At 44.5% G+C, this 130,886-nt stretch overlaps 4 protein-coding genes across 5 annotated transcripts; 3 read left to right on the forward strand and 1 right to left on the reverse strand.

Moving 5' to 3' along the window:
• Window positions 1–4,031: 4,031 nt before the first annotated feature.
• On the forward strand, window positions 4,032–72,603 carry CCBE1 (collagen and calcium binding EGF domains 1). The gene is made up of 10 exons (XM_029961524.1): window positions 4,032–4,063; window positions 47,623–47,675; window positions 53,194–53,328; window positions 54,000–54,137; window positions 59,241–59,347; window positions 64,195–64,315; window positions 66,235–66,374; window positions 66,467–66,502; window positions 67,062–67,097; window positions 68,596–72,603. The coding sequence occupies exons 1-10, from the start codon at window positions 4,032–4,034 to the stop codon at window positions 68,827–68,829; spliced, it is 1,032 nt and encodes a 343-aa protein (XP_029817384.1). The 3' UTR covers window positions 68,830–72,603.
• Window positions 72,604–74,453: 1,850 nt separating this feature from the next.
• Window positions 74,454–75,392, forward strand: MRPL17 (mitochondrial ribosomal protein L17). Its single transcript, XM_029961563.1, has 3 exons — window positions 74,454–74,636; window positions 74,740–74,807; window positions 74,903–75,392. Exons 1-3 carry the CDS (start codon window positions 74,468–74,470, stop codon window positions 75,164–75,166), a joined length of 501 nt encoding a protein of 166 aa, XP_029817423.1. The 5' UTR covers window positions 74,454–74,467; the 3' UTR covers window positions 75,167–75,392.
• Window positions 75,393–77,020: 1,628 nt separating this feature from the next.
• On the reverse strand, window positions 77,021–91,567 carry ARHGEF39 (Rho guanine nucleotide exchange factor 39). 2 transcript variants are annotated; one of them, XM_029961561.1, is made up of 11 exons: window positions 91,527–91,567; window positions 90,036–90,121; window positions 88,593–88,777; window positions 87,555–87,649; window positions 87,041–87,161; window positions 85,875–85,993; window positions 84,205–84,275; window positions 82,289–82,417; window positions 78,539–78,768; window positions 77,573–77,661; window positions 77,021–77,384 (listed from the first exon to the last, which is right to left on the reverse strand). In XM_029961561.1, the coding sequence occupies exons 3-11, from the start codon at window positions 88,737–88,739 to the stop codon at window positions 77,369–77,371; spliced, it is 1,017 nt and encodes a 338-aa protein (XP_029817421.1). In that variant the 5' UTR covers window positions 88,740–88,777; window positions 90,036–90,121; window positions 91,527–91,567; the 3' UTR covers window positions 77,021–77,368. The 2 variants fall into 2 exon arrangements, with proteins under 2 accessions (XP_029817421.1, XP_017932695.1); XM_018077206.1 differs by lacking the exons at window positions 90,036–90,121; window positions 91,527–91,567 and having other exon boundaries at window positions 88,593–88,868.
• A 121-nt stretch (window positions 91,568–91,688) lies between these two features.
• LOC103765128 (myosin-IIIb) lies at window positions 91,689–117,830 on the forward strand. The gene is made up of 30 exons (XM_029961525.1): window positions 91,689–91,812; window positions 91,883–91,946; window positions 92,019–92,150; window positions 94,956–95,058; window positions 97,269–97,371; window positions 97,831–97,987; window positions 98,308–98,410; window positions 98,673–98,801; window positions 100,015–100,123; window positions 101,325–101,441; window positions 101,853–101,953; window positions 102,393–102,479; window positions 102,654–102,719; window positions 103,040–103,153; window positions 104,195–104,306; window positions 105,669–105,715; window positions 106,023–106,088; window positions 106,362–106,481; window positions 107,372–107,457; window positions 107,706–107,753; window positions 109,262–109,309; window positions 109,497–109,588; window positions 110,789–110,920; window positions 111,275–111,390; window positions 111,705–111,904; window positions 113,868–113,957; window positions 114,828–114,993; window positions 115,313–115,585; window positions 115,885–115,964; window positions 117,556–117,830. The coding sequence occupies exons 1-29, from the start codon at window positions 91,689–91,691 to the stop codon at window positions 115,939–115,941; spliced, it is 3,162 nt and encodes a 1,053-aa protein (XP_029817385.1). The 3' UTR covers window positions 115,942–115,964; window positions 117,556–117,830.
• The last annotated feature ends 13,056 nt before the right edge of the window (window positions 117,831–130,886 follow it).

Genomic DNA, 130,886 nt, shown 5'->3' on the forward strand with positions numbered 1-130,886 from the left:
TTAAAAGTTCATGTTAATTTACATGTGCATTGTGAAAAACCCTGGGATATCAAATTTGATAGAATACAGCATCAAACAGGTCACAGAAATTACAAGTGACTTTTATCCTCATATTTACAGGGAGATGTGAATAGGTCCTTCTGCAGTCACCGGTCTGAAGTCTGTATTTTATCAATCTTAAGAGTTCTTTCTAGTTGATTGTTTATAAAGCTGATATAATATCTAGTATTAAACCATGTATATTATGTAATCTCTTTTCAGTAATGTTGCAAAAACGTTAGTTAACTAAATTAAGGTAATTAAACTCACTAAGGGTGAAAAAACTTGTTTGATCGATAAGAAAGCATAGGCTCCTTACCTCTAAAATCATGATCTGATGTTATGTAATTTCCAAGTATTTTCAAATGAAGAAATGTTTAGAGTAATTTCCTATGTCCATAGGGTGTCATGTCCCGAAACAGTGGGGAAAATCTGTCTGTTTGCACCATGCACAGCCACAGGACTTTCCCAGCCAGCCAAACCCTGTCCTGGTCTGTAATTAAAGAGAGACTGAGAGCTAGTACAGGTCTAATGTACTGAGTGGGTTTCAAGTGCTAATAACATTTTCTCCAGATTAAAAATACGCCTTGCTATATGTGAGATGTTCTATGGGATTGTGCATTTTTTTAAGGTGGGGGCCTAGTATTTTTACGGTCTACATGGTACTTTGAATATGAGTGTGTAAAGGGGGTGTGATTTGATTATTTATTTCTGGCTTAATCACAGCGGGTGTTTTGTAACACCTGTTTTTGGTTTCATAGTGATAAATGAGTGTGTGACAGACATGTGTGATAGGAAATACAGTCATGTTCCAGACAAGACAGGACATCCTCTCCTTGGGCATAACCAGGAGTCTGGTCTTTTCCTTGTTATGCTGAATTAATACGAAGTTAAGTTCTTGAGTGGGGGATTTTTTTATGTGCAATTAGTTTGTGATTTTAAATATAGCCACAGGAAATGAAGCAGTTGCTAATGAATTTAGAGTAAGTGAGTTTGAAAACTGGAAAGCAAAGAGGGGTCCATGTGCTGAAAATGTTAGAAAATACTCTGTAAAAAACCTGTTTTGTGCAGTCTTTGATCACACTGGGTGCTGCAACATCAACTTTCAGCTGCTGTATTGTTTCTCAAAGGGCTTTCTATTACCACATAATTAATTGAGACTACAAATAGATCCATAATCCTCTTCCTGACAGAAGTGCAGTTTTAAAATGTGAATCATGTTAGCCTTTCCATTTTTGGACAAGATTATGTTCATTACACAGTCTATTAATACTTTTCCTACAGGAGGCAAATCCTTACAAACCAGTGATCTCTTGGGTGCTATTTCTCTGGTAAATTCAGATTACATATTTAAAGACATTTTTAGCCTCTAATGCTGATGATGCTTGGTAAAATGATGCTGCAGAGAGGAATACAGCCCATTCAGTGCCTCCCCTAAGCCTGCAGAGATGCCTACAAGCCATTTTCTTACATACTTCTCTTGCTTGTGGCCTGTCTTTCGTCTATGAGTTAATTGATCCAGTATTTTTTGAGATAATTATCATAAGCTTTGGCAATTCAGTTAGGAAAGTGGTTGAGCACATAAATAAAAAATAAATTCATATGTTTTCAGCACTCTTGCAATTAGGCAGCAGTACTAATGGTTGGCTTATCAGGAACAACAGTGGAATTTTTTCCCTCTATAATTGAGGATGAGGTTGTGCCTTGATTACTGACCTCCTGGGAGTTCAAAGCTCTAAGAGAGAGACCTCAGCTATCACCCGTGCTGTGATCATTTGGTGTTTCTCAGTGATGGCAAGTGCACCTCCAAATTTAACTAGTTCCTCAAGGCTTTTTGTGATGCTGAGAGAAAGGCTTGTTATGAAGTTCAAACCAGAACTTCGACTTGCTTGGTGGAACAGCACAGAGTCTTTGACCTCAGCAATGTTTTAGTCTCTTTTGCCTGTCATAGGGCTGCATATTTAGTGGTGTCAGAGTGGAGTTTGCAGTCTGCCTTCAGAAGAGAGATGCGGGTGCAGCATCATCACTGCCATTTTATAGTAAATGAAAAAAAAAGTCATCAGAAGAACAGTAAATCAACAATAGCTATAAAGTAGAAACTTCACTTTGGTTATATTTTAGTAGTGGTATTTACACCATAGACTTTTGTCAGCCTTTAGTGGCACTAGGGATAGCCATCAGAGTGTAATTAAACTCCATTTAGAGTATTTAATTTGTGCTTTGGTGCTGAGGGAGGTATTCCAAAGCTTAGAGCTATAAAGGGGATTTAATCACAAAAGATTAAATAAATCCCAGCTACATTTGACAAGCATTTCGCTCTTCAGTAAGTCATATGATCCACAATAATTCTCCAAAAGCCTAATTAGCTCTTTTCCTTATTTAAAACATATTTCTTCTACAAGACTCTTCTGGCATTGGTCGATCTGTGTTGCCTTTTTAATGCATGTTTTGCTAATCAGGCTTTTCATCCATCCAGTTAATCATCCCTCCCCTGCCGTGAAGCCTGGCTGCTGTACTCCCTCCCCACTCACCAAGATGCTTTAGATGTCTCGTAACCCAGCCTCAGAAAGCTTGTGTGGCCAAGTGCCCCGGGGCAGATGATAGCAGGAGTCAAAGGCCAGTGTGATAGAGAACAGCGTGATTTAAACCTGTCTGAAGAAACCTCTGAAGAGATTTTTGCTGGAGGCTTTCATTCCACCTATGACCTCCTTTACCAGGACAGACACACTCTTTATCTTCATGGAAACTTTTATTTTCTTCACTTTAAACAGTACCTTTTCTCTTCAGCGTTCATGTCCTTACTTCAAGTGGGGTTTCTTGCAGGAAACACTTGAGGTGTATTGCCCCAAGGTTAATAAAGTTTCGGTGTCATACTGTGCGTGTGTCACTCTGCCAATGTACATACTTGGCTCGGAAAAAAAACCAAATCTTTTACCTAATCGAAAATTCCTCTGAGTGCATGAACTTTTCCGAATACTTGAAATTATTAATGAAGATACCTTCTGAATAGCAAACGTGCATGTTCCCGTAAGCAGATATGTAATCTGTTCGCATCTGTTGTGCCAGGGAACAACATTTGTCAAGGTTCATTTGGCTACAGTTATCCCTTGTTTTTCCCCCCTTTAAAACTTAGTTGCAGAATTTCCGAACTGCTTTCTGTTGAACAATAACAAAGAAATGAGGGAGCTCTCATGCATACTAATCACTTGCATGTTTTTCCTCAAATCTTTAATGGGTGGCTGTGCAAACGCTGTTTCCTCTGCATCAAGACCTGGTTTGGAGCTGGAGGCCAGATCTCTGGAGAATGGTGTAACACTGCCATATTTTCTATGGCTAAATTACCTAAAAGTAGGCTTAAACCTGCCCATCTGCATCTGTTTATCACCTGACTTTAAGCTAAGTGACCGGACTCCCTGGAACTGACCTCAGGTGTGTAAACCCTGACACAGGTATCAGAGCAATGCTTTGCAAATACACCTCAATTCCACAGATCAATCATGCTGCACTGATTTTTAACACTATTTTGTTTACTTTTTTATTCTGTTTTGCAGACAGCAAAAAATGTAGATGTCAAGAAAATCAACCTAAACTCTTCTGCTAGGAGGGGGAGACCTAAACAGGGAAGGAATTGACTTCCTGGGCTAATATTGGAGTGACTTTTTTTCTATTTTGTTTCATAAGATTACTTATTGAGCCAAACAAAAGCCCAGGCGAGGTGTGCAGTCCCACCCAGGCTTGCACAGTGGTGCAGCCTTCCCCTCTGGGCTGATGTGTGGGCTCAGAAGGGAATTAATGAGCCATGCTTTAAGAGAGGCAGTATGCTTTTGGTTGAGATTCCACGGTGTCTGCACCAGAGATTGAGAGACATCTGTGGCCAGTAACCCATTTGGGGTGTGTTACATTGCCAGAGCTGGTGCTGACTCAGGCAAGGGGTCTCTGGCCTGACTGCAGCTGTGTACAAATCTCTGAGGGTAAACAGCAATCCCCGTGAGATGGCGGATCACCATGATGAGGACCAAAGAAGGTAGAGCTTTTTAGCAAAGCCTGGGGCAGAATCACCTTCTGGAAGCAGTGCCTTGGCAATTCAGAGCTGCCATGTGCATGGCCTGTGATCTGCTTTGGTCGTTTTTCAGAGTGTAAACTCCTGATCTTTCTATCCCAGTCTCTTCCAAGTGACATAAACTCTGCCAGAAAGAGTCTCATTCAGTATGCACCAAATCATCTAGCACTCGAAAGATTCCTTAAAATCTGTGCTCTCAGGCTTTTGCATAGAGAGATTTCCCAAGAGGTCATAGCAGATGTCAGATGTTCTGCTTCTAGCATCTTCCCGCTTTCACCCTTCAAAACAGAGGGTTACACTGAGATATTTCTTAAATTGCAATCCATAGGAGAGGGAAATTATTTTGCTATATTTCTGCAGCTGGAATGTTTTTCTGTGAAATCACATTTTTCTATGAAATCACTTATAAATTTTAAAAAACATAATAATTTAGAAATAAGAAAGTCTGAGTTCTTAACCTAAAGTAGTCAATGGCACATGGACTTTTGTTCCCTTAGTCAGGCTCTCCTTGTTATCCTGTGGGTATCCTGTGGAGCCGGGTCTGAAAACAACAAATTCTATGACCAGAACTGAAGATGAGATGTATCACTGAGAAATAAGTAAGGCTGGCTAATTTATCTGAGAATAACTTTTATAGGCTTTTCCAACATCAGCTTTAAGCATCTAAATGAAAATTTAGAACACAATTTGATTTTTCAAAGGGGTTAAAAAAAAAAAAAAGAGAAAGAAAAAAGTTGCCCAAGGAAACATTCTGTGTTTATAAAAAGCCACATTACTGCAGAGCACACCTCTTGTGCCAGGTCCACTTCCCTTGGCACAGATGAGAGGCAATGCCATTGCTATGGATACTCATCAGTCCTGCGGATTGGGACACTGTATTGCTCCTACTGGTCCCTGTCACTCTGGCTCTGTGGACCATCTCCTTTCTTCCCCTGCACACTGAGCTGTCTGTAGTCCCCAGAAATGAGAATTCTCTAATCCAGCCTGAATTAATCCACTCCGAGTCAAGTGTGTCCCCCTCACCCCTGCCAAGATGCCGCTATTATATGCGTGACGGGATCATCCAGTTCTGTCAATCTTACAAAGAAGGATGGAGAGGAATAGAGATATCGTGTGAGGAAGGGGGACAGCATGGACCCTTAGAGACAGGAGAATTGGTAGCAGAAAATACAAATTCCCAGCTCTGTAGAGGCATCCTCTTGAGAGACACCTTGCTCCCTGACACAGTGTACCTTTGCTGCTGCAGATTAGTCCCAAACTGTGGGTGAAACTGTTAGGAGACTTGAGGCCTTTCCAAAACTTCAGGGTGGCTTTGTAAATGCACCAAAGTCTTTGTTTGACCTTTTCCTGTAGCCTCTTGAGTGCAACATTGCTTAATCAAAAAATAATAATGTCATTATTTTGTGAATAGTTATGATAACAATAATAATTGCTATGTGATTTCTTTTTCGCAGTTTTTATACCAGCAGTCATTTACCAAAAATAGCTGAGGTGTTTACATAATTGAGAGCTTTTAAAAAGACACTGTCTGAATTATCCTGGTGCATTCAAATATTGAATAAATCCTGTGCCAGAAAAAGCTATGGGATGTTTCAAGTTGTTTATGGGGGTAAAAGGCTTTAGTGAAGCCAAGATTTTCAAAGCCAAATTAAGTCTGTTTACTTGTTTTTTTGGGTCAGGAGTCTGGCTCTTCTGGAATGGACTGGGGAATATTTTGAAACCAAAACCAGTGGAGCCAGGACACAAGGATTTCTCAGTTCCCCAGCCAAACTCTTTACCTGAGCAGGTGAAGGGCTGGCCAGGTGCTGAACACTCCAAAGCTCAATTTTCCTGCCTGATTGGGCATAGATGATGGGTTTATTGGTGGCTGTGTGTGTTGACTTTCCATCGACCATCAGGGCAGTTTGGGCTTCTTTAGGCAGACAGGGATGCAGCTCCCTAGGGAGCAACACTGGCCCTGAGCACAGTATGCCAGGGTTGCACAACGGTCTGGAGCAGAGCCTACTGCAACTCTATGTGTTCTGCCATATTAGAACACCTACAAATCAAAAACCAGCTCCAGTGGTAGCTCTCAGGCTCCACATTGTGTGTGCCACCTCCTTGAGATGCCATCTGCTTATTTCTGGGAAAGGGATGTAGCAGGAAAACCCTGCAGTGCTTGGCTATTTTTAATACTCTTTCTCTAAGCTTTTGCTTAAGACAAGGCTGGGATAGATAGACTTTTGTTCTGACCTACCTATGGCAGTTTTCCGGGGTTATCATCACTGGTTATTTATGCTGCTCTTGTGTCTATTAATTTCCAAAGTAGTGTTGTTTTACAGTGTTTCATCTTTCTGGGCATTTGGAGAACACATGCATGTACTTAAAGAAGTGACGGGCTGATTTAGTTTCTCAATAACTTGAAAATGAAATATGTCTCTTAAAAAAACCATGAAAGATTTAAAGAGCCAAAATGCTACATTTAAAAATGGCAAAACACTCCGAAATTTGTTTTAACAGTTTGGATGCACTAATACATTCCTTTTATCCCTCCTAAACTTCTTGGCTTACTAGAAAGATTCCTATCCAGATTGTCTTTAACAAATTCATCCTACAGATGGGTTGCACAACTAAAACCAATTTTATTGTTCATTCTTAGGCCTTCAGTGGTATTTTCAAATTCTGGATTGATTGTTGTTTTCTAATCTTAATTTTAGTGTCATTTTAAGTGCACAGAGGGGTTTTAAAAATAATTTGAGCTGGGATGATGCCAAAAGCTTCATCTGAATTCCTGGAGGATGAGGGAAGCTTTGAATCAAACAACTGGCAGGTTTGCTGGGTAGGGAAAGGCCAGCACAGTACTCTGAACCTGTGCAGTTATCAACAGGAACTCTTGGCTGCTGTGGCAGAATTGTGCAACCTCTCAGTTTCATTGGGAATCTTGTGTCCAGGTTTTGCTTAACACCTGAACTGCTGATTCCTGACTGTCCTGAGAAAAAGCTCTGCTTGGCAGGGAAGGGATGGATTTCTTGTTGTTGTTGTTGTTGTTGACTACTTTTAAGCTGTTGTCTGTAGGGGGACTCAAGAAGGTAAACACAAAAGCCAAAAGCATCAAGTGAACAGCTGTGGTTGAAGATCACTTCCCTCTCTATAGCTCTTACTGGACCTCCTTGATGTCACTTACAGAGTGGCCTTACTTGTTGCTAGAAGAAATGTTGATGGCATCATCCAGTGTCCCATTGGAAACGCTGTGTTTGTTGTTCTGCTTGTACAGACTGGTGCTTTCAAGCAGAGTTTCCTCTGCAGTTCCATGGTGCAGAGTGCTTTGCTGGTGCTTGTCCCTGCGCTGCTCTGGCTGCATGGCAGATTCAGGCTGACACCGAGAGTGTTCACAAATATTCCTATACTTCTAACCTCACCTGCAAGTGCTGTGTTTTTTGCTGGTGAGCAACCAGAGTGTTGCAGGGAGCACACCAAAAATTCACTGGTTACAACGGAGTCCTGAAGCTTTGTGAATTTTTTCCTAAATGATGCGTGTCCGATTCCACCCTTCATATCCCAGTCCTGGTGTGAACAGTGTGAGACAACTAAGTTAATTCCAATTATTAACATAAAGGTGGATGTTACCTTGTAGGAGCTACGTGTGTTCTCTCTGTGTGTGTATGTTTAGCACGTTGTATGCTAATGCCAGAAGGTTTTTTGGAAGCTGAATGAACTTGCTGCTCTTCGTGTCACTAAACTTAATACAAAGAAGTATTCTCCTTTAAGCCCAAATAGCAAAGTGTGTATTTGATTAATTTGTTTTTATGATCAGAAGCAAATTTAACTTCAAATTTCTGATCATTGTGCAAAAGTTGGATCTGAAATACTTGCCATGCTTAAGAAATCATTTTAATGTTTAGAAAAAAAGAAGAAAAATAGCTTGTGTCCGACGAAGCTAAGTCTTTATTTATAAGGACTTTAAAGGGGGGAGGGGGGGAAGAAGAAACAATGTAGTTTATGTGACCTGAGCCTTTGGCACTCACCCAAACCCGTTTGCATGCTGAGTCTGTCCATTATACCCTTTGTCATATCTTTCATATAATCCCACTGTATCTGGTCTTAATCTTAAAAAAATAGGCCTTTGTTTTGTATTTGACTCTGGAGGATAAAGAATAGGAGACTGTCTGCAGTGTTGTCAAACCTGGGTGGGCATTTTAATGTGCCTTATACATTTTTCTATTGTGTAAGGGCATTTTGCTCCGTGTGCGCGAGTCCGCTGGGTGTCCATTGTTTATATCCTCTGCTGGTGTTATCTCCAAATTCCTCCTCTTCTCCAAGGGAGTAGATTTCTTCACAACTTCTTTTCCAGGCTCAGAAAAGCTGTCTTTGTGGGGCCACTGGCAAGGCACACAATTCTGCTTGTGGGCTGCTGGAGGGGTGAGCGCTCCTGCAGGGAGAAAGCCTATATTAAGATTTTTTTTTAAAAAAGGTAATAGAAAAATTGCCATACCCCAGGAGGGAGAGGGATGCCGGGTTACTCTGCCAAGGGCAGACCACGCATCCCAGGCTGTGCAATTGGGAACTGAATCTCTGAACAGGCTGAAATCTGCAGCCTCCATTTCCAACTGTGATTTTAACCAATACTTTAGGAATTTCCCTGTTTTCTGTGAAGGAGCACTTTGTTGCAATAGCCGCAGCAGACATTGTGTGCAGCTGTTTATTGCTTTGTGTTGATGCAATTGGTGATGTCAAGTCCCAGTCTGTATCTTTGTATCTCTCGGGAGAGAAAGACACATTCAGCTGTCAAAATACCACGTTCTGATGAGAAGGGAAAGGAAGGCAACTTTTAGTCTTGAATTTGTGGAAACCGTTTGTCACCTATCCCCTCCATTTTAGCTCACAGTCTGAACAGCCTCCCTGAGCTCCCTGTGGTGCTGAAAAAAATGCAAGACTTTAGATGCTCTGTTGTTTTAAGATTAAAATAACATTGAACTTACCCACATTATGCAACTAAGAGCTGTACTTTGTAGTTTAGTGAGTTTGTATACCATTAACCTTTTTTCAGCTAGCTACATTCTTCTTGTTTTTGCCAAATGCCCATAGCTCCAGGGTTATGATTGCTGGTACCACATAATAGGGATGGATTAATCTGTGGCAGCATCTGTCCAGAAAAGCAAAAGGTATCAGTTGGTTGCCTGCGAGTCTCCTGTCAATTCATTAGACATGTTTCTTTTCTACATAATACAATTTCTGGGGGTTTTCCCCAGTAATGCTATTGTCATTGTGCCAGCTGAAAATCTGTTACACCTGCAGCTGCAGCTGGTCTCTGGGATCAGTCTGGGGACTCTGTTTAATGACCTCCCTGTAATATGGTCATGCAGTGCCAGCATTTTAGTCCTATGTCCATGCTTTTTCCAGGGATACCTGTTAGAGGATGGTTTGCTTTTTAAGAGTCAGTTGACGAAACAAAACAGAACTGCAATGCGAGCCATTGCCAAAAAGTATGTGAACATTGAGATAAACCACAAGAAAGCCAAACCTTGTTCAAGCTGCTGCAGCAGCGGAGACTCTCTGCGTTTCACCTCGATAAGGGCAGCAGAGGTGACACCAACGAGAGTGGAAAAAACTGCTTGGTGTGGACATTGGCTTCCATTGTGGGATCTGTGGGAGTATGACCTTGGGTAAAGATGTCTTCACTTGTTTAACTGTTTGGTTCTTATGCACAGAAATTGTCTGTGCCTGTTTGTGGGTGGATCCTCCCCACCTCTGGGCGCACATGATGTGATTGCTCGGGGGGCTGGGGGGAGCAGGATGCAGATGCTCCCCACATGCCTGTGCAATGATGCTGCTTACTAACTCAGTACTTGTGGCACCTCCTCTCCAACCGAGCCGCAATGTCACAAGCTAAAGCACTGCCTAAAATCACCAGAATCGTTGAGCTGGGTGATGCTGTTGATCCACCAGTCCCAGTATGTCACCTTAATGAGTATCCAAAGCCACTCTTCTCAAGACTCTGCTGTAGTTTTCCCTCAGTTTTCAACCATTTTCAACTCAGGGACTCCCAGATGAGGAGACATTTTCTATACATTTAGTTTTATTTAATCAAAATAATGCATTATTTTTCTGTGACTTAATTCAGTTTCCCTTTGGCCGAAGAAAATTTTATCATCCCTTGGCTAGTAGCTCCACAGTTCAAATAGCAATTGTGTGGGTAAAACTTATGATTATTTCATTTGCATCTGATTCTTATTAGCTTCATCTGATGCCCCCTCTTTCTTGCAATGTGCCAGGGATTAGAATCATATGGTACAGGACAGTCATGCATTTTGAGTCTTTTCAGCTTGGTGGACTCTGGTATGTTTTATGGACATTTATTTGGTAAAAGTTATTCCAGCACAAAAGTTCCTCCCATAAAGGCTCTATTTCCAATCCCTCATATTTCTTAAATCTGACTTCTGGGACAAACATCTCTTAAAATATATTTTCCATTAAGTAAAATGTTTCTCATTTGTTGTCAGTTAAGAAAGAAATTACTGAGGGAAGCACTTCCATTCAGGAAGTTTTCTGCAGAAGGAGGGAGGAACTGTGGCCAGATTTAGCATGGGCAGATCTGCACTTACAAAGCTTGGGGGCTGTATCTACTGGCACAGGGTTGGTTGACCGCTGCTATGGCTCCTTGAAACCCCCTTAGCTGCCTGCCATGGCATTGTTATGGATCTGTGGCAGATTTCCAGGCTCACTCTGGCCACCTGGCACCTCTGAGGTAATGCACTTTTTTCCTACATCTGGTCCTCCAGCCACACTGCTGGTTTCTCTGCAAGGGCTGTAACCTGTCCTTGATTTCCAAAGTGCCTCACCAGCTTTGGGTTGACGTGTGCAGTGACCGTCCCTGGGACAGGTGCACGTGGAGGCTTGGAGAGAGGAGGTCAGCCTGAGAGTGCTGTGACCTCTCCAGAGATGTGGGCTCTGCCACAGGAATTTTCCATAGGTGACTTATTTACACAGAACAGGGATCATGGGATTTACTGATAAACTGTAGGAAAAGGGAGAGCTGGTGAAATGAAGGCTTATCTCTGCACAGTGTGGCATGCAAGCCAGGATATAAATTACAGTTTTCACCAAGTGCTAATGGAAAAGCTGTTCCTGAAAAGCGAAGGTAAAGCCCATGAAGCATGCTAAGCAGCTGTGTGCTTTTTAGCCAAACTCAGGATAAATGGCTCCTCAGATAACTACTTAGCTTGAGTATCTGTCAGCTGTGGGCGTCATTTGGGTGGGAGACACGGGAAGCTGAGAAAAGGGCTCATTTCTGTACTTTTTGGGATGTCCTCAGGGTGGCTGTGAGAGGTTGGATGCTAATGAGTTCAGCAGCTGCTGGGAGTGATCTTATTTTCCCACTGTCAGCACAGATGCTGCATTACCAGTCTGGGTGTCTTTAAGATGAAGGATGCCTGCAATGGATACCAAAATTCCTTCTATCTTTGTGGGCTTTTTTTCTTTATCCTTTCTAGGATTTATACTAGCTCTGCTCCTAGCAAGTGTCTCAATTCTATATAAGTCTAAATTGCATATTTTTTAAGCTCTTGACACCATTTCTTAAATTCTGCTAATGCCCAGTATTCACCTTGCTGGTGGGTTGTTATCCCAAATGCCATAGAAGCAGGCTGGTGTGCCAACAGGAATTGCAAAGCAATTCTCACGAAGTGCCCAGGTATCAGAGGTCTGTCTCTCATGTGGCCATCCTCTCTTGCTGTTTCAAGGGAAAAGTCTCCCTCTGCAGACCAGGTTTTTTAAGAGGTTCAGAATCAGATTGATTCACGTTTTCGCCTAAACAAGAGTTAGCTTTTATTATTTCTAGAGGTTTGAGCCTATTGCTAGAATATTAATGCTACTAGTTTATCTTTCTTGAGGCAATGTAATATTTTTTTGGCTATGTAACCCATCTTCCTGTGCAGCAAGCAGATGTTCTCACTGGATTCCTCACATCTCTGAGGTCTCTTTCCTGGATGTTTTACATTCAGTTAGAATTTATGAATGTGTAGAAGCTCCTTCTGGGATGTACTGTGTTTCTTCCCAGCAAGTTTCCCAGGGCACTGGTGTGTCTGTTGGCTTTCTGGTGTCTCTCAGATTTGTGTGAATGAGACTTTCCAGAATGCTTTGCGAGACAAGTATCTTCCCACCTTATGCAGCTGATAATTAGCAGACAGTAATCGTTATTAACAGCAAAGGCGGGTCATTATCCTGCTACTTCACACGATGTTGGAAAATGTTAGCATTTTCTTTAGGAATGTTTTTCTCTGCTTTTTAACTTCTCAGCCTGTAACATAATATTAGTGATTACAATTAATCATTAATTTTTACATGTGTGATAAAGAGAGGGAGTGGTTTGCTGGTCCTTACTCTTTCAGATTTGCTATGTCAAGGCCTATGTTTTTTTGCAGGCATAAGTATATGGCTATCTCTCTGGGTCAGTTTTGGGTTTCTAACCTTTACTTAAAGGTGCCTGAAGATGAGCATCTGTCTGTGACAGGCCTGGCATGCCTGCACTACTCCATGAGTAACAGCAAGTACAGCTAATCCATGCCATTCCTCATACACTTTTCCAGTTGAACATACGCAAACAATTTGAGCTGAAAGTTCAGCTTGGCAATATTTGGGTAATAGCTCTGTGTATGGGACTAAGCAGTCCTCTGCTATGGGATTACCTCATGGGAGAAGTCCTTTGTTTCATTCCAGTTGGCCTTAGAAATACGTTTTGGTTTAGTTGGTGAATTTCTAAAAAATGAAGTTCAGACAAGTAGGGCAATGGTTTAGACAAATGAGCTATAACTGGTACAGTTATAGCTGTTCCGTGCAGCTTTCTCATTATTCTAGCATGGAATAAAAAAAAACTCCAAACATTCATGTTTTTTTTTTTTCGCAGTGCATGCTCAGAACTAATTCTTAAACTTACCAATTTAAAAATAAATTATAAGCTCATCCAGTTTACAATCAAATTTATCTTTTTAAAGTCAAATTTATCTTTTTAAAGCGGGGAGCTTTTGCATATCTACTCTGTCTTTTTTTTTCCCCTCCCCTCATGTTATCTGGAGAAGAGTGTGATATGTGTTATGGAGATCATTTATCTACTCTAACATTTTAAGCAAACTTGGCAAGGGAAACATGAATTGCCTGCATGCAGAGGATGCACGTTGGGCTGTCCCGGATCTCCATCTTGTATCTCTCTGGTTACACTATGCTGGCCCCCAGTTATCAGATTGTGAGCTTTAAAGCCATCAGCTTGGAGCTTTTTCAGACTCAGACTTTGTACGTCAGTTTTCAAAATTTAGCACTCCTAAATCCCAGTTTGGAGTCAGAAAGAGATGTGTGTGCTCAGTGCTGAGAAGACAAGATGCATCTGTGTCTCGTTCAGGAAAATGCTGCATACATCTTTAGAAAGGAGCCTATTTGGTGCAGGAGTGGGTCCTTCAATCCCATTTGACAATCTTGGATCCTTCTAGAGTTAACTACAGATGCTGGGCGTCATTAGGCTTGTTGCTGTAGGCTAATCCCAGAGGGATTTTGGTATTGCAGTGTCCGACTCCTGGGCACTCGGCTACCTAATGAATTCCAGATCATCAATTCAGACATCCAGGCACATCCAGGCAAAACAAAGGGCCTGCGTGAGGGAGCACCATGAAAGCCCATGTGGTGGGGGGTGCTGCCTGAGCAAGTCAGTGGAGATTTTGTATTAAGATGTTGCTCAGTGCTACACTGTCTGCCTGAAGCCCTTTCCTGGGGCTGGGTGCTCCAGGCATTGCAGGAACTTTTTTTATTGGGGAAAGTGGAAGGATCCTTGTGATGAGCCCTGTGTGACTGTGGAAGGCTCTACTCAGGTATTGGGTGCATGGGGACTTGGTGATGGCAGGAGCAACCTGCTGCCTTCCCCTGGGGGCAAACAGCAGGGCTGTCAACATCAGGGTTGGTGCTGGACTTGCACACTTAATCATTAAATTCGTCTCAGCTTCAGTGGGAAGATTTGTCCAAATGCTTTTGAAAGGACTGGGCTGGATGAAAAAAAAAGCCTCATGGAAGCTACTTATCCGCAAGTCAACCTTTAGATACTTGGCCTGTGAGGATGTTTTAACGAAACGGTCCCTAACGCGTAATACAGTCCGTCAGTTCACAGGGCTGAAATACCTCTGCAAATAAAAAGCAGCCATGCTGGCAAACAGTCTTCAAAGGTAGCGAAATAATCCCTAAGGGGAGATCTGCTTTTGTGTGGAATTCCCCAGCAGACGGCTGGGAGATCTTAACAAACAAGTCCTTTTAAACTGCCATGTACTTTGAAGCCTGAGTGAGCATTCATTCATTTGGCACACAAAGCAGCAGTAAATAGGGGGGGCCAAGGGGTGGAAGGGCTTAGTCAAGGTGAAAATGAAGTTGGGTCTTTCCCCAAAGCCATTGTGGGTACAAATGAATTGCTTCAGTGGAGGTAATAAAAGATATGTTATCCGACATTTAATAAAAAGCAACAGTGAAAATACAAAGAGCTCATTTCAGGCTTCAGTTATCAGATGTTTATTGCACACAGATCTTTCTCCAGGACAGAGACCCAAGAAGTGTATTGCCCTTTGAAGTGTGGGCTGTGTGGCCATTTGCCCATTTGCTGGTTTATGGCTAAATCTCCTTGATATGATGCACTTTCATGTTTCCAGTAGTGGCAGGGGCAGTGGCAGAGGGAGAAGGCAGGCAAGGTTGTGGATGTGCACTGAGGACAGGGCAAACCACGGAGTACTTCACCTTGGTGTGTAGGTAGAAAGGAGGCTGCAGAGTGAAGCAGAGGCTGGGCTCGGTGAAATGCAGAGCACAAACAGCTTTGAGTAGAAGAGGGCTGCTTGGCAGGACTGTGGGGACGACAGGCTTTACAGTGAAAAGCACTGAGCAGAACTAATTGTGGAGTGAGTTTCTGTTTCCTTTGACTAGGAATAACACAAACTGGTCCTAATTTTTGCTTTCCTTGCTGTTATTTCCAACTCTTGTTTGAAACTGTTGAGTTATCTCTAGTGGTTAGATCATGGTATTTGGAAAAGTAAGCTTCTTGACGGTGCATTTCCTGCTAACTAAGATATTAAACTGTGTATGAATCCCCACTAACATCAACAAACTTTGAACTGGGGCCATAGTCCACTTCCAGGAATAAGCTCTGTGCATTTTTTATATCAAAAGTAATTATTTTATAGATGAGCTGCAGTTAAACTGGCTGAGAAATTTACCTTTGGAATGCCATATAGGAAAAAATCATCAGTGGACTTGAGTCACTGTCATGTTTAAGTTTTCTTGTATGAAACAGTAATGTATATTTTTAAAGCTTATCTTACAAAGTACTTTTCCTTACACTAAAGCTTTTTACACCAGCCTCATGTTTGCAAGCAAGCCCAAAAACTTCAAGCAAATGGAATGGATTAAGATAGTCTTTTTTCAAGGAACTGTGTTGTGAACGTTCTTAAAATAACATCTTTCTTTCCTCAAAAAGTAGATTGGTGTGCTGTGATATCATTGTGCAGTCATGACTATGAGAAACAAACTTATTTATATTAATGAAAAATATTTCAGTTGAAAGCGCTGTCAAAACAATCTCCAGGAAAGTCATTGTTGCGGACTGGAAAGAATGCCACTTCACATGTGTTTAATTATTGGGGGAAAAAAATGAATCTTGCCTTGCATCACAAAAATCAAACTGCAATAACAGGAAATCCTGAGCCATTTATGTAGAGGTTCCTCTTTCATTGTAGCTGGCAATTGGTTCCAGCTTCTAAAACCTGTCTAATTCTCAACTGCTACAAGAATACTGCCTCAGCTGGACTATACACAGCAATGCTTTGATAGTGAATCTGATCTAATGCTGTAAATAAAAAAAAAACAATGGAAATAACTTTTTGGTGTGCAGGGATCCTCTGTTACTTTTTACTTATGAACACACAGGTCAGTAGAAATGTAAAGTGTCCAAATCCCTGAGTAAGGGGATGATTATTATTCTCCCTTCCTCAACCTGTGTTTTCACAAGCTAAGGAAATAAAAAGTGAGGTTGGGATTGCTGTTATTTGTGTCATCCCAGAGCCCTGCATTCCCAGCCCTGGAGGAGGACACTATTGCTTTAGTTACTGCACAACACAGAGCAGGAGGAACATGTTTGCCTTTTGGGGTCCAGATCCAGGCAGCAATGTGAGGATGGAGGACATTGGGGCAGTGCAATACTGTTGGTGCCATATCACCAGCCAGCCCTTACAAAGCTTTTAGTGCCCACAACAGCAAAGGAATGAACCAAGGGACTACACTGCAGCTCATGCTTCCCAAGTGTAAGACAGAGGGATTTAAAACAAGACTGTGCAGGGTCTCCCTGCTAGTGAGAGCCTGTGAGAGCCACTGGTGTCTATACGACACCTTATTTGATACTAATTTATGCAGTGCCTATATAACACCTTTTTGTCATCTCTGTAGATCAGTCAACTAGGAAGTAATTTCACTAGCTCTCACATGGTGTTCAGTGGTCCTCCTGCATATGATGGAAATCTAACTTTGCTGCATGTATCCTGACATTGGTGCTTTCAGTCTTTCAGTGTGTTTACTGTGTATTCTTTTTGTGTTCTCCTTTCCCTTTGAGTTCCTTGTTTTTGACTTTTCTGACCAGTTCACTACAACATGTGGGGGTTTCTCTTCCTCTAATTTGTTTTCCCACATGTCACACAAACACTTACAGATAAAATGCTTGCTTAAGAGAATCCACAAAACTAAATTATTGGGGTCTTGGCATAGCATAAAACTTGCTCAGGGAATCAAACCTCTCAAACAGGAGGTCATTTGCTGCCCAAATGGTGGCAGGAGGCACCATTGCAGAGGTCCCTGCAGTGGGACAAGGTGAAACTCCCCAGTCTACTGTGCTGCTCAGTTCACAAGTCCTGCTGGCCATGTTCCAGTGCATCCATGATCCATTGCTACCATTACCATAAAACTACTCACAAAACATCTCCTTGCTTAAAAATATGCAAAAGACTCTCCTTCATGACCATTTCTACATCTTCAAGAGCAATTTCTACTGTCTTATTTGTGAGCGTCTTTTCTGAGTTCAGCTTTGAGTGCACCGGGGAGTCTCTGAGACAATCAGCTTCTCTACCCTGATATTAATGAGTACATTGAAACACACAAATCATGTCTATCTGCTGGCCTGTGCACAGTAGGTACAGCCTGGGGGAATGTTTGGGCTGTCCAAAAACCCCTTCTGGAGCTCCTCTACAGCAGTCAAATGCTGTGCTGTGAAGCCAGCTAGCAGGTGGATCAATTCCCAGGTCTTTCCAGGCTTTTGCCCCACCATGCAGATACATGCTGGGGAAATTGTGGACCACCCTGGAAATTAATGACTGAGCATCATGAGTGTATGAACAAGCACAACCCCAATGCTTGGCTCTACCACAGCTGCAGCTATAAGACAAGCTTTAATTTTATCCTTATATCACAATTATGACTTAAATTCTATAGCTCTTACCATCTGCTTTGCAGCCTCTGGGTGGAAAGATTAAGCACTGGTTGCTGCCTTGCAGAACAAGGGCAGATGTCTATTTTATCCCTGTTTGATTGCTAGTTGAAAATTACAAGCGAAAGTAAAGTCACTCACATAGGTACCTGAAATTGCTCCAGGAGAAGATGATCTCCAACTATTTTCAGGTTCCTTATGAAAGATTTGCATGTTGCAAGCCATGTCCACACTGCTGTGTGCTCTTCCACAGTCTGTAAAGTTCATGCTCTGCTTCAGCTGCCATTTAGCTGATCTCGAAGGATCATTTTCCAGGCTGTGACGTGACTCACGTATGGTTTCTCTTTCCTTTGCCTGACCCAATTCCTCAAGCTTAGTGTTTGTTATTCATTTCCTCTGGTGATGTCTGCACTGTGTATTTAGAGAAGAATATGACTGTCTCTTCTCTATCTACGTGTGAAGGCATTCTCCTCCTGCAAGGATTTTGTGAGGAGCAACCTTCTGCTTACAGGGGACATCTTCTCTTCCTACACTTTGCACAGAGTTAATAGACTGGTGTCCAAGTGCAGTCCTGCAGCTCCAGCATCAGAAACCACCACATCTGCAGGCAGATCAAACCACTGACTGTCATGACTTGGAGAGTTAAACTGCAGCTATAATAAGATCACAACAGGGCTTGCCTGATGTCTTTATTCACTATTAAACTACAGAGCTCCCTTTCTAATATTCGGTTTCTGAGCCTGTTTACCCAGGGATTTGTTGGTTTATCTGCACTGTGAGTCACTGCCCTCTGTTTGGAGATGTGTGATGCTGCAGGAGCTGGGCATGGTTAGCTGCACGGGGATGATGGGATGTCTCAAGGCTGCACCAGCAGCTGGTGGCACTGAGTTGTTTAATGCTTTTTTAATGCAAATGTTCACAAAACTGCTTAACTTCAGGTCGGAAACTGCACATGTGATATCTGTCCACGTCTGCATATGTCCAGAAGCAGGGGTGGCCTGGACTGTTGCCACACGAACTTACAGAATTAAATTGTCCTTTCATAAGCTAAACTGAAGGCTGGAACCATGATTTCAGTGTCATCAGTTTGTCTAGCTGATGTTCCTAACGGGCAGCATTTTGGGGGGATTCACTCTTGCTGTTCTGCCACGTTTGAAAGTCAAACCAGGAGTACGAGCATGGGGAGAAATGGGTGTGTGGTGTGTAAATGAAGCATCGGTAGGTCAAAAATTGCCCGTGGAAACCCATGGACACTGTTATTTGCAGTGTATGTAAAAGTAAATCATAGCAAACAAACTGCCTAGATCAGTACTGGAGAATGCACAGGTGGTTTCTCTGCTGAAACAGGGTGAGCTCGCAGGTAAATTACAGGCACTGTGAGTAGCAGGATCACAGAGTTAAGTGGACTGTTTGTAGAAAGTAAATGTTGGACCTACTCAATTTCCTGCAAGTGAAATGAGAGATACCCATTTTTATACGTAAAGATCTGACATTCAAGCATAAACTAATCTCCTAGCCCTTGCCACCAAAGTTACCTGAGTTAGTGGGTAGCACCATGAGCTCAGCTGCAACTGTACATTCTCAGGCCTTTGGAGAGCAAGACTTGTCACTCATCCTACTAGGAGCAAACCCAAGGGATTTGGGGTTGGTTGTGCACCACAAATCGCGAGCAGAGGCTAATTATATCAAAGACTTCACAAACAAATATGTCAAAAAGCAGGAAATAACAATACTTGGGGCATACTGTCTCCTGATTTAAGGGCTAAAATAAGAATTTTAAAGTATTTTATTGCCTGAAATATTTCTGTGAAAGAAAATTTGAAATGCTCTTTAAATTTCGTGGGGTTTTTTTCTATTAACCATGTCATCAAAATTGTCACAGTTATGGAAAATATTTGAATTATAGTTAATCAGCATTTTTCCTTACTGAATGAGTCTGCCTGGGGTTTTTGACCTGGCCTGTTCAAGTCAGAGACAAGCCACTTACCAGGGAGCTCCTGAGAAATAGTTAAAAAAATGGGATTTAATTTTCAAATCCTGTTGTTTACATGACATGCTGAAAAAGAAAAATTCATCTGATAAGTTGTTTACAATTAATCATTTAACAATGTGAGTGGATGTACACATATAAATTTATTTCTGTGACACTGGAATGAGATTACTTTGAAAATTAGTAGAGCTGAATTAATTTGCTTCATGTTATTGCACAGAATAAAGTCCCACTTCTTTTGGAAGTACAGTGAGTAGTTCAAGCAACTCCATCCTTTAGGTCATTGTCTGTGAGCCCTTTCACGACATGAGTGCGTATGCACCATTCATTATGTGGGGAATAACTGTGTTGAGATCAAGTAAGAGATAACACGGTGGTGAGGGAGATGGTATGGCAGGGAATAGTTTGGAATAAGCCAAGTTGCACTGAACCACTGCAAAGCTGTCAAGGCAGGAGCCTGTGAATGCACCCTGATTGCCCCACACAGCATATGCCACAATCTCAGCATCAGCGAAGTGCTATTAATAATTTTCCTGGGATCCTGGGACACACTATTGTTCTACATACAGAAAAGAAAAGTAAATAAAATAACTCCTATTGTAGCTATTTTAAAATGTCCAGTCTGGAATGCTACTCTTTAAAAATACTCTGGTTTGGATTCTTCCCTCTATGTGAACTGATTCCAGCACTTTTCTAGTCAGTGCTTTTCAATAAAAAATCTGGTAAGGTATTAGGAGTAAGCCTTCCCCTCCTGTAATGCCACTGATAATAATTTAATTATGCAAAGGATTCCTGTTTTAGTTATTCCATAGCTAATGAGGCATTAATAAACCCTTGAACATCCTGCTGGGCTGTGAACTTCCACAGTGTGTGAAGTGTGGGGGGAGGGGGAGTTCCCTCTCTTTTAGAGGTAATACATGTTTGGAAGCAGCTGCGTTTCTGACACCTGTGTCAAGAATTCTTCAGATGAGATAGGGAGGTGTATTAAAAATGCACCCTACAGTCTTTAACAACAAAGATCGTCCATGGCATCACTGGCCTGTATCACACTTCTTAGTCTTTGAGGTGTATATGAAAATCTGGATGCCTGGTAGCTACACTGGGACAAGAAAATAGCACTTTTGGCAACCTCCAACATGATTGAAACAGCCTGTGTGATCACCAGAAGTCCAATCTTCTTTTATTTACTATTTTTCCTCTGTTATTTATAAAACATCACAGCAGCATAAATATCCTACATGAAAAGCTTATTGCATCCTGTTTAAAATAGTTATTTTGTTGTGTACAAGCTGTATTTCCTGGATACTTAAAACCGAATTTGCTGGCCAGATTTTCCTCAGTGCTTATAGGAAAATTTATACTGACAAATGCAGACAAATGCACGTCTCTTAAGTGCCTGTGGTGCTTGACCCTGGACAGTAAAGTACCTCTGCTGGGGATTCCCGCGGGGATGCTGCCATGTGGGACTTCTGGTTGACATTGCCGAATTTTACAAAATTGAAGTATCTCCATCATGAATGGTGCAATAAAGCTGCCATGGAACATGTGATATTAAATGGATTACCAAAGAGCCTCACTGCTGGCTGTGGTGCTCGCCTGCCTACCTCCTGGAAACAAGCACAAGAACATTTTTTCGCGAAGGGAAAAGAACAGAGTGTTTCCAGCGAAGTATCATAATTTGTCCCCTAAGGGTTCATTGAAGAATATTCTTTAGAGTAATTATTTTTCATTGAGATAAGAAAGCCTGTAGCATTTTAGATGTTGTGTGGGTTCTGGAAAAACCCCAGCTAATGAACAAACTTTCTTTTCTCTTTGTGGTAAAAGCTTATTATTCACAGCAAAGAATTCAGCCTGACAAGAAGCTTAGCTCTGACTTCCATTTTAATAGCCTTCCTCCTCCTCCTGCCCTCTGCTCTCCTCCAGCAAACTTTTGTGTTTTTGCAAAGGTTTTCATCTTACCACAAGCGTAATTCTAAGATGCAATAACATTGTTCTCTTTATTGGGTTGTTTTTCGTTGTTGCTTAGCTAGTAACCCAGGCTGGCACTCCTGGTCCATGCTGTGACTCACCTCGGACAAATGCCCCAACCACAGATTTGTCCCACAGGGGCAGTGACTTTCCAGCCCTGCCAGGTCAGTGCAAGGTATGTTTTTGTCCATTGCATTCCCTCGGCTGCCAGCCTGGTATATCAGTATTTAGGCTTTCACTGATAAAGGACAACACCTCCAGTGATAGAGGGACACCTAACCCTTTGGTACAGAAAGGAAGGTTGAAATGAAGAGAAAAAACAAACAAACAAACAAACAAACAAAAAAAGATGGCTTTCATCTTACATTTCGACGGGAGTGATCTGAACCAAGATGAAGTGGGCAACCTGGCAGTGCCAGAACGCTGAGTATCTGAAGGATGGGTAAGTGCCCCTGCCTGCCTGCCTGCCCACAGTTCCCCTTCCATTAAAGCAGCTTTGGACTGCCTCCATCCTTGCACAAACACAAGGTCTAGCTGCCATGTCATCCTCAGTTATGGCCGTGTGGCCAGCGGTCTGCACTCACTAATCATCACTGGGGAGGAATGCTGGGGAGGGAGTTCTTGTGCAGTTTGCTCTCTCATGTCCTTGCTGATACAAGGTCTTCTCACATTCTGGTATTAAAAACATGACTCCCTCTTTATCACTGTCTGCAGACAGGGTACAGCTGCAGCCAGCAGCACCAGCCGTCCTGAGGTTCAAAAAACTGCAGCCCTTCACTACCCCCATTGCACATTTGTGGTGTAGAGGAGAACCACACGAGTGGTCCCACAGGTGGAGACATGTCTCCCGCACCAGAGCAGTGATGGGCATCCCAGCCAGTGGGAGAGGCACAGGGAAAGCCGAGGTAAAGGCTTCAAAGAAGATGCAGGTTTCTGTGATTTAATAAAAACAAGCAGAGGGTGAGCTCTGTGTGGGTCACCAAAGGTGGTGAGCACCAGTGTGTCCCGTCCAGCTCATAGGGGCGTGAGACACTCAGGTCCCTGCAAGATCAGGCCCTGAAGTTAGTAAACACAGACAATAAGTCCTGGGTTTCCCCCCCTCAAATGTTTTCACTGCCAAACCCAAACTTTATGTGTAACAGATGGAGCCAGTCTGCTAACTCAAGAGTGCCTGCTCATCTCCCAGGCTTGACCTTTGCATGTAGAAAATGGCAGGGAATTCATGCTAGCTATTATAGCAATCTCTGGCCATTTGATTGATTTTTAAGTGCAGAAAAACATGTTTTGCATTTAAAACAGAGTTCATTAGAATCTCTGGAGTTGCTTAGCATTGTAGTGATGTGTTTAAAAAGAAAACTAAGGAGAAACTTAATAGTATAGTTGGCTTTCTGACTTTGCCAAAGATTTCAGAAGTATGAAATTAAATAATCAACACAGAGTCAACTACAGGACCTTATTTAAATTCACTTTGCAGTAGTGGTTGTTTTATTGAGTTTTAGAGTGAAAAGAAAAACACAGGTAGCTGTTAACTTGCAGTACACACCACCCATGTGAGAAGTTCCTGTCCTGTGGTTAATGCTTCCCCTATGCCTAACAACATGAAGGAAAGGAATGGGGAGCAATGCCTGTCAATCCTCTACATGCAAGTGAGGAAGAGAGGGAAGAAAAGGCACCCCCATGTCCTCTCCAAGGCACCAGGATGTACCCAGTGCTGCAGACCCCACATGTGATTGTTGCACAGGAAAGTCTTTTGTGGAAGTGGTGGGTGGATGAGGCTGTGCCAGGACATCTCTGCATCCAGTCAGCATCCCAAGAAGGAGTGTCTGTCCTGGGGAGAAGGTAAGATGAAAGGTGAAATCCTGTTTTATCTGCATCTCTCTCCCTCCCCTTCCCTCCTCTCAGGAAGATCAAGAGGATTTTTTCTATATGTCTTTGCTTCTGGCAACACTGGAAGACAACATGTAAAAATGAAGCAAGGACTGCAGAAGGGGAAGCTTGGGGAGGGCTAGAGCTCACTTTCCAGGCCCTTCTCATGCGGAAAATATTTTAAGCCCTTTTCTCAGGTGTTGCCTGGCTTGGGACTTCTGTTTACATTTCTAATAGTAGGAAGCACTAGATCCAGAGTCAGTGTGAACCAGGCTTCAAACAAACACAGAATGGTGCAAAAACTCTGAAATAAACAGCCTCTTGTAAGCACAAATTGCTGCACTGTAACTGGTGATTTTTTTTTCTTAATCTCCCTGTTTCATCTCCCTATACAGTAAAGAAAGGAGAAAACTGTTCACAAACTTCATAGAAACTCTTTATTTCTTTGTGTATCTAGAAGAGTGTGTCCTAGCTCACTACATAGAATTTGCTATATAAAATAAAATTCCTGTCCAAAACAGCTCTTGGACAATGCATTCATCTTTTCAAACCTGATTCTGATTGAGTAGTTGTTTTGACTTTTGGGCTTAATATAGGGTTTTTAACCCCATAATCTTTCCTCTTGGCTTCAGTTGCTGATCTCCAATCTGAATCCTATAAAATGGTTTTTGGAAATGTATGCATGCTAGTAAATTTTCTTTATCTTCCATAGCAGTAATACTTTCAGAAAATGCTGTAGCACAGATAAGCACGTGCTGCACATGAATCTGTCCTTAGCTGACATGTGGGTTTGAAGTGTTTTCTTAGCCCCTCGGCAAGATCACTTCCAGTGTTTCCTTTGCATCTCTTTGTGCTTGCATCAGTCAAGAATTTATTGCAAAAGGTGAAATGTCTCTTCCAAAAAAGCAAACCTGCAGATCTCCAATCAAATGATACAGAGAAGTCTGCAAGTATCACACAGATCATATAACTCAAGAAGTGAATGAATTGTTCAAGCTCAGTGAATGCATTTTTTGGTTGTTCCTGGGGTCCTTCTCATCTGGATAGGGTTATTTCTTGGGCGTTCTTCCCGTCTCCTTTCTGATGCTGTTATTGTCACAAAGGTGCAGCAGTGAGGCAGCCTGAGCACCCAAGCAATGACTGGCGGCACTCCTACCTCCCTCTTTCCTCCTTCAAATCAGTCCTGTCTTGTTTTTCCTGATCCTATCCGAGCTTTACTTTCATCTCGCAGGGCAGACGGAACAATCTTGCAAAACATTTTCAATTTTGAGCAAAATGTGGCTGCGCTCCTGCCCCCCTGCTCCTGCGCGGCACTTCCAGCGTTCATCGCGTCACACGTGGCACCGTGTCTCCCGCGAGCTGCTGGGATATCTGAAGATGCTGTAACCCTTTGAAAAGAAGAGAAATAATAAACACCACCTGGAACTAGAAACGTGCTAGTCGTGGCACGGCTGCTACCTGTGGGGTTAACATTTTTTGTCTGTTTTTTTCGTCCGCGCAAGGGACAGCCTCGGAGCAGCCCTGTTTTCTTTGGCTGCCGTGCTATCGTGGAGCTGTGCTTCTCACCAGCGTTCTCCCACGATCCAGCCCTGCTCGTCTTTTGGGTCTAATGCTTTTGTTAAATGGCTTTTCACTGCTGATATTTATGTGGGGCAGAATGTGCTTAGGAGAGGCCTGCCAAGATTTATATCCTGTCATTTAAAGCATGTTTTTGGAAATAATGGCATAATTGACAAGGAAAACAACTCCCTTTTGCAACAAGCCAGCCTGTTATGATGGTTAGTGCAGCGACCAGCGGCCACTGGTGAAATTTCAGCTCTTGAAAAATGACTGTTATACTTGTGATGTAGGGAAAGGCTGACATGTACCTCTGTTCAGTTGGCAGAAATATGTTGGGGCATAACCAGTGCTCAGCTAGAAAAGGATGTCAGTGCAGCCATTAATTCCTTAAATTATTTGCTTTTGGGTGATGTTTTAAGGATTGTTTCTTGATTTTGGTTTCTGAGCGTGATGCTGCTAAAAATTTCAGCAATTTTCTTGGAATTTGCAACATGTTGAGTTTTCAAGTGAAAGCTGAAAGTTGTAAATTACTTGGGAAAAACAGTAGTAGCTTGGACATCTGAGCTGACTAGAATCCGGTGTTGGGCAAGCATGGATTTCAGTGTTTTTTCAGGCACTTTAGTGTGAGCATTTGCCACACAAAATGCTGGTCAGGGAGAATGCTGTAAATTGCAGGCACCACTGCCTCTGTCTCCACCACAGTGCTCAGCAGTGTGTGGTTGCCAACTTGCTGGGCTGTTTTGTTTCCCTGTGTACTGAGACCAGTGACTGTGGGTGTCAGGAGGCTATGGCTGTGTTTGAGGGCAGAGACTTCATGCAAGTGCCTACTTTTTTTGTGTGCACTGATCTGGAGTAGGGAAGGTCTCTGCTGATGTGATGGCTTTGCAGTAAGCCCTTTCATCATGCCCACTGCGTGAAAACCCGTGAGAATCATGTTGCAAGGCTGTGCAATAGGACACTTAATAGTATGAGTACAAGAATGACTGTCTCCTGGGTTTCCCAAGGAGAACAAGGGCTTGATTGTTTTCTTATACATTTATCTATGCCTCTGACTGAATGTCCTGTGTCAGTGCACTCCTTTTCAGAGCTGATGATAACGGCCTTCTAACCAAGACCTTGGTTTTTGTCTTTAGAGGCTCTCTCTTATTCCCTGTTGGCATTATTCAGTGCTTGCAAAGGCAGTATTCCGTAATTTTTCTCAGCTCCATTGCCACCCCAGGCTGGTGTTTAGACTTTCTGGCAGCCCTACATTTCTACGGATGCCATGTCAGAGGCAAGATGAGGTTTTGGAGGAGCTCAGTCCTGGAGCTGTTTTGCATTGCAATGGTCAGAATGGAGGTTCGGAAGCCGCTGGGTGGAATCTCCTTGCTGTCCATCTAAGGCATTAAGAGCCCTGGTATAACGGCTTGTTGCTTGTAGAAGTGCTGGTTTATGCGTCTTTATCTGTCCAAGTGCACTTGTGTAGGCAAATACGAGCCCACTTGTGGGCCCCATCTTGCACAGTCATTCAGAACAAATCCAAACCTAGCCCATCGTTCCACTGGGGTGAAGTACAAACCAAAGTCCAGTCTTTGCATGGAACATCTGCTGGTAGAGTAAATACCGCAACAGCCTCCTAAATCCACACTTACTTTGCACCTACAAGCTGCATTACGAAATATGGTCAATCCCATCATATACTTCACACGTTTCCTCTTGACAGTGAAGCAGTGGATGCAGGCTGGTTTCCATCTCCCTCTGGAAACATTCACGTCAAGGTTTCATTCCAGGAAAATCATTCGGGTTGTTCTGTAAATTTAACTGAGGTAATCTGTAACCTTTTGTCTAGCTGTGCCAGGGACATGTAACTCAGCTAGGGAGGAGGCCTTTCCCCCCCACACACACTTCAGAGCCCTCTCCAGGTCAGGTATGATCCAGGAATGCAGTTGTAATCCTCGTTTGGTTAGAGAAGACCATTTAGCTTGCTGGGTGACTTTGTAATTACTGCTCCTTTCATGGGAGAGAGATTACGGCCATGTGGTTTTCCTTTCAGATTTGGGTCTTGGTTTCCATTTACAAGCGGTTCTTGTAAACAGAGCCTCTCTGCTTCATTTTTGCTGCAAAGCTTCTTGTCATAACACTGAGGGAGCTGCTTTATCTTGCTTTCAAACTGGCCCAGGTAGCTGAGTAGGCTGACCATAAGCTGCTCTTCCTCGGCATTCCCGTTTGCAGCAAGAACTTCAAAGATTAGGACCAGAGGAAATGGCCTCGAGTTGCATCAAGGGAGGATTAGGTTGGATATTATGGAATATTTTTTCATGGAAAGGGTTGTCAAGCACTAAATAAGCTGCCCAGAGAAGTGGTGGGATCACCATCCCTGGATACATTTAAAAAACATGTGGATGTGGCACTCAGGGATATAGTTTAGTGCTGGGTTAACGGTTAGACTCAATGCTGTGCCTACCAACCCTCTGCATCTGGCAGGATCTCTGTGCCTGTCTGTGCCAAGGAGACAGGTAGAATTCTACCTGTGGTGCTCACCTAGATCCCATCCTCGTGAATATGTCTGAGTCCTGTGTGAACATCCCTAATCCTCTAGCCTCCAACTCACCCCAAATATTGCAGTTTAGTGTTGCATGAAAAGGTACTTGTTATCTGGTTTATTTTATTCTGCTGCTTCATCATTTCCTTTGGTTCTCTCTGGATTTTATGAAGCAAGACACAGCATAGCAATGCTCCTTATCTGCCTTCTCCCCACCATGCCAGAGTTTCAGTCTGTTGTCCCACCCCTCTTTCAGTGTCCTTTTTTTTTTTTCCCCACTGAGAAGTTCTTGCCTTATTTACAAGCTTCCTTTGCAGTACTGTTCCTTGCTTTTGAACATGTGATGCTGTGTGCAGGACATGCAGCAGCCAGGAGGTGAGGAAGGGGTACCCAGGCTCATCCCATCTCCTTGGGTGTCCTTGTATGATGGCCCTCAGTGTTGGCTGGGAGCAGAACTGCTGGCTCCAAACACCTTGGTGGCAAGGGAGATGGGTTGCTGTGGAAAGGGAGCAGCTCTGTGGTGTCACTCCAGCCACAGGATTGCCTCATTGCTGTCCTGTTTTCGTAAGAAAGCACCACACATTCCTAGGTACTTTGGAAATGCTGAAGCAAAAAAAGTAGGTTATTGCCTTTTGGGGCCCTTGTGCAGTCATGCAGCAGGGGGATGCTGAGTTCCCCTGCTGATCAAAACCTGCCTTTTCAGCTCCTACTGCGTATGTCCTCTGTCTTTCAGTGCAGTAGGAAACTTAAATATTGTCTTTTTCTTTTTAATATTATTTCCCCCAGGTCAGACCTTATTTCCTTACTTTCCTTTCTGCCTGCTGACTGCAGGGGAAAATCCAGGCAGGCTGAGGTGGGGAAGGCAGACAGGGCCATCCAGCCTGTGCTCATCTTGGTGCAGTTGCAAAGCTCTCCCTCCACGTCCAAAGCACATTGGCTAACCCAGGCTCTGAAGATGGGGTGGAATTCTGGCCGTGATTCCTCATCTATTTAAACAGCCCAACTATTTGTACGTCCTGCTGAATCCAGGACAGGCAGGTCTCTGGGGCACCGTGTGTAGTGCAGTCCAGCACCACAGTGATGGTTTTGTTTTTAACCACGCTGATTATCCCATTGTGTTGTATAAGGGGTTTGGCCATCTCTATGCTTTCATGTGAAATGGTGCCATTCTCTCGGCTTCCTTCTCTGAACTAGACATGCCTACATCAAAATCTGTTTGTTGAGTGAGAAACCATTAGCGTTTCCAGAAGTGATCCTCAGTGCGTTACTGGCTGATGCATTTGTTCTCTCCTCCTGTGTTTCTAAGTAGCAAAGAATGTATAAGTAAATAATGATGGGGGGGGGGAGAAATTGGTAATGGAAAAAATAACTTGAACAAGATTTGATAAAAAATGATTCAAACTCATGGGTTACAAGCATTTCCTGCAGGCCACTGGGAATTGGAAGACTGTCTTTGTGGGTCTTTGAAATCTTAGAAATTTTGAAAGTGAGACAATCTCTATGCCTGTTAGAAAACATCAGACAGCAATCAAGTTGTATCTTAGCAAACAGCTCTTTTAGGTAGTACAACCAGCAGAACAAAATCCAGCCTTCAGCTTACAGAAAGGCCACAGCATGAGTATCGTTTCTTTTAACCTGCCATGGCATTGAGTATGTTAATATATTTTCAACTTGTCGATTTTGAACCCATAGAGGGATTACTGTGATCTCTTAATAAGCCATATTGACAAGGAGAGATTAACCCCTATTACTAGGAGTTGAGCTAAATCTGTGGTGAAGGCAATAAGCTGAACCAAAAAACTATGCCACTCTGGAAGTCTCTGGCTAACTCCCTAACTGGCAAAATGCTTCATCTTGCTTGGATTTAAAACAGACTCTGAGGAGGGCTGCTTATAAATCCTGTTTTCCCCTCACTGGTTGAATGATGAACTACAGCTGCTGAGTTCAGAATCCCCAGTGTACTGGGATGAGAGGAATGAACCAGGCAAAAGTGGGTGTGAGCCCCCAGCCCCAGCAGCTGAGCCAAAGCCAAGCTGCCATTTTTCTCTGGAGCTCTTAGTTGCACATGAGGAGGCTGTGAGCATCTGTGGGTGCTCCTGCCTGGACTCCGAGCTCGCTGAGCCCAGCAGGGCCTGCCGTCCATGAGACCAAAGTGAGGGTAATGTAAACTGAGGTTCAAAGGCTGAACAGCAAAAAAAACCCCAAGAATGCAGTTGCATCCCAAGGAGGGCAACAAAGATGGTGAAGGGCCCAGAGGGGAAGACGTATGAGGAGCAGCTGAGGTCACTTGGTCTGTTCAGCCTTTTCTTAAAATCAGTCACTTCCTGAAGCAGCACTGTAGTTTGATTTCCCCCCTGCCCTCCAGTGAACTGTTTGTCACTCCAACAGAAAAGAAGAAATTCCCAGCTTAAAGCCTGAGTGTCCTTGGGGCCAGAGGAAGAGTCATGAGGTTTTCTGTAGCTCTTCAGCCTGGAAGATGCGCTTGAAGATCCATCTTGGTGCTTCCAGGCTGCCTGATCGGTCATGCTTAGTTGCTAATTAGCTCCTCCAGCCCTTTCTCTGGGAATCACGATAATGAACATAAAGAATTGTTTATCCTAAATGAGACTTCCCAAGGGTAGTAGCCTCCTCAGTGGCTGTAGAAATGGAAGGCAAGCCTGAGGAAACACCAGGGTGCTGTGGTTTTTGGCAGCAGTTGATAAACATTTCTTTGTGGATGGAGCAGAGCATGTAATTTACTGCCCAGCTCTAATAAGAGCAGATTTTACCACTTTGCTGTTCTTTTCCATCGCTGTCAAAATGCAACAGCTAAATTCCACTGAGAAACTCCACAGTTTACATTTTTGTAGGTAGCAGCATAAAACTTATTGGACTACCTGTGGAAAGTTAATTCATCATTTTTATAAGATATCAGATGTTCTCTTAACTGCTTTATCACTCGTGGAGGGGCAAAACAGTCCTGCCCTTCCTTCTGTAAAGGATAGTGGTGGTGGGATCAGGTAGCACCTAGACAGTTGTACAGATGTGTTCAAGGGCAGGAGGCTTCTGCTGGACTCCCTGCTGGTTTTGCATTGCACAGTTAAAAACAGGTGATGAGAAAGCCACTGAGCTTGCTCCTCAAGCAAAATCATCAGCCATTTTTTTCAGTCCCTGGTAGCATTTACTCCAAAGATCATTCCCTGACAAGAATTGATCAAAGTACTGCAATTGTGGTGACATCCCAGTGGGCAATAAAGGTCTAATTGTCCCTGTTTTATTCCCAAAGCCGTAGGACAGGGGAATTTACACACAGAGTAATGCCTGGGCAGAGTGATGGATACAGGCAGCTGTCCCACTGCCAGGCCCACATTGGCACACTCAAAGTGACTACCATCAGGCCAGTCCATGCTCAGTGGTGGGGTACTGTCAACTGATTCCTCAAAGGGGTTAAATGATGGCCCCTTTATGCACTGCTCACTGGGCTAGAAAAGATCCAGACATAGAGACTGGAGTGCCCATTCCCATGATTTTTCACCCCAGCCTGTGTTTTACATTTGTCCCCCATTAGACATCCACCATCATTCCTTGATGATGCACAGTCACTGGGCTGGCACTGAGGCAGCCCATGGTGTTGCACTGTGGTGCTCTGAGCCCTGTTTTCTGTAGGGCTGTATTGTTAAAATATTCTGGCAGATGAAGTAGTAAGTTGGACATTAACTGGACAAGTACAGGGGAACGAGCATAATTTCTGATGGCTTCAAGGAGCACTGGAAGGGAGTTTGGTGTGTTGGAAACAATGATCAAATAAAGTTGCCATTGCACACAACAGTGACCTTGTGAACACGCAAAGGATTTTGGCACTCACAAATTAAGAAAAGCCAGCGTTAACCACATGCCAGCATAATTTTCCCTGGACTTCTGCGGTTCTCTGTTGTGATTCAGCATTTAATTACATGATTGTAGTCTTGGGGGTTTTTCTAGTTCCATTTCTGGAAAGGTTTCCTGAGAGGTCCAGATGCAATGATGTTTTAGTATTGCACTCTCCCTGGCTTACGAAACAGCTGAATCCACAGGGAGGGTCAGTGGAGCTGCGCAGCTGAGGGGGTGGCTGCCCTTGTCTCCAGCTCTGCAAACAGAGTTCCCCTAAGAGCTCCCACAAGACTGATCCCTCTCTCAAGGAGCTCTGGGTTCACAGTGCTTGGCTGTCAAACCACAGGCACACGCCCAGCCTTCCACATGGGGTGATGCATTTGTGCGTGGGGGTGTTTGGGTTCAAGAAGGTACCTCCGCAGGGCCCCCCAACCCCAGAAGGGCTGTGACTGGAGACTCTCAGCAGAATGAGCAGGGAGGCAACCTCCTCCTCTTGGTTTTGGTGCAAATTTCACTATTTCATGGCCTTTGACCACATCCCACAGGAGTGAAGCTCTGAAAGAGTTTAAAAAAACTTGGATAACCCTGCTGAAAATTGTGGCATTAAGGCCCAGATTTTCTCTACTTGCATGTCTCATTCAAGGCCCTGGAGTTAGGAGTTTTACTATGCCATTGCTAGGCTGAGCTGCTCTCCAGAAACATCTGTCCCCCCAGTTGAAGACAGAGACACCTGTACTTAGCCACATGTCTGAGTTGTAATTCAGCTACTTCACTGAAAATTGTGCACAGTCATAATGAGGAATGTGTATGGCTACAATAAGGAATGTGATGGCATTGATTTTCCTGCACTCACAATGTGCTAATGTGGAGATCTCTGTCCTGGTCCTTGTGTATCTGCGTTCTACACACTGTCATAGCTGTGGCTTGAAAACGTATTCAGTCAAGGATTGTAGTTTTGGCCAGAGTTTGCATAAGGACTTGGAATTCTGGTCAATGATAGGCACGGTTTGGTGTCAGTCTAATATAAGTACGAATACTTTTCTTTGTGAAAGCTAAAGGTAGTGTTCATTTGGTAGTAACTCCAAGGATTTAGAATCATAGAATTATCAAAGTGGGAAGATGAAGAAATTTAAGTAGGGAGTTATTGGTTTTCTTTATGTTGAACTTAGTTTCTATTTGCAGCATTCATATTTTGGAGGTTAACATTATGGAAGTAAAAACATATTATTACCACTACCAGTACTAATTAAGAGTGTGTAAAGGTCCAGAAATCCAAGTCAGAGCAAAACATGTAACATGACACATTTGCAAATGAAGGTGTACTTTTTATTTCAAGTGGGGGGTTTTGTGCCAGCAAACACCACACGACTTCTTGGTAGAAGCTTCGAGCTCTGTGTTCAAGCAGGAGAGTGTGATGTTATTTTCAGGCTGTGGACCCCCCTTGCACATTAGGTCAATCATTACTGCTGAGCACCAGCACAGTGGATTTTGCTGGATTCTACAAAAACTTAACAGAACTGTGGATTTGGTGCTACCTAATGCCATGGCATTGAATTGTTTCTCAGAGTCATGACTTGCTTCAGGATTTCCATGTTACTAAGGACTGCACATTTTTCTTCTGCTTGCTGTACATTCTACAGACTTCATCTGTAATGAGGCACTCTGCTTTACATCCTGCCTTACCTTTCATTCTGTTTTTATTATTGCACTTTAAGAGATTCATCCACAAAGTGTCTGTGTGGGCAACAATAAAAAGCCCAAGATAAATTTATTCTGAGTTATTATCTGCAATTGTGATAGGTAATAGATACTGGATTTCTGTAAGTATTGTGATTCTTAAATAAAAACCATATGCCCAAAGTCAGGGCCTTGGAGATAAGTCAGACATCTGGGCTGAGATTCTACATTTGGGAATGTAAATGATGCAGATGGTGAGATTATAATACACACTGTGCCCATCAGGTTGTAACAGTGATGAACAAGCACTTCATTAGGTAGAAAAGATTGGAGAAAAAATTCAAACTGAGATGAAGTTTCCTGAGGAATGTTCACAGTATTAATTTCAGTTTGCTGCTTGTACTCATGCATTTGGGGGAGTCTGCTTTACACTGCATGCCAAATCTTTATTCCAAATATATTAGAGTGCGCCAGTTATAATATAGTGCTTTCAAACAACTTAGCAGAATCAGATTGATATCTCAGGCTGTAAAAATGTTGGGTTTTCTTCGTTGGAGTGTCTTGGGAATAAAAGCAAACTTGTGAACAGAGTAGGAAAGAAAATAACTAGTTTCTTTTATTCTGCATAAAATATTGTGGTGTGAACTGTGGAGTGGGCTCAAAGACAATGCACAAGTACTACAGGCAGATGAATTGGTGGTAATGTAGAAGCAGTACAAATTAACACAAAATATATGTTCTGAGAGGAACAGAAACACAAAATGTATATTCTCAAGTATGAATCTTGCAATGCTAATCTTGGTTTTGCTGATATTGATTTAGCCTCAGATCTAAATTTAGCATTGTATCTACAAACTAACACAGACAGATGCCTTGGGAATACGATGCAATACCACTTTTTGGAGACAATGTGCACTTTCCAGGGAGAACTAAAATTAACTTTTGGAGCACCCAAGTGACTATCACCCACAGCCACATCAGTCATGATAAGTTAGTCAGAAAAAATAAATTACTCCCTTATCTTCTAGACTTCCTTAACAGTTACTCTATATTTTACTTATTTAAGGGCAACATCAACCTGACAATTTCTGGAAGTTTAGCAACAACATGTATTAGAGGAGGATAAGTTAACAGGAAGAAATTATCCAAACTTTCCCCAGGGGATTGCTTAAGATGGAGGTGATGACTCGTGCCCGTGGCCATGATGGTGGTTTGTCCTGGGCAGTGTAGCAGTGTAGCATTTGCCTTTGCTTGTCAACACTTCCCACAGGTGATGTGGGACTGCTGCTGACTGAGGCCATAGCTGTAACTTCCCTGCTACAAAAAGCTCTTAGTACTGTCGCTCATTTTACTTGGAAATTAGATTTTAAGAGCCCAAGATACATCACATTCCATTAGCATGTCTCCCCTAATTAATCTCAGAGGAAGAGGTTACCAGGTGACCAGAGGATGTTGCTGATGTAGTTGGTGTGGCCAAGGCAAGTGAGACTGTCAGGCAGTGAGACTGCAGTGCACCTTCAATATTCACTTTCTGTGTACCTGCAGCAGCCTGTTGTCTCTTCCCCTTGCACTGAAGGCAAGAGGTCTTTCTTTCCTTTTCAAGTGATCCATCATGCTTCCCCAGCATGAGATGATGCTCCTTTTACCTGTGAGGATGTCCTGGAGGAAAACGGTGTCTTCTCAGCCATAACTGCTGTGACATGAAGAAGCTGTTTAAATACTCTGTAGAGAATAAAGCACTAGCAGAGATGAAGTTGCATGTTGTAGCAGTTGCCTAACTTTCCTGTTAAGAACACCAAATTTGTCAGGTTTGTGATGCCATTCCAGTGAGGGCTGTGCAGTCAGGTTCAGATCACCTCAGGAGTACCATCCTTCAACATATTTCCTGGATATCAACAGGTTTTATGATAGCAAGATACTTAGGCCATAATACTTTAAATGTGCTAATGGTAAAGGAAGAAACAGAAACAGGGCACTGAATGTTGTCAAGAAACAGCAGCCTGAGCTGCTCAGAAAGGAGGTTTGTCCAGACCACCACCCCCAAAAAAAGGGACATTATGAGAGAAATGCCAAAAGCCCATGGCAGGGAGATGGGGAGAGAGGGGTTCCCACAAGCAAACAAATACATGACCAGCAGCAAGCACATCTTAAAACTGACACCCAGCAGGATACTTGCCCTCATTTTGGGTCACAGAAGTAAGGCAGACAAAGCAAAATCCAATTGCTATAAGAAAACAAACGTTTGTGAGTTGAAAAGGCCCTGCAGTCACAGACAAAACCATCGAATGCCACAACTGGCCTGCTGCACAGGATAGTTGTTCAGGATGATCTGCAGGGAGAAGCCTAATGAAATGAGGCAAACTGAGGGACCTTAATTGAGAAAACCAGGAATGCAAGGAAAAATTCTGATCCTGTACAGATGAGACCTTACAAAGTACCTTCTAAGGCAGTCTGGACAGGTATGAAGTAATAATGTTCTGTGCATGCCTTCAAGGAGTGATGTTATCTCTAGGCAACAGCACTAACTGTTCTACTCACCCCCCTGAGTAAATTGGTAAGTAACCCTGATTCTTTTCTCACTCTGGTCTCACAGGTTTTTTTGCTTCTGAGTCAAAAATTTTGAGGCAATTTTGATGCTTCAAACACCAGAGTCACTCCAGTGTTTGCAACTCTGAATTGCTGCCTGGAACTGGAACTGCTGCACCAGCTCCAGCAGTGATCCCTGGTTGACATTGATTTTAGGAAGGAGTGTAATAATGTAAATTTGACATATGCCAGCTGGGACTAGTATCAGAAAACACAACCCCATTTCAATTGTGAAGCACAAATAATACAGGGGTAAGTGCAGAACACTGCAAGCAACAGGCTTTCTCTCAGATGTCATCATGCTTGAGGTTCCCCCTACACTCATCACAGGCCATCCCCACTAGCTCAGAACCACATCTTCTCCAGCCACCTGAGGATGGTAGAGTGCAGGTTTGGTTTTGTGACCTTTATTCTCAGCTCCCTGGGGCATCCCAAATCTTTTTGCCTTCAGGTCTCTGTCCCAGCAGCAAGAGTTTTCCCCGCAGCAAGTCCACTTTGCCTGTGGTTCAAGTCCACCTCTTTGCTCTCAGTGTTTCATAGCTGTCCAAAGCAAAGCGCATCTTCGTACTACCTCAGGTAGTCCAGGCATCATGCCTGGTAGCAGACTTCATCCCTGGTTGTGGGGCAGTGGGTTAGAGGAGGGCTGGAGGTGGAGGAGAGCCTTTCTTTCAGCGGGAGTGTGGTTGCAAATATCAAGCACACAGCGTGAAATGGGGTGCGAGTTGTCTCAATCGCATTTCAACATCTCATACAAGTCGTCTGTTCAACCTCAGTAGGTTATTCAGAGCTAAGACCACATTCCAGCAGCAGGGTGAGAGAGAAGAGCACCCGCCAATGCCAGCTCCATTAAATTAGGCAACAGGAAATAGGACTAGGGCTGTGGTTTGATCTGTTAGGGCATGGCGCGGTCGCTCCTGCAATTAGTACTTGGCTCATGGACAATCGACATCAAGTCTCGGCTCTGACTGGATAGAAAGCTGAGCCCTGTGTAGTTCACGGCATGGTGGGGAAATGGAAGGAAGTTTCTGAAAACAGCTTTGCTCCTTATTTTTAAAACTGGCCTCGTGCCACCGATTTGCTTATAAATTAAAGAGCAGGATGCACTGACGTGGAGAGGGCACTGCCAGTCTCGTGCACTCCGTGCTTAAATCACTGCAGCCCATTCATTGGTCGGATGGTGTTCCTGCCACTGCCATTCTTAACAGAGGAGCTGATTGCCACATCAAAAAGCTGCTTCGTGAACTTTCCATCATCTGCTGACTGTAGTATGAATGGAGTAGCCTCAGCTACCGGGGCAGCTCAGACACAACTGCCACATCCCAGATACCAAGCCTTCCAGTGACACCATATTAATAACCACTCGTTCCAGTAATGCTTCCCTGCTTAGAGAATTGTTTCGAGATTCACTTCATCCACCTACCCTGCAACAAATAACCTGCAGATGTGTGGGCTCTAAAAGTAATCCTTGGCACTGGGGCCGTGGTATAGCATCACTACATAATTCAACAAACTTTTGTACTGTGTTGTCTTAGAAATTAATCTTTTCTGTATGCTGCAAGTGGTTCATGGAGACAAATTCCGTTCTAACAAGAACTACCCTGTGTATAGAGAGTATTCTGCTATCATCTCTGTGGACAATAAACATGAGTCTGACTTGTGAGCATGTTATGTTAAGAATTATTTCTTTCCTTGTCCAATTCATTAAGTCTGTATACTTAATAAGCAATTTCAGCATTTATAAGGTCTTCTCCGGGAACAATAAAACAGAGGAGAAAAGGAGAGAAACATCTGGATCAGTGAAACACTCTTGAAATATCATCTTTTTTAGTGTCTTTATAGAGATTTCCAGGGGCTTACGTTAAGAAGTTAATTCCACTGCTGCTATTGATGTTGAAATTATATTAAAAGAACAATTTTAACTTGGTCTTGTTGCTTAGATAGTGATCAGAGCTGGCCAACCCTTTTGTTTGAAAATACTTTAATGAAAAAATAACAATGTTTGTATTTCTTTCAAGATTTAGTACTTTTTTTTTTTTCAGTTTTTCTCCTTTTAAACTTTTACTGGGAAAATGAAGAGGAGAGGAGAGAAAACAGTGGGAGAGGACCAAAGCTGTAATTTAACAAATAACTTTTTTTAAAATTGTTTGTTTTCTAATTTCCAATTACTTTAATATTTTTAGAGAATATCAGTTGGTGTTACTTTTTGATTTCATTATGTACAGTTTTGTATGCTTACCAAAAAAACTGGAGCTGAGATGCTCAGGGGCTGAAGTACATTGTATTCAACTGGAGCCCAAGGGATCTGTGCTTGCTCAGTCTGGAGAAGAGGGAGCTGAGGGGAAAATTTAATTGGTGCCTCCCACTACCTAATGGGGAGTTACAGAGAAGACATGGGGCTTATAGAGAAGACAAAGCCAGACCTTCACCAGAAGTGCACTGTGAAATGACATGAGACAAGAGCCAGGGGTTGCTGCACGGACATTTTAAGTAGGTATAAAGGGGGAAATGAACAGTGAAATGGTTAAGCACTTGGAAGAGGGTCCCAGAGAAGTGAGGGAATCTCCATCCCTGAAGACATTCAACACTCTTCTGGGCAAATCTCTGAGCAGTTAGCACTGCTGTCAGGTGCACTTGGATCACAGGCTTTCCAAAAGTCCCATGCAACCCAAATTATGCTGCAAGTCTGTTTTTTCTAAAAATATAGGGCTATTTTCCTCGGATTTGTTTCTGCTGCTTGGCTGAAACCTTGCCCTGAAAAATTTGCTCAGCTATGCTGAAACAGGGTCATGCCCCGGTGACTCTAAGCCAGTTCTAGAAGGATAAAAGTCCTTAGGCATAAGTAGCTGTTAAGCACCCTTATGTGATTCATAATGTATAAAATTAGATTGTTATGCTTATTGCACAAAGTGTGCTCTGAAGACAGGAGCCATCACATACCCCTTGTCTGTAGACGGTATAGAGTGTGAACATCGTGATTGTCACGTTTTCCCAGTAATCAGGGACAATTGACACAAACCTCCATGCCCTGTGCACCTCTTGTCCTTTCACCATGAGTTTTCCACAGAGAGGCAGATTATCCAAATGCAGACATCTACCTCATGCTGTCAGTTTCCAACTCAGTGCTGGAAATCAAGGTGTCACCTGGACATCATGTGGACCTAGTGTAGAGACTGAGGTGCTCAAAGATGTATCTTTCTTCAAGTATTTTTCCATGCTATATGACTTCCTTAAAAGCTGATGGCTTTGTGTTTGGTTCTCCCAACATCTAGACTATTAAAATTGAAAGTGTTAACCTGACTAGACTTGTTTATTTGCTTTTTTCCTGGAGTGGAATTTCAAAAACCATCACAAATTAAATATCTGTTAAATTTCTGAATTAAATATCTATGTCTGTGTCTGGCATGTAGATGGATGCTTTAAGATAGAGATGAATGTCGTGCCCATGAGGGAAGTACAGGAGCAATGGTACATGTCAAATCCCAGATCCATCAAAACCAGGAAGAGTTTTGCAACAGTTCCCAATGATAAAAGTCATCCAGACTTGATTAAGTATATGTCAGAAGTGATTTTCTGGAATGACTCTTCCAAGAAGTCCAACTGTAGCACATCCTCAGAGCCGAGCATGTCCTCACCCACCATCTTAAGTCTTGGTCAGAGCCTGTTCCCAACCTAACACATGTTCCTGGCAAAGCTGCCAGGGATTGCAGCAGAACCAGGATCAGGCCCTTTAACGTCAGCTCACCAGTAAGTAAACAAAGATGGAGTGAATAGCTTCCCTGAAGGTTAATTGGGATTTATGTCCTATTTGGAAATCTAGCTTTAGAGATCTGACTGCCTGGCATAGTTTCTGTGATGTGTTTTTCCGTGCATGCTTGTGCAAAAGGCACTTGCCTTTTGTTGTTTATGAAAGGAGTTTGTTAGACATTGCTTATGCAGCATCTTTGTGATCTTGTTGATGAAAGATGCTCTATAAACAGGGCTGGATTGGACTGGATTCAGTAAGTCTGAGAGCTTGCCAGCAATTATTGCTATTTGACTCCAGTGACCGAGGACCAGCACAGCAGCCAGCCCGCGAACACAGCTCCTCGCAGCCCCGCTCTGGCTCTGCCTTCCCTCCTGAAATGGAATTTATTACTCTCTATCTCACATGGATATTTAGTAGGAAATTGGAGCTACAAAATGAAGAGTCATGGAAGTTTAAAAAAAATCCAAGAGACAGGACAGATGTGCTGTGATTAGTCCTGTACTCTGGCTCACCTTGGGTTCGATATGTAATTGAATGTGTGCCATCAGCAAAACATACTACTTACAGACTTAGAAGGAAATTTGGCTTGCAGTCCTCTAATTGGAAGTCAGAGGTGGTGGAAAAAAAGACTTTTGCTCACTTTTTGTACTTTAAATCTCAAAGCAGTGAGTTATTTTAAAACACAAGCTCAGTCTTGGATCATTTAAATTGAGATTTAGAAGACAACTTTTTCTTAGAAATGACAATATATTTATGAGGATGCATTGTATTTTGCCAGCTCATTAGACTTTATATTAAATACAAACTGTGCTATCTTTGTATAAAATTCATTTTTTCTTCCCCTCAAATTTCACATCTGTCAAACATTGATTTGATTCTGTGTAATCCATACCAACTTCACCTGTGAAACTAAACAAAATCACTTTCTTGGTACAATGCCAGAAAATAAAAGAAATTTATAAGAAAAGATAGCAAGACAAGGCTGACAGTATGTATATAAAGCTGAGTCTAAGCAGATGAAAACAGTCAAAAGCCTTTTATTTAATCATTCTGGTATTTTTGACATGTTGTCTAGTGATAACCACATGAGCATTCCCTTGTGTTAAGAAAAAAAAAAAACCACACAAAAAAAACCCCAAAAAACCCCCCAAAACCCCAAAACAAAATAAAAAACCCTAAACAAACAAAACAGGAAAAACATACAACAAAACAAAACAAAACAAAAGCCAATGAAATAAAATTCCAAGAAAGATGGGAAGAAAGTACAGTCCAACACTGAAGGAATCACATATGTGATTTTGAGGATGATGTTCACATGCTTGTAAAATATCCAACAAACGGTTTTTCCAGTAGCAACAGGGGTCATTACCTTTTTGAAGTTGTCTAATGTTTTCCTTCTGAGAGTTTCCTTCTTTGCTTAGAGGATATCCACTGGCAGATCTTTATTTAGTCATTTTTAGACTTCGGTATGCTAACTGAGATACAAGCACTGATGGTTACCAGTGCAGCCAGTTGGTCTGTGCTACAGAAAAAGGATGCTGATTATTCTGTGGTTAGCCAGTGTGTTTGCAGCCCCGAGTCTCTGGGTGGACCAGGGACTGACGAGGGCCAGTGTTGGTGCTGGTCCTGCCACACAGTGTCACGGCCTCCCTGAAAACATGAAGCCCTAGTCCATGTGGTTCATGTGGAAATCCGAACATGACCCTTTAATTTCACTTCACATTGGAAAGGAGGATGACAGGAAATGTTTCTAGAAGTCTTTACTCTTCCAAAAAGAGAGACAGTAAGCTGAGGCTTAGTTGCCACTTCTTTCTGCAGTTAGCAGAGGCTATGAGAAAATTTTCTGGTGTGGCTGCAGAGTTTTCACACCAACCCTTCTGTCTGCTTCCCAAAGCCCTAAAATAGTCAAAAGCAATGGTCTCCTGGGACTGCCGACCTGCTGACACAGGGGGATGTGTTGGAGGAGCGGTCTTCCTCCCCAGATGGTTGAAAACCTCTACTGAACACCACGCTGCATCTAATTTACTTAAACAAAACCGTAAACCCCATCATGGAGACATGTCCTGTGCTGTGTCCGAGGAGAACAGAGGCCTGGCATTCTACAAAAAAGAACAGACTATTTTTTGGTCACTAAATTTGCCAGACCTGTGAAGTTTTGCTCCTTGTGCATCTTTCGGTTTCGTGCAGGTCAGTACCTCCAAGCCCCACTGATACACACATAGGGCGGAGGGTTTCTTCCACCTCTCAAAGTATTTTTATTCTCTTTTACAGAATAATGAGCTTTAAGTATTCACAAATACTGTGCTCTGCAGGGGCTACAAACCTACAAACCATCACATTGGTTTGGAAGTTCTCTTGTGAGAAGAAAGAACCTCAGTTTATGCTCCAGCACCATAAAACTCCCTTTTGACCATAAAAATATGACATGAAACAGCACTTGGAGGACAGAAGGAGTCAGTTAGCAGTGAGGAGCAGCCAAGAAGCGTGTCTGAAAGCTTTCAAGAGCATCAGTTGGGGTCTCCCAGGGTGAGTGCTGGCACAGTTCCCTGGAGTCAAAAGAGGTATGTGGTTTTTGCCAGGAGAGGATCTGGTCCCTGGCTTGCGTTCAAGGAAGAGGAGCCCAGGAACTGTGAATCTTATCAAAACCTTCCCATTAGCAATGACTGGAATGTGATTTCATTTCTGGTATCTGTCTTAGTAGTCGGAGTTGAGCAAAAGAGCAGATAGCAGGGCTTTTCTTTTTTTTTGCCCTAAGAAAAAGAAAACCATTATATGTGGGTAAAACTACTTGACTTAAGTAGGTAACAAAAACCAAAGCTTAGATTCAGGCAACGCGTTAATCACCCAAAAATTTTACTTCCACAAAAATCAGCCAATAAGTTGATGCAATTTGCTCTCAGAAGTCTGGGTTCCACATTTGGTTTGTCTTTATGGTTTTTCAGGCAAATCCTGCTCTATTCAGTCAGTTGAGAGAAATAAAATAGCACACAGATACACACAGCACTTGTAGGTGCTGCACCATAAGAAGATGTCACTATACTTGAGTTACTTGCTCTCAGCTGGGACAGTGATGGAAAGGCTCGGGCTGGCCTTGGACCTTGTGTTGCACTCAACGTGAACATAAATCGTTTCTTTACAAAACTGTGAAAAAGGACTAAGTCTGGAAATCATGGCAAAGTGTATGTTGAGCAAGTGTCTGCAGGGAGGCCATCCCCTCTTACTCAAGATTTTGGTATGTGTCCCATGGAAAGGCAAACAAAAATAAAGTGCATTGCTTCAGTTTTACACCATGTTGACACAAATCTTCTCTCCATGCGAATTACAGTGAAACTGTGCACAGCTACTGAGCTGCTTCCTTAAAGCGCTGGCACTGCAGATGGGCTTTGTCTGTGCGTGCCTTGGCAGACAAACCTGTACCTCAATTGAATTTTATATAGGATATGATAAAAATAAGACTTTGGTTGGGGTTTTTTGGTTTTTTTTTTTTGTTTGTTTGTTTGGTTTGGTTTTTTGTTAGGTTTCTTTTTTAATGTACCTTATTGGCTTGCATTTATAGCTGTCTAATTATTTTTTGTAAGTTAATTGCTGTATTTTATATTTGCATTTTTGCTACACTATGTACTTTTTAAAGCCAGTGTGATCAAAAAAAGAAACACTGGGCAGGCATGATAAGGAGGGGCTCTAACAAAGACCCCTTTGTGCAATTAAAAACACCATGCCATGGCCTTTGCTGACTCAGGTCTTCAAAATACAGCACGAGTTCTTCTGAGTTCATGTTATGACATAGGCTGAAGAACTCTGGTATAAAAAAAATGTTCTCAAAAGGAAATTGCTTTTTTATTAGAGACATTTTCTTGAGTATATTATCATTACTTTCTACCAGCACCGACCTGGGAAAACAGTGTTGACGTATTTAAACTTACATAAAATCTTAAGCATCTTTTATGCCCTCTAAACTTTGACTGATCTGACATTCATTGACCAGAAAAAGCATTTCGGAGAGGAGGGATTTGACTTGCCTGACCACCTGTGGATTTGCTGCACCAGTGAAGTGACCTCAGGCCTCAGCTGAGCTCTAGAAACTGTCCTTGTGTGCACCCCTAACCCCAGTGAATGGGAGGTAAAGTGCCTCTGCTTGAACTACCGCTGTCTGGGAGGAGCCAGCCTGGAGGCTGATTGTCAGCATTGTAGGGATAAAATAAGACCAATATTTTATCCTAAGAACTCACTTTCTGACTCAGCGTAGAGATTTCTGAGTCTCCTTTGCTCTCAGGAGGCAAATATTTCCTAGAGCAGACTCTTCTCTTTCTACTTTTGACATCTTTACCAAGAGTTTTGTTACCATATTAAGTTTTGTCTGAAACTGGTTTAAAACTTTTCTCTTTCCTCTCTCCTTTGCATTTCCCCTTTGCCTTCCCCTTTTCAATCACTGAAAGATCATCATGTATCTTTTTCAAAGTAACTTGTGACAGAGTTTTAGAATTGCCTCTTTGCTGGTGTTATCCAAAACCTTAATAATGCACCAAGCAGCTGATGTTACAGCCCAAGTCACTGTCATGTTACTGCAGACAGATGAAGGTTAATTATCACTTTAAAATGTTTATCCTCTTATTGTCTGCATTTCGGAAGCATTTCAGCAGCTGTAGGAGTCTGAGTGACTCCCTTCCCTCTCACCCAGAGTATTCCCTGGTCAGTCTCTCCAGGGCAGCTGCGGTGTCCCGTGCAGAGCAGGAGGTGGGCCGGGGGTGATGGCAGCTCTGCACCAGGTGGAAACAATTATGGAAAAAAAACATGGTCTGCACTGGATGAGTTACTGCTGATAGCTGCCTGATAAGCTAACTTAATAAAGTGGTGGCTTAATTAAGCTGCATTCCTTGCATCTTGCCTTTCACTCTGACTGTCTGAGGCGATGCTATCGAGCGGCTACCACTCTGCAGGATGGGGCAGGGGTGTTGTGCTGGTGCACTCTGTGTGTTGGGCACTCTGGGGGACCAGCGGGTGATGGGACATGGGGGACCTCCTGTAAAGCTCAGCTCCCCTCTCAGTTTGCAAGGTGATGGGCCACAAAAGCCTGCAACAAAGGTAGATCTGCAGCTTATCTAGTCGCACATGTGTTTGTTGGTATCAAATGTTTGACCCTAAATCCCATCTTCTGGCATTCAGTGATCCAGGAGCATCTCAACCTTCAGAGCAGAGGGGAGTAGCTGAACATCTCCCTGAGTCTCCTGCAGCTTTTTTTGTCAGAAAAAAACCCAAGAGTGACTTTGCTTTGAGAGAGTCCCTATTGCTATGGATTTTCATACAGGTAACACAAAAGCTAGATATTGCAGGGGTCAAAATTGTGGTGCCCAAAGCCCTTGTGAATTTGGGCTTGTGCATATTCCTGAGTGAAGATTGCATGAGAATCGGGAGTTGCTATATTTTTAATTGCCAAAGTACCTCATTAAAAGCTGTAACAGATAAGTCTGCCAGAAGTTTCTTTTTTTGTAAGCCAGATTTGAGGTTAATGAATCAACTTAATTTCCCCATAGATCCAGATTTTATTGAGGGAGCTTCTTGCACAGCCCTGTGTTTGTGTTTCATGCATGCTCACATGTACAGCTGCATAGCAACCACCTTGCTGAAAGTTATTCAGTAGCTAAAATTATCAGGAACCCCCTCTTACCTCTCATTATGTACAACAAGATTGCTGCTGTGCAACGTTGATTAGATATGTCAACCTGGACCTAGATGTCTTAAAATGAGTGTTGCTATTAAAATGCCTTTGCTAATGCTCGTATGTCCATCATTTTGACAGATTTCTCTTTAAGAATTTAGAAAGCTAAAGCATGCAGGGATCCCAGGGTTGCAATGTAATGTTCAGAGAAATGGGTATTGTTGTATTGTATTTCCTGTGCATTAACCCTAAAGTAGCAGTTTCCCTGGCAAAACTGTGCTGATGGCTCAAGCTTGCTGTTGAGTACTAATGCAGATATCTGTAATCTTCAGCTGGGAACAAATTAACATGGGAAATTGGTTTCTGGATTGTGGTCCTGAAAGCAGGGCATCCCTCCTCTAAACCACTCCCTTCAGTGAGATTTAAAATTTCCATGGTGTAGAAAAATCTTTAAGTTTGCAGAGGAAAATATTTTCAACTCTCCTTGCCAGTAAACTGAGAAAAGTCAACAAAAAATTGAGAGGGAGACTGAAAACAAGGAAATGGTTTCTCAAAAACGTCTTATCCCCCTGTGGAACTCATTGCTGCAAGAGGCCATTGAAGAGAGGAATTTCAGCAAGGACTTGGATATCTGCCAGTTGAGCATGATTTTCTGGTTGCTTTAAGTGGATCAATCCTGGACAAGGCTATGGAAGGCTGTTTGTGCTTTGGGGCAGTATCAGGGTACCAGGGTGGTGTCTAGTGGCTGCAACTTGGCATGTGGTCGGTTCTCGATATGTAGCCGTTTGATTGAGGTGTGATCGAGGCAAGTGGTTTGGCTTTCAGGAGGATAAAGCTTCAGTTTAGCCACAAGAAAGCCAACAAGCCCAGCCAAAAGCCACTGCTGTCCAAGTTGAGAGGAGAGAGGCAGCTCCTGCAAGGTTCCCGGCAGGTGAGCCCTCACTGAGGAGCAGGCTGCATGGCTGCAGTTGCCATGTGCTGCCACAAGCCACTCCCAGGGTGGGAGTCCTAAGGGTTCTAAGCCTGAACATCTTCCATGGAGAAGGGTAGACATGATGGAAGCTGCTGCTCCCTATTTCTGGTTACTTCTGGCTGGCACAACCCCACAGGTCAGCATCTCGTGCCAGGGATGTTCTCCTTTCTAATCTTCCAGCCCTCTCAAGTCGGTCTGTATCTTCCTCTGAAGAGCTGCTACAGGCAAACTTTTATCAGCCTCTCTTCTTCTGCAGACAGGAGGAGATGGATGTGCACTTGGAAAGCCATCAGCACGGCTTGCAGCATATGAACAGCCTCCCCAGTGCACCTTTGAACTCATTCCTTCTGCGTTTGTTTGTCTTGCAGATAAAACTTCACAGCAGTGTTTGGAGAGAAGTCTAATGAGGGACCACTGTTTGCATAACAAAGCAAGGCTTCCTCTTCAGATGTTCAACCCTCATTAAGCGTAATTTATATTCCAGCTAATCTTGGAAGAGGGTAAAATATGAAGCTAAAGTTTGTTTTTACATAGTTTGGAGTAATGCATTGTTTGCTTTAGGAGGTCAGTTGCAACTGATAGTTGATTTAAATTCAGCATAATGATGATTTGTGATGGCTGCGTGTTTTCTAGGGGAGTGTTGTGACATTGACTGACATGGCTTTAGCACTCTTCTGCATCTGTTATTGAATTAAAGGAAAAGACAAAATGGATGGTTTCCCAGTTTTGCAGATATTTCAGCATGTCCACAAGGCATGAAAAACTGTGAATTTGTAAAATACAGGGGGTTTTCCCCCTTGGACTCACGTGTACTTGATATCATAGTGCACTGAGCAGCAGTTTTCTTTTGCAGCAGTCATGATGGTGACCAACAAGGGACCCTTTGAAGGTCATCAAGTTCCTGCAGCAAGAAACTCTCAGGGTGATAAGGGTCAGACCAGTTCATAGAGTCTCCAGTGCACTGCTGTGAGTCCTGGTGACTTAATGTGTTTTCCTGACTAGAAAGCAAACCAGCAGGTATAACTGGATACCTAAATGTCATTACAGGCCAGTGTATCAGAAACGATAATTTCTCAGCCCTCAGACTTTTTTCATATTATAGGCACATAAAAAGTATCTGATCCTACTGACACTTCAGTTTTGTCCCCCAGCCAATATAAGATACCAGTTGAAATACCCCATATATTTCACTTACCACTTCCAGGTTTGTTGAAAGATGAGAAATTACTGATAACATTTATTCTCTGTGTACTCCTCACTGAGACTTACCCCTTTCTGCAAGTTTACATTGTGGTGATGGATGTTTGAAAACACTCTTCACTGATGACCTGTGTTGTGTATATGGACAGCACAGAGGTGTGCTGCATCCTGTCAACGCAAGAGAGCAGGGTTTTTGGAAACCACTTGGGATGTTGGGGAGGTTGGTGTTGGGGTACCCAGCTGCTGAGGTGGCTGGACATGGTGCCTTTTAAGTGCCTCATGGACTGAGTGATGCATTTCCATGCTGTGTTCTTTAAAGCTGAGATGCCTCCAACTACAGTGCTCAGGATCCTCATCTTGTTTGGTTCATCAGATCCATCATCTGCCTATGACCTTTTTAAAGGCAGCACCAACCTTTAGAGAATACATTTGTTTATTCATTTATTTATTTTATTGTTTTTCAGGAAAAAATGCTGTAAGGGTTATAAGTTTGTTCTTGGACAGTGCATCCCTGAAGGTATGTGATTTCACTGTTCTTACCCATTGTGTCCCCATGCATTTGTCTTTCCCCGTTTACCCTGTTTTCCACATTGCCAGTTTGGAAGACCAACCTGATATAACTGCAGGCTCAGCTGTATCTCATGTGTCGGTGTAGGGAGGGAACTGTTTCCAAAAAATTGTTGGAAAAATAAAAAGATCAGCAACTTCCAAAAGTTTTGCTTAGTATGCCAAGCCTTTATCCTTCCCTAAGTACACGTGGCTGTCCAGATCTTGTGCCATGACCTGCTGCAAACAGGGAGACATGTTCTGCCCTTGGCTATGTAGGCAGGAATGCTCTGTGCACCCAGAAGCACATGTTGCCTGGACAATGGTTTTCCCCATTTATCCCTTGGATCTGGTACAGTTGATTTGGCTTGTTGGTGCACAGGGAGGGGGTGACTCACTGAGTTAGTCCTGCCTTTAGTTACCTATTTCCTGAAGAGAGGGGAGAGCATCAACAAATAGTGTCTCTCTTTTGCCACCTCTCCAGGTCATGGGCATGGCTTCCTTGTCATCAGGGGCTGAGGAAGATGTAAATTTAATCAGGGTGATTCATGCAGTAGTAAAAAGGGAACTGACTAGGGTGAAATTGGCTATGAAGTTGTAGAAGTAGAGGAACTGCTAGGTAGGAGCAAATGTCCAGAAATGACAAGCCAATAAACCTTTTCTGCTCCAAAAAGCAGGTTAAAAAGTTAGTTTAAGGTAACACACCCTTCTATTTGATGACATATGAAAAGCCTTGAGTTGGTCTGAGAATTTTCCCAGTTTGGGATGGCAATGTTTTGGGGGGGTGGGGGAAGTGACAAATGTACATGGAGAGAGTTGTCTGTTTTTTGAGTTACAGTCTCCAGCCAACAGGGATTATAGTCCAAACTCTAATCCTGCTGTTTTGGTTTTGGGGGGTTTTTTTCCATTGAGTTTTTTTGGGGGGAAGTGGTTTTGGTGGGTTTAGTTGGTTTGTTGGTTGATTTGTTTGTTTTTGGTAAATTTGTGTCTTCTTTGCTGATGGGTGGAAACACTAAAGCACTCGTTGCAAAAAAACCCCCAAAGCCAGCAAACAAACAAACAATAAAATCACCCCAAACAAAACCAAAAACTAAACCAACCAAGCAAACAAACAAAAAAAATAACAAAAAAAGGAACACAGCACCCTCCCCCCCCAATCTTCTCAAAACAAGAATTCTGTATTTGCTGCCTCCCTGCAAAGAAACAGTTTATGGGGCCAGCCTGAGCCCTGAAAAACTGGATATAGTGTGTGTGAAATCAATGCTTACACCAAGTTCCTTGTCCTATGGTTTTGCAGTGAGTTTTGTCTCACTGTGTGTGGCAAGAAGTGACAGCTCCAGTGGGAAACTGACACTTGGAGAAGGTGGTTGTGTGTCTTGGAGGCAGAAGTCCGAAATCCTTTCAGAGTGGAGAAAAGCCAGGACTCTACAGTCTGGCCTCCCATTTTCCTATGGACTTAACAATTTTATAGACTGGTTTTTCACTAAATATAATGGATACAGCAGGAGAAGTAATAGGAGTAAAAATAAAATGAGAGCCATGGCAATATATTATTTTGGCTTCTGATTTTCATCTCTTGAGATTTTAGGTGATTATGAAAGCAGCTTTTATTATGTACCCACTGACTTCACTTAATCCTGTTATTAACTGCATCTCAGTAACCTGAGAGTTTCTGCCACTAATTCAATTTCTCTGCTGGCTGTGGCTTCTCTCCCTTTGTTTCTTCATTGCCCCTTTTTCAGCTCCATCTGTATTTTGCCTTGAACTTTGGAGGCCACAGCCGTTGCTGTAACATCTGAGACGATCTCAGGCCATTGGAATAGAGATGAGAAATATGATTCACTGAAGTATTCGTTTCACTTACTCTGTTACAAGACATCACTTGGCTCTTCACACATTGTTTTGGCATAATCTTGACAGAGTAGCTGTATGAAATTCATATCTCGACACAGGCACATAAATGCATTACAGATGTGAGTTTATTAGAGCGCATCTTCACCTTTTAATCCAGTACTGGCACATCTTAACTGTGAGAAGTATTTCCATCCCTGTCTTCTCCATGATTTAGCTGTGGCTGCAGGGAGGAGGGTCAGCAGAGGGAGAGACCCTCCCTTGTCCACCCGTTTACAGCTGCTGTGGAAAAGCACCAATCTCCTTCTAGGACAGCTGTTATTTAAATAGACTGATTCCCAAAGGGTTGTGTCTTTGTCCATGTGCATTATTGGTTTCTGTCCTATTATTTCTCATCTGCCCTTGAACAGAAATCAGCGTAGTCCAGTATAAGTTCACGCCTCCATGTTCTGCATTTCATTTGTTTTATACTCACCTTCTTGTTCTGGCTTTCGGGTGCAGGAGCAGGAAGCAATGATCCTCAGGAAAAACATCCAGTGGAGTTTCCTCGGTGTGTCTGATTCTCTTTTTAACATCTCTTCCTCCTCCATACGATCAGAAAAGGTCAAAACCCACTTTTTGTCCTGTATGATCTCCTTCTTCTTTGCTTTGGAGACTCATAGCTCCAACCAAATGCTGTCTCAGGTGCTGTCTCATGGTGTGATAGAGCGAAGAAGGGACAAATGTGGTATGAAACAGCTTATTTTGGAGAGCATCCTCCCTACCACTGCTTTACCTGAGTTTCTTGGCTGTGGGGGAGCACAGAGCAAAATACTATAGGTGAGCTGCAATCAGATCTGCTCTTTCGTCACTAACAGTGTTTCGAAAATTTCCTTAGTACAAGTTTCCTGTTCCCAGAAATGACTGCATTGTCCTTTCTGAGGTCACCGAAATACATGTAGGGACATTTATTATCCTGCTTTCAGTTTTGCATTGTTCCTTCCTGGAACGGCCTGACCTTCACTGTGTGGTTTTGATTTCTTCTCAAACCACGTTTCTTAGGCTGGGCTGGCAGACAAGGGGTTTGAACATGGGGGGGGCATGTGCATCCTCAGTTCTGCAGAACACACAGAGGTGGTGCAGCAGCTTTTGCCTGATTTCATCCCAGTTGCGAGGACTCTTTCTAGACAAGTCAGGCTTCCTGGTACAGAAGCCCTGGGGACGCACAGCTCTGTGACATGGGACCTGCCCACAGTCATTGTGTGATATAGATTGACTGTGTGTGACCACCAGCAGAGGTATTTGTACCCCCTGGACCCTTCCCCAGCTTTGTATGAAGGTAAATGAGGCAACAGTCATGATGAAGTTGTGCTGGGGTGGACATGAAAACCGTATTTAAAGACTGGTTACATGAAATATGGTGAAAGAGAAACTGATAAAAAGAACTGGGGTTGTTTAGTCTAGAGAGAAGGAGGCTGAGGGGAGACGTGATAACAGTTTTTAGGTATGTGAAAACTTGCTGCAAGGGGGAAAATAAACTGTTCTTTGTGGCCAAGGAGAAGAAGACAAAAATAATGGGCCTAAGTGGCTAAAAGGGGAGTTTGGATTAGATATGAGTAAAAAGCTTTCTGCCTGCAAAGGTATTTCATCTTAGGAGTAGACTACATGGTGGACCATATCTACCCCTGAGGGAAAAAAGAAACTAGGAAAAGTTTACACGTAGCTAATCCTGCTTGTGGTGGGAGATGGTCTCTTCCAGCACTGTTTTTTATTATTTTGTTAGGGCACATCTATTCACGGAAGCACAGAGAGGCCAGAGCTCATTTTACCTCTGCTCTGAAAAGCTGAACATGGCACAGGCCAAATCCAGCATCTGCATAGGTACACTGGCTAAGGAGCAGGAGTGTTCACCTCTGTGCTGGGCACACTAACCTGTTCTCAATCTGACTTCATTTCAGTGGAAAATGGAAATCACAGCTGTGCCCAGGAAAAACACCAGCAGTGCTTTATATTTGGGACTGTTTAGTAGTGCCAAATGTAACAGGAATTTACAGCCCCAACATCACCTAAAAAGTCCAAATTAGACCCCCCAGACTGGCCAGTTTGAAGGCAAGGGCTATGTTTTCTTTCCATGGCCCTGCACTGTTTGACCTTGGTTACTGCTGGGGATCCTGGCACTGCCAGTCACCACCACAGCACTTCAAGAGCTCAAGAATTCAGACTTCAAGAGCTAAAGTCAACACAGTTGTGAAGTAATAAGGAAAGAAAGGATGCCTGCTATTCAAAAGGTGACAAGCAGAAGGGAGGAAATGCTTGGCACCATTACAATACTCTGTTTTTGTCTGTGGGGCTCTGGCGTGAAACACAGCAGCTTTTTAAACCTCATCTGGTGCTTTTCTGTACCTTGGCACACTATCACTTTTAACCCCATTGCTACACATATGTGCTATGTATGTCATACAAAAAATATGGTTTCGTTTGCTTTACCACCTATTAGCTCAATTTAATTGTTTGGACCAATCATTGTACCCAGAGATGTCTGCTAGTCATTAGGGTGAGTCAATAATGAGTTTGCGTTTTAATTGTGTACATGGAAACACTGCATTGCTGAGAACTCGACTAAACCACTTAGGTTTGGTTTAGATATGTTTGGTCTGGAGCACAAGGAGGGTATTTCTGCTGCACGCAGTCACTGGAGGATCACAGCCACATGGATCTTCTGTGCAGAACGATGTTCTCTGAAACGACCACAGAAACTGCCACTTGCTTTGGTGTAAAACCTGACCTTCAGCAGCAGGGTGTGCCTGACCTGGTTTTGAGACCAGATGCTGCTTCAGCTCCGGGCTTCTCCTGGCAGATGTTCCCCATGGCACTGCAAAGCCCTTGCACAGCCAGGGACTGCCCTTCTACCCCCAAACCTGTCACCAGCACAATACCAGGGGCCAAACGCAGCCCCTGGCAGGGCAGGGATATGGGTCAGACTCTGTTGTGCTCTGCTGTCCATTCCTCAGACTTCAGCTCTGCTGCTACATAGCAGTGAAATCAGAAACAGATTTGCCTTCCTTCGGGTTTCAAACAGGGACTTCAGTCTTTTGGGATTTCACTGACAAAGCCAGGCAGTGATTTTACCATACCCTAATCTGTACATTGCTGTTATTAAGAGTGATGATGGTTTTGTAACAATGCATTCTTTGCTAGAAGGGTTATATCTGGCTTTGAACAATTACTGTGTGATTTAATTAACTTTTCCTTATAATATACATTCTGCCTGGATTTGGCAATTAGCCTTGTGGTTTTTTACAGTATTCTGCATAGGAAAATGTTGCTATCTGCACTTAAAAATCTGTGGAAAAAACCAACAAAAAACGTTTTAGGTAATTTAATATTTCTGTGAAAAGAATTCTTAAATTCTGCCAACTGCGAAAGTGACCTTTGCTTAAAATCCAGCTTTAAGAAATAGTCTAACTGCGGTAAAGATGTGAGAAGCAATTACAGTTTTAATATAATTCTTTGCTTATGTCTCATGGATGTTTTATATCTATATTTTCAGTCCTCATAAACAGTGCGACTCAACTTTATATTAATCAGCAGAGAGGTGTCAAAGCGTCACTCAGCTACTGCCACTGGAACTTTTCCTGATCGTGTTTTTCTCTCTCTAGACTATGACGTCTGTGCTGAAGCTCCCTGTGAACAGCAATGCACAGATAACTTTGGGCGAGTGTTATGCACTTGCTATCCTGGGTACCGCTATGATCGCGAGAGGCACAGGAACAGAGAGAAGCCTTATTGCCTGGGTGGGTAGAAGTGCGTGTTGAGCTCATCCCTGGTTAATGATGTGTCCTGCTCCCCTGGGTCTTTCAGGAACCGGTTTAAATCTGAAACCTTTCTCACTCTCATAATAATGATTGTTACAGAAGAAATGTGGTTTTTATCCATGTTAAGGATTTCTTAGCAGAATTAAGAGATCTAGATTCCCCCGAAATTATTAGAAGGTATTACCTACAACGAAACACATATACTCAAACACTTTGAAGTGTTGGGCTGATGTAATGTTTCCTTTAATTCCTCTTGCAGGTTGTGAGCTATATTTGTGGAATATTGAAGCATTATAATCAGGCCCAATTATGAAAACTAATCCTTGGGGTTTGATCCAGATGGCCAGTATCTAATTCAGGACTGATCATTTAGATGTGGTCCTTGTGTGGCTAGTTCTGCCCTACCCTTCCCTGCCCTGTGTGATTTGCCATTCCAGGGAGCCAAGGTTTGCAGGATTGAGCTTTGCTTGCGAGCTTTTCGATGCAAGGAAATGGTCCAGCAGTGTTCACTGATAAAATGCTAGGTGTGTTAATAGTGCAGCTATATTTAACTACAAAATCTCTTTATACCTCTAAAGGAAGCCTTTTATTGTATTTGAGGTCTGAAATCTCCAGCTGTAGGACATTTTCTAACTTCTGCTGCTCCCCAGATATCGATGAGTGTGCCACGAGCAATGGGACTCTGTGCTCTCAGATCTGTGTCAACACCTTGGGCAGCTACAGGTGCGAGTGTCACGAGGGCTACATCCGGGAGGAGGATGGCAAGACGTGCATCAAAGGAGATAAAGGTAGGGGCCACTGGAGGTTAAATGTCCTGGGCTTAAGGGACATCTAAAAGATTGATCTTTGATGAAGAACTGCTCCCTACACTACACTTGGAGCTGAGGGTCCAAAGCTGGGATGTAGCTGATGCTCCTGGAGAACCAGAGCTGCTCACTGGGCACCTGAGCAGCACCTGTGGAGCAGTCCTGCCACATGCTCTGCTCCAGTGCACAGTTGCATTGAGGGATGTGGAAAGAATCTTCCCCTGGAGAGGTAGAATGGCTGAACAGTGAAATTTGGCATTACATCTTCAGCTAGACCGTTTCTGCTGGATCCAGCTGTTAAAAGCCATATTTTCTTCCATATCAACCTGAATTATAACTATTTTGTGGCCCAGAGCTCAAGAGACACAGGGAAAAAAATTGCCCGATGATGACTCTGACAAACCTTCATTATTTAAATAATTTCAGTAACTTTAATTTGTATTTACATACCTATGTTTGAGGTTAGTAAATGGCCCTGGATTGGATTGTTAGTGCCCCTTGGCACTAAGAGGCTCAGAAAAGGTGGATCTGGAAGTTCAACACACATTTCAAGCATTGCTTAAATCAGTTTCTAAATTACATTGAGTAACACTGAATTCTGCTGACCTGCAATTAGTTGGTGTGTCTCGTGACTGCAGTCAGATTTTTTTCTTATTTTCATTTTATTTCTTAAGAAAATAAAATGCAATGGGAGAGAGGCAGAAGTGAGGGCTTTCCTTTCACTGTTGGTTTCAAAGTATACACATGTGCTGTGCATAAATGATTTTACAGGTTTTGACCTCATCCCAGTCATTAAATTACCACATTGAGAGTACGGAAGATTAAACACTGATATGAAAATTTAAAAAGAAAGGAGGAAGCAAACACCCTGTGCTCTGAAAAAAAGACCCAACATCTTTTGATGAATGGTGACTTACTATAGGTTCACCAGTTAATACCTGAACGTGGTATTATAGAGTGCTCCAAATCCCACTGGATGGCCAGAGCAATTTATAATTTTGATTTTCCTCTGAAAATGTGTAACCAGAGCCACTCCAGTAAATGTAATTGTTCCTGGTAATTTTCAAATGTTTCTTTTTTTCCTCATAAGTGTGTGTGCATGGGTCATAAAGGAAAGAGATATAACTTTTATAATCTCCTTACAAATATTTTTTTTACTTAATTTTTCCTCTGGGTAGTTCAAATTTCCTGATAGGGTAATGTCCAAAGCATTCAGGATAACCAACCATTCAAATATACAAGGCTGTGGAAATAATTCTAATATTTGAAAAACACCGATTTTACACTGAATGCACATGACACATAAAAATATCAGTTCCAGTAGTTAATCTGGAATGGAACACCCACCACCTCTTGAGACAGTTCCCAAATCATCTGTGTGAAGCAGAGAAGGATGCTTTCTGCTCAGTTACCCTGCAGTACTCAACGTTAATGTTACTAATTGTCAGACGTCTGTGAAAATGAGGGAGGAGCTGGCTATCGCTATTTCACAGGACTTGCGTCCATAACTCATTCCAAAGGAAAAGGTCTCATGAGGAACCAGCTGTAGCGATGCACCACCCCGTGGTAAATCCCAGCCCTGCACTGCATCTGGGCTTGAGCGACTTCCAAATGAACAGATGATTTGCTTTTCATAGTAGCCGGAACACTCCGATTTTATTTTAATATTGTGGGAGACAAAAGCACACGTACTCCTCTCCATCTCTAACAATGTTGCGTGTTTCCAGAGAGATCATACTCATGTTGTCATTGTTCCTCGCCTGAAGGCTGCAATTTGGACACTTTTTTGGCTCTGTAAGTGGCTTGACTGAGAGCTTGGTGTTGGTTTGGGGACAGAAGAATAGGGAGCATTTTTCCTGCATCTGCAGTCACGTTGCATTTGACGGAGACAATATAGTGCAGAAGTAGGCAAATTAAACCATCTCAGCAGGCTGAGCCCAGATAATACAACACAGATGATCAACTCCACAGCCTCCATGCACAGACCGCCCGCAGCAGAGCTCCCACAGAGCTCTCCCCTGCCAGCGTCTCCTTCTCTTCCAGCATCAGCAAGGCAGAGCCTCCAAGCACATGGAAAGAAAACACACAACTTCCCTGAGTGGATCTCTTAACTATAGGTGCCACTGGCCTCACCAGCATCTCGCCAAGAATAAAGGACCCCCGTCAGGACAGCAGCATCACGTGTGAACTAGACTTCGTGCTTTGGAAAGCCTTCATGAAAATGGGGAGGGTTTAAGCCTCCTCCAAAATAACTTTAGTTTCCTGGTATAGGTCTGTGCAATGGAAACAGGCTCTCTAAGTGCCTTGCTCAGTGCTGGTCAAACTGGCCATGGTAGGTGATCTCTGTTTCTGCACCATGCGTGAGTGGCTCCATCTTCCTGCCCCCTCTGGCCTGTCCTGGGTGGCTTCTGGCTTTATCCATGCTTTATTCTGGCTCTACTCGTAGTCTGGTCCTGATACAGGATTGGATGCGGGTAGAGTGAATGTCTGATGGATGACTCCTTCCCTGGGCAAATCATCACCTCTGTCTGGTATGAGTTAGGGGGATTCCACCTCTCTCCTGGGATGTAGCTCACGCTTGCTTATATGAGGATGTTGGACTTCTTCCTCCGACAAGTCAATCCAACCAGATTTGCAGAAATCTCACTGGTATGATATTTCCCAAACATTTGCTGATCCCCCCAGCATTCATCTCCATGGATTGTTACAGCCCTCTTTTATCTGAACTTGTCAGCCCCGTGTGCCGCATCCTTCTGGAAGATAAACTGGCTTTCATAATGAAACACAAGGCCAAATTCACCGCTTCCTAATCTGCTCATAATTCCACTGATTCTAGTGGGATTACATTAGGTTTCAAATAGCAGAGACTCTGGCAGTTTCTCCCTATGACTCTATGTTGCTTTCAGCAACATTTCTTAACAGAATATGACAGAACTCATTTGGTGAGAAAGCTATTAAAAGAAATTTTGGTTGAGACTAGTACCAAACACAGACTTTATTGGCATTTGAAAAGAAAAAAAAAAAAAAAAAAAAAGCTTTTTTTCCTAACAGTTCTATTTATGTATATCTGTAAATCCTACACAGGTCCAAAAATGGACATGTCAAGACACAGGGGTTTTTTTAAGAAAAGATGAAAAATTGGGGAGGGAGAAAGAACCCCACAAAACTGCCTTGTGGTCAAGAGAAAATTTATTTTATAGAAATGTCAATAGGCGTCTGGATTAAAGCACATCAATTCCTCGTTAAGGAAAAAAAGCCCTGCATGGTGCAGATTATTTAATCTACCAGAAAAAGGTTTATGGGCAAAGAGGCTTTGGAGGGAGTTAAAGGCAAAACGATTAGCATTATGAATACAGCAGAGAGGAAGGAAAGCAGCAAATGTTGTGTATTCAGGTATCTTCATACAAATGCTGGGGTTCTTCTGAGAGGTCTTTTTGCCAAATAGCCTTGGATTCAGTGTAGCTTGATTTGATGAAATTCTATTCTACGCTATGTAGACTTCGCTGGAAAACACCAAGTAGTACCTTCTGGCCTTAAATCTTTGAGCCACCTGAACACTGCACAGAAAGCTGTTCAGGTACCAAGCCTGTGTTATCAGAAAGGGCTGTGAAGCTCAAACAGCAGGGTGTGCTTGCTGCCATAAATATGATAAATAATATATGTAATATTGTAGTGCTGTCAGAGTGCAGCTGTGGGAACAGGTAGTTGATGAGTGGGGAAAACCTTCAAGCCTTTGCCTCCCAATCTTCTGATCAGTTCAGTACTCATATCAGTCTTAAGGCTTCTGGTTGTTCCAGCATCTTGCCCTTACAGCTCTCTTCTACCTGATTACGAGATGAAACAAATCTTTCTCTTCTAAAAGCAAGTTTACCTGATGTGTAATTACACCCAATGGACAAAACACACTGAAAAACATTCCCTAGAATTGTGTGTAGGTGGTCTATAGATAACCATCAGATTCTTTCTTATTGGACCTTGCAAACACTTAAAGTCAAGTATTACATAATATCTTTAGTATTAGAAACTTCTGGGTGTATTTAAAAAGATGCAGATGTTTTCAGAATCAATGCACATTTCTGAAAAGATGAAGGCCATGTAAGTGTGTGCCCAAGTGGGAATTACAACACAATAGCTAAGCACACTGCAGTTGATCCTTTTGGAAGATTTTGAAGATTTCCTGGCTTTAACCAGCAGCACCTGCAGAGTTGTTCCATTGCCAGACGTGCCCTGAAAGGTCAGACTTCAAACATGCCTGATAACCTGCCCAGGTAACATCGTACAGGGCCACACATTTTATGCAGAGCCACTTGATGCTTCTCAGCAGCTGTATGTGGAAGGGAAAAAGTTCACCTGGAGTTTGCCAGTATGTGTCACCCTGTGGTTTGGAAACCAGATTTCTTTTTAAGCAGACATCTGTTACAACAATGCTTGTTTGTTTGCGATGCAGAAGTGCTCGACTGTGTTTGGGACTGGGAAAAGGACAAAAATAACATTTGCAATATCTCTTACAGTTTGAATCATTTAATGGATTCCTGAAAAGATCCCATTCGTGCATAGTATCAACAGATGTGACCCTTTCTCTTGTGTGGATTTAAATCCCTGTCATTAATCTCAATCCCCATCTCTGCTCAGGCTGATTCCATGCATGGAAAATAACCCACAGTGATAGAGAGCAGTTTGTGAAAAGTGGACAAAATTACCATATTGTGAGGGATTTTACTGTAATTTATAGCATATGAAAATTTGCCCTTCAGGGGACTGTAAATTGGTTCAGATCTATGGGTTTAGTCTACCCTAAACACAAAGATAAAAGAAGGGGTGTAAACTTTTCCAGGTATTAAAAAAATGAATTCTTTGGGGGCTGTTAACTGAAAACAGCTGCTTTAAAAATGAGCTTAGAGCTGTCCCTGCGAAGTTTCTCAGCCTTTCATAGGAATTCACAGTCAAAGATTTAATAATGGTAAGATTCTCTTCTCTTTTCACAGTCTGGGGAAATGTAACAGCCTTCAAGTTTCTTTTGCAGTCACTTTATGAACTTCTTTCCTTTGGATCTTTATATTTATATTGAAAGCTGCTTTCTTTCAGCTGTGCTTCCAGAGAAATCTGAAAATGTGGCGAAACCGGGGACATGCTGTGCCTCTTGTAAGGAATTTCATCAAATAAAGCAGACGGTTTTACAGCTAAAGCAAAAGGTATGAACACTGATCAGCCATGTCTTTACCAGATCTGCATGTTTTACAACAACTGAGATTAAATTTAAGTGTTTGGAGCTGTCACTGACATGTCGTTCTTGTACCCATAAAGAGGATGGCAATATATTTTAAAATCATGTAAGAATGGCATCTCTTCCTTGTGTTTCTGTATGGATTTTAAGCAGATTGCAACCCAAGTTCATGTACGTCTGTTACCAACCTCGTGGTAATAGACTCTGGCAAACACCCATCCCGGGCTGAGCCCAGCTTTCTTGGCAATCTGTGCTGGCCTAAGCTTTTCATTCACTCTGGATGCACGGGATTTTGGACTTGATCCACCTTCAGAGTCAGCAAGTGCAAGACATTCTGTGGATGTAGGAACATGATTTTGCATTAATGGGGTGCTGATAACAGGATTCTTGCTTTCTTAGGTGTGGGGCTAAACAGGAACATCACTAGCTTGAAACATCACTCTTCTTTTAAAAAAGAAAAACCCTCAATCCCAAACCTTTTTTGCTTTCACTTGTCGTCTTACAAGTAGAGAACAATGCATTTAGAAACTTCCCCTGGCCTTTAATTGCTCCTATATGTAGCCTCCTTTTGCGTTTGAGTTAGGATTGAAATAACCCAAGGACCCAGCCTCAGATCTGGAGAGCCTAGTGCAGGGATGCACGTGTAATGCCTTTTCTAGTGACATCTCCTTTGAACGTTCATGTTCTTTCAAAATGAAATGTTCTGCAGGAATATTCTCAGCAATTCATGCTGACAGGCTGTAATTATTTCACCCAGGGTACTAATTTAATTTCACTGTGTCAAAACACAATTTGGTGTGCTTGTTGCATTTAATGTTATTCCTCCAATTATAGGAAGAAAGAAATCTGCTTCACTAAAAATGAAATTCACTGAGGTTAGAGATAATCTTTATCTCAAAAATCTCAAAATGTCATGTTTTCCTTCTGGATCAGCATGAAGACAAATGTGGAAGTGACAGAATTCCATGTGTGATAGAAATTCTGTTTTTCAAACAAATGGTAGCACAGAAGTTAAAAAAGGATCTGTGCTTTTGCATGGCTGTTTCTCCAGCCACTCTCTATGATGCTGAACAGACTCGCACTGACCTCCAGGGAGGGATCTGGAGCCACACTGTTGGTCATGTTGTTTGCTGCAAGAACTGACTGATGGCATCGATGGAAAGTTTTCTGTGTCTAACTTCCACTCTTAGATGCCTGAGTTAAAAATGTTAGATGCCTGTGTTCAGGCCATCAATACCTGTCACTATGGGCACTGGTACAGTAGTTGTGGCCAAACTAAGCAGCTCACTCTTACTTCATAACTGTCCTGTCACAGTACACAGCTTAATTTTTCCCCCAGTATCTTCCTGCTGAGACTTGACCTGTTTGGCATCCTCAGAGGGAGCCCACTGGGTTGTGCCACATACAGACAGAGCTGGAAGAGAAGGTCCCTGGTAGCCTCAGCAATTTTACTGCCCAGAGAGGAGAGCTTTTGTCCATGCTGAGAGATCTGGCCCACTACTAATTCTCTACCCAGGGAGACATCAACTCTTGTGTTTCACCCACTGCTCACCATGGTCAAGTTCTTCTGGGGAAGACGTCTCTCAATATCTGTGGTTGAAGCTGTTCTGTTTTGTGTAGAAAAATTCATTTCTGTCTGTCAGGAAGACAGTTTATGGAATGAGTCTTCAGTCTTGTGGTTAAGGCTTTCAGATTTTATGAACTTTATTCAAAATTGTGGTTAGTGGAAAAGCCTGTGTAATGCTCTGTCCCGATATGCTAGAGGTCTGTGGGATATCCTACATTGATCCCAGACCCTGATGGAAGGAAGAAGAGTGAAAAGCTGAAAAACTGGGGGAAAGATATCTGACACGCTGACAGACTGCCAAGAATTTTTTTTAAAAATCAAGTAAACTAGATTCTATTGCACAGATGTGTTTAAACATCCTAATTAGAAAGCCATGTTCCACATCACTCCTGACAAGCACTGTCAAAATTTGTCTAAACCACAGATTCCCTAGAAACTACCCAAAACTCCAGATGCAGCACGCAACACAGCATATGGGAGCCTTGTTTCTAGAACAATCCTTCTTTAAAATTTACCTTCACTAATATTTGCATGCACATGGAACAAAAAAATTATTTTCCAAGGTCCATTCAGATTTGGAGCTGTCAATGGAGAAAGCCAAGGTCACCCTGGACTAGGATCCCAGTTCAGTTAAAAGGTGAAACAAATTAGGCTAGTGAGTATAGCCAATCCCTAAGAGGATGTGAGTCAACATCAAAAACACATGGTTTGGCTCCGGTGCATTTAACAACCATTTTCTGTCCAGAAGATATCAAAGAGTAGTGAGCTAGACCAGAGCCTGGGTATTTTGGCATTCCTAGTGTATGCCTCAAGTCCAGCTGACTCAGTGGGGAAGCATGTGTAGATGCTTTCACAGCAGCTATGTGATTGTTTTTTTACGTACTCAGTTGTTACAACAGCCTTGCTGGCAGGAAGAAGTCAATATTTAAGCAACAGAAAAGAATACGCTTCCAAATCCTCTTCTTGATGAGTCTTCACCACTACATGCACCTTTTTACTCCAGCTTGCCTATTTGCGATGTAACGTGGAGAGTATTCACGGCAGAGTCTGTGTATTAAGTGACATCTATTTATCAGCTGGGACAGATCCCCAGAATGAGATCTGTTGAGAATCATATGAACAAGCTCCAAAGAGGACTTCAATTAAACCATCACCCAACAGTGGCCACCCCTAAGGAGAAACACTTACTGAAAATATTCTCACAAAAACTACCTGAAAAATATAATGTTCTCAGGTGGTCACAGGATTTATCTTTGCGTCTCAGTTTTGGCATGGCAACACTGAGCACTGCAGAACCCTTGGATGATTTGTGTCACATAGTGAAAGTTTTGCAGCATGATGGTCCTTGCAACCCTTCCATTTGTACCCAGCCAGGAACCGTCTCTGACGGAGTGGACACGCCTCTGGTACACAAAGCTTTGCTGACCAGAGCCAGACACTGGAGCTTCCTATGCTGGTCCCTGGCCAGTGTGGCTCTGTCAGCCCCCAACTACCACGTTTTCTTTTTCAGTCCCAGGTGTAGGACGCTGTGAGCCATGGAGTAGCCCTTCATCTTCAGTAGCCCCTCACTTTGGTCTGTGCTGCAAGGTCTGGGGTGTTGGTTGAGAAAGCTGCAGGGTCACTGGTAAACAAAGCAGAGGTGTTTCTCTGGAAAACCAAAGGTGACAGCTCACCCCAGAGCCGTAGGTGTGCTGGATCCCCATTTTCTGTGTGAGCAGATTCATACGAGTGAGCATTTAAGGAACACGCTGTGGAAAGTGTTGACCTCGTATAGCCACTGATTTCTGTGGGGGTGGAGTGAATCTCCAAATTCGTGTAGGACTTGTATCATGACACTTAATTTGCCTATAGTACAGTCATCATGTCTTTGGAACTGCAGTGCTTTCCAAAACCTAAGTAACAAATGGCTAATAAATCTTAATATTTCTGTCATTGCATTTTGAATTCCAGCCTCAATAATCAAACTGGTGTTTCAGAAATGCCACCAGACTCATCAGGATTTCCAGCTCCTTTTTTTTCCCTGAGTTTTTCCTTCAGAACTGTTCTGTACCTCCAACCCCAAACTGCAAGCAGCACTAGCTGCTCTTAAGTTGCATTCTGTAAGTAATAACTTGTTTGCCAAAGGAAATCTGCCCAGTCATAGTAGGCACTGAAAGTGCTTAGCACTGGGTTTTTTTCTTGTGCATTACAAACATTAGGTTTGCAGTAATGACAGGAGAACGTATATCAAATAATTACAGAAACAAGTAGGAGTCTTGAGAACAACCCAGTTCAGGGAATTCCAAATAGCTGATGAAAAGCATTGTCAGATAGCAGGAGTCATCATGTATTTTATTTAATGCAGCTCTCCCAGGCAAATATTGCAGAATTCAGCATCAAATCATCGAGTGAGCCAAATTCCTTCAAGCAAAAAAGCTCACCCAGAGATAGGTCTGTTCTGGTGTGGCTGAAATAGCTCTTCAGTTCCATTTGGCAGAGCACAATCCCCAACTCTACATGCAGCTGCTCATCACTAATAAACTTCTTTCCTCCTTGCGGACCAGCCTCCTGGCTTGTCATTTCCCTTTAGCTGCCTCTGGAGAGACTAAACATTTGTGTATTTTTCTAAATATGTTTAATTATTAAATATGTTCAATCTGGACAGATTAATGTTTCATGGATAATTAAACATGTAATGGATAACGACACTTTAAACTATAATGTGCAATTCTTCTTACATTCTCACTTACTTTATCTTGCGTCTCTATCCAGAGAAGATCCAGACATCTGTTGGGCTAACTAGTATGGTTACAGGGCCAGACCCACTAAAGATTTGGGGTTCTCATTGAAACCAACGGAAAGTCAGCGGCTTGTGCTGCAACTGAGAACTTAAATATCTGAGCAAATGTTGCCCTGAGAAAGGAAGAGTAAATGAATAGAGGAAACTTCAAATAAAGAAAAGCAGGCTTCCTGAGAAGATCCAAGTAGTTTTGAGACTTAGGTGCTTCAGAATTTGTTGCTGTATCTCTCCTGAATTTCTCCTGCTCTCCATTGGATTGGCTTTCAGTGTTTCCACAGTGACTTGAAAAGTGAACAGACTCACAAAGTAACTTTTTCTTTCCTAATGATTTCAATGAAAGATATGATTAAACACTTTATATTTCCCTGAAATATTTAAATAGACTGTTTTTTCTTGTGAAAGTTTAACTAAGAATGGAATTTATTCAGCTGAACAATGAAGGTCTTACAGTGATTTTTGGTTTTGGCAGGTTGCTTTGCTACCAAATAATGCTGCTGATCTTAGCAAGCAAATCACTGGTGAAAAAGTGCTTGCATCTAATGCATATATTCCTGGCCCCCCAGGCCAGCCTGGCCAACAAGGCCCTCCAGGTAAGATACAGATGAGAGGTGTAGAAGTGTTCAATACTACTAAGAGTAAAAATAATAAGCTTCAGTCTTTCAGTGTGATAGGATTTTATGTGTTTCACATTTTGATTGATGCTATTATAATTTGCATTTTCGCATTTTGATTGATACTATTATATTTGCATTTGTGCTAAATTTGAAAAGAAAAACTTCCTGGTTGTAATGATCAGCCTCTGCCAACTGTCTAACATCATCCACTGTGTCTCCATGTGTTTCTTGGCGTGCAAGCTGTGTTTGTCCCATATGTGTTAAATTTCTCCCCCTCACTGGGATATCTCACCTGCTTCAGTTGTCATTTCCTGTATTTTAACTGTGTCTTAAAACATTCTCTATTATTTCAGGAATATCAATTGCTTTAGTTCACTGTCAGTAGTAGAGCAGAAAATATGCTTTCAGTTTGTGGGGGTTTGTGCCAACTGTTTTATTTTTCCTCATCTGGTTTTGCAAGGATTTGGTTTTATGTTGTGTTCAGATTCAAAGGAATCTGAAAAGAAATGTATAACTCTACTCACACCTTCTTTGCTAAGGTATAGATTGAAACAATGTGAAAAATAGAGGGATCCTAAAGCTCTAACTTAAGCCAGACATCTTGCAACTGACAGCCAACAGTACTAAAAGTTTTGGAAATCTAATTTTGGGTTAGCAATAAATCCAAGGAATTTTAGCATTGTGGTGGATTTCAGAAAGATTCTTACAGAGAACTAGCAAATATTCCTTACAAGGATTTTACTCCCTATTAAGCTGTCCCCTCCCTTCATTCCTTCCCTCCCTGTGTTTATATCCCCTTTTGCAGTCTCACTTTGGTTTTTGAGTCTTTATCTCATTTCCTTGGAGGATGAGTACCTTCAGTTTTCAATATATCGCAAGTGCAAGGACAGTGTGGTTAGAGGTTTTGCATCAGACTGAAGGGTACAATTGCCTTGCAATCCCCCCAAGACAGGCCTGACCCTCCAAGGTTTTCCACCCACCAGTTTTTCCCATGAATGAGCTGTCCGAGGTACTGTAGAACTCTGCTCCCCCTAAAATCACCCCCTCTGCTGCCCAGACAGGAGGAATCCCAGAGAGTCATCACCGAACTTGGGTTGTCTCCTTTTGAAAATCCTAACTGTACATATTCTGTCCTGCTGAACCCTCTTTACTCTCTGCCTTTCATTTTCTATGTCTTTCATGTGTCCTCTCTGAAGAAAAGTGCTTTTCCCTCTAATCAAAAAGCGTTTCAGCTAGTGACACTTCAATGGTCTTTATTTTGTGCAAAGGTTGTTTCGGGTGTCTGATTTTCCGGTTTTCATTTCACAGAATTTCTCTTGAGCTAAACATACATTTGTTGCCTGTGTGCTTCCTAAAAACTAACATACTCTGCTGAACCAGCGGAAACTAAAAAGGATATAAAGCAAAATGGAAGAACAGAGCCCTTTTTGCCCCTAACACTTCAGCTACAGTACTGGGCAAAAGAGAGGTGCAGCCCACCACTGGAAAGGGCTTGCTTGTGCCAGTCATGTAGATGCCATCAACACAGAATTCCCATGAGTTTTATGAGGCTTTCTTTTTATCAGATGTTCCTCAAATGTGACTTGTTCTTCTTTTTGCTCTTCTTTTAGTTCCCAGTCTGTGTCCCTAACCATCTGGCAGTGGCAGACTTGGATTCTTTGTATACACAGTATTGAATTGTTTAATTGATCATCTCTTGTAGCTACTGTGACAAAGAGTATTGTCTCAGAGGGCTGCTGATGTGCATATGCAGATGTGTTTGTTGTACTGTTATGGATTTGGATGTTTTAAGGTAACCAATCGAGTCATTCAGAAAATGATCATTCCTCACTGTTTGCACTGATGAAGCGTCCTGAAGGCTTTCCCTGACAGATAACCTTTTCTGTTGATTGCAGGGGCTCCAGGACCAAAAGGGAGCCAAGGAGTTCCTGGGTTACCTGGACCTCCTGGACAGCCAGGCCCTCGTGGATCCATGGGACCTATGGGCCCATCTCCAGACATATCACATATTAAGCAGGGCAGGCGGGGCCCCGTGGTCAGTATTCTCATCTCCTGTCATGCCCTGCACAATTGGCCTTAGCTCCACAACTTCTCATGTCCTTGTGAACACTTTCTTTCTTCTTGCAGGGCCCACCTGGAGCCCCAGGAAGAGATGGTAGCAAGGTGAGGAGCAGTACTAATTTCTGTAAGATGGATACATGCACATGTGAAGTGAAGGCTTGCTAGAGTGAAGGCTTGTCTCTCTGCACACCTGTAGACAAACCCTTTCACCATCTCATTTTCTTTGCTAAGATGAAAATGTCCTGTTGTCCCCTCATGTCATCCTTCTGCTATTTTGTGTTTGGCTTTGCTAAAGTCTTGCAAATAGTCCCTCCAGGCTGTCAAGCAGCCTTCTTTCCCTGTAGATTTTTAGGCTTTCCCCTGAAGAAGCATTGATGATTTAGCCCTTTTCATTAGATGATTCTTCTGTGAATTTCTCCTGTTCACTGCTTTGCTTGTTACTGTGCAGGACAAACATCAGAAGTGACCCACTCTGCTCCCTCTAAAATCAGTGGCAATTTCCTTTTTTTCCTCCTTCACTTTCTTTTCTTTTTCCAAACAAGCATCATCTGATGGTTCCTGACCTGGGGACAGTAAATAAGGGAGACTGCAGAGGCAAACAGTAGGGTTTTTTTCGTTTTCTTTAGTCACAGTAAACTAACCATGGTGGTATTGATTACAGGGGGAGCGAGGTGCACCAGGACCAAAAGGGATACCTGTAAGTATTTCTCACAGGAAGAATTTACACAACAGAGTGATACTGACTATTAACAACAGGTCAGCCAAAAGTTTTTTAAAAAAACCCTCCTGTGTCAAGAGCAAAGATGCTTTACATACACAGAAAATTTTATTGGAAACAAAGTAATTACCTGTTTTCATCCAGGTCTTTTTTGCCTGCACACCTCTTTCCTCTCTGGGTATGAGACTGGAGGCAGTAGGTACCCCTCTGCTCTACAACAGTGCTGGAACATCCTCAGAAGACATGAGATCCCATGCAGAGTGCTAGTTATCACAAGTTCAACCTCAGCTCCTATTTGGAGTTTGATCCTTGGAACCTTTTAAAATCCTGCCCCTCATCTCTCTGGGATTTGGGAAGCTATAGGCTTTGAGTCAGTCATCAGAAGGATGAGTATTTACAATCTGTTTTCAGGTGAAATTGTTTAAAAACCTCTGGGGTCCCCACCACAGGAAAGACATCGACCTGTTGGAGCGAGTCCAGAGGAGGCCACCCAGTTGATTAGAGGGATGGAGCCCCTCTGCTATGAGAAAAGGCTGAGAGAATTGGGATTTTTCAGCCTGGGAAAATAAGGCTTTGGGCTGACCTAATTGCAGCCTTCCAGTACCTGAAGGGGCCTACCAGAAAAACGGAGAGGGACTTCTTACAAGAGCCTGTAGTGACAGGACAAGGAGGAACGGCTTCAAAATGAAAGAGAGTAGATTTAGACTGGATACTGGGAAGGAATTCTTTACTGTGAGGTGGTGAGGCACTGGCACAGGTTGCCCAGAGAATCTGTGAATGCCTCATCCCTGGAAGTGTTCAAAGCCAGGTGGGATGGGCCTTTGAGCAACCTGGTCCCTGCCCATGGCAGGGAGGTTGGAACTAGACGGTTCTTCTACAACTCTATGAATTAACTTCTTATGCTATTTTCTCATAGGTGGAGTGGATTTTTAAGAGTGTGCCCATCAATGTATCCTCAGTATTAAACAGTTTAATTTAATGTGTGAAGTCAGCTAAAATTAGATACTCTCTGCATTGTAATTATCAATGTATTTAGTAAGTGATGGACAGCAGTGAGATTACCATATTGAAAAGATACTTTCCAAAGAACAGAAGTCTTTAAAAAAATGAGTTGTTTAGTCATTCTAAGAATATAATTTCTGTCAGTTTAATACTAAACAAGACGGGGAAGCAAGATTTATGTCCTCTATTCCCGTGAGGTGTCAGGCTACTCTTAGGAAACAGATGCAGTAAAGGAATTGTTAAGTGACAAAAGGGCTGAGTATCTTCTAAATGTAGGCTCTGTCTGAAAAAAAAATTGATTCTTTTGAAAACTGTTTCCTGAGTAAGTTGGTTAAAAAGCAGACCACTAACTTTTGGCAATTGATACGAAGCAGTATTTTACTGAACTACCCCTGCAAGGGTAGTTCTATCAAGCAGTTTGAAAACTGTAAGAGCAAGGTGGTTTGTAATTAATGACCATGCGTTGTGACTGCAGGGCCCACCAGGTTCATTTGATTTCCTATTGCTGATGATGGCAGACATCAGAAATGACATCGCTGAGCTGCAAGAGAGAGTGTTTGGACACAGGACTCACTCATCAACAGAGGAATTTCCATTACCTCAGGAATTTACAAACTATCATGATACAGTAGATTTTGGATCTGGAGAAGACTACAAACCGCGGGCAGCACCCAGAAACTCCAGGATACAGAAGGCAGACCATCCTTAGCTATGCCCACTGAAAAATAAAGCCCCTTTAGAATTCTTCAATATAAAAGATGCACTGACAATGTAAAATATATATATATATATTATTTCCCAGTTTTCTTTCTGCTTTTTCTGAACCATGCTGCCTGTACTGTAGCTTTCCTGGTTCATGGTAGCCTCCTTGCAGTAATTCCATACCATCAAGCCTGCACTGTGCATTGTACCTATACTATCTAGAAAACCTTCACAGTAAATAGTATGACTAAGGCATGCTCTAGCTAATAATGCAGACCACAGCATTCCATCTGCCTACCTTGCATTCTATTTCCAAATGACCCAAATCTTGCCAGGGACAGAGGGGTAGCTGAACATCATCCCTGAATTATGCCAATAATGAAAACCTTGGTCCACAGTTACTTTATAAATGCAAATATATTATACCACTGAAGTCAAGTTTCCAGCTACTGTCCCCAGGCTTAGGACAGTGTGAGAAGTGGATCCCTGTTTCACAGCAGAGGCCAGCTGTAAGTGAGATATTGTCTTCTATTATGCCCCATTGTGGCAGAAAAAGGCAAAAAAAGTATGGTGAAGCAGTGATACAAGGGTGTTACTGCTTGATCTGGAAATTATTAGGCTTTGTGTTGCTAGAGTATCATTCAAAGACAGTCAAAAGATGTTCATCCTAAACTAACACTACTTTTTCCTTACCATTGTCCCACTGCTCAGTGTGAAGGCCAGTTACCTTTCTCAACAGATTCATGTTGAATACACTGCACAAAGATGAGCAAGATAAAGGGGATGTTTAAAACAGGAAAACCAATCATAAGTGAATCAGGCAGGCTTACTGGCAAGCACAAAATCAATCCCAGCCTTGCAGAAAGAGTCAGATTCTGACCTCCTGCATGTTCATGTCTTCCTTGGTGAAATTGAAGTCTGAGTGAAATAGACACCGGAGAGAGGCCTCATGTTTGCAAAGAGCTTCCATCTGTTTTGTTCCTCTGCTGCATGAGATCAACCTAAACGGCTTTCACCGAACTGAAACACAGAGTGGCAGTGTACTTGGCTGGGTGTATGGAGGAGTATGAGTAGGTGCAGGAGTGCACATGACAAAACATTTCAACAGGTACAAGGATGGCTAAGTGAGGTACTACACATGGGATCCTGTATTTGTGAATGGGGATAAAAGGGAGTGCCCTTTATTTACACTGGAAGATTGGATGCACAAGTTAGACCATACCTCATGGGTGATGTATGTTACTATTTCTTTCGGATTTCCACAGCTCCTGAGGACTTTGCCAAGATTGGAATATAAAGGAGTATATTAAGCACAAAATTTCAATGTTGTATCTGTGTAGCTGCTACTTCTACAGTATGTCTAGTGCTCAGTGGTGTCCATGTTACAAATGCAAAGCAAATCTTGTTATTTTGCCGTGTTTTTCAGGGCTTGCATGTTCTAATAGAATAAATACAGATAAAAATATAAGCAGGGCCTTTTCAGATAACACATAAAGGTTTGGATTCCCTTCCATATTTTCTAGGCCAAAAGATAGTTGGTGTAATCCCGACACCACCAGTACAGATCATGCAGTGTGAACAGTTGGCTCCCTAGACCTTTCATGTCTGTTGTGTGTCGTCTTAAGAGGATGTATTCATTCCTGTAGCTGTTTCCCAGCTTCTCACTATCACTAAGCCATAAGCAAGGGCATTAACTTTTAAGAACATGAGTATTCTGTATTCCTCTTCATGTTATGTCTTTATCAGTATTTACAAAGCAATGTCTAAGTCACAGGGATAGCTGAAAAAAAAGATAATGGTCTTACCCTGTGGTCCTTGGGCTTCTCCTCAGTCTGGGAGGACCTCTGCCAGCAGCTGCAGATCCAAGTAGGCTTGTGAACCACATCATAAGGGAGACTTGAGGAAGGAAGTTGTTGCCAGAAGAGGGATGGTCTTATATGCAGCAGGCTGAAAGAAACCTCAAAGACAGCATATGAGGCTTTTATGGCGGGCAACTAAGTATAAATTACATCGTTTATGAATATGCAATTTTAATTAAATTGGTTCGGTGTCAAATGTTGTATTTTTAAATCTTGCAAATTGTGTTGTATTTTTAAATCTTGCATGTGTTTACCAGTACACTTCATCACCTGCTGGGCCAGGTTGGTTCCCACTAGAGAATTAGTAGCTTAAGATTTTTGACCATCACTTACAAAATTACATAACTTATGTTAGATGTGCCACTTCCTACATATCTACAGATTCTATTGCCCCCTGCCCACAAGATGATATGTTCTAAAAAAGGCACTTATTTTAGTTCTAAGCTCTGCTTTTTCAAATATAGAAACATACCAAATGAGAAGTTCCCACAATTTAACAGTCAAATTCAGGGAGAGGTGACAATTGCCCTGCTGTGCATAAGTATCCAGGGAAGGAAAATTCTGAGACAACCAGAAAAGCAGATAAAACATGTGCTTTGCTGTAAGTACAGAGAGTTGTTCTACAGGTTCATGACTATAAATATAGCACATGTTAACATGACTTTCTGAATAGAAACCTCAGTGTCTTCCCTTTCTGGAGTCAGCATCGTTGGTTTTCACAGCCTAGAGCTGGATTTCCAACAGATGAGTTTACTTCGTTAAAAAAAGGTGACAGAAAATGCTCCTTGGGCTTGTCCTTGTCTTTCACCCTTCTCAGTCCAGAATGAGAACTGCCCCAAAGCTGTTCTAGTCCCATCAACAAGGGGGACACTATGGCAAAGATAAGTTCAGCCAACATGGCACAGGAATTCCTAGAGCAGAGAGAGCCCCTCTGAGCACAGCTGGCAGGGAAGGGTCAGCCTCCGGTCTGCGTCCAGCTAAGACCTTTCTCGTTTCTGATTAACGGTATGATAACTTTCATAACATATTTTATCAGCAACATTTCATTAAGATTTCTGGATAAACACATGAAGACACTCAGAAAAGTGTCATTTTCTTCAGCATACCCAACATTTTATAACACCAGCACAGAGGAATAATTTCCAATCTTAAGTTTCATTACGGGGTAGCCAGAGAAGTCATTACCTTTCAAATTATTTATTACTCTGTGGCTCCAAAAATAACAAACTTTCCCAAGAATCCAAAACAAGAAAGTAGAAACTTCTATACTCATGTCTAGTCTCATTACTAGGCTCATGCACATGACAACTTTGTTTCATATAAATATTATGTATAATTTTATTAGAAAGAAATATTATTTTGATGTTAATACATCAAGTTATAAGCAGAAGGATAATAAAGAATTTGTTATTTTATTAATATTAGAAATATATTTAATGGAAACATTTGCAAGAGTGTGTAGTGGTGGGAAAATTGATTGTTAACGGGATTAACAAAATCATGAATCTTGAAAAATGTTTTCTTTCAACGCTGTGCCAAGTACATACAGGTTTAGTCTTTCTTACAAAGCTGTAATTCTGGCATGGAAGAATTTTTTTATTGTCATGCTAAATCAGGAAAAAAAGAGGAAAATTGATTGTAAATGGAATTAGGGTAATGCCTGGAGTTACTGTTGGCATCACAGCTTACATAGCCTTCTTCCTAGAAGTGTTTCAGACTTAATATGCCAAGTCCCAGAGCAGCAACAAAAGATGGGGGTGGAGTCCAAGTCTCTCAATTTCACATTAAAATCTGTATGTTTGTTCCTATTACACATTCCAATAACTATACTGTTCACTTTATTTATATATGAAATACTAAAATGTGTATAAGATGACTGTGATTTTATGATGTATTCATAATAACAAAGATATTTTTTCTTAGACTGTTGGAAGCTGCTTTTGTTACACATCACTTTCTCTGAAATACAGCAATGTTGGCTGGAAGAAACAAATGGAGAGAAACCTCCTTGTGCTGCCTTCTGGTATTTTTCTTGGAACTGAGCTACACATACTGCCATAGTTCTCTGACTATGAGGGATCAGCTCCTGCAAACTAATGTGGGTTTCAGTCTTTGTGGGAATAAAGCACAGCACCAGCTCTGCTATATGGATGGCGGCTCCTGCGCTGTGTGAGGCTGGATCCAGCAGCCTTACCTCACTCTGTCAGTATGCACAGTTTCTGCACAGCCTGGGCGTGTGCTACGGGGGTCTGAAGCTCTCTGACATCCTGCCACCAGCACTGTGGAAAAGAGGGGAATAAGACACAGGCTCTGTCAGGTCTCGCTTGCCCCTCGTGGCCCAGCTGCTCCCTGCAGCCCCAGGAGCATCCTGCGGGCTGTGCCCCATCACAGCCGTAGCGAGCGGCAGCGGGGAGCCTGGCTGCATTCCTTCCTCCCCTCAGAGCCCACCCTGCCTGCCTGCCGATGCCACAGGGACAGCAGCAGGGCTGGTACACCGGGCTGATTGTCATTCCTGGTGGGATCCAGCTCCACTGCTGGGACCTAGGACTTGGGTAACGCAAAGTAAAACGAAAAGCATTTGTAAATCATACTGAAACATAAATAAGAAGAAAGAAAGAAAGAAAAGAAAAAAGGCTGGAACAATCATAGTAACAACTGCCTTAGATTTTACAAAGTAGATAGTGGAAGCAAAATGTTAAAGAGAAAAATCTACGGTTAGCAGATCTAAGAATGAAAAGGTAGACAAAGAAGTTCCCAGTTGTACTTGGAATTTTATTTTTCCATGACTGAATGATGATAACAGAACAGAACTGACAAGAATTCATGAAAAGCAGAGTCATTTAGCATCTGCATCTGGGGAAAGCCAGATGGTATAGTCATATGACATGATGATGCAGTTTAATTTTGATTTTAATCACTTACACAGCAGTTTAATCAAGCTAGACATTTTAATATCCGAGTGGCTAATTAACTTGCATCCGATAGTTTTAAAAGAAGTAGCAAAAGACTGCCGGGACCGGCAGCTGGACCCGGGGGCAGTGCGGCCCTTTAGCGCCAGCAGCACCTCCGCCTCTCTCTGCCGGGTCTGTCCCGGTTTCCCTGTCCCGGTCAGACCTCCCGGTTCGCGGCTGCGGGCCGGACTACGCTAGGAACAACATTGCCAGCGGTAGTGGGAGCTGATCCTGCCCCTCTACTCAGCACTGCCGAGGACATATCCGGAGCGCTGTGTTCTGGGTGCCTCAGGACAAGAGAGATGTGGAGGTCTTAGAGCGGGTCCAGGTGAGGGGTACAAAGATGACTAAGGGACTATACCATCTCTCTTTATACTGAAAGGCTGAGGCAACGGGGCGTCTTCAGCCAAAGGAAGGGACGACTGAGAGGGGACCTTATCAACGTGTCTCTAAAGGGACGGTGTCAAGAGGATAGAGTCAGGCTCTGCTCGGTGGTACCGAGCAACGGGGCGAGATGCACAGGAAGTTCCACCTGAAAATGAGGGAGAACTTCTCTACCGTGTGGGTGACCGAGCACTGGAACAGATTTCCCAAAGAGGTCGTGGAGTTTCCCTTACTGGAGATATTCAGGAACCGTCTGGACGCAAATCCGTGCTATGTTTGAGCAGGGAGCTTGGACCAGATGACTCCAGCGCAGTTCCTCCCAACCTGACCCACCCCGGGATCCTGAGGCCACATCTGTGACTACATCTCCCGGCAGCGCCCGGGCGGCGCGCGGGAGGCCGGGAGGCGGCTGCGGCGGCCGGGAAGGGCGGCGGCGGGGAAGGGCGGCGGGATGCGGCTGTCGGTGGCGGCCGCCATCTCGCACGGCCGCGTGTACCGGCGGCTCGGGTCCGGCCCGAAGGGGCGCCTGGACCTGCTGCGCAACCTGGTGACGGCGCTGGTGCGCCATGAGCAATCGAAGACGCCCCGGGCGCGGGCGACGAGAATGCGCGGCTACGCGAGCGGGTGAGCGGCGGGGCCGGGCCGGGCCGGGCCGGGGTTTAGCGGCGGGGGTAGCGGGGGGCGGCCGAGGGGCCCTGACCCCCGCCTCCTTCCTCCCCGCAGCTCATCGACTTACCCAAGCGGGGGACACGGACGAGCGCGCCATGCGCATGGCGAACTTCTGGCTGACGGTGAGTACCCTCCCCCGTCCACCCCCGCATTCCCAGCCCCGGATCCCCCCCGTTCATCCCGCCGCGGTGCCGGAGCTGAGCGTGCCGCCCCGCAGGAGAAGGACCTCATCCACAAGCTGTTCAAGGTGCTGGCGCCGCGGTTCCAGCCGCACCCCGGGAGCTACACGCGCATGCTGCAGATCCCCAACCGGGACGCGCTGGACCGCGCGAAGATGGCGGTGATCGAGCTGAAGGGGAACCCGCTGCCGCCGCTCGTCCGCCCGCGCCGCGACTCCGAGAAGACGCTGCTCAACCAGCTGCTCAAGGGCTACCGGGAGGACCTGCAAAGGGCGGCGGCCCCGCCGGGCACCCCTGTCTAGGGGTCCCCCCGTGCCCCGAGGGGCTGTCCTGGAGCACGGGAATGGAAGGTGTGTGTGTCGGGAGGGCTGGAGGTTGGTCGCTAACCTGAGGTTGCCATGGGAGGCGCGCACAGTTTACTTGCTTCTTCCCGTGGTTTGAATAGAGACTCGGCAAGAGGAGGAAATCAAGCTGGGAGCCCTGGTGGTTGATGTTCTCTGTGTAAATAAACTTTGTTCAGAAACTTCAGCTTGCTTCTGTTTGAATTATGTTTACAGAAACAGTTAGGTTGGAAAAGACCTCTGAGATCGTTGAGTCCAACCTGTGACTGAACACCACCATTCCACCTAGACCATGGCAATGAGTGCAGTGTACAGTCTTTCCTTAAACACCTCCAGGGACAGTGACCCCACTACCTCCCTGGGCAGCCCATTCCAGTGTCTAATCGCTCTTTCTGTGAAAAAATTCTTCCTAATGTCTGACCTAAACCTCCCCTGGCACAGCTTAATTCTTGTGCATGAGCATTAGTAACACTCCAGCAAAACCTGGCTTTGTTACAGGTTCTGGTCACACAGCCCTGCTCTGGGGCAGCATTGCTGTGACAGAGCTACATTGTTTCCTGGAAGCCAGTGTGCAGCATTTCAGGGTAGGAAGTTCAGTGAAAAATCAGATATTTTTGCTGTTTCAAAAAGTACTGAATGCAAATAGGGTGGTAACACTGAAATAAATCCTATAAAGAGACAGTATCAAAGGAACTTGTCTTATAATAAGGTGGCAGCACAAGTAGGAGTTGTTGCCATCTCTAGGAAGAGCTTGGTAGACATCCCAGCTTCGGGTGCAGGATTACAGGAAGTCTCTATGTTACCTAATTAGAACAAAAAGGGAGAATGGCAGGACTTTTTCAGAGTTATTTAAGAATCTTTAGTTGTTAGCTTTGTCTTTGATTTCAAGCACAGCTAGTACTTGAAAGTCCTAGCTGTACCTTTGCAGTGAAAAAAAAAACCACCTAAACCAACCGAAACATGGTATCACAGAATAGAACACCAGGTTGGAAGGGACCTCAAGGGTATCTACTCTGACCTGTCTTGGTAAAACATGGTGGAATTGGTGTGGCTTCCAAAACCCCTGTTGCATTCCTTCCTCCCTCCCAAGTTTTACAGACTTAAGATATTTAAATGAGTGATCCCATGGAGCAAGTTAATTGTATGGAAAGACAAAAAGTTAAAGTTACGTATTCTCTGTTTTAGTGAACCCAGTGTGAAATTAAAGATGTGTGCTGCTTAAGGAAGAAGAAAAAAACAGTCAAAATGCTGAAAGGTCAGTGTTCAGACAGACCTTAATCTTTGTCTCCAGTAGCCTTGAATTTGCCCTCTTTGTAGGGAGATGAACCAAACTGCTGTTGCTGCAGAGCTTCCACATTGTTAAAAGTCCATGCTGAGGCTTTAACAAAATCCTCATGAATAATGCGTTTTCTGTATTTATTCCTTAAGTGGTCTGGCATCCTAGTAAACTGAACCCTAGCACATTACCAGGGATTGATGACCCAGGATGCTGACTGTAGCCCCTGGAGATTTTCCCTGGAGATCAGGAGCAGAGGTGCTGCCAAAGGTTTTCTCTGCAGGATTTCAAAGCAATAAGGCACTGCAAACCATGCAGGCAAAGGCAAGAGCTGTTTCAGCTGCATAATCTCTTAGTATTCAGATTATAAATGTGAATGCTGCTTGATAAGATGACTGTGGCCTGCACCATTGGCAGGAAATACAGTGTAATGTCCATATTACCACTACCCAAAACACACATTTTGGTCACAGGACCCAGAAGCATGAGCAGCTGGACACATACATAGACAAATGAGTGTGAAAACACTGGTTTAGAAAGACGGTTGAATAAAAACATTTAATGAGGGAAAGCAAATCGGGCTCTCGTCTGCTTGTCCTTAATAATCTGAGTTTACAAAAGTGCAGAAAAGCTAGAAGCTTCTAAGCTAAATTGGGGACAATTCTTGATACTTATTTTTTATACACAAATGCTTAGTGTGCATACTTGTTTTTTGCGGTGTCTGTATGAACATTAGGACAGCTGACAAAGCGTTCGTCATCTCACAAGCACAGTGTGTAGTCCCTCTAAATGCAGTTCTACTATATGCCCCTGAGCATTTTCTAAGGTTGTGTAGGCTTCTGCCATGACAGTGGTTGTCTTGCCACTCTGTCTTGTACTCAAGTGCATCAGGCTTTCAGCTGCCTGTAGAGAAAAACAAATGGAAAGGCCACTTTATAGGTGAAATCTGTTCATACAATTCCTTGTGTTCCTGGCTGCCAGAGTCAGGCCTTCTCTATCACCTTTATAACCATACACAGGCCTATATGATCATTTTTATGTCCTGTCCCCTTACTCTCAGCCCCTTCCACCTCTGGAAAAGAGATGCCTACCTGACTGCAGCTGTGAGACTCCGATACCAGTCATTGATATCTTGTTGGTCGCTGGACATCAACAGCAGTGCCTTGTGTGGAAAGGAAAGCTGAAAGGCAAACAGAATCTGTGGCATTCCTTGCTTAGGCAGCAATTCTGATTAAAGGAGAATCATCACTACTGAATTCAACTCATCTCTGCATGCTGATTTTCACCATTTTCCTTCCCAGACTGAAAAATTTAGCTTTAGTACTGGGAGAAGCCAGAGGCTGGACAGTAGAGAGCAAGTGCCAGACTTGACCATTCTTTCCAGCCACAGTTGACAGCTCACTCTGACTTTATAAGCTGTTTGGAGATGAGCAATGGCAGTTCTTAGCAGCTCTTCATCCATTTTTCTCCTTTATTCCAAGCTGTCCCTCGGGGTCCTTCCACTACCACCAGGTCACAGATTGCTCAAAGTGTTCTTTGCTGCAGCTCACAAGGAATGAGATAACACAGCCCCAGGTCCTGCAACCTTGGAAGAACTGACTTTGAAACCTCTACTGACAACACTGGTCCCTGCCAAGGACCCTGCAGCCCTCAGGGAGCTTGATGCACAGGCAATATCTGTTGTGATAATACACCTCCCTCATTCTCTGTTTTTCTGTAAGTTCAGCCCACAGTCAGTGTATTCATTGTCACATGTCAGGGGGCTGTCCCCCCAAACCTGTGGCTCTGATGAGGGCATGTCAAAGTCTTATTGGACCCTCCTCACCTGAGCTAAGTGAAGCAACCAGCAACCTGTACCCCAGAGCGTGCAGGAGGGCCTACACCATGAAAGGAAAAGGACCTACACCACTCAGAAGAGTTGCCTTGACTCAGACTAGCTCATTGCATTTTGTCACTAGTCTCATCATCTCAGTCCTGCTGCTGCTGAGACAGCTGGAAACCTGCTTCCAAGTCTGACTCCACTGGCACTCCTGCCAGGCAGAAGTGGGGGGACTTACACTGAGGAGCCCTCCCTGGCTCCGCGTGTGGCCGAACACTTTATCCACGGTGCACTGGTGGAGAGGGTAAACAGCCTGGCACGCCAGCTTGTGCGAGTTCAGCGGGTGCAGGGGGTGGCAGGGCTTTGCTGCAATGAGGATATCAGAGAACAGGAAGAACATCCTGCGCTTCAGTTCCTCTCCCTTTGAAGGCACCACCAAAAGCCAGCCTTCCCGGATGTACCAGCGCCCTGGGCATGCAAGGGAGGCAGAGACAGTTGTCATTTCACTTGAGGAGGGGGGAAAGAAGGATGTAATGAGACAAACAGGAATACAGTGTGAGCCACCCTTGTAGGTTACCGGGTTCTACATCAATTCCAGCCACTAGAAGGCACTGAAGTATCAACTGGGTCCAGCTCACCAACACGGAAAACACCCATACAAAAGCAGTAGCCAGCCCAAAACGTTTAGGAGCAGGCTGAAGTTGTTATAAATCTACTTTGTTAATTAAGAGGATATTATGATATGCAAGCCTGTTTAAAAAGATCAGAACAAAAACATGGTTTTAAAATTGTATGCATACCTTTAAACTACAATAAGCCTTCAGAAAACACACCATGAACAATCTTTGTGTTGCCCGTTTGTTTATCATTACTGGCGAAACAAGTTAGCCTAAGCTTTGGAAATGTAGTATTTTGTTGCTTGCTTGTGTGTGTAAATTAAATAAATTTAAAAAAAAAAGAAAAATGCCAGAAAAACCAAACCATCCATGTTTCACAGGTCACCTAATTATATACAGAACTCCAGTAGTTAAGGGATTGCACGATGCAGATTACTGTTCTAAGCAAAGGGGATATAAAATAAGAAAGGTCTGAATAGGCAACCTTATCAGCCTCTCTTACAGAACAGAGCCCAGTGTCATCCACCCATGAAATGAATTGCAATAAAAGTAAAGGAAGAGAAAGCAGCAGAAAAACAATTAAAACAATTAGATAAACCCAGCTGTAAGCAGCAATTAAAAAAATGGTATCTACAAAATGGAATAATTAAAGCAGGACCTCTTACTAGGATTCTTGTGCAAGATAGCCATCAACTCATGGAAATTATGAAGGCACCTGCCAGTGAGATTATTTGTAAAAATATAAAGCTGTAATTAGGTATTGCCACCTGGCCTTGTCTAGGAAACACCTACCAGGGAATTTCTGCCACTGTTTTTCATGCCTTAGCTTCTGGACGAGCTATTAAGTAGCTTTTAGGAAAAAATCACGGTTTTGTTTAATTATGGATTGTGTCTTACTTAGTATGCTACAGTCACAAAACGAAGAGGCAGGTGAATTCCTGCTTAGCTTATTCCACAGGAACCACTCCTCTTGTCTGAATTAGAACGTGAGAAAGAGAAGGAATCAAGTGCAGGAATCAATCAAAGTTTAAGAAATAAATAAAAGGAAGGTGTCAGCAACATGGGACTGGACTGGGAAACTGTTCCTCTCAGGCTAAGCTGTGCTCAGACTCTCAGGTATACAATCTGTCCTGGACTGTACTGGAAATCTTGGATTATGGATTAAATCCATGGATTACCAAGGGCACAAGATTTAGGAAATGGTTGTGAAAGGAGGGCAAGAAAATATCCCTATGGAAGCTCGGGATGACAGAACAGTGTGCTAAGTTAAGGAGGCAGTTCTGGTTAATATGGTAGTTGCCCTAAATATGGAATGCAGCAAGAAAAGCAGGGTCTCTTCAGTGGGAGCAGTACATCTGAGAGACTGCCAAATGTGAGATACCCAACTCCAAAGCTCCTCCTTTCTGTGAATCTACAGCATTATGTTTTTATTTCCCTCCTGGTGGCAGGACACAGTCTTAACAGTTCTGAAAAAAACTAGCTTGTTTCTGGAAAGCTGACTCAAAACTAGCAAGCTCCAGTTACCTCTACTTTTCTGCTTCACACATCCAAGAGTACCTGTGTAACTCCAGGCAATGGAAAACATGACCATAAAAATTCCCTATCCTAGATAATGGAGAGGCCTCTATAGACCCTCAACACTTGCCTTGCTACAAAGACCAAAAAACCTATGGACCAAACACTTTCAAATGATGGCCATCTCTGGTCTAGCTGTAATGTTTTGGGTGGTTGCTTTGTTCTTTTTTTTAAAAAGGGGTTATCTTATTAGTTCTGGCATTCAGGATAACTGATTTACCTTTTTACTTATGCACTACCCCAATGTGCCCAGGCCCCCCACCACATGCTCCTGCTCCCTTGTAAATAGAGCACACCTGTGTGAGCTCCCTTTCATCATTAGAAGAATTGTAAGAACGGGGAAGAGAATTTTGAATTTATCTGCCCATTGATTAAGCACTTTTGAGAGTGACCTCTGATAAACAACCTTTGTCAGCCTTGCTGATTTGGCTGGTATAGAGTTAATTTTTTCCATAGTAACTGCTATGGGGCTGGTTTTGATTTGCACTGAAAACAGCATTGACAACACAGGGATCTTTTCTTTGTTGCTGTGTAAGCACTTCTCAGCATCAAGATCTTTCCCGATCCTCACCCCACCAATAGGGAAGCTGGGGGTGCATGTGAAGCTGGGAAGGGACACAGTTGGGACAGCTGATCTCAGCTCCCCAAAGGACATTCCATACCATGTGGCACCATGGTCAGCATACAAAGCTAGGAGAAGAAGGAGGAAGGGGGGTGTTTGGAGTGATGGCATTTGTCTTCCCAAGTAACCACTGTGTGTGTAGGGAGCCCAGCCTTCCTGGGAATAGCTGAATGCCTGTCTGCCCATGGCAAGTGGTGGATGAATTCCTTGCTTTGTTTTGCTTGCATGAACAGCTTTTACTTTACCTATTAAACTGTCTTCATCTCAGCCCATGAGCTTTGTCAGTTTTACCCTTCTGAATCTCTCCCCCATCCCGCTGTGGAATGTGTCTTTCACCCAAAGATCCACAGGTATGAATTACAACCACATTCACTAGCACCTGGAGCTGTGCCTTCACACACAGTGACTTTAACACTCCTCTCCAGCTGCAGCACTGTGCCTGAATAACCTCTGCAACAGCAGAGGGTGAACCCCCAGGTGACCATTTCATAATTTCCCAGACGGGGCGCATTTATCAGAATATTCCTTACACAGCTTGGAGCGTGGTCTGGGCTTGGAGAGCACCCAGTAACACAAGAGGTCATAGAGACCAGTTATCCTATTAAATGTTCTTACATGCCAGTGACTGTGATTTTATATATCTCAGCTATCAACACAAATATGCTGATTTCTGGCAAAGAAATAAATAAAAGAATAAATAAAAGACAATTCTTCATATGAAGGGTATGAGCAGAATTCCATGAATCTTATGGCTTAAGATAAACAATAACACAGTGCTTGGGCCCTTGACACTCAGAAATCTATGGGTCCTGCAATGGAGTAGAGACAATGCCACTATTTACAGTCTTTTAAAAAATATTTAATATCTGTCTTTCATTCCCACCCAGGACTTAAAATCCTGGCTTCCTTGGGTTCATAACTTTTTAACTACATGTCATCAGCTCCTCCTACCTGAATGTCAGGCAATTAAGATGTTGCTTATCCTTACTCAAAAATGCTTAACTTTAAAAAAAAAAATGCTTGAATTAGCAGTCATATTCTTTCACCACCTCTCTATGGAATTTGGGCAGAAGGGGAAAACCGGTTAATATGAGTTGAGTCAGAGGTGAAGGAGAGCATACCTTCATGTATCTCAGCATGGCAGAAGAAAAACAGAGCTGTCAGTAGGACCCACCTGGAGTGAAAACCTGGGTCTTCTGTCCTTTGAGCAGTTTCTGAACCCGAAGCAGCTGCAATGAGTTCTCTCTTTTTTCAGTTATGCCCTGGACCCACTGAGATATCTCAGATATAGATTTCACAGCCTCTGAAATTACAGCAGCATATTCTGAGGTTATCACAAATGAGTATATATTTCACCTTAGCTATTTGCTAAGAAAAGATAATATGAAATTAAGAAGCAAAGTTTTAAACCAAATATCAACAACAGTTTTATTCAGGAATTTCAGCAGGAGACTGGAGTAGTTTACCTCCAGAGGCCTCTCTCCAATCAACAGTTCTGAAGCTCTAGAAAACATTTACCAATGAAACGTTAGACAGAGGAATAACTTGGAAGCAGAAAAGGAAAAAGCCCTACAAGTGGTGTTACTTCAGTTAACTGCTTGTAAATATCACAGAATCATTTTGGTCGGAAAAGACCGCTCAGAGTATTGAGTCCCACCTTTGAGTGAACACCACCTTATCAACTGGAACAGGGCACTAAGTGCCACATCCAGTCAGTTCTTGAACACTTACAGGGATGGTGACTCCACCACTTCCCTGGGCAGCCCATTCCGATGTTTAACAACCTTTTCCATGAAGAAATTCCTCCTGATGTCCAGCCTGAACCTCCCCTGGCACAGCTTGAGACCATTTCCTCTTGTCCAGTCACTTGTTCCCTGGGAGAAGAGGCCGACCCCCACCTGGCTACAATCTCCTTTCAGGTGGTTGTAGAGAGTGATAAGGTGCCCCCTGAGCCCCCTCTTCTCCAGGTTAAACACCCCCAGCTCCCTCAGCTGCTCCCCATAGGATTTGTGGGCAACCTTTCCCCAAATTGTTGCCCTTTTCTGGGCATACTCCAGCACCTCAATGTGTCTCCTGCAATGGGGGGCTTAAAACTGGGCACAGGAGTCGAGTTGCAGCCTCACCAGTGCTGAGTACAGAGGGACAGTCACTGCCGTGGTCCTGCTGGCCACGCTATTGCTGACACAAGCCAGGTGCCATTGGTCTTCTTGGCCACCTGGCCACGCTCTGGCTCATGTTCAGCCACTGTTGACCAGCACTCCCAAGTCCTTTTCCAGCCACTCTGCCCCCAGCCTGGAGCACTGCAGGGGTTTGTTGTGACCCAAGTGCAGAACCCAGCACTTGGCCTTGTTGAACCTCACACAATGGGCCTCGGTCCATCGATCCAGCCTGTACAGATCCCCCTGCAGAACCTTCCTACCCTCCAGCAGAACAACACTCCTGCCCAACTTGGTGTCATCTGTGAACTGACTGAGGGTGCACTTGATCCCCTCGTCCAGATCATAGATAAGATATTAAAGAGGACTGGGCCCAGTACTGAGCCCTGGGGAACACCACTAGTGATTGGATATGGCATGAAGGACATGAATTACCCTAGAAAATTGAGGCATGTGACAAAGAGAGTCATAGAATGGTTTGGGTTGGAATCGACCTTAAAGAGCATCTCATTCCAACCCATCTGCCATGGGCAGGGGCACCTTCCAGTAGACCAGGTTGCTCAGGACCCCATCCAACCTTGCCTTGAACCCTTGGTGGGATGGGGCATCAACAAGTTCCCTGAGCAGCATGTGCCAGTGCCTCACCACCATCAGAATAAAAAAGAATTAAAAATAAAAATTAAAGAAATAGAGCTGCCATTTCTCCAATTTAACCCTTAGGCCACTTTCACAGACAGTTACTCTACATTTTTATTCCCAATGTGTTCTCAGCGATATCTTGATCAAAATGGAGAAGGGAAATAGTAATCCACAAGAGCCCCACAGAGAGGAAGATTTTTCTTCTGTGGAAGCAGGCAGGAAGTGGGAATCCAAATATTATTAGCAAGGAGGCTATCACTGACCAAAGTGTCAGCATCTACAGGTGGAATCATACTTGCAAGTTTGAGGTGCTCAGCACTGTCTGGGCAGGTGTTCTCCAGCAGGTCTCTGAAGAAATGCTTGTACCTAAGTTGGAGAGAGCAGGTTTAATTCACAAGATACCAGGAACATCAGCACCTCCTGTAAGTGACAGCATGATGAAGAGCACTCCACCAAGAGATGGAGTACACACATCTAAGCCTAACCAAGCAGTTTTGGCCACACTTCAATCACATTCATTTTATCATCAAATTTATTCTCTAAAGTAACCCAAGTATTTTATACATCTGCAAGCCTTTGGCTTTTCCTGGGGATCTGAAAAAAAACAACCTCACAAATTACTTGTGTTCATGAGACTCTCAGCATTCACATAAAAATGCCTTCAATATCAGACAAATTTCTCTTTGAACTATCTATTTTTTTGTATCTGAACGGTGGCATTCATACCGTGTTTCCTGCCCATACAAGAAAATAAAGGCATTTCTATAAGAACTAGGATCTTCCTTTTTCTTTTTTTCCTCTCCAGTCTTTACTGGAAAGGATCAGATCTCTGCAAATTCTTTCTCTTAGTAAAGTCAAACTGTTTTCAGTCTGAAATGACAGAAGGAATTTAACAGATTCACAAACTGGCAGAACTCGTATGACCTAGTGTATTTGTTATTAGTGTTTTGAAGAAAATTGAACATGATGAGCTGATTAATGATAAAATTAGATCTTCTGTTAAAAAGCTAACACTTTTCCCACCTGTTGGACAGCAACAAATATACTGCTGTTTTGCAAATTTAAAGGAAGTATCCAAAGCATTATAATAAAAAAAACACCAGTCAGCTTAATGTTTATAGTTGAAAAGCAGCTACTTGATCTACAGCAGCAGCAGCTGAGTTCCCAGCAAACTACCTGTGCTCTGTATTACCCAGACACCCTCCCCAAGAAAGGGCTGCCCATGAGTGCATGCAGCACTCTCCCCATGCAGTCAGTTTGCCTCTTCAGAGGGGGGATTATTGCAGAATACCCTGAGTTGGAAGGGACCCAAAAGGACCATCAAGTCCAGCTCCTGGCTCTGCACAGGATAACTCTAAAAATCACACATGCACAAGTGCTGTCTGAATATTTCTTGAAATCTGGAAGGTTTGGTGCCTCAAAAGGGAATGCAGCAATCAAGAGTGGATCTGTCCAGGCTCAGACAACTGCAATAGGCGTTGAATCTGAGGAAAGCATATGGCCCTGATAATCAGAGAGGGAAGAAAAGCTCTTCTGTGTTCATTAATTTCATCCTTTCCAAAAGCAGTGATCTACAAGAGTCACAATGCCCCAGGGCAGCAACCTGCACAAAAGCAGAGCGAGGCCATCTCTGGCAGAGGGCATCACTTCTGCAGCATTTCAGACAGCTTGTTTTTGTTCAGAGTTGTACTTTGGTAGCTTACTGAGGTGGCAGGAAGCCTCCAATTCTACCCAAGAGCATAGGAGGCAGGGCTAAACACAGCTACTTCCCTGCATCATCTCCAATCCACGTACAGTGATTCCACTCTACAGGCACATCTTCAGATCTGCTTCACTGCTGTCTATGTGCTTTTTTGATTTTGAGACACATTAAGCAACTTTACCTCCCAAAGCAATCAAGACACTGTTATGTTCTTTTTTCCTTCCTCATGCTAACCCCTTGAAGACTCACAATTTCTTACTTACTGGTGCAGCCTCTGCAGGGGCAAAGGAAGCAGATCCTCTAGCTCCTTCCCTTGAAACTGAGGTCGAGATTCCTGGAGTTTCTTAAACCGCCGGAATGACTTATTTTTCTTCAATTGCTCCTGTGTGCAGCAGAAAAGGGATACAGCTTTGAGACTACAAAAAGAATTATGTGCTCTAGTCTGAACCAGAGCTTAGAACTCTTCAACTTAGAGTTCAAGACTCCAGTCCTAAACACAAGCATCAACTTCTTTTGTGGTTATAGGCAAGCCACTCCCTTTCTCCTAACCATCAGTTCCAGTGGGTAATGGAAGCAATATTATTCTTTCATACAGGCACAGCAGCACAAAGCTAGTATATGCAGCAAATGGAAAGAAAGAAGAAGGGAAGGTTGAACCCAATTAGGAAAACAAGGAGTGCACCTGTGGCTTTGTCCCACTCATTTCAAGACAAAGCAATGCAGCTCCACATTCCCATCACCTCAAGGCAAGTATCCAAAATGCCTTTTTCTCTTGGACAATCAAAAGTGTGAATATATGCATGGAAATACAGGAGAAGGGAAATATCAAATATCCCAGTACATCCTGCATCTGGGAACATGCATGGACAAAAACTGGGGGTGGAGGGGTTTAAATTCCAGATATAGCTGTCAGAACTTTGGAATAAAAATACATCCTTCTGAAATTTCTTGAAAACATGTTGTATTTGGAGACATGCGTCTCCCTCAAAAAAATAAAATTCTACCAGAGAAAAGAAATTGTGAAGGAAAAGGAAATCCCACTGCTAAGGATACAGTTAGTGGTAGTGGGAAAAACTAGGAGACCTGACAATTCCCAGAAAGAGATCACTGTACCCTAGTGAAAGCCTGGAAGCTCTCTAGGCCTGCCAGCCGAGAAGGAGTGGGAGTAAATACAGAACTCTCTTTGAGAATGCTGTTCTCAGCATATGCACTTACATACACAAACACCTGAAAAAAAGCATGAAAAATCTGAAGCTCTAAGGAAGTAGAGAAGTTTTTACTATTTTATTATGGAAGAAAGACTGAATATCATCAGCCTAGTAGAAGTCAGAAAAATGATTACTCCAGAAACAGAAGAAAAAGGGAAGGATGTAGCTGTTTCACGGAACAGAAAAACACAGAGAATAAGAAGAGTAAAGTAGTTATTTACCTTCAAGGTTTTATTTGCCTGCTCCAAATTCTCAGCATAGTGGCCGTAAAGATCCAGATTCTGACAAAAACTTTCCAGTCCTGGTCCCAAATTCCCTCTCTCCAGATGAAATGACAGAACACTGTGTACAAGGAGCAAAATAGCTTGTGAGGGCTACATTACTGATGGCATTTTCACAGCTCTCTCTGTTTCATTCCTGTGATGACCTTCCTTTGTTGTTCTCCACCTCACATCCAGTTTCTGTGCCAAATATGTGCTTGGAAATCACAGAGTAAGCCACAGAACACACCGTGGAGCAGACTTACTGAGGTTAAACCACTACCTCTTAACATCCAGATATGTGACACAGATCAGCAGTTTCCTGGGTACACATTAAGTGTCACCAAAGCTAGAAGTGCTAGAAGTGAATGCCTGTTTTACAAGGTGTTAGTAAGATTTTGGGAAGTAAAGCTTTCTCATCAGTATAGAGTCCTCCCAGTACAATTACAGGAATTGCAACAATGTGTCCACTTACTGGCTGGCCGAATATATGGATTCCAGGGGTCCAAATATAGTTTCCAACATAGCAGGTTTCAATGTCCCTTTGGCCTTTAAAATTGTCACAAAGTACTAAGTAGATAAAAAAGAGAGAATTTCAAACAGGTAGAATTCACAGATCATCATAGAATCACACAACGGTTTGGGTTGGAAAGGACATTAAAGACCATCTCATTCAATGTCCACTAGACACTTTCCACTAGACCAGGTTGCTCCAAGCCCCATCCAACCTGGCCCATCACTTCCAGGAGTGGGACATCCAAAACTTGGGTAGGCAACCTATTCCATTACCTCATCACTCTCTCAGTAAAAGAATTTCTTGCTAACATGTAATCTAAACCTACTCTCTTTCAATTTAAAACCATTCCCCCTTGTCCTATCAATATATGCCTGTATAAAAAGTCACTCTCTCTCTCTCTTTTATAAGCCCCCTTTAAGTAATGGAAAGCTACAAAGGTTATTAACCTTTGAGGTTACTCAAAGGTCATTTGGGCATACAGCAGAAGCCAGAAGTTCCTGCCTGCACACTCTGGCTTGTAAGGATATCAAATATTATGTCTGCCTAAGAAATCCATCGTCAGATGTTAGCCTGATTTGTAACTTTGACCATAACTCTAAACACATGGAACAGTACTATAGTACTACTAAACAGACCAACAGAGTGTATTTCAGTATCCTTAGATGTATTTGTCTTTCACCATCTTGTCTATAGTCTTTGTTTGTTTGTGCCCCCTACATTTCATACATCTCAGGCATCTTAAGGTAAGTCCTTATACAATCAAAATTCAAAGGTTAATGTCCGTGTATAGACCAAAGCCAAAGGGCCAAACCCACAAGCTCCTGAATATTACAGAGGAGGTAAAAGAAAAACAACAAAAAAACCTTTCAGCCCCAGCAGCTGTCCCAGGCACTAGGGGTATATCAAAGTCTTGCTCTTGACCCTTCCCCATGACAACACAAATAAGTACGTGCTGTCTGAAGATACCCACATAGCAAAACGGGCAGAAATACTCACTGTGACCACCAAATCCAGCTGCTCGAGGTATTTGTGTTCAGTTTCCAGCAGCTCCTTGGCTGTCCGGCTGCGCTTTCTCTCCCAGCGAGCCCTCTGGTCTTCCACAGTGTTTGCTCCAGCAAGAAACAGCAGGGATGAGTCACTCATGGCAGACTCAGGGTTGATACACAGAAAGGTAATGGATCCTGAAGAGCCAAGAGAGGTGGACACACAACAAAAGAATAACCTATGTCACAGGGTAGGATTCTGAACTACAAACTCTACGCTTTCCTAAGAAAAAAGGGAAGTCGGTTGCCAGCAACGGTTATTAACAGTTTCCTTCTGCATTCCCACCTGCGACCACAGGAGCCCTGTATTGACTGGAGGAACGGAGGTTAGAAAGACCAGGCTGTGAAAGCAGGAGCAGCACATGAGGACACATCTGTAGGCAAATCTCAAGTGTACAATCCCACTCACAAACCACTGCTTCCTGTCCTTTGCCTCCCAATTCTTTGTGCAAAATTCTCACCAAACCCAAAGTGGGCGGAAGAGGTAATGTGGATAGTTGAAAACAGCCATAAGATTTGTCTTGTGGGGGAAGGAGAAGGGAAGGAGAGCACTCTTGCTTGCTTTCCCATGAAGGTTAGCAAGAAGCAAGTGGTTTGCACTGCCATTTTCTAACAGTAGTTTGTGCTTGCAGAGATGAGAGAGGCTGAGCAAGTGCTGTGAATCACACTACCCACTCATTAACCTGCTTTAGTCCTGCTCTGCTATTCTGCCAGAGCAGTGTGGTTTTGTTACACAAAACAGTCCCTCTTCTAGCCCACTCTCTCAGAGAAAAAGTCATGTTTTAGCAGAACACCAGTTAAATATTGCTCTTTTTATGAAAAGGCAGTGCACACTTGTCCTGGCATTAGGTATACAGTTTCTCTGGAAGCTGAGCTACCTCCACAAAAGTTCTTATTCCCACATTGACAGGATACACTAATACAGAAAGATGTGCCATCACAGAGAAGGAAATTTGTCAAACACAATCTTCCAGGGACATTTCAAATACGTAAATCAATGCCTGAAACAAGAATTTCACATCAAATAAGTGACTCACTAAATGAGTTTGCAAAAGTCCAGGTAGCTGATGGACATGTGCAGTATTTTATAGTAGCAGGAGCTTCTTCACAGCTTTATCCTCATATCCACTTACAATACAATCACAAGTGTAGCCAAGGCCACGTCTTGGTCAAACAGGGCAGACCTGGCACCACTGTGGATGGAGAGGCAGCACTGCAGGGAACACCACACAAACCTTAGCATTAGACCCCTCCCTGGAAGTGCTCAAGGCCAGCTTGGATGGAGCTCTGAGCAACCTGGTCGAGTGGGGGGGTGTTGGAATGAGATGGTCTTTAAGGTCCCTTACACCCCAAAATATTCTGTGACTCTATCAGTGTGCAGTTGCAAAGTACTCACCAACAACGGACCAAAATGCTACCACTTGCAGAGCACCTTTAGCCAGGGCAGATTGCAGTCAAGGTTTTCATTTTGCAGACCAATTTCTTTTAACAAACAGTAATAATAAGAAAAAAAGTTACGCCAGGTTTGACCATCTCCTGCTCACATAAAGCAGTTCAAACACTCTCATTATTCTACAATGTATTATACTATAACTGTGTCAGGTCTGTAGGGAGAGCTGCCTGGAATCCCATAGGTACACTAGAAAACACTTCACCTACAGGGGACAGAACCGCTCCATCTTGCTTCTCCTGTCTCACATTCAGAAACCAATAACTAAACGCCACTAATTAAACACATTCTGTTACCATTAACCATCTTATGATACCCCATTACCAATATTCCCTTCAACATTTTTAAATTTTCTGAGTATCCTCAAAAAATCTCCCACTTTTATCACTGCCCAGCCAATGTTGATGTGTCAGGAGGGTAGCCACTCGGTGGGTCAGCTCCAGGGGCCACTCAGGCCCACATCCCATCCCATGGGTGGTGGCTGCTATGGAATAGGCCTTAGGGTTAGGACTGCTCTTATCAGGAAGGGTGCAAAGCCAGAGACCACAGCCAGCCCTCAGCCACCCTGAGGAGTAAAGATAGCAGGAGTAAGTATTGCAGTAAATTATTACAGTAGATGTTGCAGTAAATACTGCAGGAGTAAATATAGTAGGTAAACTATGCACTAGCCTTCCTTCACTTTCCCTGCAGTGTAGGTTATTAATAGTGTGGTTTGGATTAGTCAAAACCAAAGGTACTATATTTTGCAGGAGATGAGAAAAGATCCACCAAAAGACTTGTGGATTGTGCAGAATGTTTTTGTTGACCAAAAGTTAAGCATTTTATTCATTATCGGGTTGTTTGGGTTTTTTTTTTAATCAGATAAAATGCGTTTTAGAGAAATAAAAGTTTTCAGTAAAAAAAAAAGAATGTGAGCACGCCGAAAAACATTAACCAAACGTTAATATTTTTATTTTTTTTTTACTAAAAGTCAATTTCTTTTTCCTCTGCGCATGACACGGATTCAGGAAATACTTGGCTGGGGTCAGTGACGAATTGAGCGAAAGGGATCTTTAGCGGGGGAGTCATCCCATTGAGCCTTGTGCTCAGAGCGGGGCTGCCATCAAAGTCAGGCTGAGCTGCTCAGGGCCTCATCCTGCCCAACACCTTTCCACGGGTGGAGATGACATGGATTCCAGAAATACTTGGCTGCGATCAGGGACCACTTTAGACAAAGGGATATTGGGGGGCGGGGGAAAGGGTCATCCCACTGAGCCTTCTGCTCAGGGCGGGGCGATCACCAAAGTCAAGCTGAGCCCGAGGGCCTCATCCTGCCAACACCTTTACACAGGTGGAGACGCCCGCCCCCCGCCGCCCCCGCCGCCCCCGCCGCCCCCGCCGCCCCCGCCGCCCCCGTCCGCCCCGCCGCCCCCGCCGCCCGTTTACCGGCCGCGTTACCTGCCGGTCCGCCGCCCCGCATTCAAACGGCGGCCCCGCCCCGCGGGCGGTCCGGGGCGGAGCGCGGCGGGCGGGCGGGCCGGGGAGGGAAAGAAGAGAAGAGAAGAGAAGAGAGGGTGGGCGGGCTGGCGGGCGGCTGGCGGGCAGCGGCCCCGGGTAGCGATGGTGTCGCTGGGGGAGCGGTGCTTCCCCGTCGGGCGGGCCGGGAACCTGCGGCGCTGTCGGAGCTGGACGAGCGGCGCTGCTGTCCGGGCTGCGGGACCGCTTCCTCAGCCAGCACATCTATGTGAGTGCCGCGCTACGGGGCGGGGGGCGGCGGGCGGCTCCGGGCTGACTCGCTCTCCCCCTTCCCACAGACCACATCGGGGACATCCTCATCGCCGTGAACCCCTTCCAGCCGCTGCGCTGTACGGCAGAGAGGTGAGCGCCCGCCCCCCCGCCGCGCCCCGCGGCCCCGGCCGCTCACGCCTGTCCTCCGCCGCTTCCCCGCAGGTCTCCGAGCGGTACCAGCGCCTCCCAGACCGACTCGCTTGCCGCCCCACATCTTCGCCGTGGCCGGCCGCGCCTACCACGCCATGCTGGGCCGGCGGGGCGGCGGGCCCGCAACCAGTGCATCCTCGTCAGGTGAGGGGCGGCCGGGGGTCCCCGGGGGCGGGCAGCGGTGGGAGGCCGAGTGACAACCCCCGGGCTCTCGCTGGGATCTGCCCGCCGAAGGTTCAGGTGAAGCTCGTCTCCGGTGCTGTTGGCGAGTCAAAATCCGTCTGCGCTGGCAGCGCATCCCTCGTCCCGACCTCTTTCCAGGTCGCGGCAGAGGTGTGTGGCAAACAAAGCTGGCTTTCCTGGAGCAGCTCGGCCAGCGATGCTGGTCACGACGCTGAATATGCCAGGTTCGCTTTTGGAGGGCCGTGCCTCTGGAAAGGTTTAACCAGCTCCGGGGAAAGTCGCAAAGTACTCTCCTCTGGCAACACAACTACCTCAGTAAATGCTGTATAAAGGTTATACATAGTGGAAGGAACCTGTTTTCACAGAGTTGAGCTTCCTATATATGATTAAAGAAGCAGGAGGAATTAAATATGCTTTTTTGCTCCCTGACTGTTGGGGAGAATCCCATTGTCATGGCCAGTTCTGTGTGCTGGAAGTGGGGGGGAAAAAGTGTTGTTTTAACCAAAGAGTGTTTCAGTATCACGAACATTTCACTCCATGATGTCACTATTGTTCTGCTGAAACTCTGCAGGGCAGCAGGTAGTGTCAGCTAGCAGAGAAAGCCTCAAACAGCATCCACTAGGAGAGAAAGCCTCAAACAGCAAACAGAAAGGCTCAAAGCACAAACCGCCTCTTCTGGGTGTTGTAGAGAACAGTTTAAATGTCATCGTAGTTAAAATGTTAATTGTGTGTTTGATTTAATACTCCCTTTTTTATATGGGGCTTCTGACAATTTTGTCAGTACTTTCAGTCTACATAGTGTGGAACTGAATTGCTGAATCACTGCTGAGTGTTTTGATGGGACTGGGAGCTGACCTTGAGGGTCACTTGAGCCCCATTCATTTCTGTAGCCTGCAGGCCATCAGTGCCTTTGCTTTATGTGAATTGCTCTCAGGAAGTGGTGGCTGTGGAGTCAGCACGTGCAAGAGGCAGTGGGCTCCACTGGGCCTCCATCCCAAGAGGCTCTTGGGGATGAAGAACAATCATCATATTTGCCTTGGGATGTGGAAGACAAGAACCTGTGAGCATTTGCCAAGAGGTCATTGCTCTGATTGTTTTATGCCAGCAGTTTGTGGTCTCAGAGATGAGAGTCTGGTGTATTCTTGTGCGTCTTGCAACCCTATCAACTGATCTGTGTATTGCTATCACAGGAAGTTTATGGTTTTGCTCTCTTATCAATGGTGAAACACTCATTAACGAGATTACCTGACCTGAGCAGGAGTTGGGGTAGAGGTGGAGGAGGAGGTCACTCCTCCTAGACCACGGTTCATCAAAACAGCACAAGGACACACCAGGCTCTACTGTTCCTTGTAGTCTCTTTAGGGTCTCCAGCTTAGTCTGGGAGGCTGCATGGCATGTTTCAGAGGTTGATGTTAGACAAAGCAGCTGCCCCCACATGACAAGTGTTCATGGCTACTGAGTTGTCCTGAGCTAGGAATTCTACTGGCTCCTCTTACCTTCCCAATCCCAACAGACATTAGTCATAGCCTGGGCATGCTGTAGTACAGCACTTGGGTCACCTGAAGATGACTTTGCTTTTCTTCACAGCCTGGAGCAGTTACACACTGGCAGCTGGATAGTGCTTGCAGGCCCTGCTGAAGCTGTTGTGCTTGTTGGAGGGTCTAAGGACAAGCTTGAACCTTAGGAGTGCTGACTTGGTAGTTCTCTTGTGGAGGAAGCAAGTTACTGAAAACAAAAATAAATCTGACATACTGAGCAGAGGTATTGTCTGGATGGCATGTTCTCAACTGGCAAACTGGTCTTGCTTTGTTTGTGCTTATTTGGGTGGTGCTGGTCTGATCTGTACTTGAAATCAGGTATGTGCTCTAGTATTCGAGGTTTTCAGCCTACCTGTGACACATACTTGATCCCAAGCACAGAGCCACTGGGAGCTACAAAGCTACCATGCCGCAAGCTCAAAGGTCGGCTGTGGAGACGGAGACCTGCCCTCAAGGATACCTCCAGCATTTCCTGCATTCATTTTTTTTCGCCACGCTTATGCTGAAGTTCTCAGCTGGTGCGTTGTTATCAGTCAGGGACACGTTGTCTCACTGATCATATGTTCTCCATGCCAGGACAAGGCAAACTGCGCTTTCCAAGTGCTGGTTGTTTGACTTGGAGGCGGAGGCACTGTGGATGTGTGTCAGCAGGGTGACGTGCAGTGCTGACGCTGTGGGGGTACAGGCAACTCTGTGCCTGTCTGCCCACGGTGTCAGCCAGCTGAGGCACGTGGATGTGTGAAGCACCTGAGATTTGAGACTGCCACTCAAGATTAGTATTCGGTTGTGGATAAGATATGGATAGGGCAAATCCCTTTGCAGAAACAGGAAGCTGTTGACTCCAGCATAGGTGAGGCAGTTGATGTATCAGATGGCTTTTGAAGGAGTTTGTTTTCCAGAAGATAGATTCAGCTTTCTTAAGAAGCAGAACAAATGGTGTGTCTGGTGTATCCCATCCAGAAGTGACAACAAGGGGTGTATCTGTACTCCCTTGCAGATGGGGGAAAATTCCCCTGAGGAGGAGGGACCAGGATCTTGTGGGACACCCAGTGTAAAGCTGTGGTATGTGGGTTGTACTAACACTTGCAATTTTGCTGAAAAAGTTGTGAAACTTGTGGAGAGCACGCTCTGCTACAGAGACACTGTAGCACTGAGGGCACTTAGGCCATAAGGGGCAGAACAACTATACTTAGCAGCTGTTGGAATTTCTTCTGCTTTTTCTTGGCAGTGGAGAGAGTGGTGCAGGGAAGACAGAGAGTGCAAAGCTATTGTTGCAGCAGATAATGAATCTATGCAAAGGCAACTCGCAGCTGGAGCAGCAGATCCTTCAGGTAGGTCATTTCAGGGCGGTGCTTGAACATGGAGAAGCAGCACTGCTGCAAGACAATTTAGGGAGGCTTAGGAAGCCTGCTGATGAATCACCACTGGAAATCAGGGAACGATACATAAGACACATAAGAAAATAGTAGATAAGAATGGTGAAATAGCTGATGACAAATTGGAAGGGTCAGTAATTCTGTTTGCTGGGGATGTTTCTTAAATTATAGAAAACTATTGCAATAATTTATCGTTTTCTCTGTTACAAGGGATTAGTGGCATTTTTCCAAATCATTTCCTGTTTCAGGTAAAACAAGGAATTTCAATGGAAAAATGAAGTTTTGATTTAATGGTACACAGGCATGGAGAATCCACACAGCCTTCAGTAACCTTTCCTTGGCTACTTATACTGTCAGGAACATACCTGCTAACTGGCTAACTGCCATCTTTGCTCTTTTCATATACCCTTGCTAATTCTTTTTGAAACATATTTGTCTCTTTGATCTGAAGAATTGAACTGAATTGAATTTCTCCAGCAGCACAGGCAGATGGGGAATGGGGGTTGAGCTCTGTTCTGTGCACGTTATCTGTGCTACTGTCTTCCTCCTCATGCTCGTCCCCTGCTCTGATGTGGGCTTCCTCCTACAAAAGACAGTCCTTCAGGAACAGACTGCTCCAGTTGTGGGTGTGTTCCATGGGATGCAATCCTTCAGGAACAGGCTACTCCAGCACGAGTCCCCTGCAGGGTCACAAGTCCTGCCAACAAAGCTGCTCAAGCGTGGGCTCCTCTCTCTACAGGCCACAGGTCCTGGCAGGAGTCTGCTCCATCATGGGCTTCCCATGGGGTCACAGTCTCCTTCAGGCATCCACATACTCTGGTGTGGGGTCCTCCATGGGCTGCAAGTGGATCTCTGCTCCCCCCTGGACCTCCATGGACTGCAGGGGCACAGCTGCCTCACCATGCTCTGCACCGTGGGCTGCAGGGGAATCTCAGCTCTGGTGCCTGGAGCACATCCTCCCTTTCCTGCTTCACTGACCTTGGTGCCTGCAGAGCTGTTCCTCTCACACATTGTTACTCCTCTCTTCCAGCTGCAATTTTTATCTCAGAGGTGTTGCTACTATCGCTGGTGGGCTGAGCCTTGGCCAGTGGCAAGTCTGTCTTAGAGCCAGCTAGCATTGGCTCTCTTGGATGTGGGCAAAGTGTCTAGCGTCATCTCACAGAAGTCACCCTTTAGCCCCTCCTGCTACCAAAATATTGACATATAAACCCAATACCTCATGCCATGCTTTGGGCTGTAGAGTGGCATATTAATTTCAGTGTGGCATCGTCCATGGTGGATCCAAGGTGAATGCTTGTGCTCTGTTGTGAGAATGTGATGTTGCTACACCTGCTGTCTCTGCTTAGAGCTGGCTTGGGCCACATTGCCAGGCTGCTTCTGACCTGAGCAGGTTCCAGAAGCAGGATAGCTGTGTTTGCTCAGCACAGGGCCTGGAGGCAGCCTGCAATTCCTCCACTGGAAACAACACCCCCTTCAGCCCAGATGAGCTGCCCTTGGAAAGCTTAGAGGTGATGGTAAAGAAATAACATGCATCTTACTTGGTTCCTGTAGATATATCCAAGGACTTTGGGATTACAATGTCATGCCTTAAAGCTGCGTTCAACAGGCTGCCCACCATGTACCCTGAGGCATCATTCTTGCAGCTGACAGGCATTCTTTCCTCAAATACAGAAAAATTATCATTTCACCTTCTTTGCATACAGTTCAGCAAGCTGGTCTGGTTGGTCTCTTATTTTCTTTGTAATTCATTGTCCTTGTATCTACAAATTCCAGTAGCTAAGATGCCGCACCTACATTAACTGAGTGCCACGTTGACCTTGCTTATTGCTATAGTGTAGCAGTCAAATTATCTAGTGCTACCATGTCAGATACTGTGTGGAAATTTGTTATACCAACCTTATCTTTTAACAAATGATTCAGTGGTCTTACTAAGACCCAATCAGTTTGATTGTGCTTATTTTTGTTAATCTCATGCTGCTTAATCTTTGTTGTATTTGCCCCTTTGAATGCCTTTATCCAGGCTGTGATAAAATAGGTGCTCTTCCATATTCATCCTTTTCCAGCTGGATGCTGAATAGCAAATGCTAAAATTAAACTTTTCCAAGCAAGTTAGATTTGATCGCTTAATTTGAAGAATGCTTGTTCTGCTTCCTCACTTGTTTTAGGTGAATCCATTGCTTGAAGCTTTTGGCAATGCCCAGACTGTGATGAATGACAACAGCAGCCGCTTTGGAAAATACATACAGCTGCGTTTCCAGAAAAATACAGGTGAAGTAAAGGGCAGCTACTAGTTTGGGAAGTGGTTAGGAACTGGAGGGAGGGGACTGGGTAGCCAAAGCTTGTAGAGGGTAAAGTTTTGGCACCTGACTCCCTGTGGGAAGGGTATGCAATTAAGTAAAATCTTAGAGCAACCCCTCTTGGATAAGGCCTGGGTTTGGACAGAGCGGGAGTACAGGAAGGATAATGGGGTGATAGTTCAGGCTGAGTATCAGTAATACTTACTGTGTCAGAAGCCTTTGTTGCTGCTAAAGGAGGTGAGCAGAATCTCTAAGACGACAGGAAGCATGAAGAAATCCGTTTCCAGTGTGCTAGGCAGCCTAGAGGGTCTTGGACACAAGGAAGTTAATTTAGACAGGGCTGTGCTCTTATCAGCAAAGAAGAGATGTGGGACAGCTCAAGCAGCTTCATGTCCCCCAGTTCACCAGCCTGTCACCTTTTTGTGTGCAGTGCGAGGTGCAAAGCTGAGTGAGTACCTGTTAGAGAAGTCACGGGTGGTGCAGCAAGATGCTGGGGAGAGGAATTTCCATATCTTCTACTACATGTTTGCTGGACTGTCTTCAGAGGAGAAGGAGATGTATGGGTTACTGGATCCTTCGCTCTACAGGTATTTCAAAGGCAGACCCCCGTTTAGTCTTCATGATGGGTAGTGAAGGGGAGAACAGCATGATGGAGACTGTGCCTCTGCCCTGGGGCTTTATCCATGGATGAATGGTAGCTGGAGTGGGATCTGAATGGAGCTATGTGAAGAGATCTTAGGGGTCATAGTGGAAGCTGGGAGGTCTGGGGTCTCTGCTATAGTACCTTGGAAAAGTTTCTTTTCTCTTCGAGTCTCCACTATTGCTGATGTGCTGTATTCCCTTGGGGTAGGACTGACTTACAGTACTGATTGGGTGACAGTTTTGTGTGGGATATGCACTTTCTCAGGTACGTAAGTGGACAATTTGGTACTCAGAATGTAGCTCAGCGCTGGAAGGACAAATACCAAGAGGTGTGCAATGCCCTTGACATGGTGGGCTTCCAAGAACAGGTCAGTTCTAGAGTTACTTAATTTCCATCTGTGCTTCCTGCAGGCATAGGGTTTATTTCTAGCTGCTCTTTTGAAGCTCGGTCCTGTTTCTTTCCTCTAGATTTTCCATGTTATTTCCTGATCACCTGAGTCTTCCAGTCCTTGTGTAGAGCCTTTTTCCACAGGTTGTGCATCCTCCCTTAACCTCTTCAACTTCTGGGGCCTCCACATTGTACATGTTATCTGCTGGTAGGTATTTGGTCACCTTTCTTTTGTGTTTTAGGAGCAAGTGGACATGCAGACTATCTTAGCTGGTGTGTTGTCTCTGGGCAATGTGACTTTTGATCCTGAGGAGAGCAATGGGCCTGTAAAAGTCAGCGAAGCTTCCAAGGGATGGCTGAAAGCCGCAGCGGTGAGTCACAAGAAGAGCTGACAGAAACTTTATGGATGTGATGCTGCTTCCCACTGGCAATTGACTGTAGGAGCTGCTCCTGCCGGAGATGGCCAAGGGTGTTTCTCTCTCTAAAGAACAAAGAATTTTTTCCCAGAAGTGCAGAGTATGACCCCATCACTGTGTTTGTGCTCACTGCTATTCATTCTCAAAGAGATGCTTCCCAGCTTCTGGTTCTTGCGTGCCTAGAACCAGTATGTTACATAGTCAACATGTGCCTTGTTGGCTTCATACAGTACAAGCTTTTTAAAACTAAATGTTATGTGTTACTGAGTATGGTGATGCCTCAGAGAAATTCAGGTGTGCAGTATCTGTACATGAGTTCTGTGTTTTCACTGGATCTTGTCCAAGGATACCACATGAACTGCTATAGTTTTTAATTGGTTATCCATAATTAAACTTTCTACTATTTCACATCATATTATCACAGATTAAGAAGTATATATTTCCCAGGACCATCCCATTTTTATTATATGGGATGAATACATTATCCTGCTTTGTTAACAACACAGAACAGTAAAATGTAACATATTTCTCCCACTTCTATGTCTTTTTATTTTGACCTATTTGAAATCCCAACACTCTTGGCCTTTGGTTTCACTCCCATCTCTTTGCCTGTTTTCCTCCTACACAATACCTGAAACAACCACCTATCTCTTTTCAGCAGCCAACTTCTTTTTATCCTACTTCTGAAATTCTGCTCCTCGTTTTTTGCCCACAGGAGGGGAATTCCTGTTAAATCACTGAGGGGTTTGGTGTGTATGAGTTCCCTTTGTTTCCTGCCTCTCATGGGTTCATGTGACTAAGCTGAAGCTCAGATGCTTCAGCACCTGCACAGTCACCTGCATGTGGTGCTGTTCAATAAGTCATTAAACCTCTCAGCAGGGACTGGCATGGCTCCCAAAGAAGGTGAAAAGTGGCAGCATTGGGAGAGCAACACAAAAAGCGTTTCAAAGAGAGTGAGGCTGAGCTTGGTCACTGCAAGGATAATGCGGATCTCAGAGCCCACATCTGAGCCTGGTGCTGTGATATGCCAACAGTAACACTTACCTTACAGTGGGGCTCAAAGGCCTGAACCCGAATCATGACCCCATCAACACACAGACAGATACAAACCCCACCAGTGCAAAAAGGATTTACAATTGACTCTCCTCATCTATTTCCTCTTTCCCAGGGCCAGTTTGGAGTCCAGGAAGAGGAACTGTTAAAATGTCTTGTTTGTACGATGTCAGTGACCCGAGGGGAGCAGATTCAGCGTTTTCACACCCAGCAGCAGGCAGAAGGTAGGAAACATAACGAATTGCAGATGTGCTGGCTAGAATGACTGACCCGTACTTGACGGAAGGGTATCCCCACACATGTGCAACTTGTTGGGAACAAAGATGTCCTTCTGTGCCCTTTCATTCCTCTCGCACAGAGGCAAGTGTATTGATGTCTATATGTTTAGTCTCTTGCTCACATGTAAGACCATGAATGCTGCTTTTGTTTCATCTCCAGGAGGCTGCAGAGATTAATTAAGAAACTAAGGAATTAGCTTTGCTTTCTTCTTCAGTCCAGACTAGAAAGGAACTCTAGGTATTTGTACAAAAGAGGGGAAGCCTCCTGTTGCAGAGTGCTGGCAGTGTGCAGAGCTCTAGGCAATAGATGGACAAACAACCTTGAGAATCAATGAGATATCATAGTATCAGAAACAGTGAGAAGAAAACAGAGTATGGTAAAGTAAGCAAGCGCAAGGTGTTCTTTTCCCCTTTAATAAGACAAGAAAATAATCCAAGATAATCCAGACCAAAACATTAAGATAAAATAAAATATTTTAAAAATTAAGTAAAAAGGCATGAAGTCACAGAACTTCTAGATTATTGCTAAAAACAGATGAAAGAAAAAAATGAAAATGGGGAAATAGCTAGTTCTGTTTTCCAAATTTTCTCTAGGCAATAAAATACACATCTCCATCATGCAATAGATCATGTTGATTTGGTCTCCTCCTTAGAATGTCAGCAAGTTTTTTATCATTTGTATCCCTCTCTTGCCTACAGCGTTGAAATGTTTGGCAACTGTGGGCTAGAAGGAAGAGAACCATTCAATTTGCCAAGTATAATTTGGAGCTTCTCCTTTGGTTTAGCAGTGAGGGGACCCATCCTCAGTAGATCTTCAGAGGGGAAAGCAAGTATCTGCATATTCTAGAAAGTGGAATGACTCATTTGGAAAGGAAATTTCCCATTTTAGATGATCTCACAAATGCCCTAATATGCCACATCTGGTCTTGTAGAAAGATTGTGAAGATTTTGGAATTGAAGAGCTCTTTTTATGCTTACAGAGAACGGGGGCAATCAGACAGATATCTATTGTTTATCTGATTATTAAAATAGCTTCATAAACTACTAGACATTTTTGCTAGAGGTGGATGCACTGAGCCAGTTTGTGTGCTGTTTTCCCTGCTCTCCTGTGAGCCCTTCAGTGAGCTGCTGTGTTCTCCCTGTGCAGATGCCCGGGACTCCATTGCTAAGATGGTGTACGGCCGAGTGTTTGGCTGGATCGTTCGCAAGATCAACGAGCTGCTGGCTGAGAACGTGGATCCTGAGGTGGAGCTGAGGGAGATAGGTGAGTTCTGCCTGCCTTGCTCCTGTTCTGTTCTCAAATGTGCCTCCCTCAGCCACAGTGAAGGATGGGCACAGCATGAGGTTTCACAGAGATTGCATGCAGGGATCCATTATCAAAGCCATGATCCTGGAGAGATGTGTGTCAGCAGCATGAAGTTTTGAGCAGGCAGCTGATCTGAAGCAACTGTGAGGCTGTAGTTCTGGGGCACTCTGGCTTAGCAGAGAAGCTGAGGGCTGGAGTGGGTCTCCTCCTAACTGACTCTTCAAGGGGTCTTATGGAAGACTGTTTCTCTTGGCTGGGTTTTCCTGGCCCACAAGAGCTGGGTGATGGGAGATTTAGTTGTGTGTTGGTGTACACAGCAACCTGCAAGGACAGTCTGCAGGCTCCATTGTGTATTCTTCCCTCTTTTAGGCATCTTGGATATTTTTGGGTTTGAAAACTTTCCAGTGAACCGTTTTGAACAGCTTTGCATAAACTTGGCCAATGAGCAGCTGCAACACTTCTTCAACCATGTAAGTCTGCTGAGGGCGATCTCACCTTGTGTGGCAGAGAAAGCAGAGCACTGCTCTACCTAGCACATGAACGAGAGCTTGGGGGAAAGCAGATCTATTGCGTGGCAGGACAGAAATAGCCATTAGTGAAGCAGGATGGAGATTATCAACCTTCTCCCCTGTGGCAGGGGAGCCACTAGAACAGGGAAGGAAGAAGTAGAAGGATCAAGCAGTGATCAAAGTCGTCAGAGCAGTAACACTTACAGTCTGGAAAGTGTTCCTGCTTTATGCAGCACCACCAGTGAGTGGGTGCACACAGAAGAGCAGTTTCACCTTAGACTTCTCATGCTGTGGGTGAGAGCACCATGCCTCTGTGCTCTGTTCAGGGCAGGAAGGAAGATGTTCAGGGTTGCCTAGCCAAGTCTGATGGGTGCTCCAACCTCTTTTTTCTTTATTTCAGCACATTTTCCAGATGGAGCAGGCTGCCTATAAGGAAGAAGGGCTGCCTTGGGAGACTATTACATTCAACAATAATGAACCTATTCTGGTGAGTGAGAGGACTGACAATATAATTGCTCCATCCAGCCAAGAGAGAAGTCTTGCACTTTCTATCATGGGGAGGAGATGCACCTGGGAAGGACATCTTCAAAGAGTGGTGAGGGTGAGAGTGGATGCTCTGTATGTGGTTTTAGGTATGTGTCATGTGTCTCCTTTTCTGCAGAATCTGCTCCTGGCCAAGCCACTTGGGCTACTGTCTCTTCTGGATGAGCAGAGTGCATTCCCTCAGGTATGCATGAGACAGGAGGAAGACAAAATATTGTGGGGGATGTAGAAATGAATATCTGGGCTGCAGAGAGAGCTTAAAGTTGGGGAGTGCACTTTAAAGAGCAAGATGAACAGAGGTGTCCTTGTGTGTGACTGATGAGACAGGACATGGAGATCAGGGACAGTCTAATGGTATTGGCATCCCTGTGAGGATTCAGAAGGTACAACAGAACACTGTTGCACAGCCAAGGACACTTCCAACACTTTGCTTTGTTTCTCTGTGGCCTGATCAGGTCTCTGTTGCAGCCTGATCCTTTGATTCTGAAATTTACTTTCTTGCAGGCAACCGATAAGACCTTTGTGGATAAACTAAATAGCAGCTTCAAAGGCAATTTACACTTCCAGCCAGCCCGAGGCCATGTTTTGGGCTTCAGCATCACTCACTATGCTGGGAAAGTATGTACTGTTTGCAAGAAGAATGCTGTTGTAGTGTATGTTGGAGGGGAAGCAAGTGTTGCCTGACAAAAAAGGCTTTGATGTTAAGGAGTGTATGGTCTGACAATGATAATAACAGAAGTGATGTGTTCCCACGGCTTGCCTCCTACATTTCTGTGGGATTTCCATACAGGAAGAGAGGACCCCTGAAGAAAGGGGGGTGACTTCTGGGAAGTGTAGGGTGTTAGAAATAATCATTCTGTTAGAACTCTAGTCCTAAAACAGTACTCTATCAATGCACAGTCCACCGTGCACTCCTAAAGGACAGGATAATGGCTGTTCCTTTACCTACTGGTTTTCACAGCATAGCAGTGACTATTTTATTGCAAACACTTAGGAACACTGTGCAAACAGCCAGGTAATTAATGTTTTGAAAGTAGAGGCAGTTATTTATACATTCAGTGGTATCTAAGCAACTTGAGATTTAGTACTAATGCATGTAACTTTACTGCCACCAATTTTGAAAGCTTTGATCCAAGTAAGTTGTATTGATTGGAGATAATTTTTGGAACCGGAGCAGATATGACAATTCAGGTAATTGCAATATGTAGTTTAGTAATCTAATCTCACCACTGTTGACTAAGCTATTGTTTGTGATGTTCATTATTACAAAAATTAACATTTAACATGGAAAGGAGAGTGGCAGGCTAGAGATGAGAAAAGAAGGGAGCAATGGAAACAAGGGAGTGCATGACAACAGGGTGGAAGCCTATTCAAGGGGAAGAGGGGGAGAGCAAGAAGAGTGAAGTAAATGAAACTTTATAATCAAGGAAAGGAGAGCAAGCAGAGGTGGATGCCTCAATGTTATGTTGCACTCCTGTGGTTCTGATGCCTCTGCCATCTGCAGGGATTTGTTCCTCAGGATTGGCATCTGGATGGGGTCCATATGTGTTTACAGAATTCATGGGGAAGCCAGAGTATATTCAGTTGAACACTTGCTCCTGGCGAGCTGTAGGGGTGGCTTTCACTGCTGTCTTTAGTGACTTGCTGCCCTTTCTCCAGGTACAATATGATGCCAGGGGCTTCCTAGAGAAGAACAGAGACACCTTGCCAGCCAACGTTCGTGGGCTCTTCATCAGCAGTGTCACCCCCTTGCTCAGTGTGCTGTTCACAGGCAAGTCCCTCTGCACATCCATCATGAACCAGGGCCCACCTTGGCAAGAGTTAAGTGTGGGGATCAGGCTCATATTCTGAGAGTGTGTTTCACAGCTGGCAGCCCCTGGGAGACTCTAGGAATGCTGCAGCTTGGAGTGGGCTGCTGGCATATACTGAGCTATCAGTTGTATGTTCCCCCTGCATGGAAAGCAGGGCAGGTTGTATCCTCTTCCAGAGAATTAATTAGTCACTACTAAGATACCTTCCTATCTTCTCCAGGGCCAGTGCAGGACTGTTGCCACTGGCCTTTTCCATTTGCTCTGTTCTTGTCTAGAAATGAAGCTGGTTAAGGTCATAGCTTCTACCTGTTCACATTGAAAACGGAGTCTTGTAAAACCCCGGGCAATGAGTGTAAAGATTATTCCTTTCAAGTACAGTACTTTTTCTTTTTCAGGTACAAATTGTTAAAAAACTCTGAAGTAGTGCATTATTTTTTTTTCTACCACTGCACTCCCTTTTTCCAGTTATCAATAAGCCCTCAGATTTCCACAGCTTCTATGAAAGTAAAAATTTAAAGAAAGGTCAGGTGGATGCTTCCTTGGAAGTTGGCTGGCTAAACACAAATTTTATAATTTTTTTTGTCCCCTTCAGTCCATGTCAGTTCCTGGGATTTACGAGAAACTGATAATTTCATTTCTATTCTCCACTGTGTTTTTCAACTCTTCTGCTCAGGACTGTCTTTCTTCTTTCTCACTGTTACTGAAGCTACTTAGCCTAGTCCCAACTCTTTCAAAGTTCATAAACATCAGAAATAACCTCAGGTTAGTTGTCCAGTCCTGGGTAATGGCTCTAGGTGGCCCTGCTCAACAAAAGGGTCTGCTCAGGTGAACTCCAGAGGACCCTTCCAACCTCAACCGTTCTGTGATTTTATGATTCACGTGAAACCATCGCATCAAGGGTGTGCGAGACTGTTAGCAGATCCCTCAGTAAATTCAGCTTCCCTGAATTTTTCATCTGACTTTAAATAACCTGACTGCTGTAAGGAAGCTTCCCATTTGCTATCTGCACTGTTTTTTTCTGCATTGCTAGATGCCTGCTGATGATATTTCTTTTGAAAGTCATTTAGGTTTGTTTAATAACCTGATTGCCTTGTCTTCTCAGTGGCAGAAGATAATATTGCCTACATTGTAGGCTTCATACATTTGCATTTTCTTCTTCCTTTTTCTAATTCTTTCCTTGTGTTTTTACATGGTGAAACCTAATGCCTTGTCTGTGATTCAGTGTTTGTGAGGAGGCTTGTGTGTGAAGTGAGGTTTGAATGTTTAGACATGGTTGATTGCAAACCAAGATACAAAATTAACTATTGTCTCTGTTCTTCCAGCCACTGTTTCCAGGACAGGGACACTTATGCCTCATATGAAAGCCAAGGTATTGAACTTCAGGTCTATGTGGCAATTGATGAATGTTGGCATGGTTACCACAGTCATATTGTTTAGAAACTGGCTGAAAAAGAGCAGACAGAAATGGGTTTAAAATAAAAGCAGACCGCAATCAGCTTGCAGCAATTTCTCCTTTGTTTTTTACTGTGTTTTTTGTTGCTTCTGCTGCTCAACTTGTCTTCCCTCGCCAGAAATCCATTCTCTCTCCTTTTTGCAATCTGCCTTCCAGCAGAGCTCTTTGTCCATCAATCAAGCACTTTTTCCGAGGCTGATCTTTTGTTTTGGTGTGGTTTCAGGTCATACCAGGAGCAGACGACAAGTTCAACAGCACGCGGAAACAATCTGTTGGAGCTCAGTTCCGGGTACGGCATTGCTGCCCTGCAGTGCCCCGTGAGATGAGTGATGTTTTCATGGGAGCTTCCAGACTGCTGTGCATAGTTAAAGCATCCATGGTGTAAACAGGGGGTTTCCCAGGTGCCAAGCATGGCTGATCATGGTGGGGCTGACCAGGTTGTTGTCAGAGCCCAGGAGGTTGCTGTGGGGTGAGAAAATGGTTCCTGCTGCAGGGTATGGCATGTCAGGCTCTGGCAGTGTTTTGGCTTGATGGACTGTTGATCTTCTTGTGCCCTTGGCAGCATTCTCTGATGGTGCTCATGGAGAGGTTGTATTCTGCCAACCCACACTTTGTGCGCTGCGTAAAACCCAACAGCCAGAAGGAGCCAGGTGTGGTAGACAACCAGATGGTGCTGCTGCAGGTGAGGAAAAGCAGTGTTTTGTCCTTTACAGGCACCTCTGCCGTGTCTCAGTGGGAGGGCAGACCCCAGCAAAAGGCTGTGGAAGCTGACTCATCTGAGTCTCCCCTTGCAAGAGAAAGAGTGACCACACTTTATATACATGTGAATGTTCTAAGTACTTGGTTGTTTTTATGACACAGACTGCTAGGTCCAGATTTTGCAGTCTTAGTTCTCTCCCGTTTCTTTTCCATAAACGCAATGAGCTGTGCTTTTCAGGCGCTAGGATTCACCTTTGCATCTCCTCCTGGATGGTGACTGATACAGACAGTACTCCAGAAAAAATGCTTTCCAGAGGAGACTGTTCTCACCCAGCAGCCAGGCCAACTCTGAATAGGAGCCAAGATGGGATTGCTTTGATAGGAGTTGAAATGCACTGATATGACTGTATTTGGATATTGTGTCAGGCCTGAGGTCTAGATGCTTTAAAGAAAACTGAAAATGATTAGAAGAGTTCAGAAAGCTCAGTGGCCTGTTTAATGTATATAAGAAAGGATAGGATTAAGAGGAAGTTCATCCATGCCTCAGAGTACTTCTGTGCCCAGATTTGGAAATAAAAAGCTATCCTCTAAGGGACAGAGGCAAAGCAGTACCCATGGCTGGAAGGTGAAGTTATTTCAGTCATTGGTTTTTATGGTTTCCAACTTCTAACTCAGAGTGGTTAATCATCAGAGTTACAGGATGTGGTAAATTCAATCTCTAACCAAGGAAACATTTTCAGCAAAAAACTTTTTCATTTTGAACTGGAGAAGTTTAAGGCTGAATGAAGTAATTTCTGGCTGCAAAGGAACAAACTGATGTCCTAATGGCCTGTTTCTCTTTGTTTCTTGGATCCTCTTTGTGGTGCTCTTCAGCTCCAGTACAATGGACTGCTGGAGACAATCCGTATCCGAAGAGATGGTTTCTCCTGGAGACCCTTCTTTGAGGAATTTGCTGAGAGGTTTGTTAAAACCTCTAAATGTTCCTTCTTAGGTATTATTAGGGAATCAACCTTGATAACCAGATATGGGCGAGGAGTAAAACAGCCTCTTTAAAGTTCATGTTGTCTGAGATCATGGGATTGTTTGCTGTGGGAGGCTGAGTGAGAAAGACAGTGATTTATTGTTGTTTGCTGTCAGGGTGACATGGGTCAGCTCAGCACATCAGGGATATGGCTCTTACATGTCTGCATGGGTTTGTTTTCCACAGATATGCAATTCTTCTAATTAAACCTGGTGTTTCCCTCACAAAAGAAAGGTAGGTACACTTACTTTGTTGTGTGCAGTCTGGTTTGTTCTTCAGATGCTCCTACTCTCAGAATAGTATAGCAAACCAAGTAAAAGGGACAAAAAGAGGATGGGTTTTTTTGGTGGTGGGTGGTGGGGAACAAAGATCCCAGGCAAGGACATTTAATATTTAAAAAGCAGTTGGTACAATGATCAATGAAATATTTCTTGAATTGTTATGTAGCAATTCCATTCAATTATCATAAAGCCTTGCTATTTTGTGGAATGAAAAGTGGCCAAGATACTTTATTTAGGGAGTGACAACAGTGGTCAAGACTGTCCCCTGAATTCAGTGTGGCAGGGCCTCTCTAGATTTTTCCTAATGGCGTCATGGGAGAAGAAAATAAAGACAATGCTGAACAAGCAGCCATCACTGGATGTCTCCCAGGGTAGAGAGGATGTGTCTAGTCCAAGTATTTTGTATGTCTACAGGCAAAATATACCCTCAGCACTTTCAGAACCTGACCGTTCCTTACACACGTAAATGTCTTTCCATCTCAGCAGAGGGACAGAGTCTTATCCTGTCAGCTTTCTCCTTCCTACATCTAGGGCAGCAGCTCCCCACCTCCTCTTCTCCACTTTCCCAGTTCCTTCTTCCTGCCAGTGTCAATTGTGACCGATAGTGAGAATGAAACACGTAAGGCAGCCAGCTAAGGAGAGGTTTTTTCTAGTCATTTAAGAAAAGGATTTGAATGATCTCCTGGAACAGTTCTCTCCTGGCAGTAGCTCCTCCAGCCTTCACAGTGCTTCTCTGAACTTCCTGACAGTTCTGAATAATAATTGCAAACAAAGTGAGATCACAAGAGAATCTCGTAGATGGGAGAGAGGTGATTGTAAACAGGCAGTGTGGTGTGTTTTCAGAGACAAAAAACATAGGATGCATTTGAGAAAAAAAATTCCCGTGGATTTGGATTGTGCCACTGTGGAAGTTGGCTGAGATAGAAGTAAAACCACTTCTGCTTTGCTGTGTGAGATATTAGCAAAAAGTGTCACTATGATTTCACAGCCTGGGTTTGCAGGCTGAGGGAGGAAGCTGTCTGTGTGTTGCAGTTACAGTAGTGCTTTTAGTTCCAAGTGTCAGGGAATCTTTCCGAGTGACCCACATTTTGTCACTAGAGTCTGCAAAATGAAACTGGAATTGGAAACAGACTTTCTCCCGGAAGTCTTGCTGTGCCGACCTTGCAACTTTTGTCCTTCAAATGGCTTGAAAACGAAATGAGGAAGAACAGTTCTAAGAATAAAATAGGCTCTGCAGAATTGCCTCCCAGGGAGTTGAAGGAAATCTGCTTCTGGGAACCCCTTTGCTGATGTTCTCAAATGTGATACTAGCTGTGCCTCAAGGAAGACAGACTGACAAGTTACTGACTGTTGAGAATTGCTGAGGCATTTTTGTTCCCCCTTATGCACCTAAAAACACTGGCTATATCGTGTTCAGTTTGGGGGGAAAGTTATTTATTTCACTGTTTTTCTCTTTTTCAGTTGCTTGGAGATACTGCAAAGTACCGAGCTGAAAGGCTGGATATGTGGGTAGGTATGGATTATTGTTGCTGGGAGTGGGGAGCCTAAACTGCAGAGACTTCATACATGTAGTCTGTTACCTGGTTCTCTTCAGGGAGAACTTTATAGCTGTAGGAAAGGCCTGTCCAAAGGATGATGTATGCCATTTTATATAAACAGGGTTACTCCCTGCATGTTTCTCTTCCCAACTTCACAGAAAGTCACGACTTTTCTTTAAATATTGGCATCAGGAACAGCTGGCAAAGTGTGTGGAGCGACTGGAAAGAGCAGCAGTTGTCATACAGAAAGGTGAGCACTGGAAGAGGAGAGTCCCTCAACTCTGATCTCAGATCAGGGGAAGGAGAACCCTTTCTGCAGTCCCTACTCCCCCTCTGCACCTTTACAGATGACAGAAGGGTAGGGCAGGTGCCATCTCCATATCAAGGCCCTGTGAAGTCAAAGTGCTCATTGCAAATGCTCACGTCCTCAGTGCTCATCCTCAGTCAGGGACAGCCCTCAGACAGTGTGAGCCTTGGAAAGGGAAAGCATGTGCTCAAGAGAGCTGAGCAGGGCAGGCATGTGATTTGGCTTCATCCTGAAATCTGGCTGACTGTCCTCTGGAGTAATGAGTTGTTTGTGAGTTGTGTTGAACTGAGCAGAGGGAAATGAGTGAAGCAGATCTCATTCCTGCTTTCAAAGAGGATGAAGTCTTGGTCTGGCTTGATTTTTTTTTTTCTTTCCTTTCCACGTAGCATCTGCTCTGGCAGCCTGTTTCTCCAGAGTGGCTGTGGGCAGTTTGGTACTTCCCTTTGCACAGGGTCTATGGAGAAAGTGCAACCAGGAGGAGGAGGAGGAGGCTGTCACCCTGCCTAGCTCTTCTCTGTTGTAGTTCTCTTCTGTATGGGTTGTTGCACTGCTGAAGCATCTGAGCAGCTTCCAGATGTGCACCATACAGTGTGACAAATGTCAGACTGTCACATGCTGTGCATTGTTCTCATCCATGGGGAAGATGTGTGGGTAGTAAGAAATTGGGAGAGTGCAGCTTTCAGTTCATGTGCTTTAATACCTAGTAGAGTAGGAGGGATCATGCAATGTCTATAATGAACCCTGGGATAGCTGCCTGTGGTAAAGGTTATCCTGGGGACTGACACCAAGGAAATCCTGTCTCCTTCATGGTGTCTGAAGGGTAGCAGGGAGATAGAGGGTTAACAGGCCCTTCTGTGAGACTGTTTTTCAGGTGTTCAGTGCCTTGGCATTAGAGATGAGGGCTTAGATCTGTAGTTGGATTTCTATAAATCTGTGATCTGGAAACTTAGAGAGTAGAAGACAGTTCTCACATGGTTTTGACCGCTTGCTCACAGCAGAGTTTCCATTGATCTTTATTAACATGATTTAAGTGTCGAGGGCTTTGCCCTGGATAAAAGAATATTACCTGATGTTCTTCCCTGAGAGAGTGACTAAGGCATGAACAGCACTTTTTTTTTCTAACCACGGCTTTTCTCTGAACAGTTTATAGGGGATTCAGATGCAAGAAGAGTTACGTAAAATTGGTGGCTGAGCTGAGAGCTCAAGCACAGAGTCTGCAGAATTTGGCAGAGAAAGAAAGAAGACGGCAGCTGGCCCTGGAAGCAGAGGCCCAGAGTGAGTTGCTCCCACTCCCACTGCCCCCGTGTGTGGCCACTGTTGTGATGATCACCCTGAAGTGCTGTAAGCTCCAGGGGATGGTGGCCTGCCCTCGGCTCTCCTGGGGCTGGGGGCTCCATCAGTGTGATGATGGGCAGGGAGGTGCTGACATTTCTGTTTTTTGAAAGTGTAGCTTTTGTCTGTGGGGAGCAGAAGCAGCATCATGAAGGTCGTTTGCCTGACTCTGCTGGAAGGAGTGCCAGGCTGTGTCTTTCCCACATACTTTGTGCAGCAGACACTGGGTCTGTCATGAGGACACAGAGGATGGATCTTGGATGCTAGATTTCACCTACTTATTTCCTCTTGTTGCAGAAAGAAGCCACTTTCCAGTTCCCATGCCACGGAAGAGGCACCCTCAGCCTAATCCCCATCCTTCTGATAAGTCACAACAGCTACCAGTGCCACGGCCACGCAGCAAACTAAAAGAGGTAGTTTTGGGGCCCCTTAGCCAGATGTGCTGGTTCCCTGCTCCATCTACCTTTTGCATGTGCATGTTGTCCTGCATGTGGTCCCAGGAGAGTGTTGTCACTTTTGTTATGAGAAGTGTGAGTTCTTCCCTAGTGTTGTTAGTTAAAAAGCATGGTCAGGACCTTTGAGAAACTGAGAGCAGCATTTGATAGTTTGCAACTGATCTTGTCTTAAGGGACTCAGGAATGGGATCACCTACCAAAGTGATGCCTTCAAAGACCCCTTGCCTTTGACTTTGCTTTCATGCCAACTTTCTGTCTGTCCTCACTTTCAGTCCACTCCTTTTGATAACTTCTTGGACCCTTCTGTACCTCACCCTGTTCTGGGAACAGAGGAACACGCTGGAGAAGAAGCAGAAATGAGGAAAATCAGGAGAGGAGCAACTCTCCGCTGGTTCAGAGAGACACAGGCTGAGAAGGTCGTGCAGGATGATGGGGCCTTTCCAAGCTGGCTGTATGGGATGATCAGCAGGAGGTGAGTACACTGGACACAGTGGCTGCAGCTTGGGCTGTGACAGGTAGGCAGAAGCCACCATGTCCTTACGAGGACTGCATAGGTTGGATTTGCCAGGCTTTACTTCCTTAAGGAATGGGAGTGACCCGTATAACCTTTCCCTTTTAATCTGTGAGTGTCAAACCCTGAGGAGGAAGCTTGAAAGTCCCTGTCACGGGATGCAAATGCTGACATTTTACATAGGTCCAAGGAAAGACTGCGGAAAGTCATAGGAAATACGTCCATTCTGGATTCCTCAATACAGATCCTGTGCAGGGAAGGGAGGCTTGTAAAGTAATGGGAAAGGAAATACACACTTGCATTATACCCTGCTGTGGACCATTTGCAGAGACATGAAGATGGACTTTTGGTCTGACTCATTATGACTGTTTTTGTATCTCAGTCTAGGTCAGGAGGAAACCTCAGTTTACAGCAGGAGAATACAGAATTCAGTGTACAATTGTTTAAAAAAATATTAAAATCGGGCTTTAGTGAGAACCCCATGGCAAAATTCCTCCAAAGCCCCCCGACAGAGGAAAAGGAAGGTTTTTTTGTTGATACCTCTGCCCATCCAAGAAGGTGCAGCATAGTTGGAATTTACTTCTCTTTAAGCTGAGAGAGACATCCACAATGCCCATCTTTCTTACAGAGTTGATTACAAGACTGTGAACTCTAAAGCTTTTTTGCAAAAACCTTTATTTAAATGCTTGAAGCTTTGCTACTGGGTCTGCCTCACACTTCAATCTCTTGGCTGAGCCAGGCACTACTTTCCAAGCACTGTGATAATCAGAAATACTGGTTATGCCGGTGAACAGAATTGCAGTATAATCTCACCTGTGTGCAAATTAATCTATGGTTCTCCATGCTTGCTAACTGCCAGTATCCCAAAACTGGTGGGATTTCTGTGTTGGTGTTGCTATTCAAACTGTCACTTGAACACCCTCGTCATCTTGTTCCAATTTTTAACTTTTTATCTGTTAATACTGCAACTCTATTTCAGTCTTATGAGATCACAGGTGCCTGGATTTTGTCAGATTATCAGTGTGAACCTTTACTCACAGACCATTACACAGCACATTTGCTTAGTAAAGGACACTACAATAGCTGACAACTTCCTGGTAGTTGCATTTCTTTTTTCCCTTTTTAAGATAATTATCGATGCCTTAACCTGCATTAATGCTTTTGTCCATAAATGGAAGAATGCAGGAGAGGAACTTGTGCCTGGAAGACAAAAACTGTCTAAATTCAAATATAGGGTAGCTATGAGCACTTCACAATGAAGGACTAAAGACACTGATGCTTAAGTGGAGATTAAAGTCTCCATACAGCAGTGTAAACTCAGCCTCATGAAATGGAGCAGACAGAGCAATCCCGAATTACACTGGTGATTTGCTGTCACCTTTAGCCTGGAGCAAGGCACATGACAAGCACAAACAAGCACAAAGCAGAGCTTTGTCTGTTGGGCAGAGAGGGGGAAGACCTCCTTCCAGCAGGAAGTTAGAGAGCCAGACTGGTGTAATCCAAGTTGGTGTTTTTCCAGGGCACTGGGCTTACCCCCCATCCCATTGTATCCTGACTTCTTCAGCCCTGGTGCATAGGAAATGGACACAGGCACAGACCCCTCATCTCAACAATGCTTTGTCACATGCTCTGTGCTTGAAGGCAGCTGTTGCTATTGCACTAGTCAAACTGCTGGAGCAGGTTTGGAGCAGCCCTGCTTGGAGGAGCTTTTGCTGAGAGTATTGTGCCTCCTCAGCCCCCTAATGCCTCCTGCACCACCGAGCCCGAGTCGGGAAACCTGTAGCTAGGAACTCACAGGGCAGATGCTGGCTACTCCCTTGGAGTGGGAGCACTGTGCTGGTAGCACATGAGATAGGGTGGGAATCCCTGCTGTGTGACAAGGCATCTGCTCACTCTCCACTGAAAAACTCTTTCCTGATTCCAGGGAAGCTGAAAACTTGCTGCATGACAAGCCTTTGGGTTGCTTCCTCGTTCGGATTAGCCAGAGCCAGCCAGGCTACATCTTGACATACAGGTAGGTAATGAGCCTTGCAGAGAAGGCTCAGAGAAGACCTTATTGCTTTCTACAACTACCTGAAAGGAGGCTCTAGCAAGGTGGGGATCAGCCTTTCCTCTCAGGCAACTGGCAACAGGACAAGAAGACATAGTCTCAGTCTGTGCTAGGGTAGGTTCAGGTTGGACATTGGAGGGATTTCTTCATGAAAAGGGCTGTCAAGCACTAGAAGAGGATGCAAAGGGCAGAGTGGAGTCATCATCTCTGGAGGTATTTAAAAGATACATAGATGTGACACTTGGGGACATGGTTTAGTGGTGGACTTGGCAGTGCTGGGTCAGTGGTTGGACTCAAGAATCTTAAAGGTCTTTTCCAATCTAAATGATTTTGTGGTTCTATGAAACTGAGCACTTAATGAAATTCTATGATCCTGGAATTTTACAGTCATAGAATTCTAGAATTCTGTGATTCTGCTTGACTGGAGGAGATGGCCTGCTCCACACAGGAGTCCAGTAAGGATGCTCAGCCTCTCCTGTTTTGGATGCCTCAGACAGTTTGTAGTAGCAGATAGGGCACTGCAGAGTTTGTCTCTTGCCAAAAAATAGACCTGGTTTTGGGTGGGGTGCTGTTGCTCCAAGGGTAGAGATCCTGTACTGTATGGCTGAGTGCACAAACCAGGTTGAAAGAAGCATTGAGGTTGTTGCTCCTCCAGCACCAACAAGCACAGCGTGTTAGTGCACAGCACGTCTCCTGCCCCTGTTTGGTATTTGTTACTGTGGGTGCTGGTCACGTCTGGCCACTTGAGACCACAAGTGGAGGAAGCAGGAACCAGGTGCTGGAGAGATGCTGCAGCCCTGTGCCATGACTGTTCTTGTCTGTGCGTGTCCCCAGGGGCCAAGGCCGCTGCAGACACTACATGATCCAGGCGCAGCCCAACGCACGCTACATCATCCTGGGGGAGCACCAGGCTCATGCCTCGCTCACCGCGCTGGTTCGGTACCACCAGACCGTGGGCATCCAGCCCTTCATGGAGATACTGACTGTTCCCTGTGGGCAGGTGAATGCCAAGGATCTGCAGTGGGAACAGGGGATGGGGGACTGTGCCTTGAGTGGATAGAGTGACAGCAGCATCATGTCTCTTTTGTTTTCCTGTTGAGGAGTGTCCCATTCTGGCCGAGTGGCTTGGCTGCTTCTGCAGGCACTGGGAAACGCTATTAGCTGGGGAGTGCTGGGGTGGGGGAGAGGCACTGTCAGGTGGATGACACCCCCCTGACCCCTGTATGTCAGCAGTGGACACAGCTGTGTATTCCTCTTTGTTGTGCTGTTTGTTTGGAGGGTCTACAAACCACTGCTGAATCCACTCTTCCTTTCCTCAGAAAAGTAGTAAGAATCTGGATTACGAAAATCTGGAGTACCCCATGCTGAGTTCACCAGCAGGCAAAGCAGAGACCCTTCCACAGAAGCAGTCCTGTCCCTTCATGCCTTCCATCAGCAAACCTACTCTGCCGTGTCTCAGAAGGAGCAAGAATTTCCAAAACCAACAGACCCCAGACAAGAGTAGGACAAATCCAAGCTTTAGAGAGACCAGACAACAAGCCTTCCCTCGTCTCCGCTCTTCCATACGGCTGGCGATGCAGGAAATCCAGCAGGTGAGCTGGGGCATATCCTCTGCCAAGCCATGGCCCCTCTGGGACATGTGGAGCTGCCCTGCCCAGGGGAGACAGGAGGCTTCCACAAGTAGCACTTGGTTTCTTAGCTCCTGGGTGATGGGTTTGGTGGTCTTGGCATCAAGACTGTATTCTTTGGAAGTACCGTCCGGCGGGGGGGGGGAGACCCTGAGAGGGGCTCATTGAGATGCCCAAAGAAAAGTCCAAGGCAGAAGGGCTGTGATGTGACCAGCATCCCAGGCACTGCTCCCCTAATGCTGTCCCTCTGCTTCTCACTGCAGTTCAATTCCTATTCCATGAACATCTCTGAACAGGGGCACTCAAGCCGTCACCGCTGAGGATGCGTAGCCCAAATGACTCGGTAAGGAGGAGGCACGAGGGCAAACAGCAACTGCAGCTCCCTGGGAAATGGAGGAGCAAAGGGGCTCTTCCCTTCATGCTCCACCTGGAGCATCTCTTGGCCACAAGCTACATAGAAATAGAGCAGGAGAAGCAGAGAGCAGCAGCCAGCTTCCATCCCAGGACTGCAAAGAGACCAGGAAAACTGGGAAAAATTAGCTGAGGTTTGGGTTTCCAGCAGCTCTGGTGCACAGAGTGCCTGCAGTACAATGGCAAGGCTGCTGGAGGGAGCTCACAGTTTGTCGGAGGCCTGGGGCTGGAAGGACTAGAACTATTGGAATGCCTGTCTGCATGCCATGGTTGTCAGCTGCAGTGGTTTAGTGTGGTGGAGGGAAGTGCTGGGGGACAGCAGGGGCAGTGAGCTGAAGGCAAGACTCAAAACATTGGAAAAGGCAGTGACTTTTATTGCTGTGAAGAGGATTTTAAACAAGGTCTCAGCAGCTGGAAGCACAGCTGGTTACTGAGACTGTGATCCACTGGGTGGGTTATAGGAATCTACAGAGTGGGCCAGAAAGGGCCTTTTGGCAGACCCTGCAATGTCTGAAGCATCTAGTGGATGTGCAGGTCTCCAGTGGGTAAATCCCTGTCCCACTCAGTTGCTGAAGGCAGGTGGAAACTGTAGTGGGATAATCTCTGGATATATGTCAGCTGGGAGTGGAGAAGGATCAGAAGACTATGTTTTTGGCTGCTGACCCACCACAGGGCTTCCAGCCTTGCACCAGGATTGCCGAGCTTCCTGCATGGTTCCACTCCCACCTGGAATTCATGCTGTAGCAAAGCTTTTTAGCTGGGGCCTGTCTTGTCTTTCTCTTGATGGCTGAGAAAATCCTTTCCCTGAAGTGTTTGACTCAATTGCTTCATTTCTCTACGTACCATTCATTGATATACCCAGGGGATGCTCCCTGTGTCTGAGATTAGGCAGAAGAAAGACAAAACATGTGGTAACTGCATAGACAACTTCCAGCACTGGGATAGCTGAATGAAACCCTCCTTTTATGTCCTCCAATGAGCTGTGTTTCTTGACTTTCTTGCCGGTCCAAGTGGCTCAGCCCTATCTTCTTCAAGTGCTGCTGGTCCTGGCCTAGTAGTGAATGTATTAATGTACTCAGACACAGAGCTGCCTTTTCCCTTTTTTTTCCTCTCTCTCTTTTTTTTTTTTTTTTTTTGCTGCATCCCCCTGGCCCTGTGCCTTTAGACAGGACTGATGAAGAAATTAACTCGCCCAGTCTCAGTGACTGCAACTGCAGTATCTGGACCAGTCTGACCCTGGCAGAGGGAGAGGATGGGAGCAGTCACACTCTGCACGGACCCACAGTGCCTGACAGTCTGCGTGTCAATACTTCAGTGTTCCTGGAGACTCCTCACTTAGCACTTTGAATAGTCACAAACTGCATATCTCCCAACAATCTGTTCTGTCACAAGTACTTGTACTGATTGCCTACCTCTTTCTCCTCAAGTCTTTTCTCTGTTTTGGTCCTGTGTACCTGTATATTAGCTCTGGGAGCTAGTGGGGATATAAGTAAAACTGATCTGTCCTTTTTTTTTGAGTGCAGGAGCACTTGAGCTGAAGCTGAGAAGGGTCAAGAAGATCTTTCTTGCAGAGGGAAATTCCTGCCCTTGCATCAGCAGCATGCTGCTCCCCAGTCCTTGACCAGAGCTCAAGTCAGGGAATCATTGGTGAAACACTCATTCGTCCTGGCTGAAATCACTACAACTCTGGGCTGGACAACATGCTGTTTTACACTGTGTGTAGAGGGTTTGGAATATAAGGGACCAAACTACTTTTACTGTCTTTTCTACCTTTTTAAGTAAATCTCTTTTTATGCTATAAGGAGGAGTTCAGTGTTTTCTTTGTTGCTGTTACCTGCACTCAGTTTGGCCATGGATTGCAAATGAAAGGCTAACACCTCTGAGGGTAGACACGGGATCATGTGAAGTATCTCAGTGGAGAAGTTGGAGCCTCATGGGCCGCTAACCTGGCTACAACTACCAGCTCTAACAGTCACTCTTGCTGTACTTACTCCTGGAGTACTCCTTACTCCACCTGTAATGCTCTCCTCCCACACCAGCCTCATCTCCCTCTGTATAGCATGAGCGAGATCTCCCCTCTGCAGCCTGTGCTGAGCTCCCTCTGCCTCTGGTTCCCTGGAAGATCCCCCTACTCTGAAGGACAGCCATGCTGCCCACCCCACTTCCCTCCTCCCTCAGAGGCACAAGCACAGCTGAGTCCAGGCTGGTGCTGTTACAAATGCGACACGGTGCGAGTGGCTGTTCCTCCTCCTGCCCTGTGCTCTGGTGCTGAGCTGCACTGCACCTTGAGGCATGCTGCTGGCTCCAGACAGGGAAGTGGTGGCTGTTCCAGTCCAGTGTCCTGGCTCTCCCTGGCACTGCCTTGCAGTGTTAACACACCTTTTCTCTTCCTCATGTTGGGTTTTGGCAGCTGCTTTGAAGGTGTTCAGGACAGAACCAGTCCAGGCAGTCAAAGGCTGCTGTTGGCAGAGTCTTGCTGGCTGAACCCAGGGGCGTTTTGCTGGGCAGCCTTGGCTGCCAGTATTCTCCTTGGCTTCCTCCAACGCCGGGCAGCTGGGAAGTCTGCCTCTTGGGTAGCACACAGAACCACTTTGCAGCCAAAACATTTCTAAGAACTCATGCACAGAGCTGAGATATGTATGAGAAATGCATGTCAGCAATGAAGTCGCTCGGTAACTCTTTCCTAGTTCCAGTGCCAAAGAACACGGTGTAAGTCCAGGGCTAAGATCCAGCTGCAAAACACTGTTGGCTCCTGTAGCCTGGCAGTGGTAATGCTGAACAAACAGGAGTGGTGAAGAGCTCTTCCCCAGCGGCTGCCACCAGCACCTCCTGGATGCTACTGTAGGCACAGCTTACAAGTGACACTGCAGGGAATGACAGGAGGGGAGGATAATCCCCTGGTGGGTCAGCTTAGCACATCTCCTGGCAAGCTTCCCAAAACCAGACCAAATCAGTCACAGATGTCTTTTTCCCCTGTTGCAGTGCGTGGCAAGTAGAATCACAGCGTGGCAAGCCAGGAGCCTGGCACAGACACAGGTAGCACACCTGCAGTGGCAGGTCAAGCTTCTTGCACATATGCTATTCTGCTTTTTCTGTGACAATGCAGGAGGAAACCAAGGGAAGAGAGGGTGAGAAGCTGCTAGTCAGAGGAGGTTATGCAACACTAGAGGCACTGGCATGTTTTCTGCAAGGCACTGGTTTGCAGAGTCATTAGCAAACAGTCAATGCCCTGCCTACATGCAAGGTCTAGCCAAGCTTCTAGAGAGCAGTGGGGCTAGTGCTGGGCTGTCAGAAAGAAAAATGTGTGCCAGAGCTGGGAAAAACTGAGGGAAGAGCTGGGAATACAATAGGCTGCTGAAGAATAAAATGCAGATTTGACAACTCTAGCATGGTCTGTGCCTGAATGCTTCCAGTTCATGGGCAAAGTCAGCACTGGATCTTCAGCTCTGTGTGAGAGCTAAGAATTCCTTTCATCTTGTCCATGAAGATAACCTATCCTGTGAAGACAGACTGAGAGAGTTGGGGTTGTTCAACCTGGAGAAGAGAAGGGTCTGAGGAGACTTTATGGCACCTTCCAATACCTAAAGGGGCCACAAGAGAGCTGAAGAGGGATTTTTCACAAGGGCCTGGAGTGACAGGAGAAGGGGAAATGGCTTCAAACTGACAGAGGGCAGGTTGAGATTAGATATGAGGAAGAAATTATTTACTGTGAGGGTGGTTGAGGTAGAGGAACAGGTTGCCCGGAGAGGCTGTGGATGCCCTTGAAAGTGTTCAAGGCCAGGCTGGATGGGCAACCTGGTCTAGTGGAAGGTGTCCAGCCCACGGCAGGGAGTTGGAACGAGATGATATTTAAGACGATATTTAAGGTCCCTTCCAACCCAAGTCTTTTAAAGATTCTATGATGCAATTTTCAACTGAAGAATGAGCAGCCCAACCTTATTTCCCAGAGCTGCAGCTCACCTCATGGTACTCTGAAAGTTATGTCCTAGAAAAAAGCAAAGAACAAATTGTGTGAGCCAGAGTGGGAAGGCATTTCATGTTATATCATGTTATAGTTCAGCTGGCGTATGATGAACTGGATAGGATGTACTCCCAAAAAAATCGCAAATCCCAGGCTATGTTGGGCTGTGTGAGCAGGGGCAGCAACCAGAAGAGGGACAGGCAGCCTATGGAACCCCTGGGCAGTGCATTTAATGCCCCAGGGGACTTGAGCTGAGCTCTGAGAGGAAGGCTAGGAATAGAAACACAGGCACGGGGAACTGGGCACAGCCAGCACACAGGAAAGTGGGAAGAGCAGCAAGAAGGATTTGCAATCCACAGGAGTGAGAACTGGAAGTGCTCCTTTGGGCCTGAAGGCTTGGGAGGAATTTTATTTCATAATCTGGGCCTTCCAAGTCATGCCCCAACACTCTATCCCTACAACTAGTGATTCATAGCATCCTTTAAAGAGCTTCCCTAACCTGCCTCCTTGCTTTTGCAAAAAGGTTTTTGTGCCCCTTTCTTATCTCCCTCTGTGCTTTACATCTGAAAGATATTGGCAACAAACATTTTAGCTAATCGCCTCTGGACTAAGATCTACTCTAGATCAGTCTTGTTCAGTCCAAACTAAAGCTCTGTCTTGTCTTTGGTCCTTGAGATATCTGGCCAGCAATTCCTCATCAGGCTGGCTGAAACAGAAATTTTCACTTTCCTTCCATTCAATCCTGCTTGTTCTCCTTTTTCACAGGGCTGCTTTTTCCTCTCCTCTCCTCAGTCTGGCCACCATCTCTGATGTACACTTGAGTTTTAGGAACGCGAACCTGTAACCCAGGGACTAGTATGGCTCTTAAACTCTTTTCACAAAACTGGCAGCCTTCAAGTTGTTTGCTTTCTTCCTGGGCAATATTGTAGTGTATGTTGACATGTTTCCTTCCTCAAATGCATCTTAAGGACCTATTTGGCCCTCAGCCCAGACAAGGCTCTCCATGCTACTCTCTGCCTCACTCTAGCCTGTGTCAAGTGACTGTGCGGTGCTCTGACAGCATTTCTGAGATACGGCCTTTCCTGTCTTCTAGTTAACTTCATAATCCACGCCAAATGCTTGAATGATGTTACATTGCTTTGCAGCAACATCTAGGACAGGCTACTTGATCAGGGATTTGCATATCAGCTTGCTCCGCCTGGTGTTGCACAAGAGCAGGGAAACTACTGTGTGAGATGTGGGGGGTCAAACTAGCACCAGATCCTGGCTGTGAAGGTGGCCAGTGGGGATGCTTAGAGCAGATGAAAGAACCATATAGGCATAAAGCCATGCTTCCTCTGACACATGCTCTCAGCAATGCTCGGTTTATTCTGACTAAAGTACCTTACTGTCTAGCAGTCCTTGTTGGGTTGCTCTTTCATAAGAGCACATGACTGCTTTTGATCCATTCTGGACCATTTTGTATCCTAGAAATCCTAGTTAATTGATTCCCCAGACTTAGAGAATCACAGAAACACGGAATGGGTAAGGTTGGAAAGGACCACATCTGGTCCAACCTTCCTGCTCAAGCAGGGTCAACCTAGAGCACCTGGCACAGGATTGAGTCCAGATGGTTCTTGAGTACCTCCAGTGAGAGAGACCCCACAATGCATAGTGAAAAAGTACTTACATTTGCTTGGGTTTTAACCTATGTGATTCCTTAATCAATATGCTCTTGTTTCTATACTGTAAAACATAACAAGTAATCATTTCCAAATTACCTTGGTCACTGCACACAGTTTTACGTACATCGGTTTGTCTCCCTTGGAGACAAACTCCCTTGGAGACAAACTCCCTTGGAGTCTTCCTTGTTTTATGCATTTGATTTTCCCTTTCCCTTTTTCTGCATCTTCTTAATTCCATTATGCCTTCTCTGAGAGGGAAGAGAGAAAACCTGGAGCTGACTCCGAGGCCGCCCTCCAGAGTGAGGATAACTGGTCTGAACTTTTTCTTTGTGCAGGAAGAGTTTCTCCATGTAAATTACATCTACGAATGGCTATTTTTTCTGTCATTTTATCACCCAGCTTTTCATTCTGAGATCTTTCTGGAACATTGCAGTGAGTGCTCTGCATTGCACTCTTCAGCCTCAGCAGCAAACTCTGCCCCAACAGTGCCCCCGTCAGTGCCCAGACCATTTATGGATACAGCAAAAATCACAAGCCCTAGCACAGATCCTGGTGGTACACAGTGGTGTGTTCTCCATTTTAAACCCTGACCATTTTCCATTCATTACCTTCTGCCTTGCTATTACCATGGGAATAAACATGTTGTGGAAGAGAACAATTAAGGACATTTGGTGTGGGATCTTACTGAAAGTGTTTTGGGCATCCAAGTACATCCATCTGTCCAGCCACATTCATTAAACTGGATTCCTCACTCGTTCAAGGAGTAAGACATGATTCTTTTCTACTAGAATGGGGTTGTTCCTTCCCCTTTAATCCCATTTCTCTATGTGCCCACGGACACTATTCCTAATTCCCTGTATGGAACTCAGATTCACTCAAATCCCCAGATTTACACAAATATCTTATATAAACAGAAGCCCAACCCTGGCATCTCTTTGTCTCCTGTCATACCTCTGGTTTCCAGCAGAATTAAGCAACAGGTCGCACATCCCATAGCATCTGGTGTTGAGGTCCCTCCAGAGCTCTTGGATGAATGCCATTTATATAATTTACTGTTTGTGTTATAAATTTGTTTTTAAACTTATCTTGCTGAATGCTTTCACTTGAAGCAGTTTGCCCCATCCATCCCTGCAAAAGGAGGTTGTAGGATGGGAATTCCCTTTGTACCTTGCTGGTGCAGATCACTCATTGTGTTTTCTGCTGTGTCTCTACATTCTCTGAATTGTCTTTCACACCTCTGTTATATTATCTATGGCAAGCTTCCAGGGTGAAAATGTTTTGTTTGTTTGTTTATTTGTTTTGGGGTGGTTTGGTGGTTTATTTTGGTTTGTTGTTTTTTTAGTTTTTCAGCTTATCATTCATTTAGTTTGTTGTGGTTATTACTGTTATTCAGAGAGTTACTGGAGATGTTAAGATATTCTCAGAAGGGTGTGTTGTCTCTTCTGTTTATGTCTCATTTAACCTGTTGCACATTAATTTCCTCTTTCAGAATTTGGATTTTCCTGGAAACTCATTAGAAAATCACATCCTACCAGCCACTTCACTACCTCCTGCAGCCAGCTTTAAACAGGATGTTACACACCACTTCAGACTTCAGCAGTTTCCCCTTGAGCTCTTTTACAGCCACTTTGGAGGAGGTTGGAACATGAAGGACTTTTCACAAGGACAGGTAGTGATAGGACAGGGGGAAATGGCCTTTAGAGGAAAGAGTATACATTTAGATTAAATTTAGGAAGAATTCTTTACTGTGAGGGTACTGAGGCACTGAAACAGGTTGCCCAGAGAAGTCGTGGGTGCCACATCCCTGGAAGTGTTCAAGGCCAGGCTGGATAGGGCTCTGAGCAACCTGGTCTAGAGGAAGATGTCCCTGCCCATGGCAGAGGGTTGGAACAAGATCATCTTTAACATCTCTTCCAACCCAAACCATTCTGTGATTCTATGAAGCATCCAGAGAAGGTATAGAATTAACACCCCAGGCAGCACTATGGACCAGAGTTGGGCAGTCTTTAGCCCCTCCTGTGGGAGGCTTGCATGAGGCTTTGGACAGTCACTGCTCTTTTCACATTTTGGGAATGCTTTGTGTTTGCAGCAGGGTCCCTGGAGGAAGCACAGTGTTTCTGAGGCTCACAGCTGCTCTGGACAGGGCAGCCCAGGTTGGAAGGTTTTCAGCTTGTGTTTTGGTCTGTGCAAAGAGCTTGCTTATTGTGTCTGGTGTCAGGTCTTCACATCACAGATCCTGGCAGTTGACAGCCATGGGAACCCCCAGTGCATCACAGATTTTGTTCCCAAAGCTGTGCTTGGCCTCCAGTCAAACCAAAACATTTGGCAAATTAGGATGTTGGAAAATCAGTAAGAAAACCCACTTTGCAGTGTCAGGAGACCTAGGAGAGGGTTTCAAAGGGTTTCTCCTGCTGCTTTTGTGTTTTGGAGGTGTCTGCCAGCAAAATGAGCCCTGCTGTGGCTGGTCTGTTGGGCAGCAGCTCAGCTGCTCAGTCTCTGCCAGAGGCAAGGTCTCACCAAATATTGGCTGGAATGACAGCAACAGCACAGCAAGGGCCTGCTGAGCTGAGATTATGCCAGCCTCACCACACTGCATGCACTGTGCTAGGAGGAGAGCAGCAGGACAGTGACAGGTACTTCAGGAGCTCTGCACAGTCCAGGGACAGCATGATGGCTCACCTGGAGGAGAAGAGTCCACGACAGCAGGCAGATCCCAGTCAGGAACAGGCAGCTATCACCCCATTTTAAGGGTGCAGGAGATAACTTGTGTATTTGTACGTCTACAAGTTTGCCGTTGTCCTGGATGAAGTTTGAGGGGGAATGGATTGCAATTCCATTGAGTTAGGTAATGGAAAGTATTTGCTAGTGTAAAACACAGAAATGTTTCTGTAGAAGCCAACCTGGATCCAGCGTGCTCATCCCTGATCTATGGCTAAATATGCCTGACACAACCCATGTCCCACAGAGATGGTTTAATGTGTCCTCTGTGCTCTCAGTGCCAAAGCTGGGTGGGGGGTTGTTAGCACTGGTGCTGCTCCAGCTCCAAGCCAGCTCTGCACCACAGTGCTCACATCAGCCAAGAGCATGGGACACCACACAGCCTCCAACATAGCTGCACTGGTGTCATGTTGCACAAGTTGGAGTCACACAGGTACTTGCTTCAGCTCCTATGAAAAAGCAGCTGAGCTTTTTCTACCTTGGAAAGCAAACTATAAATATGTTTACTGTATCTTGTCTATGGATGGAGCTACCTCTGTGTCTTCACAACCACAGCATAGTTAATTTACAAACTGTCTTCAAACAAGGGAGAGTTAGAGTTTTGGAGGGGACTTTGTATTTGAGATAGTGCTGAAAAACACAACTCTGTGCCACAGCCAACAACGTTCTGCAACATTTGCCTTTAGCTTTCAATTGCAGTTCTGTTCTGGTTTCATCCAAACTGAGGTGCTTCTGTTATGGCTCTCAGTAGCTAAATGCAGGACTTCCACCTCTAGTTCCAGTTCTCCCTAACCAAATTTTTCATTCCTCTGTAACCTGTCTTAGAAGAAAGGAAGCTTCTCTGGAATTATCTGATTTCTCTGAGGAAGCATCATAGTATGTGAGGTGTGGCATGTTTGTGCTAAGAGCTCCATGAAGAGTTGCCATTTTTCCTCAAGGCCAGTGCAATCAGCCTGTCTCCTGCACACATGCTCTAGCTCTGTGTAGCTCCTGCGACCTGCTGCAAACACAGGCCATGCCTCCAGTTCTGGGGTGAAGGAAACTTGGCCCCTTTTCAGCCAGATGGCTAACGGCTGGGGCAGGGGACAGCCGTGCTAACACTGCATCAAAGGCTTAATGAATTCCAAAATCATGTGCTCCACGTGACAGCCCTAATGCTTCCCTTCAGCGGCTCATTTGGGATTTGGTTGAAAACACATTTGTCTGACAAGTTCCCAGAGCTCGTTACTGCTCTTTTGATCCTGTTATCCCCTCGAGGTTCTGCTGCAGCCAAGCGAGAGGCAGGGGCCAGGTCTCCCCAGGGCTGGGCACTCCGTGGGCCCCACAGCTGTCCCCGGGAATTAGCCTTGGGATGAGCAGCAGAGCAAGGACAGCAACACCGAGGCTGCCGACCGACAGCTCACTGGAGACACAGGACTCCAGGCTCTGCAGTGGGGGTTCCTCGTTGTTTTGCTGGAGTTTGCTAGCTCCAGTTTTTCTCAGACAGATATTTGTCATATGTAGAAGATAACAGTTTGAGAAAGAGGCTCGTTTGCAGTTTAATAATAAATGGCCCAGGTTTCCCTGCAGTGTGTGCAGATGACTTTGCAGTTGTCCAGGTTTTGTACTGTAACACCTGGTGCTTTCTGCCCAGGCTGGCCAATCTCAGCTTGATGTGTTTTATAGAGCTTTTCTACTTCTTCTTCTCATGTATACACACATATGTATATATTTAAAATAGTCACATAGTTCTGTGTTCTTTCAAAGTTTTGGTAATTAACATCTTTGTTTATTGTTATCTTCCCACTTCGTTTGCTTCATCCTGCTTGGGTGCATGAGCAATTTGCACTTGAATGAGTCCCTCCCTGCCTCTCCCAGTCCAAAACAGCCAGGTTGGTTGCTCTACTTTTGCCTTCTTTGTGTAAACTGCATCCTTTTCTCTGGGGCTGCAGCCGAAGGAGATGGTTGATCTAGTTGGCTTTGAGTAGGACAGAGTTTGCAAAGGGTTTTTCTTTGGGAGCCAGGGACTGTCTTCAGGCTTGAATTTGTAGCATGAACTTTGACTTGGCAGAGTCCTATCTATGTCATCCTCATAGGAGGTGAAAGTCTGGAGCTTCTTCTTTGAAGGAACAATGTCAGTCCAGATCAAATGCAAAGGATCTTCATTGCTCTTGAGTTCTGGGTACATATAATGTCCGTCAGCAGCAGGAGTGAATATAGCACTGAGAAGCTCCTCTGCAGGACGAGCTAGATAAATTGGGGCATTAAGTCACAGCTCTGTGATTGCCTGACTTAATGACACTTAGTTATTGCTAAGTGTTTTGCTGACTCTTTTCCTCCTCTAAGAAAATGGGATCCGATGTGTCAGGCAAATAAAATGCTGGAAGACTGATTGTGGGATGAGGAAATTACCAGCATCTGATGGAACTAAAACTGTACTCTCTGCATTCCTGATGTAATTATACCTATTAAAGAAGAGTCTCTGTGTAACAAGAAGGTCTAATTAAATTGCCACCAGGAAAGAACTTTTCAGTTCATGGTGTATTAAGTCCCTAAGAGACCATGGGATCACCTGGCCAGAAGTCTCTGATGGCTCAGGGGAAGACTTTCATGCAGTCCTCACATCATGCAGGGCCTTCTCCCAGGGGGACTCAGGGTGCTGTTGGCTCTGCTGCTCACAGTTGGCTTATCCCACCTCATTTTCTGTCTCTCAGACTGACCACCTGGGACTTTGGTGGTGCAGCAGCCCATGCCAAGTGCCCTGAGCCACCTGCCCACCCAGGGACAGTCTCCTGCCCTGGTGGCTCTGTCTTGTCCTTGAGCTACAGTGGGAACTGGCTGCTCCTACCTGCACTGTGCAGAGCATCTGCCCTACTCCTGCTCCAGTGGGCAGCCAGGTTGCTACCAGCAGTGGCTGCCTGCTGTTACCACCCAGGCATCTCTCTCCTGGGAGCACGTTGCTACAAGGGCCTGCACAGACCTGTGCTCTGGCTGTTTTGGGCTTTTCCACCTTCCTGGCAGGTCAGGGCAGATGGACACTGATGTCATGCTGAGGTATGGGTTTTCTTATGCTGTCTGATTCCCTCTGTCTTGCATTCCTGCTTGGGGCAGCAGCATTAGTTACACTTGCCATAGTAAGTTGCAGCGTGCTGTGAGCCCAACCCACACCTCCATAGGAGCACATGGAATCATAGGATAGTTTAAATTGAAAAAGACCTCTTCAAAGTCATCTGGTCGATCCTTCCCTGCCACGGGCAGGGCCACCTTCCACTAGACCAAGTTGCTCAAAGCCCCATCCAACCTGGCTTTGAACACCTCCAGGGATGTGGCACCTACAGCTCTTCTGGGCAACCTGTTCCAGTGCCTCACCACCCTCATTAATAAAAACTCCTTCCACATATCCAGTCTAAATCAACTCTTCTTCAGCTTAAAACCAGTCCCCTCTCTCCTATTGCAACAGGCCCTGCTAAAAAGTTTGTCCCTATCTGATGCAGTCCCTCCAGCAGTGACAAATGAATCCCAGGGGGAGCCTGGTGCCTTCTGTTAGCTTCCAAGGCAAGGGATGCCTGGTCTGGAGCACGTCAGCAGCAAAACTGATGCTAAAAAAAGCCATGAGAGGTTATGAAGAGTTTCAGGTGGGAAAGTACTGGGAGAATACTGTGCAGAAAGCTCTTTTGGGTCAGGTCCCCAGCTGCTACATGAACATCTTGGGAGCGCTCCTGCTGCATTTTGCTGTCTGCATCATCTTCCTCAGGCATCACATGTGCCAGGACTCAACGTGACCGAAAAGGAGATTCAGGCACAATTGGGTTGGAGACCTGCAAGGGCCAGCTTGGTTGGTAACACTGGTTTAGTGAGCTATTGAGGCTGTAGAAGGATTTCTTCAGGAAATCCTCTCTTTCTGCAGGAGGCAAAAATTATAGCCAGTCTCTAACGCTAGGGTGGGGTATAGGTTGGTGTCCCCAAACTGAGCTGCTTGGCCCTGACATACCTCAAAGCCCTTGTGCTTCCTGCATCGCAGGGTCAGCACTGCTAAATAACATCCCTTCTGCCTTGTGCTGTTACCAGCCAAAAGGCACGGATTAGGGTAGCAAAGGAACCTGCTACACGTGACACCAAGGTCCTGCCAAGAAATCTGGGGAACAAAATGATTTTACCAGTGCACCTTGTTCAGGCAACGCTCCTGTCGGTTGCCAAAACTAAATGCAGAGCTTAAGCCCAGGAAAATCAGAAGAGCACGCACAGAGAGGCAGAACCAGCTTGGGAAAAACAACAGTTAACTAACAAATGCTGTGGTGAATTGAGACATCCTCACCTCTTTTTCCCAGTGTCCTCTCAGGAGTCATCAGTGCCAGCACTGCCACATGGCTGTGAGTAGGATTAACATAAGGCTCACACATGTCCCTCTTGCCTTGCACCCGTATCCTGCTCCAGCTGTCCTCCAAATTCTGGGCAGCAGGTTGGCCCCTCCACCCACTTTGGGGAAGGAGCTCTTCAGAGGTTGTGCAAGGGCCTCCCCAGGACCTGGCAGCAGCATGTTTCTGTAGACTTTCCCCACTTTCTTTGCTGCCTCAGCTCAGACTGTGCTGCCGATCACGTCCACCCCAACACCCCGCTGGCAGAGCTATCTGTGGGTTTTATCGCCCAACAATGCGTGCAGTGTTATTGTGCTAAAGAGAAAACAAAGCCTAATCCATTTTAAATTAAAACAGTGCCCCAATGTCATGCAACTGATGCAGACATGGTCTGGCAGTGCAGTCCTGCTGGCTCCACAAGGGCTTCACCCCAGAGGTGCCGGGCTGTCCACTCTGCTCCCAGCAGACGTCAGCCACAGCCTTTAGGCTCAGGGGCTGCTTTTCCCAGAACCCTCTGGTCCAAAGCCTCTGGGCTCTCCTGCCTCCTAAAATGCTGTGTCACTCTGGGTGAGAGGTGGAGCATTGCTACGTGCCAGAAGTTAGCAGCAGACAGAAACTATGGAAGACAGAAACATCTGGGACCTTCCAGTGGAAGGAAAGGTTGATAGGACAAGAGGAAACAGCTTGAAGTTGCACCAAGGAAAGTTTAGATCGGATAGTAGGAAAACTGTCTTCATGGAAAGGGTGGTCAAGCATTGAAACAGACTTCCCAGGGTAATGTGGGAATCACTGTCCCCAGAAGTGTAAAAAACGAGTAGATGTTGGGACTTAGGGACATGGTTTAGTGGTGGATCTGTCAGTGTTAGGTTAATTGCTGGACTCGATGATCTTAGATGTCTTTTCCAACGTAAATTGTTCTATGATTCTATGCTAGTATAAAGCTACGGTAGAGACTTTGCCAGGTCTGGTTTGGGGTTTATAAAGTCTCAAATGGACTGAAGAGGAGGTGAGCATGGGTATGGTCTTTGCAAAGCAGGGCAGTGGTCCTTCCAGCCCTAGAGACCATTTTTTGGGCTATGCTGTTTGCGTTCTAAGAAAGCATTTTCTACGATGGCCCCTCACAGCTGCATTCATCACACAGCAGCATTAGAGAGTCCACTCAGGAAGCAAGGCTGGCCCTGGGTGTGCGACCTAGACAGAGCTCTTTCCCAGCCTTTTGCCAGAGTGATTTTGTTTCCAGCTGATATGTGCATGGACACTGGCCACAAACGTGCAGAGCAGACCTGTGGTGGCCACACTGGGTTGCACGGTAGAAAGCAATGCTTTGTAGTTGTGATAAGCAGGCTCACCTCCACCTTCAATTCGTCCCTGGGTCTGGCAAGATGAATAAAGTTTCATCCCATTGTGATGAGGGACATGCTGTGCCCCACTGTGCTGGGCAGAGCTGTTTGGCTTGTTTGATATATAGGTCTTTTATGTTTGCACTATTGTGCAGCAGTCACGGATGTGAGCCTCGCTCAGTTGCCATCACGTGGCAGCGAGTCTTGCCAGTGGGAGCTGTGGCTGCACGTTCCTTCTGAGATCCCTGCCTGTCTCTCCTCTGCTGCTTTGCCACTGCACGCAGGAGGGCCTAGTGCCTGGGTACGGGCTGTGGAAGACCAAGTCTAGCACGTGCTGATGAGACTTAAAACCTGCTAGTTTTTTGGAAGCCTGATTCAGGCAATCAAGCCAAGTGGCCACGGGTAAAACCTCTTTTGTGAAAGATGCAGCCCCTGTCCTGTGTCTGTGCATGTGCTGCTGGCACTGAGGCACGGACAGGATGGGTGCTGGCAGGGTGGAGCTGAGTACTCCAGGGTATGAGCTGTGCTGTGCTGGGGTGTGCTGCCTCGAGGGGAGACTGTTCAGCATATGTTACAGCCTCATGATTTCTGTGTGGCTTTCTGGCTCTCCTCTCCTCTGTCACAACCCTGCAAGCGTCATTTCTGAATCTGACTTCCTTTTCTTCAGCCTGTTTGCCAGCTCATCTCTGAAAAGGATGCAGAGGTGAAAGAGGGCACTGGCCTGCTACGTGTTAAAGAGATCTCCTGTTTTCTGGAGGCTTCCATACAAGAGGCACCAGAGATGCTTGGGCCATCTGACTTCCACAGCTCAGCTTCTGAGGATGTTTGACAGCTGAG

The sequence above is a fragment of the Manacus vitellinus genome, unplaced genomic scaffold, assembly GCF_001715985.3.
Source record: "Manacus vitellinus isolate BGI_N305 unplaced genomic scaffold, ASM171598v3 scaffold_36_pilon, whole genome shotgun sequence".
In the NCBI taxonomy this organism is placed as follows: domain Eukaryota; kingdom Metazoa; phylum Chordata; class Aves; order Passeriformes; family Pipridae; genus Manacus; species Manacus vitellinus.

Coding starts and splice junctions, on each gene's coding strand:
- CCBE1 (XM_029961524.1), top strand. CDS start 4,032: ATGGCGGATCACCATGATGAGGACCAAAGAAG. Junction 53,329..53,999: donor AGAGAAGCCTTATTGCCTGG/GTGGGTAGAAGT, acceptor GCTGCTCCCCAG/ATATCGATGAGTGTGCCACG. Junction 54,138..59,240: donor GTGCATCAAAGGAGATAAAG/GTAGGGGCCACT, acceptor GCTTTCTTTCAG/CTGTGCTTCCAGAGAAATCT.
- MRPL17 (XM_029961563.1), top strand. CDS start 74,468: ATGCGGCTGTCGGTGGCGGCCGCCATCTCGCACGGCCGCGTGTACCGG. Junction 74,637..74,739: donor GAGAATGCGCGGCTACGCGA/GCGGGTGAGCGG, acceptor TCCTCCCCGCAG/CTCATCGACTTACCCAAGCG. Junction 74,808..74,902: donor TGGCGAACTTCTGGCTGACG/GTGAGTACCCTC, acceptor GCCGCCCCGCAG/GAGAAGGACCTCATCCACAA.
- ARHGEF39 (XM_029961561.1), bottom strand. CDS start 88,739: ATGAGTGACTCATCCCTGCTGTTTCTTGCTGGAGCAAACACTGTGGAA. Junction 85,994..87,040: donor AGGCAAATAAAACCTTGAAG/GTAAATAACTAC, acceptor TGCTGCACACAG/GAGCAATTGAAGAAAAATAA. Junction 84,276..85,874: donor CCCCTGCAGAGGCTGCACCA/GTAAGTAAGAAA, acceptor TCTCCAACTTAG/GTACAAGCATTTCTTCAGAG.
- LOC103765128 (XM_029961525.1), top strand. CDS start 91,689: ATGGTGTCGCTGGGGGAGCGGTGCTTCCCCGTCGGGCGGGCCGGGAAC. Junction 103,154..104,194: donor TCACTCACTATGCTGGGAAA/GTATGTACTGTT, acceptor CCCTTTCTCCAG/GTACAATATGATGCCAGGGG. Junction 104,307..105,668: donor GCTCAGTGTGCTGTTCACAG/GCAAGTCCCTCT, acceptor CTGTTCTTCCAG/CCACTGTTTCCAGGACAGGG.